The sequence below is a fragment of the Stenella coeruleoalba genome (assembly GCF_951394435.1).
Source record: "Stenella coeruleoalba genome assembly, chromosome: 5".
NCBI lineage: Eukaryota > Metazoa > Chordata > Mammalia > Artiodactyla > Delphinidae > Stenella > Stenella coeruleoalba.
Genome location: NC_137150.1, coordinates 128,777,084 through 128,921,262, shown reverse-complemented (window position 1 = coordinate 128,921,262; position 144,179 = coordinate 128,777,084). Strand labels below are relative to the sequence as shown.

The 144,179-nt window shown below is 38.0% G+C and overlaps 4 protein-coding genes across 14 annotated transcripts; 3 read left to right on the top strand and 1 right to left on the bottom strand.

The window, feature by feature from the left end:
- The first annotated feature begins 5,078 nt into the window (after positions 1–5,078).
- CCT8 (chaperonin containing TCP1 subunit 8) lies at positions 5,079–19,391 on the top strand. The gene is made up of 15 exons (XM_079923435.1): positions 5,079–5,255; positions 7,650–7,740; positions 8,472–8,551; positions 10,001–10,150; positions 10,618–10,798; positions 10,911–10,972; positions 11,876–12,013; positions 13,170–13,348; positions 14,070–14,136; positions 14,214–14,301; positions 14,391–14,506; positions 15,284–15,355; positions 15,436–15,600; positions 15,917–16,036; positions 19,164–19,391. The coding sequence occupies exons 1-15, from the start codon at positions 5,196–5,198 to the stop codon at positions 19,239–19,241; spliced, it is 1,647 nt and encodes a 548-aa protein (XP_079779561.1). The 5' UTR covers positions 5,079–5,195; the 3' UTR covers positions 19,242–19,391.
- A 1,425-nt stretch (positions 19,392–20,816) lies between these two features.
- Positions 20,817–47,530, bottom strand: USP16 (ubiquitin specific peptidase 16). Of its 6 annotated transcripts, none has more exons than XM_079923429.1 (18): positions 47,442–47,530; positions 43,769–43,870; positions 41,935–42,113; positions 38,695–38,798; positions 37,832–37,935; positions 36,753–36,940; positions 36,093–36,188; positions 35,378–35,508; positions 34,980–35,067; positions 33,853–33,931; positions 32,410–32,501; positions 32,001–32,057; positions 30,905–31,081; positions 28,060–28,720; positions 26,329–26,423; positions 25,062–25,148; positions 21,069–21,225; positions 20,817–20,952 (listed from the first exon to the last, which is right to left on the bottom strand). In XM_079923429.1, exons 2-18 carry the CDS (start codon positions 43,827–43,829, stop codon positions 20,828–20,830), a joined length of 2,481 nt encoding a protein of 826 aa, XP_079779555.1. In that variant the 5' UTR covers positions 43,830–43,870; positions 47,442–47,530; the 3' UTR covers positions 20,817–20,827. The 6 variants fall into 6 exon arrangements, with proteins under 6 accessions (XP_079779555.1, XP_079779557.1, XP_079779559.1 ...); XM_079923431.1 differs by having other exon boundaries at positions 36,753–36,937; XM_079923433.1 differs by lacking the exon at positions 47,442–47,530 and adding an exon at positions 43,272–43,324 and having other exon boundaries at positions 43,769–43,847.
- Positions 47,531–50,591: 3,061 nt separating this feature from the next.
- Positions 50,592–62,406, top strand: RWDD2B (RWD domain containing 2B). Of its 3 annotated transcripts, none has more exons than XM_079922110.1 (7): positions 50,592–51,005; positions 55,303–55,477; positions 58,896–58,977; positions 60,209–60,435; positions 60,546–60,613; positions 60,739–61,101; positions 61,673–62,406. In XM_079922110.1, the coding sequence occupies exons 4-7, from the start codon at positions 60,229–60,231 to the stop codon at positions 61,917–61,919; spliced, it is 885 nt and encodes a 294-aa protein (XP_079778236.1). In that variant the 5' UTR covers positions 50,592–51,005; positions 55,303–55,477; positions 58,896–58,977; positions 60,209–60,228; the 3' UTR covers positions 61,920–62,406. The 3 variants fall into 3 exon arrangements, with proteins under 3 accessions (XP_079778236.1, XP_079778237.1, XP_079778235.1); XM_079922111.1 differs by having other exon boundaries at positions 58,893–58,977; XM_079922109.1 differs by lacking the exon at positions 58,896–58,977.
- A 7,764-nt stretch (positions 62,407–70,170) lies between these two features.
- Positions 70,171–136,060, top strand: LTN1 (listerin E3 ubiquitin protein ligase 1). Of its 4 annotated transcripts, none has more exons than XM_079923115.1 (30): positions 70,171–70,237; positions 76,447–76,650; positions 77,172–77,270; positions 77,777–78,007; positions 80,391–80,443; positions 81,148–81,328; positions 96,440–96,613; positions 97,615–97,805; positions 98,538–98,673; positions 99,519–100,328; positions 100,847–100,888; positions 103,432–103,621; positions 104,148–104,387; positions 105,227–105,380; positions 106,395–106,539; positions 107,002–107,188; positions 109,040–109,199; positions 110,136–110,240; positions 115,122–115,264; positions 119,096–119,231; positions 119,432–119,576; positions 120,492–120,705; positions 121,190–121,427; positions 121,761–121,835; positions 124,807–124,993; positions 128,453–128,624; positions 129,497–129,717; positions 131,407–131,601; positions 132,874–133,041; positions 133,639–136,060. In XM_079923115.1, the coding sequence occupies exons 2-30, from the start codon at positions 76,603–76,605 to the stop codon at positions 133,699–133,701; spliced, it is 5,103 nt and encodes a 1,700-aa protein (XP_079779241.1). In that variant the 5' UTR covers positions 70,171–70,237; positions 76,447–76,602; the 3' UTR covers positions 133,702–136,060. The 4 variants fall into 4 exon arrangements, with proteins under 4 accessions (XP_079779241.1, XP_079779240.1, XP_079779242.1 ...); XM_079923114.1 differs by lacking the exon at positions 70,171–70,237 and adding an exon at positions 71,280–71,389 and having other exon boundaries at positions 133,639–136,059; XM_079923116.1 differs by lacking the exons at positions 70,171–70,237; positions 77,777–78,007 and adding an exon at positions 71,280–71,389.
- The last annotated feature ends 8,119 nt before the right edge of the window (positions 136,061–144,179 follow it).

Sequence of the window (144,179 nt, the reverse complement as noted above, 5' to 3'; positions counted from 1 at the left end):
GAAACTGGCTAAAATGTAAAAAAAAAAAAAAAAAAAAAGTGATCTGATAAAGCCATAATTCAGATAATAAATAATCTATTTTTTCCAGAAGGGGGGAAGGTGGGGAGTGATATGCTATACTTTGATCCATTAGAACAAAGTTAGAAAGGCTAGTTACTAGCAGACCATAAACAATTTTAATAACAGAAAATCTTCACTGGGTAGCATATTTAATTTAACCTTTTTAATCAGTAAGACTATGAAAAGAAATGTTTTCTGCATGTACTAGGGAGAAGCAATTTATTTCAAATTATAAACGTGAGAAAAAGGGTGGTCTCTCATATCACTTGATATTGGGCCTTCTTCAGTCTTCCTCGATATTGAGCCTTCCTCAATCTTCCTCATCAGGTTCATCTCAAAATCTTTTCTGACTCTCAGTTCTGGGCCAGCCAAAAAGAATTGATTTTTAAAAACCATTTTTTTTTTTTAAATCAAGAGTAAAAATTAGTTTTGGCAAGATCCTGAATGACTTCTGAATTTCATCTCACATGTTAGCTCACAAGCCTGGCCGTGACTGTTTTTAGCTTCCTAACAATCATAAACACAGGAATTGTCTCAATCAGCATCCCGTGTAGGAAACAGAAACCACTCTAGGTTTTAGAAGCAGAAAGGGTTTTCATACAAGGAATCAGATGCTTCAGAAATCTACCATGGGGGCTTCCCTGGTGGTGCAGTGGTTGAGAATCTGCCTGCTAATGCAGGGGACACGGGTTCAAGCCCTGGTCTGGGAGGATCCCACATGCCGCGGAGCAACTAGGCCTGTGAGCCACAACTACTGAGTCTGCGCGTCTGGAGCCTGTGCTCTGCAATAAGAGAGGCCGCGATAATGAGAGGCCCACGCACCGCGATGAAGAGTGGCCCCCGCTTGCCACAACTAGAGAAAGCCCTCACACAGAAATGAAGACCCAACACAGCAAAAATAAATAAATTAATTAATAAACTCCTACCCCCAACATCTTCTAAGAAAAACAAAAAAATCTACCATGGATGGATGGAGAAACAAGTTCTCAGGTGGGCCTCCAAGAATAAACCCCAGATGTCACAGAACTGACCCACCTTGGGAGCCATACTTTCTGTATGATCAGAAAGGTGGGAATGAGGAATCACCACTGGACAGCCTGAGATCAAGAACACACCACCACAGCTGTGATGCAGAGAGCAGGAAGACAGGATAAGAAGCCTTCGCTATCACCACAGCTGCCCCTCCACACAGAGTAACTACTGGAATAGTAATGCCAAAACAGCATCCTCTCATAATTCTGCTTGCTGGAAGAACTACCAGAGCAGCTTGAAAATAGACTTTGTCTCCCTACCACCTTCAAACCCTCACATGAAGGTATCTTACTGGTGGAGACTTATTTCTATCCTGAACCATAACAGCAAGGGAACCTGGGAAATAATTTCAGCTCTCTGGCCTCTGCAATACAGGACTGCACAAGTGTGCCAGTCTAGCACATCCATCAGAGGAACTAAGGCAGTAACTTCTAATTTTACTAAAAGAGGGACTGATAAACACAGTTTTAGTTTATCGACAATCCATTCATAACAGCTGAAGGGAAACTTCTCTCTGAAGTCCTCTATGAGATTTCATCAATCTTCAGAGATCTAAGGCATCACTAATAGAATTTAAATGCACTGTCTCACTCCATTTCACCTTTCTCATCCCCATAACCTAACCAGCTCAATCATGGCCAGGCACCAATAGTCACTGGGACAACTAAGCCAACATTTAAAGTGAGGGGGAAATGATCACTTTCATCCTGTCCAAGATCTCCATTCTCAGAATGGTAATAACCAGGGAGTAATTAACTAACTATACAGTTCATTACTTTTTACTTTGCCCTAATCCAGAAAGCTTTAGGAGAGCTACTAACTACAGCATAGCCTTGGACAGACTGACTAGACTACTGATGAAACTCTGAATGTTGGCCACGTGTACAGCTCATTTTCATACAAAACAGCCACAAGGCATTCCTTACACTAAGGTCACAGATGATCCTGGCCCCCTGGTCAACATTAAGTGCACCAGGAATTCTTGCTTCATGCAAGGCAGCCATAGAGATTTGTAGTATCCTTGATGAGAATTTGACAGGACCTGGGGGCTTTTTGTTAGATGGCAATAAATTGAATGAACCAGATCTTTTTTCTTGGTATGTTTAAGTATGAAACACACTGAGGCCCACCTGAAGGGGGTCAGGAAACTAAGAGACACAGAGAAAAGGATGCCAGCCAAAGCTAAGATGTAGAAAGAAGAAAAAGCAGTTGAAAGAGGTAGAGAATCAGGTGCCACCTTGGTGGAAGCCATAGAAACAGAGATAAACTAAGATATGAAAATGGTAACTTAGAGACACCCAACCTATGGCCATATACATGAAAAGTCATCTGGCTCTAGGATAGTTGTGCAATTTTGTACTTTTTTTGTGATCCTTAATAAACCACACCCTCTAAAGTGATCTCAGCATTTCTTTTCCTTGCAACCTCAATGATCCTAACTCATATACCACTATTCCCAGAGTAGAGGGAAGTGACCTCTCCAGGTTTATCCCATTCGAATGAGCAGTCCCTGTATGCAAATGAAGTTGGTGAGGAATTTACCATTCAACAAATCCCCATAGAAGTGGCTCATGGGAAGGTAAATCTGTCATTTGGTACTTTGAGGTTTAAGGAAAGTCTTCATCTGTTCTTTAACAGACCAGGTGTTTAAATGTTCTTCTTGCTATGGGATTCACAGAATAAATTCCCCAAAAGACAGAAATGTGGTCCAACACCTAAGCAGACAGTGGGTGATCGGATAAGGGTAATATATTCATCAAGGCAGATCTCATCGATTTATCAGATAAATTAATCAGGACAAAAAAGCTACTATGAGCATGTAGAATACGAGGGATGAACTGTGTCTCCTTGGCCTTTTGCAAACTCCTGGGCAAATCATCTTGATTGCTTTGTGTTGTTCCCTGATTTTATAGCAAGTACATCTGGAAGGGATGAATAGAGACCTCATCTCCCAGTTCTTTGGTCTTCTTTTCTGACACCCATTTTGTCATCCGTTAAGTCTCCACTTCATGCAATGCCCAGTGATAGATGCTGGCAATACAGCACCTACCTACCAGCTGGGAAAGATTGCAACTAATTTTGTCATTATAACTATGGTAAGTGCTCTGAAGGAGGAGCACAGAAGCTGTGAGGATGACTAACAGGGAATGTCTTGGGAGTCATCAAAGGTTTTCTAACCTAAGTGTTTGTTTACTGGAGTAGAACTAACTCAGCCAAAAGGGACCAGAAGAGCTTTCTAGGTAGACAACAGCAGAGGCTAAGACCCTGAAGCAGAAGAGGTAAAGCAGACAGGATGAACTATTCAGGCTATTGCAGCCAGAAGACAGAGAGGAAGGCCACGAGGGCAAAGATACATGTGCTGAAAACAGGGACCAGAACCTAGTCCTTGAAGCCACATTGAGGATTTGTGTTTATTTTCTATTCTGGGTGAGGAATATTTGACCTACTATTTGGAGCCAGTGGAAATTTTGCCCTTGATGTTTTGATTCTGTAATTATGAATATACCATCTAACCCAAATAATACAAAATAAATGAATTTTTATCTAAAAAGCAGTCTTCTTAGCAATTAAATCAATTTAATTCTTGATAAATTACCATACAGATTTCCATTTCCTTTTTAATTTACTAAAATTAAGATCCATTTTTTATTATAAATTTTCCATGGAAACTCGATTCACCAATAGTTTTATCTTCAATGGTCCTTATCAAGACTTGAGACAATCATTTTTATTAAAATTTCATCAAGTGTCATCTTTAATCCCTTTCAGTTTTTGTTGTTATTGTTGTTGGTTATATTTATAAGCAATGCTCTCTTTGAGTTAGATGAATGAGTTTTTATTTATTTCTTAGCTAATCCATGAGAAAATCTTGTATTGTCCCTTTGAGAATCACTGATCTCTTGCATTGTTTCCCAACAGGTGGTTCACATACCACTTGCTTTGAGGTGGCAAAAGTATTTTTTTAATAATTATGTATTTTAAGTGCTCATTAGAATGTTATAATACATTTGACACGTGATTATTCCTTAAGACACATTAAATCTGTCCCAAGTTAAGGAAAATAAGTCATTTGCAAGTGTCCAATCAAAGAACAAAAGACAAGTCAAACGTTCTGCTCAAGTTTTCCATATTTTCTACAAGGAGAGTGGATTACTTTCACCGTGTGAAATTATTCTTTAAAGTATTCTATTACCATTCAATTCTTTTGAAATCAGTCACGTGCTGATGTGGGATGACATAGAGGTCAGGTTTCAAAGGATTCTGGGAGAGTAAAAGGGAGTTATATTTCCAGGAAAGAGGAAGGTAGTTGGTTAACAACGTGCATTTTGCAGTCGATCTGATCTGGGTAGGAATCCTAGCTTTAACATTACTAGCGCTGTGATCTTGTACAAATTACCGTTTGTAAATTGCAAATTCCCCTTCTACCAAATGTAAATAATAAGAATTAACTCGTAAGATTGACCATTAGCTAAGATACCGCACATAAAACAAATAACAGATTCTGGCACATAGGAGTACTCAGTATACAGTTATCCTTACAGATTTTAATTATCACCTTCAAGTCCCCAGAGCTGCTACAGCACCCAAGTCAGAGCACACGCTCAACGAATAGATTTTGGGGATGAAGGCAGGTGCCCTGCCTTGGTTAAAAAAAAAGGGGGGGGGGCGGCGCACACCTGCCCCAATGTTATGCGAGGGTCTGCAAGATTACAAGTAAGGTAATCTTGGAAGGTGTGGCTTCCAGGTCAGAACCAGCAGAATTCAAACGTCCAGAGCACCGAGCCTAGTCAAAGGGAAAAATCGCCAGCGTGCCACAACGGCCCGGCTGGCTGCGCGTGCGTCGGCCGGAAGACAGATGGCGCGCTCCGCGACCCGCCCGATCGATCGACCAGATCGAGGATCGTCAAGTCAGTTCTGACTGCTCAAAGTGCTCCTTCTCGCGAGGCTTCAGTCCAGGCGGCTGGGGGAAGGGGCGGACTCGGCTGGAGAGAGAGGAGGAGCGTGAAGCCGCCGCACGCTGCGTTCCCAGGAGGCTGTGCGCGCTCCTCGCTTTCTCCCGGATAGTCTGAGCGGGCGCGTGAACTGCTCCGTGCGTAGTGGTCATGGCTCTCCACGTCCCCAAGGCCCCGGGCTTTGCCCAGATGCTCAAGGAGGGAGCGAAGGTAAGGAAAGGAGAAAGGAGGAGTGAGGTGGGAGAGTCGGCGTAGGGCAGCGGCGGCCGCGGCGAAGGAGAAGGGTGTACTAACGGGCCGGGCGTGCTCCCCCGACACTGCGGTCGGAGGGAGAGAAGATTCCAGAAAGGGAGGTGTTCTCGGGAGGGCTCTGCCGCGGAGGCCCGCGGGCATTTTGGTTCTTTACGGACGCCGGGGAGGGTCGAGCGGGCAGAGACGGCGAGTGGGGGACGAGGCCGCAGACACCGCGTTCTGTACTTGGTTGTCGGACAGATGTAAGGCCGCTCCTGCATTTTATCTCCATCCGTAAAACGGGGGTGATGAGTCTCTCCTTTAGAAGGCGACACAGGTGAAACAACGTAGGTGAAATTGCTTTGGGAACTGCGAAGCTGATTGCCACAGTTCGGGGAGTGGGTGGTGCGGTTAAGAGAGGGACAAAGGCCTGTCTTGGCAACTTTTTTCTAAATGAGAAATAGCAGGCTCCCCATTTAGTTCGCAGAAGCAGTGCGTTATAGTAGGATAAACAGTGGTTACAATGCGGATGGATTCTGGTCGCAACTTAGGTTAGCTAGCTTGATGTAAAACTTACCCCTCTGGGTCTTGCTTTTCTCATTATTAAATTGAGCAGATTGGACAAAAAGGGTTGTAACGATCACAGTTGTAACCCACAAGGTAAGTGACACCCTGGCCTAAATAAAACTGCTTTGTTTTATGGCGAGATCTTGGACGTAATTTCAGAAGCTTAGTTTTTTAAAAATATCTTAAAGCACTACTGATAAATGTGTCTCTTGTGTTCAAATGGTAGTGTTCCTTTATTTGTCCCCCATATTTTCTGTGCTTAGTTAAAGGTATGTAGATAGTGTGGTTCCATTTATGGTAACAGGTTTAGGGAACTAGGTTCTTGTTGGCATGATGCACTTTTGGGATGTTGTGAATATAGTAAATATCAAGGTTTAATGTAAATATTGGTGAAAGAGCTTCGCTGAAAATGACATTGCTCACTTTTTTAAAAGGCTGAAGAACGTCCATGGTTTTTATTTTTCTGAGGCAGAAATAATAAATGGCCAAATGAACAAAAAGGATAATTTCAAATAATGATAAAGGAAATAAAATCTGCCTCGGAAAAAAAAATTAAAAAGCAAGGGTTGGGGTAGATAGAACAATTAAGATGTTCAGGAAAGAACTCTCAGCTCTGTGCTTAGTGGCGAAGATTAAAGGCAGAAGTGTTCCAGGCTGAGGGACCAGTGAGTACAAAGGCCCTGAGGATGGAATGAGTGTCACCTGCTAAAAGAAAGCAAGAAAGGTAATAGGGCTGAAGCTTACCAACGGAACGGTAAGAGATGAATTGAGAAGAGTTGTAGGCAAGGGTTAGAATGTGCCTACACATTTATCCCTGACAGGGGCTTTACATTTTTTCCTAAGTGATGGGAAGTCATTAAAGGGTTTGACAGGATCTAATTTATGATCAGAGATGACTGTTCCTCAGAGAATGGGGATGGGGGAAAAACAATGTAAGGCAGGAGATCTTTAGAACAGTATTGTCTGTCTGCTGTGATGGAAGTGTTCTATATCAGGACTGTCCAGTATGGTACCCACTAGTCACAAGTAGCTACTGGGCACTTGAGTTGTGCCTAGTGCAATTGAGGGACTGAATTTTTAATTAATTACTTAAAATTTAAATAGCCACTTGTGGCAAGTGGCTACTCTCTTGGGCAAAGCAGCTCTAGAAAAATGTTCACATGAACAGTAGGCTCTTGAAATTTATCTGAGACCACGGGTAAATTCTAAGTCTAAAAGAAGTCCAGTGTAAAACTTGAGAATTTTAGTACTGTGACCAATTCAGTAGTTTTCAGTGTGTGCATGTTGGAATTATATTGCAGTTCAAATGAGCATTCAAAATCTGTATGCTTTGGTTCCTAAAAATTTATGAGGCAGATATGTTAATTCCCAGTGAACATAGAACTGCTGGATTTACAGTGCTCAGGTTTTAACACAATAAACATTCATGACTACATTTCAACTTTTAGAAAGTACTGATAAACTCTGAAAAGGTATTTTTATCTGCAAGAGCTCATTTGCTTTCTCTAAATCAATCTTAGCACTCTTCCCTGCACTTTTCACTACATTTTTAAAAAATTACAGGTTTTATGTTTTGATGTGTAAGTAGGTACCTGTGGTCCCTAAAAATGTCTTGCTTTATTCATTCAACTAGTGGACAAATCTATGGATCATTTGTGAATACCAGGCATCATACTTTACATATATAAATCTTGCTTGATAGTTTTAACAATCCTCTGAAACAGGTACTATTATATTACCCCATTTTACAGATGAAGAAATTATTGAGATTCACTGTCCTGCCTAATCAGAAGTTTTTTTTGACAGCATTTTTCAGGGTTGGAAGAGGCTGTGTACAGGAACATACAGGCTTGCAAGGAGCTTGCCCAGACAACTCGTACAGCATATGGACCAAATGGTAATTTCTAAATTCATGTTTTAAAAGATACAGTACTGTAATAGAATTTTGTGCACTAGCTCTTTCAAACTTGTTCTGAGGATATTATATGTAAATTGAGAGTTTTCGCCATAATATAGTATGGCATTGAAATTTATTTCATAGCGCAGTGACACCAGTACAGTGTTTCTAATCTTTAGTCAGCAATTCATATCTTTTTAGAAAAGTTGGAATCCAAATGTTACGTTTTGTCCTATTGAGAGGATAGAAAAGTTATAGTGCTTTCACCATTGAGGCAGTACCTAGTGTTCACGGTTGTAGATGTGGAACAGATCTTTTACATAGAGCGACATTGTAATTTAAGGGAGAAAAATTCTCTCTTGTCTCCTACCATCGACTGAATTAATTGATACAGATTTATGGAATAAGCAAAAAAATAAGTGTACTTTTAAATAGATTATTTTAGTCTTTTTACATGTTAATATGCTGTGTTGATTGAATAAAAATATGACAAAATTGGCATCCTCGCTAATAAACATTATCAGAGATTAAAAAGGAAAGAGTACAGGTGTGCAGTCAGGCAAAGCCATAGGGCTATGAGATAACCTTAAAGAATAGATAATATGTTTTGAGTTCTTACAAAGTTATTTTTAGGAATGGATATAAATTTATATTTCTTGACTAGATTTTCCCAGTATTTGGAGAAGGGTTTGAGTAATAATGGATTTCTTTTTCTAATTGTTATTTTTGAGGAATGAACAAAATGATTATCAACCACCTGGAGAAGTTGTTTGTGACAAATGATGCAGCAACTGTTTTAAGAGAGCTAGAAGTAAGTTATTTCTTTAAAAAAGCCAAGAAATGTTTTGGTGACATCAAAAATTCAGTATATTTTAATGTAAAAGAACCTTTATTTCAAATTGAATAATAAGGGATTTTTTTATTCCCAACTTGAAAATTCATTATACAGATTTTCCTAATTATAAAGAGTCCTCTTTATGTTTAACATCTTAGCAACTCAAATTTTAAATCTCCTAAATTATTAATTTATGGAATGATTGGTTGTGATAAAAAATATATTTGCTCATAATCATATCAAATTGAATATGTTGTCATGTTCTGTAGAGTGTTACACTGAAGTGAATTATTCCATAATGTAGAAACATCTGATACTTGAAAATAGTGGTGTGTTTTTTTTTTAATTGTCTTTGTGAAGATAAAACAATCAGTTTGTGGAATTTTGCTTTGTTCACCTGCAGTTTTGATGTTATAGAATCTGTAGAATAGATACTGCCAGCCGAGGTATGAGGACAGCCTGGCACCTGAACACATAGAGCACCATTCCTCAGCCAGCTGCTAATTGAAGCATATGTTCAATCTCAGGGAATTTTCTTGAACTTAGCTCTTAAAGCACCAGAGCTTAATGCTTTTAGACAGAACTCCATAGATAAGTTAACATTTCTTCAACTTCTTAAATAACAGTATAGTCTTGAAGTAATAATATTGAACAAAACAAATTTAATTCCACAAGATATTTATAGAGGGGCTTATTGTGAATGTGAATGTTGTACTCTGTGATGTTCTCAGGAGTTCAAGTGTGACGGGGATACTGTCCTCATAATAAACTATAATGTCAGCTTTTTAGTTTTCTCAGTGCTATCAGCTGTTACTCTGATTATTTCTTAGAAAGCATGTAAATCCTAAGAAACGATCACTTAAAATTTTGATATGCTGTTTTTAAGAAATGTTTTATATTCCCCTCCTTTTAAACCATAATTGATAACCCCTTACAAAAAGAATACATAAAAATTGAGACTTGTGATGAAGTTAAATGACATCTATTTTAGCACTTCTGAAGCCTTTTTTAAAAGTGCCTTAGGTTTAGTGGTTGGAATTACTTTGTTTTTTAATTTAGTGAATATGTAATAAAGTTATGAACCTTATGTATGCAGGTGTACATACTGGGTGACTGACCATTAAAAGAAAGTGCCTGTGAAGTTATTGTCATTTATGGTGATGCATTCGTGTTCATAGGCCTAGGTGGACTTGGATTGTCTTCTTGTGACCACACTATAAGTAGTGTGTAGCAGTGTGATCACATGAGTTACCTGTCTGACAGGTAACTGTTACTTGTCAGACAGTTACCTGTCTGTCTGACAGGTATCACCCATAGGGAGATTGGAGTCTATTAATTTAAGAAGAAATGGAAATGAACAATTTTATTTTGCTTTAAGGATCAAATGTTTTAGCTTGATATTCAAATTCAAACCCCTTCTGTCAGGTACAGCATCCTGCTGCAAAAATGATTGTAATGGCCTCTCACATGCAAGAGCAAGAGGTTGGAGATGGCACAAACTTTGTTCTGGTTTTTGCTGGAGCTCTTCTAGAATTAGCTGAAGAGCTTCTGAGACTCGGCCTGTCAGTTTCAGAGGTGAGTGTTCATTTTATAATCTACCCCTGTTTCATATTTGCTTATGTATATATACCTACTAAATAAAAGTCATTAGTAATAGCTGATTTTGAGCAGTTTTCTCTGTGCCAGGCATTGTAGTACATATGCTTCACATGCAGTATCTCATTCTATCCTTACAAGAACCCTATGAGTGGGGCCTATTAGAAGTAATCCTGTTTTGTTTCAGATAAGGAAAGTGAGCCTTAAGTTAGAAAAACCTTGCGCAAGTAGCTAGTGATGGCAGTTAGGATTCAAATTTGGGCTCTCACCAAAGCCTGCACCCTTAAATAGTAGGCTGTGCCGTGAATGTTATTCTGGAAGTGTGCTTTGTTTTTTTCTATTGAAAATAAAGATTGGTATTCATTGGGTTACCAAAATAAGCTACCTTATTAAGTCATGTCAAAATTACATCTTTTGAAGAAACATTTTTGCTTTTTACATTTAAGGTCATAGAAGGTTATGAAATAGCCTGCAAAAAAGCCCATGAGATTCTTCCTGACTTGGTGTGTTGTTCTGCAAAAAATCTTCGGGATGTTGATGAAGTGTCATCTCTACTTCATACCTCCATAATGAGTAAACAATATGGTAATGAAGCATTTCTGGCCAAACTTATTGCTCAGGCATGTGGTGAGTAAATATCAGTAAATGAAAAGATCCAAAATTAAAATGTCTTAATGTGATTAAGATATTTTCTCTGTTGTCCCAACATATCTTTTGATATGTCTCGTTTTCTTAACAGTATCTATTTTTCCTGACTCTGGCCACTTCAATGTTGATAATATCAGAGTTTGTAAGATTCTGGTAAGTTTAGAAAATGCATTAATGTTATCTAGATAGATCAGATTTTTTTTTGCAAAAAAAAAAAATTTCTGTTAATCTAAATTTTATCTTGTGGGTTTTAGGCACTTAGGACTTCCTGCCTTTGTTGTAGCATTTGGATATTGCTAGATTGTAATACACCACTTGTTAAATTTAAAAGGATATCAACATATTATCTTCTTAAGTCATCATTTTTCCATGATAGCTGGAAGGTTGAGAATAGTGCATAAACAAAATATTATTTGCAATCTTGATATATGCTGACTTATAAAAATGAGCTTAGAAGGCAATTTTGAATGAGGTTCAAGTTTTTCTGTTGCTCTATAATAATAAAATTCATACTTTTAATATTTAAAGAGTATGTATTTGATAAAAATATGGTGCTTGATGCAGTAAAACCTATAACTGTAGTGATTTTACACATGTGATTGTTAATGTAGCTGAGTTTAGCTTACATTAGTACATGTGTTAGCTGTAAATGTGTGTGTATTAATATACGTGCTGGGTGTTTTCTGACTTTATCCATGCACTGCCTTCCCCTTCGCCATTACATGGTAAGCTTGTGAAATCAGAAACTTGGCTTTGATCCCTATTCTGCCTGGTACATTGGTACAGAGTGAGTGAATGGCTTAGAGCAGTTGTTCTTTGATTCTTCCCAGTACACTGAAGGACCCCCGTCCATAACAGTGGCTCGTTGCCACAGTGATTCCTGCATTGAGCAGACTGGTATGCTTTATGTCCACCACCCTACTCATCCCCAGGAGTCACTGCCTTTGTATATTATATTATTTAGAAATGAATATTTTTGGTGCATGCAGAATCAACAAATTAGCCCTGATGTTATTTTCATGAAATCACTGGTGATTTTGATATCCAACTCCTTAGGGCTCTGGTATCCATTCCTCTTCAGTATTGCATGGCATGGTTTTTAAGAAGGAAACTGAAGGTGATGTAACATCTGTCAAAGATGCAAAAATAGCAGTGTACTCTTGTCCTTTTGATGGAATGATAACAGAAACTAAGGTATGTAGATTTCAGAACCTTAAAGGTAAAAATTTGCGGTTATCCTTTCAGATAGTTTTAATGATTCTAAAATTTTGAGGTAGAGTTTCCTCTTAATCCAGTGAATACTGCATAATTATTGAAAATTGCCGGGTCATGTTTATTTTTTAATCAGACTTATATTTGAATATCTAATTCAAATACTAAGTACAAAACTTGGAACATTAGATGATGACAGTATTGTTTATATTCTAATAAACTGCTCTTGACTTCTAGTAGAACTTACACAATTCAGCAGGTTAAATGTTCAGTGAAGAAAATGAGTGTGTGCTGTTCATTAAAATTTTTTTAATAACAAATTTATTTTTATTTTTGGCTGTGTTGGGTCTTCATTGCCGCGTGCGGCCTTTCTCTACTTGCGGCGAGCGGGGGCTACTCTTCATTGTGGTGCACAGGCCTCTCATTGCGGTGGCTTCCCTCGTTGCGGAGCATGGGCTCTAGGTGCGTGGGCTCAGTAGTTGCGGCTCCCGGGCTCTAGAGCGCAGGCTCAGTAGTTGTGGTTCACGGGCTTAGTTGCTCCTTGGCATGTGGGATCTTCCCGGACCAGGGCTCGAACCCGTGTCCCCTGCATTGGCAGGCGGATTCTTAACCCTTGCGCCACCAGGGAAGTCCCTGAAGTTTGTTTTTAAAAACACATGTTAAGAAGTTTGAAGCATATGTTTATAGGTCACTGTTGATTGCATCCCTAGAATTCTTGAAATCTGAGTTGTGGACGGTTTTTGAAGTTTTGCAGGGGTGGGGTGGGGTGGGGCTGGTCACTTAGTCCACGTTTTAGAAAAAGTTTGAGAACCACAACATTCTTTTGGTTGACATTCATCAGAAGACAGATGTCAGGATACCTGTCTAACATCTAAAAGTACAGTGTATTTCTCCAGTTTTTCCATCAAAGTGCCTGTCAAAGAGCAAATGCATCAGTGTTGGGGGCAGGGGCATTGGTCTAGGAACAAGCTGAATTTGTGAATTTCATACAAATTTTGTATTCTGCTTCATGTTTATATTTATCTTCATATTTTTCTCCCAAATCTTTAAATTATTTCTTCAATAAAGTGTTATTCTGTGACTTTGAACAGCAACGTGGTGAAATGGTTTTAAAGAAAATCCTTACTTATTTTGCTAGGGAACGGTATTGATAAAGACTGCTGAAGAATTGATGAATTTTAGTAAGGGAGAAGAAAACCTCATGGATACGCAAGTCAGAGCTATTGCTGGTAGTGGTGCAAATGTCGTCGTAACAGGTGGCAAAGTGGCAGACATGGCTCTTCATTATGCAAACAAATACAATATCATGTTGGTGAGGTAAGAGGGGACTGCATTCTATTAACCTGGATTGTAAATGGCTTTGAGTGGTGAAACACCAAGCAGATAAATTCCACACAACATGAAGACTGTTAAAAGGGGGAAAGTATGAGGTATTAGATTGCATGGCAAGAGGACTTAACTTGATCTAGGGGAACAGGAAGCAGATCTGAGAAAACTTACCTTTAGGCCGAGAGCTGAAGGACCAGTTAGCAGATGTTAATTGAAGAGGGAGGGGGAGGAGCTTAAGAGACCAGACACAGACCTGGTACACACTGCCAGCTGGAGCGTGGGGTCAGGAACATAGCTTTAAATTTATGAACACGTTTGTGGCTTACACTAGACAGTTCACCCACCCGTTCCCACCTCTCCGAGCACATAATATAACGTGCAGAGTAAATCACTCTTCTCCTCACGGAACGTGCAGTTGCCCAAAGTAAAGCAAAAGTTTTCTGTGTACCAGGGCTTCCTTAGTATTTCAGAACTATGAACCCTTGACATCCTAAGGAGACTGGAACTCTCCCAGTTCTAGAATAATGCCCTAAACACCTGTGACTGGATTGCACAGTGCAGTCCAGACCCATTCTGAGCTTGAACCTTCAGGGTCAAAAGAAGGTGACCTGAGGCCCAATGTACAGTTTCCTGTTTAATCTCTTGTGTTTTACTTTGGTATCTCATGGAATTAAAACTTCTGTTAAGGTCTTTGTTTTGTTTTTTAAAGGCTGAACTCAAAATGGGATCTCAGAAGATTATGTAAAACAGTTGGTGCTACAGCTCTTCCTAGATTGGTATGTATTTTGGACAATATTAAAAGAGAGTTGAACCTATTTGAATTATTTTTATTACAAGAGTCATTTTTTCGCAGACTCCTCCTGTCCTTGAAGAAATGGGACATTGTGACAGTGTTTACCTCTCAGAGGTTGGAGATACGCAGGTGGTGGTTTTTAAGCATGGTAAGTAGTAGTGGTAAACTATATGTATGTGAAGTGTGGGGAGTTCATTTGCTTTTACTAATCCCTAAATATATTTAATTTATTGACAGAAAAGGAAGATGGTGCCATTTCTACCATAGTGCTTCGAGGCTCTACAGACAATCTGATGGATGATATAGAGAGGGCAGTAGATGATGGTGTTAATACTTTCAAAGTTCTCACAAGGGTCAGTATCAGCGTTCATCTTAATTTAGTATTTGTAAATCCTCAAAAACACAGTTGGCAGACATTCTGAGAACTTGAAAATGAATGGCTTGTGTAAAGCAAAGCACCTTCCTCCTTAAGGCTCCACTTAAGTATTTGTTGCTGATGAATTTTCTAAAATGAAATGAAAAGGAGTAAATAGCAAATCAAGGCTTCTTTTTTTTTTTTTTTTCCTGCGGTACACGGGCCTTTCACTGTTGTGGCCTCTCCTGCCGCGGAGCACAGGCTCCAGACGCGCAGGCCCAGCGGCCACGGCCCAAAGACCCAGCTGCTCCGCGGCATGCAGGATCCTCCCGGACTGGGGCGTGAACCCGCGTCCCCTGCATCGGCAGGGGGACTCAACCACTGTGCCACCAGGGAAGCCCAAGACTTTTTTTTTTTATATATAACTGTTTTAAAGAGATGGTTTATGGTGGTTTTCAATTATAATATACCTTCAGTTGCTTCAGCACTATTCTTAGTGCTATATCTGGAAATACAGATAACCACATAGTGATGTTCCCATTCTTAACTTTGGTCCTTTTTCGTATACCAGACACTATGGTGCAGTAAGGTAGTTGGTTCAAATCACGCCATTTTTATGACATTCATAATTGGAATTTGAATTTTATAAAACTTGTAATTGAATCTGATTAAAACCTCTAGTCTGGTGGAGTACTGGAATCTGAAAAGATTTAAAAAACTGGAAATTGCTTCTTGGTGACTTCTGTTGTTTTTTTGTTTAAACTACGTATTATAGGATAAACGTCTTGTACCTGGAGGTGGAGCAACAGAAATTGAGTTAGCCAAACAGATCACATCGTATGGAGAGGTATATGGCTTTCTATGTACAAACTGACTTTGTTGTCATTGTTCGAATAAAATTGAGTAATAAGCACATTTTTGTTTTAGACATGTCCTGGACTTGAACAGTATGCCATTAAGAAGTTTGCTGAGGCATTTGAAGCTATTCCCCGGGCACTGGCGGAAAACTCTGGAGTTAAGGCCAATGAAGTAATCTCTAAACTTTATGCAGTACATCAAGAAGGAAATAAGAATGTTGGATTAGATATTGAGGTATTTGAAAAAAACACTATGAACTTGTTTTATTTTGTGAATGCACAACCTAAAAATAGACGTATTAAGTTTAAAAGGAAAATCAGAAAATGTTCTGATTTGTGAACAAATGATTTTCATAACAGTTAGCTTTTTCATAGTTTATCTGATAGAGAATTTAGTATTTTATTAAAATTTGTTTTATAGTGTAGATGAGGTAGTACTTTTTCCTAGCTACTTGTTCTAGTTTTATTTAAGTAGCCATGTTTCTATTGAGTACAGATATTTTCACATAAACATTTAAAGTGAAAGAATAAAAATAGTTTTGTGTTGACAGGCTGAAGTTCCTGCTGTAAAGGACATGTTGGAAGCTGGTGTTCTAGATACTTACCTGGGAAAATACTGGGCTATCAAACTGGCTACTAATGCTGCTGTCACTGTACTTAGAGTGGATCAGGTGAGTGAGAAGTGAAATTTTGATCTTTAAAAATACTAATTTTTATGTAGTTGGAAGTATATTTTCATGGAACTAGAATATAGCACAGTTATCATTCTATTCAAAGTACCCCCCCCCCCAAAAAATTGTTTTAATTCTATTACAGTTTTAAATTGTTTTGAATGTATTTCAGCTAATTTAAAATGAAGATTTTGCCAGTGAAAGAATCCTTTGCCATTTGGGAACTGGAGTGGGTAAAATCTGATACAGATTCATAGTTTTCAAGACTTTTTAGACTAAGAACGCCTTTGTACACATAATCTAGAGAGGAAATTTAAGATGGAATATGGAAGGGCCATAAAGATCTGAGGCGGATATTGCAGACTACAGTATTCCCTCCCTTATATGCAGTTTTACTTTCTGTGGTTTCAGTTTACCCACAAGTCACCTGCAATCCTAGAATATAAGAAAGAAAATCCTAGAAATAAGTAATTCATAAATTTTAAATTGTGTGCCATTATAAGTATACTATGTGATGAAATCTCACACTGTCCTGGTCCAGGACGTGAATCATCTCTTCGTCCAGCATATCCACGCTGTGTGCACTGTCTGTTAGCCATTTCGATTATCAGGTCAACATATTTTACTTACTGGTCCCAAAGTGCAAGAGTAGTGATGCTACCAATCAGATATTCTCTTATTGTGCCTAATTTATATATTTTATCATAGGTATGTATGTATGGGAAAAAGCACAGATATAGGGTTCATTACTATGCTCAGTTTCAGGCATCCACTGGGATTCTTGGAAGGCATCTAAGGGGGAACTACTGTATCACCTTCAAGGAAGTGTGGAGATGATAGGACCTGGCATTTAAATTTTTTTCTTCTGTGACAGATTATGTCTTGGGGTACTAAGATCTTAAGGTATAAAAAATCATAGTATTTCTGCCAATATTTTTGAGGAATTATGGCAGAGAAGAAAAGTGGTGAAGACTACTTTGGATTCACAGATAAACCAGAATTCATAGTTTTTCAAAAAGGTGTTTTCTAAACTTAATGAAATGTATTTTCCTACAAAATTCTAGAAGTGATTATTAACCAATGAATAATTTTTAAATACTGAGTAGAAAATTTTAATTGCTAGGGGCACAGTATAAGTCCATTAAATGAAAATCATGCCAAATTAATAGAAGCAAGTTTTAGGTAGAAATGGAAAGGAAATTAGACTTATTCTCAGATCGGTTGGTTGTAATTATAGCAAAACAAATTTCACTTCGGTAAAGGAAGAACTTTTTCTTAGGTAAGATGACCAAAAATGGAACCTGGAGATCCAGTTTCAACACATTGAAAATAATCAGACTGGATATCTATGTACTGGATTTATTAATAGTGTATTTTTATATCAGTGCCTCAAATAGTTTTTAGTGGAAGAATATGTTTTTGGAGTTTTTAAACAAGGATAATGTTTAAATGCCTTAAGGAAATGTTTGTTCTATAAGTTAACATGTGGCTAAGAATAAAAAGGAGGACCAAAAGTATAAGGGGACAGGAGAAGCTAAGTAGACTGAAGCATGAGGTAAGCAGAAATTCTAATAGTAGAAGTTCCTAAGGAAATTTTTGAATGTCAGTGTCCAAGCAAGACAGTAATGTTAATAACACAAGTAAGTGCCTTGCTCACACAGGTACTTCTGAATTTCGGTTTTAAACTGGGAAGGCTGTGTTTTGTTTTACCCTAGGGGAGGATGTTCATTGTTATGTGCCCTTAGCACTCTGTACATGAAATATGTATCTGAAGAACCCATCCAACTGTCTAATGAACACTCTTCAATATAGTTGTACCTATTTTGCATAGTACATATTCTGGAAAAGGACTTGTAAATCAAGTTTTAAGCATTGGAAAATGTAGTAGGGCTGGATTAATCTTGTTCAAGTGTTTATTTCACTAGTTCTCAAATTGCCTCCTAGTCAATAGCATCAACATCACTGAAGAACTTAATAAAAATACAAATTCCCAGACCCACTGAGTGAAACTCTGGAAAGAATCAGTCTGTTTTAAATAAGCCCTTCAGGTGATTGTGATGCCCACTAAAGTTTGAGAACTGTTTTTAGGTACTTTTTTCTTAAACTATACTTGGGTTCTAAAATTATACTTACTGCCTTTAATTCAATCTGAATTTATCCTCATTTGGTAAAATGTTCCTCCAAGAATTTCAGGTTAGGTTGTTTTATGAAAGCAGCTTCTGAAAAGGGGTGGGAAATCTATTGAAGGTGAAGATATTTTACGGTTTGTGTTGCATGAGACTCAAGCCAAACCCCTTGATGTTATACAGAAAGATCTCTTAATTATAAATTTGGGAAGCAGTGAATACTGTATCCAATTTTGAGATTTAGAATGTATATCAGAGTTTTACAGTTCTACTGTGGGGAAAGCCAACTGACTTTAACTTCTCCCAAATTTATTTGAGCCCAAAGCTACCACGCACCCCCAACACCTTTTTTTTTTTTTGCCCAAACATAAATCCTTTAAACATGCTATATGATTATACTTGGAAAATGCTGGATTAGTGCATTCTAGATAAATGAGGCTTCTAGCATGTTTCCAGGCAACTAGGTGCTTGGATTTTTTTGTTTATGAACACACATTTCCTGTATTTGAATGGCTCTCATTTATAGGTACTAGAAAATGTCATTGTTGAACTTTATATATATTTTACGTATCGACCACTTTAGATTATAATGGCAAAACTGGCAGGTGGACCTAAAGCTTCTAAACCACAAGGAAATTGGGATAAAGATGGTTGGCAAGACGAATCTCATATATAAATAGCAAATCAGGTGCCAAACTGACTGATTTATGCCAGTGATGCATGCAGATATTTTTCACATTCCGAGCATTGGGTTGTTGAAGTGCATGTCTTAGAATGCCCCTCGCTAATGTGTGTGAATTTTGTTGCTATTAATGTCCACAAAAGCGGAAAACTCACCTGCTGGACAATAACAATATGCTAGTGTTTCATATGCAGTGTAATAACAGATTGCTCATTGGTGATGATTGCCTAATAATGAAGCAGGGTAATAGAGAAATATTCTTTCTCTTCACTCTGGAGCTTGAGTTTATAAGTATACTCGTGTGGATTTTGTTTTGCAGATCATCATGGCAAAACCAGCCGGTGGGCCCAAGCCTCCAAGTGGGAAGAAAGACTGGGATGATGACCAAAATGACTGAATGGCTAGATTTTTACTGTAGGTGAAGGCTGTGTTTGTAGTAGTACTCTAGGAATTGCCTGATGTTTTCATATTCTCCTAAATTAAGAAGTGTTTTGTGTTATCTTGTATTCTCGGCTGGATGATACAATAAACATGTTGTTACTATCAAAGCCTCTTTGTCTGAGGACCACTGTTCTTGGATCTGGATGACCTGTTTTGTCTCAACCTTGTTAATGAAATGAACTGTGGCACTTGAGGCAAGTCACCTAAGTTATGAGGGGCCTGCTGCCTGTTTTTATACATAAGTTTTATTGGAACACAGCCATGATCAGGTATATTTATATATTGCCTATGGCTGCTTTTTACAAGGGAATGGCAGAGTTGCATAGCTGTGACAGAGACCAAGTGGCCTTCAAGGCCTAACACATTTAGGCCTTGACATTTACTTAGGCCTAAGACATTTACTACCTATAGGAAGTCTGTCAGTCCCTGGACTAGATGTATTTTTTCACAGCTCTGAAAATCCCTAAGACTGAGGTGACTTGTTTCAGTAACATTAAATGATGTGTTAAATAGCTGACTTAAAATACATATATTCTGGTAGCAAAGAACAAAGATACTTGTGATGCAGCTGAAAACATGCCTCCTGGCATATAAATGAAGCAAGTCAGTTTTTATACAGTGGAGTTTTGAAAAAAGCAAAGACCATAGTAAAAAGTTAATTTAACTTATTTTACAGAACATGTGCTACTGTATGTTTTGGTTATATAAGGTCTTTGAGTAACATTTTGAAATTTTATACTGTTTTTGGTATTTCAAAGGAATTTGGATGCAGTATGGCTGACTAGGTCTTAGGTAAACTCATCAAGGAATTCCTAATAGAGAACCTTACAGGAAGTTTATACAGGTTTGGTATTCTTAAGGCTCTTAAGGTTGTTTGCAACTTGGAAACAGTGGCTGGCTTGGGTTAAAAAAAAAAAAGGAATTTATTAGGACAGTTCACAGACTTTCTGGCCAGAGGCTGGCATTAAGGGGATTTCAATGAATGTCTTCCTTGGGTCGATTAACAATTGCACAGAACAAGTGCAGAGTTCAGCTTACACCCCAGCTTATGCACACTGCATGGCATCAGAAGCATTATATATGTTACCACCAAGGTCAAATACCTATGCTTATAAAATTAACACTTTTTTGCTTTAACGAACACACTTGAAGTTTCAGTCTGAAACTTTTTCTTCTAAATGTTTTCTAGTAGTGTATGTCAGTACAACTTAAAATCTTCTAAGTAATAAAACAAGTTTTGGGGGTAATTCATTTTATTGATGTGTTGCAAACCACCACCCAGACGTATTAATAAGCACAGAGGACTTAAGTAATTCAGAATCCTTTCCAGAAACTGGAAGCAGGAATAAAAACCACTGTGACAATACAAAATCACTGTAAATTTTTAGGTATTTTCCCTTCAGTATTTCAATAAACATGATTTCTTCTGGCATGTATTTAATTTTAAGTTAACATGACTTACAGTTAGTCTTTACTTTTTTATTACTACAGCCATTATAAAAGCCATAAACATGTTTCCAGAGAAAGCACTTTTTGAAATTGTTACAGTATTCTCTCATAAAATAGGAGGTAAGCCTGTGAATTTAGTACTTTAGTTGTAGGCACAGCTTGCACATGTGTGTCGCTGATGTGAAACCACTGTCCTTTGGTTGAGTCCATTTCAAAATCTGTCAGGAGGAAATGTAAAATTAAATATATAAATGGAAAGATTCAAGTTCATCCTTTTTTGGTTTTGCCATAAATATCTGCTGAATACCAGAATTCTGTAAGACCTCTTTCTTACCCTGTAGAATATCACCGTGGAGAACAAGATTAGAGAGATGACTGTTTGCAGATCTTGCCTTGGCATAGGCAGTGTAATGCCCCGACCTCATGGTACCACTGTGTTCAACGACTCCATATAAGGAATATAGTACCCTTTTATTTTCTTCAGCAACATTCTTTAAAAATGAACAGGAGTCAAAAGTTAGTTCTAGTCCCATTTATACAGATGCCATCAACAAGACAATTTTCAACTATGCAGAGGGTCTCTAACCTTCGAGAATGCAGAAGTCCTGAGTCTGAAATGGACTATTATTTTCTCCCTACCTTTTCTCAGCCTACTGAGTGGTAGCACGCTTATGTTTTTAGTAGAAAGTTGCCATTGCTCTTGCCCTGCTGGAAGAACCATAAACCAGGGTCTACCTGCTATAATCACAGTTTCCTGGCCCAGATACTTAAATAACTGAACTTGCCAAAGCTTCTTTAGGAGTCTGGGATCAGATAATACCTCAACAACTCATCATCCTATTTCCAGCCCAAAATGTACGCCTTTAACAGCAAGAGGATAGCATTTAGGTCACACCCAAGACCACCCCTTAACATTTTCAAATACCCCCTGCAGATTTGGTGAGAAGGACATGTGACCTCTCAGAAGCTCACATTCCCCATCTAACATGGAGGCTGCTTATTTTAAGATCACATGTGCTGTAGGGCTGGTCAGCAACAGGGACAGGTGTTCCAGCTGGGGGCCACTCGCAGACAACTACCCCACTTGCGTTCTCTTGTAAAGTCTTCCTGAACAAGCATCACTGCCCTTCAACAGTACTGTCACTACACTCTCTAATCTTTGCCTCCCTATTTGCTAAAGAACTCTTATTACATCACCCCAAATCCTGTCAGCTTCCTCAGGGATTTCAGTGGCCAATGAACCTCACAGAATTTTCCCTGCCATTCCATTTTAACCAACCACAGCCAGGACTACATTCTGGAATTGGTCATCACTCAGAACTCTTTAACTTCAAAAATCTTACTAATTTTCTAGTCTCAGTCTACAATTCCATTCTTCCAACTCTCACCTCACCTATACTAGTCAACCTAACAGGATCCTCCAACCCTCGTTTTCTCCTGGCCTATGAGGCCTGTTTTGGCCTCATTCCCAAAAAAAGCCTCTTCACTTCTCAAAATGTAATGGAACAGCAACATCACATTACCTGAGAGCTTACTGGAAGGCAGAGTCTCAGACCCCGCCTCACACCTACTGATTTCCATGTGATTTACATGCACATGTCATTCTTACAGACAACCTCTCAACACCCACCACATCCAGCTCATCACATAACCCAGCTCTGAATTCCACGACGCACCTTCCCCGACCCCATACACAGACAGCTGCCATTGCTAGGAAACAATTCTGTAACCATGCAGCCTCGAAAATTCATGATTTTCTACCTCACCAGGTCCTCGATGTGACTGTATAATTTATAATGTGTCCTCAGCTGCCTCTTCCATGGATGTCCTTCACAGCAACTAGACCAAACTTCCACCGCTCGCCTGTAGCCTCTCCTTAAGAGGTGACCTCACCTCCCACTTCAGGAAAACTGAGACACCACCCACCCAGCTGCATGTTGCCCGCTCTCAGGAATGTGAAGTCTCCTCTCCCTTTGGTTCAGAGATTCTCCAACTTCGTGTCCTTATCCCAGCCTTTCTGGTCTTCTCCAGGATCTTTGCTCAGTTATCTCTCTTTTCTGTATCTTTTACTTCTAGATTTTCCTCTTTGCCTACAAACCTAATTAAGTCTCCTACTATTAAAAAAAAAAAAACTTCATTGATGCACCACGTTTCCTTTTCAGCAAAAGCTCTAATGTATCTATATGCTCTATTTCCAATATTCTCATTCATTTCTCAACCTACTGAAGTTACCAACACTTCTTAAAAAATTTACCATGACCTCTATACTGTCTAACACGTTCTAGTTTTTTTCTCTGATATTCTGACACTGAGGCCACTTAATCCTTTCCTTGAAACCTGAACACAGGACAATGGCATTTTAGGCAAAAGATGGATTCCTGATGACCCCGTATTCAAAACTAATCCAACCAGAGCTATTTCTATTTACAGGCATATCTCATTTTATTGTACTTTGCTTTATTGTGCTTCACAAAGACTGCGTTTTTTTATAAATTGAAGGTCTGCGGCAATCCTGCACTGAGCAAGTCTATCGGTGCCAATTTTTTTAATAGCATTTGCTCACCTGGTGTCTCGGTGTCACAGATAATCCTCAAAATATTTCAAACCCTCCATCAGCAAAAAGCTTACAACTCACTGAACGCTGAGATGATGGTTAGCATTTTTTAGCAATATTTTTTAACTAAGATATGCACACTGTTTTTTTAGACACAATGCTATTACACAGTTAACAGGTTGCAATACAGTGTAAGCATAGCTTTTATATGCACGAAACCAAGAAATTCGTGTGACTTGCTTTATTGCAATATTTGCTTTATTGTGGTCTGGAACGGAAGCCAAAATATCTGAAGTATGCATATACCAGCAAAAGTGGCCCTGGCCTATGGTAGTAACATAAAAAGAATGACAATTCACTGAAGTATTTAAAATCTGGATAAAGAACAACAGTATAGCTTCTTTTATTCTCCAAATTCTTCAACATGGAGATTCGCTGATATCCTCGGTGGTGTCTTCTTCCACCTACACCTCTTACACTCCGATGCTCGCCAGAGTTTTGTCATTAAGCATCTCTTCTTTCTCCTTGTTTACACAAGAGATCCTATCCTCTCATAGTTTTAACCACCACCTATTTATTGATTTCCGAATCCTTATCTCCAGCCCTAACCCCTCTATTCTGGCCCTCAGACATGTACATCCAAATGTTTTCTAAACATAGCCACATGAATATCTCAAAACTATCTGAAACTCAATGTTTCCAAAACTGAACTTATTATTATTCCTTTCTCCGCCTCCCAACCTGCTCTTCTTCCTGTGTTTCTTACCTCAATTTATGGCACTCCCAACTGCACAGACACTCAAATCAGGCCCTGGGAATCATACTCAACTCCTTCTGTAGCACCCTCAGCATCCATTTAAAGGCCTCTGCCTCATCTTCCAGAGGAAAGAGATCAAAAGTCTTAATTTTACCTCCTGAATATTCCTTCAATCTCCCCATCTCCAGCCCTAGTTTAGGCTGTCATCATCTACTGACAATTAACAGCCTCCTAACTTCCCTGCCTCTACTCTTGTCCTCCTAAAATCCAGCCTCCATTGCTTCAGCAAGTAACCTATGTAATATACAGACCTGGCTGTGTCACCCTGTTGCTTTAAGTTCTTCAGTGGCTCCCCACCGCATACCTAATAAAGCCCAAGTTTCTCATCACGATAATCTTCCAAAACCTCATTCCTCTCTCACTTCTCTGGCTTCATCTCCTAACGTTCCCAGACCTTGTACTGTAAGCTCTAGACCTGCTTATACAGACAGTCCCCGGCACCCGCCGTGCCACTTTACATGCCCTGCCTTTGCTCCTGCTGTCCCCTCTGCCTGGAAAACGTGCTTCCTCTTGATTCATTATACTAAGTCTTACTCCTTGAAGTAGCAGTTGAGGCAGAGCCTCCGAGGCAGAGCCTCCAGAGCCTTCCCTGAACCACCAACATGCTGGGTTAAGTGCATATCACCCCTGCTCTGTGTATACCAATCCTATCACTCAACCATATTAAACTGAGATTATCCATTAATATATCTGCTCATCTTTAGTTATATGCCCTCAGCTCCCAAGACGTCTGCCACAATAATGGGGGTTCAAAAAAATGTTGAACCGAAATAACCACCTAATGTTCAACATGATTCATCACAGATCTTGACATTATAAAGGTACAAAGATCAAAGACCCAGTCTACTCAGTAGTTCCTATCAACTTCATATATATGTGAGTTGCTGTTGGAGTATTTGGTAATAAGCTATGATTTCCCTTTAAAGGATTTTCCCAAAAAGGCAAGTTCCACCTACCTTACATTTAAGGGTACAAAAAGGAGCCAAATCTAAGATTTCTGGAAATTTTATATGTCTGTTAACTTTGCGTAGGTTAAAACCAGCCTATAAAAGAAGGATAATACATTAAGTTCTCTTCCTGGAAAAGCTGTACATGTTATGTAAAAACTATAGTCCCACCCCAATGCCCAGAAGAACACTAACATCTAGCCCTAGTTCAATCTGCTTAGAAGACTCTATCCCCCTGACTACTAATTGATTTCCAGTTGATTTGTTTTTGCTAAGTGCAACAGACACACACACACACACACACACACACACACACACACACACACAGAGTCCAACACGTTGAGATACCTGCTCCTATAAGAAAACTCTCAATGTTTCTGCTTTAAGCATCTGGAAAAGCCAGATTAGACAACAGGTTTTGAGTGCTTAAAACTCAGCAATAGCAGGAACTTCCCTGGTGGTCCAGTGGTTAAGAATCTGCCTTCTAATGCAGGAGACGCAGGTTCCATTCCTGGTCGGGGAACTAAGATCCCATAAGCCACGGGGCAACTAAGTCCGCATGCCACAACTACAGGGCCCATGTGCCACAACTAAGACCCGAATCAGTCAAAAATAAAACAAATAAAAAATAAACATTAAAAAAAACCCAACTCGGCAACAGCAGAATACTCTTCTGTGAAGCATACACTTTCAGCCTCACTTTCTAACCAAGCTTGGTGAACTGTTCATAGAGACCCACCCAATTAGTCAAACTCATACAGAAGAGAAAACACTACAAAGGTACTTTGGGACTCGAACTGAATTTACAACTTGTACTGCTCATAGGAAAAAGTCTTCCAGAAAAGATGGAGTCACCAAAATGATGAAAAGCCAAGGTACCAATCAATGCCTTTTTATCAAGGGTCAGTAAAAATAAGATACCACACAGATCACTAAATTTCCCAAGTGTGAGATATAACTAGTAAACTGGTCTTCTTTCTCTAACCTGAAAATAAGATTAAAGTAAAATGCTAATATATCTAAAAAGAGCAACATGAGTTCTAGTAAAACTGAGGCGTGATTGTGCCTAAATTTCTCTTCCACCTTGACATGCATCTTCATCAAACCCCTTTTGTGTGGTAACATAAACATATGTATTATTTTACTTTCCTACTTCTTTGAAGTTAGAATTAAGAAATAACAGAAAGCCAAAAAATATAGTAATATGTTGAGACAATAACAAATAAAGCAGGTGTCACATATTTAAAACAAATTTTAGGTAACGAACAAGGGGTACCTGCTGAAATCTCTTTAAGTGAAGAGTGAGAACAGGAGGAGCAAGGGAAATTAGCATCTGCTTCTTAGCATTGGTGTAAACGTGTTTCTTCTCACCTACAGAAAGAAAGCAATTTTAGCAGTGTGAGGATCATTTTAGACCTCTATATAGCATTCACATCTGCTATAAATCATTCCAGGGGCTTCCCTGGTGGCGCAGTGGTTGAGAGTCTGCCTGCCGATGCAGGGGACACAGGTTCGTGCCCCAGTCTGGGAGGATCCCACATGCCATGGAGCGGCTGGGCCCGTGAGCCACGGCTGCTGAGCCTGCACGTCCGGAGCCTGTGCTCCGCAACAGGAGAGGCCACAGCAGTGAGAGGCCCGCGTACAGCAAAAAAAAAAAAAAATCATTCCAAACATCTAAAGCAAGGATCAGTACGCTTTCTGGAAAGAACCAAATAATAAATATTTTAGGCTTTTTGGACCAAGAGGCAAAATCAAGGATATTTTGTACGCATTAATACACAAATTTTATAGAATTCAAACTATAATAAAATAATTGAGTATGATTGCAATCTACTGAAAAGAAGAATGGAATCATTTTTGGAGAGGTAACAATTAGGGTTCAAAGTTCATGTTTTCTACTATAAAATCATTTTCAAATGTTCATCTGTAAAAAATATTTTTAGCTCGGAGATCACACAAAAACAAGAAGCAGGCCAAATTTAGCCTGCAAACCACAGTTCACTTACACCGGCTCTAAAGCAAACAGAAATGCTATAAAATCAACACGATTTACTTTTTGTATCAACAAGTAAATAAATAAAAAGCTAGACTTTCTAAATGTTTCAGCAATTCTAGTAAGAATCCTTAGGAATCTATGATGCCTCCCTATCCCACTTACCCAAGATCAAAAAAAAAAACAAGGTGGGGGCAAGGGTAGGAGGGGGATTATTAATATCTTTCTGTTCTGTATTTGAAGAAGATGGTAAGAAAGCACTGTCCTCCCAGTACCTTGCACTGGGCACGTCACTTCAGCACGCTGAAGAATTAAAGTGTGGTTTTCTGGATGCAAGAGAGATGAGGCTCATCACAAATGACAGGAAACTGAGGATACAAAGAAACAGCCCCTATCTGTTAAGGAGCCTGCTGTGATAACATCTCACTGGGATGATTTCCCTACAGGGAGTGGTATCAGAGAGCAAACTGCCCCACTTTAACTGCTGCTGGGATGCCACAGAGTACTAGCCACATCAACAAAGTTCTGCTTATCCATCCTTCTATTAAAGTATTTACACAGGGGGCTTCCCTGGTGGCGCAGTGGTTGGGAATCTGCCTGCTAATGCAGGGGACACGGGTTCGAGCCCTGTTCTGGGAGGATCCCACATGCCACGGAGCAACTAGGCCCGTGAGCCATAACTACTGAGCCTGTGCGTCTGGAGCCTGTGCTCCGCAACGAGAGGCCGTGATAGTGAGAGGCCCGCGCACTGTGATGAAGAGTGGCCCCCGCTTGCCACAACTAGAGAAAGCCCTCGCACAGAAACGAAGACCCAACACAGCAAAAATAAATTAATAAACTCCTACCCCCAACATCTTCTAAAAAAAAAAAAAAAATTTACACAGTATTTTGGGAAAAGGGAACTTATTGACACCATCCAAACCCTGATACAATTAAAACAGTAGTACTCTACTGATACAGTGCAAAATGTACCCCTAAACATTAATTTTACTTTCTGTGAAAAAATCTGAATACCTTTTATATTTGCCTTTGGTCCACTATATTGTCTCCGTGTGCACACTTCACAAAGCAGTTTATTAGCATCTCGAAGTTTCTCATTTCGGGTGAACTGATATAAACAATGTTGGATTGAACATTCATCAGTACTGAAAGCTTCCCTGTTTGCAAGAGTACAGAAAGCAGTTTCTGGATCTTCGTTTACAACCTCATATACTTTCGTCCCGGGAGTATGATCGTCATTCAGAATCTCTAAATTTATTTCGTCAGGTTGAAGAGCAGCATTCAAGTTAAGGTTCTTAAATCCACTGGAAATGTCCACTTCTCCATTGCTCCCTTCCTTCATGTAGGCACCATTTAAATTCCTAGTACATTCAGCAGGAGATGCCAAAACCTTCAGATCATTATCCATGTTGACATTTTTCATATCTACTTCCTCTGTGGATTTTTGATTGTCAGTTACACTTTCTATCATTTTTTCATGGCCATTCAAATCTTTCTGATTAACACAATATTCTTTATGTATAACTTCCTCTTGTGAAATATGGTTGGATTTAATATCCACTTCTCGCTGAAGTGACATTTCAACTTCACATTCATTACCTTCAGGATGGTCAATGGCATAGACATCATTTAAATGAAGAACCTTTCCTTGAATTTTTTGTTGCCTTCGTTGGTTCTGTGTAAAAAGTACAAAACATTAAAAAAAAAACAACGAGAGAGAGGAAGAGAAAAAGCGTACACGTATCACATCAGGTTTTCCTGTTTATCAATCAAAAATAAATAAGTTAATAAGGAAGAGTTCACTCCCAGAATTCCAACCCTAAAAGTTCCTTTACAATCAGGGGTCAAATAAATTATAGAGAAAAGTTCTTTGGGGCTTCCCTGGTGGTGCAACGGTTAAGAATCTACTTGCCAATGCAGGGGACACAGGTTCGAGCCCTGGTCCGGGAAGATCGCACATGCCGCGGAGCAACTAAGCCCGCGTACCACAACTACTGAGCCTGTGCTCTAGAGCCCGCAAGCCACAATTACTGAGCCCACATGCCACAACTACTGAAGCCTACATGCCTAGAGCCTGCGCTCTGCAACGAGAAGTCACCACCACAATGAAAAGCCCGTGCACCGCAATGAAGAGTAGCCTAGCCCCCGCTCGTTGCAACTGGAGAAAGCCCATGTACAGCAAGGAAGACCCAACGTAGCCAAAAATAAATAAATTTAATAAATAAATTTAAAAGAAAAGTTCTTTGATTGAAAGCAGGGATAAAACATCACCAATCATCAAAAAATTGTCACATGGGGGCAAATAAAAATGTGCAAGACATGGTCTCTGATCTAGACAGAGCAGTAAGGCTGTTGAACCCAAGTAGCCATGTATTAAAGCAGGGGGCGAGTGTCTACACACACACCAGGAAGGGATATATCCATGTGAGTTATAATAAAAATAATAAAATAAAAATAAACTGAAAACACAAGGATGTATAAAAACAAACCAAAAATTCAAGGATGGGCAGAGGGATGGAGGAAAACATTCCAGGAAACAAATGGCCCAAAACTAGAGAAGCAAGGAAGCCACATATACAGAGGACAATAAAATACTCTACCCACTTAAAACACGTTCTTTGCCATTTGCTGCCTATGTCCAAGTGCGGGGCAGGGGAGTTGCATTTTATCCAGATTTCTGTTACTGGAATGCCTAAAGACTCAAGGGGTTAGCATTTTGAGTTGTCACTAAAAGGATAGTCCCTGTGAGGCTAATTCGTAATACCAGAAAGCTGAAGGGCAGCACATAGGGCTCTGGACAAAAAAATTTTCTGATATGCTTCAGTTAAAAATAGTACACATGAAAGAAAAATGGGGTAAGGATATAAGCAAATACTTCAAAGGAAAGGAAATACAAACAGCCCTTAAACATAAAAACATGCTTAACTTCACTTACATTAAAATAAATAGAAAATAAAACTGCACTGAGATACTATTTTCCATCTATCAGACTGGCAGAAATCTAAAAGTTTAATATTCTGCTGTCAAGGATCAGGAGAAACAGCAAGTCTCATATGTTGCTGGTGAGACTATAAATTGGTACAACTTTTGTGGAGGGCAATTAATTTATCAAACCACAAATACAATCCCTCTTCTCAAAATATGCCCAATCAATGACATATGTATAGGGTGATTCACAGCAGCACTGGCCATCATAGCAAAAGACTATAGGTGTTCGTATACCTAAATCAAAAGAGAAATGGTTACATGAACTATAGTACATCTATTATACTATATTTAGTAGTATGTTTACTACTAAAATAGAATACCATACAGCTGTTAAAAAAGGAATCTTTGTGTCCTGAAATGTAAAGATCTCCAACAATCTAAGCAGAAACAAACAAAAAGCAAGGTCCAGAACACTGTGCATAATTTTTAAAAGGAGTGAAAAACAAGACTACATATTTGTATTGTACTTGATCATATTTTCCAAAAAAACCTAGAGGACACGTAAGAAACTAATGAAAGTAGTATCTATGTCACACAAGGAGGGAGATTTTTATTGTACACATTTGTATTATATATTTAAAATTTTTTGAATGTCAATGTATTAGCAACTCAAAAAATTATTGAAAATGAACTAAAGTTTTTTTAAAGTTGTCACAAGTAATGCAGAATTTTTTTTAAAAAGCACATTTTCTTCACATATACTCAGAGAAACTTCACTGCAGAGAATACTAAATGAGCTAATTCTGTAATTGCCCAATGAAAGTGCTGTATATAAAATAACAGACATGTCTACCAATGTCACTCAGACTTTAAACTCAATAGTTCAAAAAATTAAAATGAGAAAAGTATGGTTTTCCTCCTAATTACCCACCTTGGCTTGCTTTTTGGCTTGCTTCTTTGCTTTTTTCTGTAAGTGCTTACTTGTTCCTGAAAGAATATCATTTCTCTCCTTTATGTAACTGTCATTATCTTTTTCTTCCTCACTTTCTTTATCTTCATCATCCATGGTCTTTTTCAGATTTTTATCATTTATACTTTTCTTACCACTCTTAAAATATGGAGAGAATATGGGCCAAAAATAAAACTTTACTATTGTTGGTGAAGAGATTTCATGTTACCTAAATAGTTTTCTACTCCTATTTTACACCAGATTTATTTTTCACAATGTTTGGAAACATGTCCAGGACAAAATTCATTCATCTCAAACACCAGAAAGCAATCTTCACATACTGAGAAAACAAGCAAACAAACAAGTAAAACAGTGAAAAAGGCAACTTAACATATGAGTGTAATAGAAAGGAATTTAATGAGTTGTATTAGACACATGCTGTATCATGCTGTAATTACGTCTATTTCTAAATGCACTCTCTGTTGGTAAGTGATTTACATGTCCCACTACAGGTATTCCTTTTCATTCTTTTCTTTCTTTGAATGCAAATGACAGTTTTAAAGAAAGAAAAAACAGAGCAAGTTTAGTAAGACTTTAATCACTAAGTAACAGTGATTTAAAGGGACCCCCAATTCATATTAAGTTGAATAACGATTTATCCAATACTCATAATATGTTCTCTTTTTCCTATGACTACTTGATAGGAACTAAATTAATATGGCTTAAAACTGAGATACTCTCTTAACATTTATAAACTTAAGTCTATAAGGGATTTGTGGCTAATCTTAAATAATGAAAATAAATAGTAATTTATATGAAGTAAATATTTCCTGATATGTAAACTAATCAAGTTAATTATCTATAAATAATTCCAGACACACTCTTTAAATATATATATATATATTTATCCCATTCTCTTTTCAAATCTTTAAAATTCTTCTGCCTCATATACACTAAGAAAAATTTCTCCATGCTTGGCCTAGTAATGTACAGCTTGGAAAAGGTAGCAAGCCCTCCCCCATAAATCTAGCTCAGGAAAGAAAAAAATCTACTTAAATAAAATAAATGTAAGTCTTACCTGATCGTCTAAAACCGGTAGAGACAAATCAAGGAACGATTCATGAACCAAGGAGACCTTAACCAACCAAAAAAGAAAACGTAAAAAGGAGGAAAAGATTCATTTTAAACATTATATAGTAAAATCATGGGGGGGTGCTAAATTTTAAAATAAAGGCTTAGGAAAATGAAATGAAAAATTACACAGTGTTGAGGACTCTGGATTAGGGGAAATCAATTAAAATATTAAATAACTTCTTCCTGATATAAGGAGTGCTCATAGTTCCAGGAAAAAACTATGCATACTTGGACAGTTCAAAAAGAATATCTTATAAAACTAACTAGACATTTCTGTTTTTGAAAGAAACAATTGATAAACTGTACATTATTAATATTAATGCATAAATCCAGTCTGCACTACATCTACTTACAGTTCTGCATTCATCACACATGATTGTACTAGTTAGTTCACCACCAAATACTCGGTCCACGAAACTTGGTACTGATTTTTTCTTTTCATAATCTATAAGGGGAAAAAGTCTATCAATTATCCTTATATAATTAATGAAATAAATCAAAACTACTTACCAATCTAACTCTAAAATTTAATTTTAATTTCCTATCCTATTGACTTTTCTCTATTCATAATTACCACAATTTTATTTTTATGCTACAGTCAGCAGCGTATACTGCACTTCTAAGCATAACACATTTTAACATAATCACATCTTGTGAAAAAGAAAAAAAAAGTTCTTATCCAAGATCTAGTCAGTGGAAAATAAATTTTGCGAGTCAATGAGACTTTCTGTATATCAGTATCTTACCTAGTAAAACAAGCAGATCGAGCTACACACAGAATGCTATTTTAGCTCGCTTCTAGCTCTAACATTCTAACACCGGCAGCAAGTTTGGGAGTAACTTGCTTTGTGAACTCCACTTAAAACAAAAACAAAAAGCCCTCAGGAGAGTATTTCAGACAAAATCCTCCTTTTATTTTTCTATGTTCCCAGAAATAACCTTGATAAGTTTAGCATAAGGTGACATAATTTAACTACCTAGTAGTTCAACTTTCTAATCACATGAAATGTGTAGGCCTTATTCAAATGACAGGTGTCATTTATACAGAAACACATTTTATGACAGACAGTGCAAACAGGCTTGATTCCCTCTCTGTTGCTGGCCAGGCCAGCACCAAGGGCACCAAGGAGGTAAACAGTTGCTATGTGTTGATTCTGAACTGTGCTTTACAATACAGTAGTTGCTAGTCATTGGGGCCACCTACATTTAAATTAGTTAGAATTAAATGAAAATAAAATTTAGCTCCTCAGTTGCACCAGTCACATTTCAAGGGTCACATAATAAGAAAAAAGTTATCTCCATGATTAATAAACGAGCTGACAACTCTCAAAGACAATCACTGCTAATTAAAGTCTAAGCTTTTGAGGGAATTCCCTGGTGGTCCAGTGGTTAGGATGAGGCGCTTTCACTGCCAGGGCCCGGGTTCAATCCCTAGTCAGAGAACTAGCTGTTCCGACTAAGATCCCACAAGCCATACGGTGCGGCCAAATAAATAAAGTCTAACTTTTTGAAAAATAAAATTGTGATGTCATCTTAGCTCTATGTTTATAAATTTTACCATAATATTGCATAAAAAGAATACACCAGAAGTTAAATTTTTCTAAAGTATTTACCTTTGGAGTATTGAATAATTGTTTTAAATCAACGAAGATAAAGAGAAATTATAATAACTGTGGATAATATAAATAATATAAATTATTAATAACTGTGGATTTGAAATACATGTGTTAGCGATCTTGTCCTAAAGTACAGAGGAATTCAACTATAGTGCTTTAGTTCAAAAATTCAGACATTACCTTTAACTTTATTTTTTAGCTCTTCATCCAATTTTTCAGTAGAATTACCAAATGCTTTAAGAATTCCTTTACTCACTCTCTAAAAGTAATAAAATAGATATATATACCATTAAATTTTATAGTTATTTTCCTTTAAAAGTATGTAATCAAGTCAAGAAAGTGATCAAGAATTAATTAGCTCTCCAAACTTACTGAATAAAACTTAATATTTCTAAAATCACATTTTCAAAATTAATTCCAGGAGCTAAAAAGAATTATACTTAAAAAAACAATCAGTAACCCCTGAGCAAAGGCACCATCTTATCATTTCAAGATTTTAACCTACTCAAACCAAAGCTTTTCAGAACATGCCCACCTCCTTTGAAAAGACCACTGAAATACCATGTCCTAGAAGCAGAGTGGATAATGAGAGCTACAGGGACAAACTCCAGTGCTCAAAGTCTAGCTCCATCACTACTGGATGACCCTGAACCAGGCACTGAACTTCTCTATACTCTAGTTTCATAATCTGTGAAGTGAGAAAATGACTCACAGAATGGTTGTGAGGACTGAGTAAGGTAATGCTTACAAAATACTGAGAACAGTGCTTGACAAAAAATAAGAGCAACATAAATATTAGTTGTTATCACTGTGTTATTACTATTATTAATTATATCCACATCCCCCCAAATTACTTTATATCCTGGTAATTAACAAAAAAATTAAAATACAAATGTTCCCTGATTCTTACAAAATAAAAATACTTCTTAGATTCAAAAAGCAGTGTTAAATCACACTCAGAATGAAGAGTAAGGGTGCGCTGCAACTGGGAATCGTTTGGGGAACACACATTTTCCAGTACCTTATAGCTCTCCTGGTATAGGCTAGTACAATAGAACCCTTAAAGAACAATAACGCTGTAAACATCAAGCAAAGTAGAGCATTATGAAAAGGAGACTCATTTCTAATTCCCTTCATTCATTCTAATAATTAAAATATACTGGTTGAAAAGGCTGGTGAAGAAAAAACAAATTTTTAATATAATGGCCTCAACTAGTTTTCACTGCTCTAATAACTCTTAAGACATCAAATGACAAAGAAGTTAATGAAGATCAGATTATAAAATACACTGGTCAAAATATGCTAACTTGATGTTCTTCTGCTCTCATTCCATCCAATAAATAGCGAAGCAGCTCCTGGCTGTCTTGCTGCTGATAGCCTTTAAATCGCACTGCTCTACAGAAAAAAGAAAAAGAAAGAAAAAAGAAAAACAATGGTGAGTCTACTAAAAGGAAACTATTTTTTTATAAAATCTCAGGATCATATCCCAAATCTTGGAGTGTTCACTAGTTTCTCAAAAGTTTGTTTAGTCCAACAACATCCTTAGTAGATTTAATTTTCATACAAAGTATGTATTTTTTAATCCAAATGAAATAAACCATGCTTTAATATAACTACTGAATTAACTCTAAAGCTAATAATTTTTTCATATTATTTCCCAGCATTCTACTGATGCACTGAAAGCACAATCAAAACAGATACTCACTTTTTACAGACCTGAGAAAAGAGTTCTCTAGGTGTCACGATTCCCTTTTTGGTCTCTTGCATCTCATTAAGAAACTGGCTCATGGCTAAAGTAAGAGGGCCTGGAGGCTCAAGGTTTATTTCTAAGGGTTCCTGAATATGGGAATAAAAATTACTTTTTTCAGTCAAATTTTGGAATCATTTATTTTATCAAAATGTAACTAGTCAACCTTTATTCCTATGTTCCTGACAGAGCTGTCCCAATTAAATTCTCAAAATGTACATCAAAAGATGGAGAAGGCTTCTGGTCATAGACTTTGATAAAGAATTCAGTTCTACTGTTTTAGATTATCAGGAACTTACTACCTAGGAACTGAAAGAGCCAAAGCAAAATGTAAATAATAAAAATGGATAAGGTAAAATTCATTTGGCTCTATAGCATTTAAGTCACCTGAAAAGATGTCAAAAATAAGAATGCATGCCTAGGGCTTCACAAACATCAACAGCATTCCCAAGAAAGAAGCCAAACACTCAGCACAGCAGTACATGGCATACATAGAGCAAATAAATGTAAAGGCCCCTTATAAATTTCCAATAGCCTGAAAATCCTTAACTTGGTAGCTTAAAACCAAATAAACAAAAGAGGTGAAAATGAGCATCAATTCTTAAAAATAATTTAAAATGCTGCTATTCAGAGAGGAAAAGTACTGAATAAAAGAAAATTTTAAAGTACGTACTGTTAATGCCAAATCAGGTGGTTCAATTTTTACAATTGTGCCAGACATTTTTACTTCTTTTAGTAGTTCTCTAAGCACGGGTGTTTGTGACAAATTCTGGAATGTAGTATGGAAAAGAAAGGGAAAATTATTTAAAGGCAAACCAATTCATTCAAATGTTTTTTAAGTGCCTATTCTACCAAAACAGAAAATCATTATCAACACTGCAATTTTTATTGCGACTGTCAAACAAAAAGTAACTTCATGCTCTTCCCCCCACTCTAATTGGTTCATAAATACTTCAGTTCTGAGCTGCTTCATCACCTCAGAAGGTCATTCTCCCAACCACCCAATATGAAGTAGCTACCCTACCACCACCACTACTTACCACTACGTGCAACTAGGCGTTTGTTTCTGTACTTGGTTCTCCTGTTTCCCCCACCCAAGCGAAAGTTCTTTGAGGGCAAGGGCCATGTTTGTTTTGAGCCCTATTGCACCCCAGTGCTTAGCACAGTGTTTTACTGTCATGCAAAGTAAACATTCCCTTGAGTTTTTTTTTGAAAACATAGAAATAAACTACTTACAAGGGAAAAGCTCAAGCCTACAAGTAGCAAATAAGCAAAAACACCCTATGAGGAAAACACTAGATTTCCTTAAAGGGGGAAAAATTAATATTGGCACCTGCATAACTGCATTGAAGAAACATGTATTTCCCAAATTACTGAGTCCTTTCACAGTTATTTGGGAAGTAGAATTCATGGAAGGATTTTCTTTAGCCACGTTTTCCTTTTTTTCTCTCTCTTGTTCATTTTTACTCTCCTTTTCTAGTTTTTTATTTTCAAGTTCAATATTACCACTATCTTTTGCTGCTTTAAAAAAAAAGAAGAAGAAAAGACTTATTAGCAAAATGTATAACACAGCCATACCAAATGCAAAGTTATACTGGGGACCAGAATTTGTGAATTTTACCTAATAACATGATTTGCCACCTGTTTGATTTTAAATGTTTTCTTACAAATATAAGTAAATTACCATCAAGAGAGAAAAACCAATAAACAAAAAATATTCAGAACTGATGTAAGCATTACTTTGACAAATGAAACCAAACAGTATATGCTTCAATATAAATCCCTTTTTAATGCACAAATGTTTTCTACAAATGAGCATATATTACCCTGTGAAATCAGAGTATAAAGCAATCAAATAAAGAATGTGGACATGAAATAAATTTTTAAATGAAGTCTGAGGGTCAAAAACCAATCCTGAAGTTAGGAACAAACAATTCTGGCTCCACAAAAGATACCACTGTGACAGTAAAAATGTAAACAAGCTTTTAAAGCAAATGATGAAAGCCAACCCAATTAATTTAATTATGTATGAAAAAAACCTGAGAAGTATCTGGCCTTTTGAAGGAGTTACAGGCACTTTACTTTCACATCATCCAAACAAATGTAACAAAATAAATTCATTATAAGGCAGGTCTCCCTTAAGCCCCTGTGCCAGGGTATGGGAATAGGGTGTTACTGCCCATTACTTAGTCCAGACTCTACGTCACATTTGACTATTGTTTCTCAGATTCCCTTCTAACTCCTTATAATTATCTATATTCTCACTGTTTTACATTCTTAACCAAAAATAGTTTGAAATCAATCATAATTAATGTTATTCAGCTATATGTAATGCTATGGTATGTTAAACTAAATATCAGCAGATTATATAAATCAACATTACAGTATATATTAAGAAACAAATGATTTTACCTGATTTTGGAGCTGTAATACCGGCTTGTTTTCTAACATAATCAACCACCTGACCCAATCGGTTTGAATTACAATACTGGACCTCATCATCACATAGGTAACACCTGTGTCCCAAAAGATCCCAGAGAAGAAAAGTAACAAACTGACAACCACAGAAGGGCACTAATTTTAATTCATGGAACCCAAAGTGTGTAACCCTCAAATTATTCTACTAAAGAAACTGAAAATTCTGTTTTGAAGGAGACTATACATATTAACTCTGGTTTACTGTTAAATAAGGTTAGCCTGAATTATAGCTACATATAAATACCGTGAAAATACTCCAAATATTTTACTGAAATGGCTATTTATAACATTAAAGTGAAAGTTTTTTCTAATATTTCAAATCACAGACCTACATCATCAAAATTAACAAATTTTACAACTGACAAATGTTCAGTGAACACTGCTATGTAAATGGTTTTTAAAGATGTAAAATTTTATTTTAATGAGGTTAAAAGAAATACCAGCCTGACATTTTCATGCAAATTCATTGCCAAAATTTACTATATTCTCAGTTTATCTGGAATTTGTTCTTAGTGTCCCAATTTTTAAAAACAATCTACCATACACTTTGTAATATCACAAGAAAGAAAAACAAGTGTGAAAATTCCTATGTCTTTTCCATGCTATAATTTTTGTGTTTGTACAATACTAAGCAAAAGCTTCTCATAACATCACATTCTCTAGCCTTCTGAAAGTGATGGTATTTAAACAAATACTACAAAAATTTTAACCTTCTTGCTCTTTAAACATTTCAAACACCTCCATTCTCCAACATTTCAAATGATTTCCAGCAAATGGGCACAGGAGTTGAAACTCACCATACACTCCAGTTGTCCAAACTAAGAACCAGACAATGAGGTTCAGATCTCGGAGTCATATAGTGCTTCAAGGCATGCTGCTCCTGAGAATTTCTGCCGCAGCCCTAGAGAATCATAATCATAAACCTCAAAGCCACAAAAATTCACCAGGAGAGAATTCATAATCTACAATGAATAAGGAAGTGGGTCAAGAAATTCTGCCATTCTTATAATATTGAAAATAAAACTTTAGACTCTAGAGAGTCCAGATTTTGTTAAAACTTAAATATGAATAGGCAGCTGAGGACATTTAAGGAAGAAGGTATTTATAAACCCAAGCACTAGAAGGACTCTTCCACTCCAACTTGTCATTTCCAGTCCCAACTAAACCATGCTAATGTAGTCATTCACTAGTTCTAGTTTAGACTCCTTAACATCTTCCTAAGTATTTTCCTAACTTCAACCTTTCTTCATATACATATTTTTTTAGTTTAATATTCCTAAAACAAAGCTCTGTTCATATACTCAATTCAAAAGTGATGAATTGCTCTTAAACTCCTACTCACCAAACCTGATACCCTCTGATCCCAATCCACCTTTTCAGGATTATCCCCCATAATCTCCTATTTGAATATCATCTACCAGCTAAAACCACAGCCCTTCCACAATACAATTTTGTTCACATTATTCCATTTGCCTTGAAATTCTTTACTGTTACTGCCACTGATCAAATCCCACCCAGTCTTCAGGATCTTGCTCAAAGGTCACTTCCTTTCAGAAGCCTGTGCTTATCCTTCAAGATAAGAAAACACTATATTCTTCCTCTAAACACACTCCTACAAAACATGGTATAAATTCCTGGTGGCATTCCTTATTTTCTACCTTATATTAAAGTTGTTAATGTTGATATCCTTCCTCCCCTGGAGTGTAAATCCTGAAGGCATGAAAAACAGAATTAACCTATTACCAAGAACCTAGCAAAGTGAAGGAGGTCAATAAGCATTAATTGAACAAGTAAATGGGAGATTTTCACCTACATCTGCATAGGCATATTCATAAAAGAACACGACCATATTGTGTGTCTCCAGGTGATTAAATCACAGCTAAGAAATACATCTTCACTGTGTATCTATCTGAACCAGGCTTCCAACTCTCTTGGATAGCACTACAATAAGTGGTCCTGTTTCTATTGTAGCTACTAAAAATATCCTTCAGAGGGGAAATATTTATCAATGGCTTCTAATCCTTCAACTATGATATCAAACCTACTGACTCAATTTATCCTGCTCAACATTTAAATCTAAAATAAACTAACATTTGATATTAATTTTGAAAATTTTAACACCATTTGAGATTATCTGAAACTTAAACATGACATGAGTTATCATAAGACAACAGGTGAGAATCCCTTGCTAACAGTGCAAAAGATAACTCTACTGGGATAAAAGTTAACAGTTAATACTGACATTGTCTTACCCTTAGGAATTAAAAAGATAGCAAAATAGATAAAATTTATAATAAGAAATGTATTGTGGAAAATTTGAAGTAGTAAAATATATTCACTCTCATCATATGTATCTAACAGGTTAAATGAAAACTTTTCAAATATAAATAAACAATAAATATGTTCTTTACTAGCATATAAAATTTTTTTAACTGTCTGACCACAATAAGGTACCACCTATCAGAATGTTTAAAATAAAAAACTGTGACAATACTAAATGCTGACAAGGATGTGGAGAAAGTGGATCACACATGCTACTGGTAGGGATATAAAATGGTACAGCCATTCTGGAAAAGTCTGGGAGTTTCTTAAAAACTAAACATTTAAGGGGATTTCCCTGGTGGTCCAGTGGTTGGGACTCTGCACTTCCACTGCGGGGGGTATGGGTTCAGTCCCTGGTCCGGGAACTAGGATCACATGCTACGTGGGGCAGCCAAAAAAACCCAAAAAACTAAACATTTAATTATCATATCACCCAGCAATTGCACTCTTGGACATTGTCCCCAGAGAAATGCAATCTTAAGTTCACGCAAAAACGTGTACACAAATGTTCATAGCAGCTTTATTCATAATCACCAGAAAAGTGAGATAAGCCCCAATGTCCTTCAACAGGTGAACAGTTAAGGTGTGGTACGCCCATACCATGTAATACCACTCAGCAATAAAAAAGAACTATTGATACACACAACTTGGGTAAACCCTCAGGTGATTAGGCTAAGTGAAAAAAGCCAATCCTAAAATGTTGTATATTACATGATTCCATTTATATAACATTTTTAAAATGACAAAATTTTAGAAACAGAGAACAGACTAGTGGTTGCAAGGGACTGGGGGGAGGGATGGCAGTAGAGAAGTGAGTATGATTTTAGAAACGCAACACGAGGTCCATGTAATGTTGGAACTATTCAATACCTTGACTGTGGTGGTGGATACACGAAACTACATAGGTGACAAACTGTACAGAACTTAATACACACATACTCACATGCACAACACACATATACCCACACAAACGAAGAGAAGTAAAACTGGGGAGACCTGATTAAGACTGATGGATTGCATCAATGTTAGTATCCTGGTTGTGATATTATACTATAGTTTTATAAAATGTTACCACTGCCCAGTAGTCCAGTTTCCTAACATATAAACTTACCACCACTAAGGCTGACTAAGAGGCTCTCCTGACCTCTAGTACCAAGGTAATACCTGTGAGCTGTTCTGCAACCCAGATACCACCCAACCCCAAGGTATTCATTCCCCCAGCAGCCAGAAATGTGGCCAGGTGACAGCTCACAGCTCAGTCCGTCGACCCCCAAGAATTATCCTCAGTGGAAGGAAGCCGCCTTGCCCAAGGTTAGTTCCCCTCCCCAAGGTCAGCCCATATCCAATGGCTGGTCTATGTACAAGTACAAAGGCCTGGCCTCTTGCCTCAATTCAGGACCTCTCTGAAGGCCAGAGTTCACTGTGGGATCAGCTGAGACCCCGTAGCACTGCCTCTTTGCTCTCCCTCTGCCTAAACTTGCTTCCCTCACTGTTTTCCTTGGGTGGTACCTGAGAACACCCCCCAATAAACCACCTACACACAAATCTCACTCTCAGAATCTGTTCCCCAGGGAACATGACCTATGCCAGCTAGCATTCTGGTCACCCATACTGTACTTTTAGGTAATATCTTCTAAAAGAAGTTCATACTTATATAAATTTGTAAGTTCATACTTAAATAATAAAATTCCATATCAATCAAAATCTAAGCATACCTGATGGCCACATTTAAGACACAGCCAAACTGAAGAATTTTCTTCCGTTTCTTCTTCAGATTTATCTTTTACTTTATTGTCTGTCTTACAATCTTGGCAAATGTTCCATTCCACATTCACTAAAGCCTTTTTCAAATTACCTTGTTCCAATCCTTTTCTAATGTGTCTGCACATAGGTTCTATTAAAACAAATAATAAAGGAGTATGTGAGGTAAAATATGTCTTTCTTCAGTTAATCTCAAAACTTACACTTGATTTGAACTTCAAAAATGAATTTATAAACAAATTTTTAGATAACCTGAAAAGTTAAATTTTTGTTTGATATTTGATTATAAGACGATTACGTAAGAAAGGGATGTTATACAAATTTTGAAGTCCTTGGTATAACTACCGCCACCCCAAATCACTTCAATTTATTTATCACATCTATTATTCTCTTTATTTTAAAAGGTTTGTAGAGAAAGTCCCTCATTCAGTCAACAATACAACTACTGCACACCTGGCACTGTGACAGATGCCACGGAACCTAAAAAGTGACCAACTCACAGCTCTTTCTTTAAGCAGCACACATTCTGGCAGGAGAAGCAAATAAATAAATAAATGTACAAGAATCTCTGAAACATGCTATAGCAGCACGAGAAGGTTGATGTCAACGAAAGTTTCACAGGGGAGGTAATGTCTGTATAATCTTGGAAGATATTTACAGTAACAAAAACTCATATTAATTAAGCACTTAACTATGAGTGTGACACTGTGCTACATTATCTCATTTAATCCACACAACCACCCCAGAAGGAAGACTCTACTATCCCCAATGACTGATAAGAAACCTCAAAGTTAGTGCCCAAGGTCACATAACTACTTAACAGCTATGCCAGAATTTGGATTCAAGTCTTTCTTATTTCACGCTCATACTTTAAACTATGACCTCATGGAGTAAAGAACAATCTGAAAAGGCCACATCTCATGAACAAAGGGATGGCGGCGTAAAATGTAAAAGTGCATGCTGTCTCCTGAGAATGGCAGTCACGCATGTTTAAAAACGAGCAGCTGGACCTGAAACTGAAAACCCCCGCTGGGGCTAGATCACTAACAGGCTTCACAAGCCACTCTAAAGGGCTTCAGTTCTTTGAGGGCCCCTGGAGGTTTAGAAACTCATCAAGTGACACAATTAGCTTTATGTCCAATGAATGTGCACCAAGAGAATATAAATGCAAGTGAGATCATATGAAAAACTACTAAATCCCAGTAAGTCATCAAAAAAACACAGACTGGAAAAAGAAAATACTCTTTTTCAACTAGCAAATCAGGAAAAGATTTTTACAAATGATACTAACCTGTGTCAATAAAGGTTCAGAGAAATGGGCACTGTGTTACGCTGCAAGGGGGCCTGTAAATTAGTAAAACATTTCTGAAGGGCAATTTGGCAATAGATCCAAAAGAGCCTTGAACACGTTTACACCACTTAATTCAGCAATTCTAATTCTAGGATCTGTACCAAGAAGAAGATAACCAGATGTGCACAGTTTTAGCTACAAAAATGTTTACTATGACTCTATTCATAACACTGAAAAGTTAAAGATTTATCTACATTTGTAACAGTAGGGGATTACCTAAATAAATTATGAAATGTGCAACCATGGTCTTTTACATCAATGGAATAAACATCACGCCATTAAAAATGTTGTGCTATTAAATGACATGTCTATACAAAGATTAAGTTAAAATGCAAATTACAGAATAATGTACACTTTGATCCCATTTTTGCATATTAAAATAGATGTCCATTTAGGGATACAAACAGTACTTTAAAGATTTAGTTTGTGAAATATACCTAAAGATTCAGAAGAATCATCAATTGGAACAGTTTTTCCCTTTGTCCGTTTCTTTCCCATGTTGGCACTTTATGGATTACTTACTGACACAAAATAACAATCTAGAAAACAAGATAAAGTTAGCTTGACAAAAAAAAAGTATGTTTTACAGTTCTCTTGGAGACAGTAACATAACTAAACCACATAATTTTGTGTGTCTATTAAGTTACAAAAACCACTCACATGTATCATCCAGTTTTCAGTAAGAACCCTGAAGTAGGGTATTACCTCTGTTTTTCATAGCCTAGGAATCTGATTCTTAGTAAGGTTAAAAGGTTTTCAATAAATGTAAAGGTCAGGAGAGAACCTACACCTTCTTACACAGATCTTGAAAAGTCTCAGCCCCTTATATTATTAGGAATTCAACTTCTCACTAGATAAATGTGGAATGGTGGTGGCACTTTGAAACAAGATAATTTCTCGTCCTTCAAAGCCATCTTTCTTAGCTCCTGCAGGGAATGCAATTTGATTGATATTTCTCAAAGAAAATTAAAAATAATTCTGAAAACAATCTCCTAGAGGGAGTTAGAAAATTCACAAAATAATTCAAAGCCAAATATAAAAAGTGACACATGGTTCTGCATTTTTCCACACCAGGATTTCCTACGGATGTTAGCTGAAAATCGATTACATCTGCATTCTCAACCATTTACATTATATTCTTGACAAAATCAGTTTGGACTATTATGATAAATCTAGTTCATATCAAATCACCTCCTTAGTCAACAATTAAAAATTAGAAAACATGAAAAATACTGAAAGTACATACATGTCTACCTAATAGCGGTTTTGAAAAGTATATTTTACATACATTAGAATAACTTAGTGTCAAAATCACTTAACTGACTAAAATAATTATTTTACCTGGGATGCTTATTAAAATTCTGATTGCATAAATGGAAAGTAGGACCTGGGACATACGTTTTTAAAACACTTGCCAATTAATTGATACTTAGCTGTCATCGTGCTCTGGCTTAGAGTATTAGAAGTATTCCTCCTTTAGCTCTTAATGGGTTAGGGTAACTAAAGGTAATTCCAAAAGGTTTGTATGAAGAATGAGTGGCAAATTAAATAACTGTTAACCTTTTCAAAGATAATATAAAACGTAACAAAGTTTCATGTTTACAAAATAAATTAACTACTAACAAAAGAACACAACTATATGGGTATATATAAAATGAGCGTATATTTTATGTAATTTTCTCACCCCAAGATAATATTTAACATAATTTCTCTTATCTAGAATTGCAGATTTTAGGAGAAAAAAACAGCATCCAAGTTCTTGCCTCCAATCCAACTCCCTCTAATCTGTGCTGCATGCCAGTACCAGACATATCTTCCAATAATGCCATTTTCCTCATATCACCCTCTTTTTTTTTTTTTTTGCGGGGTACGCGGGCCTCTCACTGTTGTGGCCTCTCCCCTTGCGGAGCACAGGCTCCGGACGCGCAGGCTCAGTGGCCATGGCTCACGGGCCTAACCTCTCCGCGGCATGTGGGATCTTCCCAGACCGGGGCACGAACCTGTGTCCCTGTGTCCCATGCATCGGCAGGTGGACTCTCAACCACTTTGCCACCAGGGAAGCCCCATCATATCACCCTGTTGATTCAAAGTATTTAACAGTTTTTCAACCCACCCTCCTATGCTGTGCACTCATGGTCCCTTATAAATTGTTCCCACCGCTGTGGTAATCCTTACTCTCATTACTTCTCAACAAAGAACCACTAATGTTTGATCATATAGTGCTTCTGATCTGCAAAACCTTTTCATAAGTATTATCTCATTTGATTTTCACAAAACCCTTTAAATGGAGCATTTCGCTAAAGAAGGAAACTCAAGCAAAACGATGAAAGATCACAGGGTGGCAGAGATGGAACTAAAACGCCGATACTTTGGTTCCAACACAGAATCAAGCCAGTCTCTTCAGTATCCTTCACTCCAAAACACCCTGCCCCTACCTCTAAGCCTTTGATCTCCAGATAGTTCTCTCCATCTATCCAAATCTTCCCAATTTCTCCAAGATTTCCACTTCAATGGAGACTTAGGCAACCATTCTACTCTAAATGAACCACTCAACTCTACTTCCCCAGCTAGTGTGCACTATTCATCTTGTACCCTAATCAGATACATAAATGGGCTGCTTCTTAAATCCTTAACCTGGACATGTGTTATTTCCCTATCTGGAATCTAAAGTTCTAGAAGCAAGAAATGGTTTTCAGTGTTACTTCTGAATCGCCTATAGCATTTAGCATAGTGTTAGTACATAGTAGGTCAAGAAATACTTCTTGCATTGAAATAGAAAAAGATAATAGTACCTGAGGAATTAAGGATGATTATAAGGTGCAAAGGTAGGTACATAAGAATGAAGCACACAAGTTCCAGTGAAAAAGAGAAAGGTAAAGAATGAAGAAATCTGCAGTAATGAAGACAGCACTAGCAAATCTGGTTTGAGGACTGCAGTAGCCCAGACTCCAAAGTAAAACTTGAAAGACGAACTGTAATTGCTGCAGGCAGAGGACAGTAAGGGGGTTGCTTCAATGATATGGAAAAGCTCCAATAAATTATTTTTAATTTATTTTATTTATTTTTATTTTTTGGCTGTGTTGAGTATTCATTGCTGTGTGCGGGTTTTCTCTAGTTGTGGCGAGCGGGGACTACTTTCCGTGTGGTGTGTGGGCTTCTCATTGCAGTGGCTTCTCTTGTTGCGGAGCACGGGCTCTAGGCGCGCGGGCTTCAGTAGTTATGGCACGTGGGCTCAGTAGTTGTGGCTCGCGGGCTCTAGAGCGCGGGCTCTAGAGCGCAGGCTCAGTAGCTGTGGTGCACCGGCTTAGTTGCTCCGCGGCATGTGGGATCTTCCCGGACCAGGGCTCGAACCCACGTCCCCTGCATTGGCAGGCGGATTCTTAACCACTGCGCCACCAGGGAAGCCCCTCCAATAAATTTTTGACAACTATAAAGGGCATCTAATGAGTCGTGAGAAGAGAGTACTGTGAGTACCATCAGCTATAATACATCAATAAATCTATACAATTTTTCAGACGAGTCTTCAGATGAGCGTTACTTTTTGCAGGACTCCACACAAAATTTAAATCAGAGCTGGTTTTGCCGGCTCTCATATTATCCAGTTCCCTTCCCTCTCCGCCCTCCCAGTCTTCCCTCGGTTCCATTAAAAATGCAAACGTCTGGAAAACTTTGCAAGACTAGAACACGGCTTTCAAGTTTTGCGTACATTTATCCTACCCTGGGAGCACTGAATTGGTTAGGTGACAGATGCTGCCTATCCTACTAACCACCACACGGACGCGGCAGCCAACTCAGCCCCAACCCATAAGGTGCCCCTAGCCGCGCGGCGCTCGCCACACCTCCCTTTCCCTTCCAACTGCTCCGCACCCACTGGGGAACCTCGGGGTCCACCGGGTCGAGGAGGGCGCCAGCACCAACAACTCATTGGTCAGCTCCTGGAACGGACAGGACATGAGGCCAATGAGAACGCGGTACCGGGCCGAGGCCAGGGAACGTGCTTAAGGACGAGGGCCTTCAAGAGCGAGAACGAAGTCGGGCAGGAAATTCGGACTCCCGGCGCGCAGGAAGTCGTGCGAGCGGTGACTGCGAGGCAGTGGGAGCAGAACTCACCCACGGCGACAGCGCCCATAACTGCATCCCTTAATGGGCCCTCGGGCTGGGCAGCCTGCTCCGTCTTCCTCTGGGTGACGAATTGAGAGCGACAGAGCGGAAGCCAGCGTGACCCCTAGAAAGCAACAACTTCCGTTACGCAGCATTATGGGAAGTGGCTTTGGCCCCAGGGTCCGGCGGCACTGACGACAGTTAATCAGCGCCTGCGCGGGGCTCACACCGGAAGTCTGAACGCGGCAGCCCCTGGAAGCTTGGCTGTCAATGAGTATTTCCCGCTCGCGTGTGACTCTGGGGTTATTGAAATACTTCTAAAGTATGGGTACCAGGTGGTGGTGGTCAGCCCTTTGGAGTCTCCTGGATAGATACCTTACTCAAACACATCGCATCTGAAGGCTGGCTAAGAGGGGACATTTAAAGTTCACGATTTTTTCCCTAATTCTGTCCAGTCGACTTCTAAAGTTGAATATGTAAATAGTCTTGAACTAACCTTGCCGACACAGGGTAAAATTTACAAATATTTACTGTTTACTCGTTAGAAATAGGTAAGTGCCAAGCCCTCTGTAAAGTGAAATAAACATAGGCCTCATCGCCCTGGACTATAGTCTTATGCAGAAGACACAATAATTGCTAGGAAAAAAAGATGCAGGTGGCAATAGAAAAGCAGGCAAGGGATATAAACAGGTAATTCACAATAAAAGAGCATGATATGAAGAAATATTCATCCTTATTAGTAATCTGATAAAACTAGGTTAAAGTGGCATCCTAGGTACTTCCCTGGTGGCGCAGTGGCTAAGTATCTGCCTGCCAATACAGGGGACACGGGTTCGATCCCTGGTCTGGGAGGATCCCACATGCCGCGGAGCAACTAACCCCATGAGCCACAACTACTAAGCCTGCGCTCTAGAACCTGTGAACCACAACTACTGAAGCCCGCGTACCTAGAGCCTGGGCTCCACAACAAGAGAAGCCACCGCAATGAGAAGCCCAAGCACTGAAACGAAAAGTAGCCCCTGCTCGTTGCAACTAGAGAAAGCCTGTGCGCAGCAAGAAGACCCAACACAGCCAAAATAAATAAGTAAATAAATAAATAAAAAGAAAGTGGCATCCTAATCTGTCCAATCGGCCAGAGTAACGGTGGTTAAATTTGGGGGGAAACTGGCTCTCCTGCTCTTTACTGCTATAAGTTTTCTTCATTCAGCACATAGGCTTTTTTTTTTTTCTATCCTAAAACAGGCTTAGGGCCATTGTACCACCTGCTTCCTCTTCCTAGAATGCTGTTCCCTTTTGATCTTATTCTAATTTTGTTCACACTTTAAAAGTCACTTCCTCACAAAGAAATTGGCTGCACAATCTAGGAAACATAGCTACCTGATCACTCACATCACCTTATTTTACTTCTCTACCCAGCAATTATCACTATCTGGTATTTTTCTTTCATAGTTACCTACATTACCTCCTCCCCCAGCCTATCCCCTTGCCTCCATAGATACACAGAAACAAGGAGATATAAGCTCTTTGAGAAATGGGACATCTTTGTCTTGTTCATAGCTGTATCTCTAATACCTGGAAGTGTTTGGAACACAGTGCTTAATAAATACTGAAGAAATATAGTCATGAGAAATGCTTGTACAAGAATGTTCATAGCAGCCTTATTCATAATAGTTTAAAAACTGCAAACAGCCCACATTTCCATCAAAAGAGGAATGGAAGAACTGGTATAGTCACAGTGGACTACAGCAGTCACTGTGGTATAGTCACAGTGGAATACAACTAAGCAAAAAAAAGAAATTACTGATACACACAAAAACATGGATGAATCTTTATACTGAAAGAAGCCTTACACAAATGTACCTACTGTATAATTCCATCCATATTAAGTTTTGGAACAGACAAAACTAATTGTGGTGGGAGAAAAAATCAGAGTAGTGGTTGCCTCTTGGGTTGGGTGGGGACTGACTGGGAAGGAGCATTTAGGAACTTTCTGGGGTGCTGGTAATGTTCTATATCTCAATAGGATTTGAGTTACAAAGGTGTTTGCGTTTGTCAAAACTCAGCAAATATACATTTAAGATGTTCATTTCATTTTTACTTCAAAAGAAAAAACTGATAGGGATAGAGTAGGATAATCAAATAGCTCAGAAATCCCATTAGGGGATTGCAGATAAAGAGGGAACTTTAGGGGGCTTTGGGAGACCACAGTAAGTTAATGATCACTCAAGAATGCAGGTTTGCCTAACCACAAAACCATACAACAGAAGTATGAGGCATGCCTCAAAACAATAAAACAATGGTAGCATGAGACTCACATCCTGCCCAGTGAGCTCAGTAAGTTAATGACTCCTAGGACATGCTCTCTGCACACATAAAAAACAATAATTTATGGAAAGGTGACACTTCAAAGTGAAAGACCCTCATTGTACTGAGACCTAAAATAATTTTCCATAGTGCCATAACAGTCCCGGCTTGACCATGTAGGGACAAGAAAAACTCCCCTGCCCAACCTGGAGGAGGAGCTGATGATGGAAACATGACATCTACTCAAGAATGAGGAAGAAGGTGGTCTTTTTCCCCTCCCCACTTTTCCTTTGATTATAAAAATGTAACCCACGAAGTACTCGGGGCAGCACAACGCTCGCCTGCCCGCCTGTAAGCCTCACAAGCGTCCTGTTCTAATAAGTCACTTCTTATCCATCACTTTGCCTCTGGCTGAATTCTTTCTGCCCTGAGACATAAAGGAGCAGAGCTCCTGGGAGCGCCCCCCCCCAAAAAAAAAGAAAACGCCACCTAGCAGTTTCAGTAGTACCTGACATCAATGGATATCAGTTTACAAACCTCATTTATGAGATTTCTACAATGAATATGTAACATAAAGGAAAAAGTGCATTGTGTATATTTAGTTCGTGAAGAAAAACATTTTTAATTACTCTCGTGTTGGAGTCGCGTTCAAACTGTCCTTTTATTAGCCGGGACAAGTTTCTGTGCATGCACAGGGTCCTTCCTAAGGTCGCCAAGGCCAGCATCCACGCTCAACTGTTCCTATTGCCTTGCTACTCAGCGTCCTTCAGGGACCAAGAGGATCGTTACTGCTCGGGAAGACCTTAGGAATGCAGAAAGTGGGACCCCACCACTACCTACCGAATCCCGAGCTGCATTATATACCAAGATCCCCGAAAGATTCCGCTGCAAGTTCAAATTTGAAGAGCGTTATTTTAAAGGACCATTTCCTGACTCAGGAAACTTGCCGGCTATGCTTCTCACTGACAGTGGCAGCAGCTGGGAAACGCCAATCCGGGAGAACAAAAACTCCGCGACCGAGAAGAAGGAGGCTGGGCCCAGGAATCCCACTGGTCTCTGCTCGGGCTTCCGGGAAGAGCGGGCCTACAAGTGCGCATGCGCCAGCCCCGGAGGAGTCGGTCTCGCTCTCCCAGGCTGCCGGGCCAGAGCGGTTCGTAGACTTCCGGTTGCCTAGCCCTAGAATTTTGAGGCTCCCTCCGCATGCGAATTGAGCTGTCCGTACAGCCAGGACACTCGGGGTTACAGCACCGAGGGGGTCCATGGCTCGAGGTGAGTCCCTGTCCACTGGTGCTCAGCGGGATTGGATGGGTCCCTCGCCGCAGCGGCCCCTTCCACGTCCCGGGAAGTTGGCTACCTGGTGGCACCCCCTTCCCACGACCTTCTCACTGCTCATTGGTTAGAGCTAGCTTCGGGGTTTCATGGCCCCGCCCACCCTCCCCGCACCACCCCGCTACCCTCGCCCTTCCCCTCACCCCCGCCCCCGGCCTGGTCAGTCGTTAGGGGCGAGGGTGCCTGCGTATCTGGCTTCGGTAGTGGCCCTGGCAACTTTCTGAGACGGTTAGGACTCGGGCAGCGAGACGCGCTCCTCCCTTAAAAAAAAAAAAAAAAAAAACAACTTGGTGGGGGGGTGAAAAGGATTCCGCTCAGGAAACTCAAGGTTCATTCTGCGTTCTTACAACATTCATTAAAATCTCGAGTCAGAAACTTCTCATAAGGGTGTTTCTGGGACTGAAATCTCATCTACGAAAATAATTTGACAAATCACTTATTGTGACATCACTCGGGTAGTTGTCCACCCGTAGGTCTATTAGTCCCAAACTTTACTGGTTCCATTTCATCTTCCAGACCTCTAAACTCAATGAGGCCTCCTCCCAAATTCACTCACTCCCTGACTGAGTAAACAAACGTGCCTTTAAATAAATGTCGATTACTCCCCAAATTATATCTTCAGCCGGATCTCATAATTGTACATCTAACTGCCTGCTGGACATCTCTGCTTATAGGTGTCCTGATCGGCACTTCATTACCTAGTATGTCTAAAACCAAACTTCAGATTTCCATCATCTTCCCCATCTAAGTAAATGGCAGATCCATTCTTCCAGTTTCTTAAAGCCTTCGAGTTATTCTTACATATCACATATAATTCATCAATAATTCTATTGGTTCTGTACGAAATCTATGTCCAGAACATGAACAGTTGCTTACCACCTCCATCGCCATACCTTAATCCAAGCCACTATCCCCTCTCCTCCTATCATTGTAGTGCCTACCTGGTCACCCTGCTTCCATCGTTGTTCCCCTACCCTCTTCCCAGCAGTGAGTGCGGGCCTCTTCATAAGTAAGTCAGACCCCTCCAGTGGCCTTCCATATCAGTCAGGATAAAATCCCAAATCCTAGCCATCCCTATGAGTTCCAACATGAACTGCCCCATATTTCCTTTCTAACCTTGTGTCCTTATAAAAACCTGCCCCTGGCTCATTCGGCCCCAGCCGCCTGGTGTAGCACCATCCTCTTTCATGGACTTTGGACATGCTGTTCCTTTTGCCTGGAAAACTTTTTGCCCAGTTAAACACATGGCTTTCTTCTTCAGTGCCTTCAGGTCTCTTCCCTGCAGTCACCTTAGCAGAGAGGCTGTCCCTGACCACCCCGTGTAAAATTCAACCACCCACCCTGCAACTTGAGCCTTATCTTCTTTATCTTCTTCATAACCGTTATTCACTGGACATACATATATGTGTGGGTTTTGTTGTCATGGTCTTCTCCCACTAGATTAAATCTCTGAGAGCGGAGTTTTTTTTTGTTACGTTTATCCATTGTTATAGTCTTAGTGCTTGACACACAATAGGTGCTCAGGAAACATTTGTTGGGCTTCCCTGGTGGCGCAGTGGTTGAGAATCTGCCTGCTAATGCAGGGGACACGGGTTCGAGCCCTGGTCTGGGAGGATCCCACATGCCGCGGAGCAACTGGGCCCGTGAGCCATGGCCACTGAGCCTGCGCGTCTGGAGCCTGTGCTCCGCAATGGGAGAGGCCACAACAGTGAGAGGCCCGTGTACCACACACACACACACACACACACACACACACACACACAAATATATATATATACAAAGTCTCTAGAGAGTAAAGCAAACATTATATTTAATGGAGGGAGGCATGTGCAGTTCTAACTGTGTAGAGAAGAGCAAATATTAGGTCTGGAAAAAATGTTTGGGGGTCAGATAGGTTGGGATACTATGCATACTAAACCCTCTTGTTAGAAATTCATGGTGCATATTGGCATCTAACAATAAAGACTCTGAGAAATCACACACAAAAAGTGTGCCATATAATTTATTGTCCTAGACTTCTCTGGTGATCCAGTGGTTAACACTCCATGCTTCCAATGCAGGAGGCACGGATTCAGTCCCTGGCTGGGGAAGTTCCACATGCAGCGAGGTGTGGCCAAAAAAAAAAAAAGAGTTGTACAAATGGGGTCACTTTTGTCTAGGATAAATACTAAACCAGTCAGGACAAGAAGATGACCCATGGTCACCCTAGAGAAACCTATTGAGCTTTGTGTCATTTAGCATTTCAAGAACTTATTTAAGAACACAATGCTTTATGTATTTTTTTTCCCCAGCATGGCATTGACACCCTGGTAAGGCATTTTAAGGACATGAGTTGAAAACCACTGGGATTGGGAATGATTAGGTGGTGTTGGCATTGGTTTATACTCTGATCTGTGGAGACTGCCTATAGTATACAAGGCATTATTTTCATATTTTCCTGATTCGTGTCCAGTTAATCCTAATGAAGTCAACACCCCACCACATTAATCATTCCCATAATCTTTGGTGTTTTTGACAGGACCCACTGCAGCTACTGACCTGACACCTCTGAGTAGTTTGCACTTCTTTTTAAGTGGAAGAACTTTTTTTGCTCTTTAAAAGTACCATAGAGTGAACTAGCTAAATTGTTGGCCAAATACCATTTTCTGATGTTAAAGAAATGACCCAACTATATTGGATGAAATAAAGAAGACTTGAATAAATAGACGTGTTCTTAGAGGGCTTATAATGGATCATGCAAGACACCCTTTGGGAAGTGGATCCGCTCTCAATACGCTGGCATTTTGTGATACTGTGTCTTTGAAACTAACAGCCAGATGGTGAACTGGGATAAATTCACTCTGTTACTGACCAGGGTTCTTGGCTTCCTTAATCAATAGAAATTGATAAGAGGCCAGACAAGAAATTCAGGCAGGGCTTTATTGGAACCCCTGCTGCAGCAGGAGGGAGTGAAAACAAGTAACAAGTTCCCTTGCCCACTCCGGGGGCAGGGGGAGCTGTTTCCTTATATGGGGTGAGGATAGGGGTGGGTCCAGGGGTCGGGGTGGTCTGCCTATCCCCTTGGTGGTGCTGTGTGGCTTTTTGGTCTTTCTGTATGTTGTTCATAATTTGCCCCAGTTGCGCCTGCATGTAGTCAAATTTTTAGTCCCTTATAGTTTCTTTGTATTTTTTTGCTCGAGGAGACATTTGTCCGCCTGCAGGCACTGCAGCAAAAGGTCCCAGGTCCCAGCCTGTCTCAACTCTATTGGGTAGCTGTCAGGGTTGTTAGCCAGTATGCCTTTCCCCCCATCCGCCGGGAACCTAACACACCTCCACCCCATTCTCCCAGACCACAACACTGTTGCCCAATCACCGATTATGTGACCTTTTCCCTAATAGATAGTTGGCGCCCTCTTGCTTGTTTCAGTATACTTCTATCAGACACTGCATACAATCAGTATAATGACAATGTGGAGTGTGAATTGATGGTTGATGGAGAGATTAGAGGCGGAGGCCAGGTAAGAGGAGTCATGGTTCTGGAAGGAAATAGATGCACACTCAACTTTGAAACTGAATAGGCTGTTTCATAAAGGGGCTATTTACAGAGGTGTGGCCACGTTTAAAGGAACCATGACTATCCCTTGGCTGAAAGTTCTGCTGGAGCCAAAGAAGAAGGGCTGCCTGCAGAAGCTTGGTCATAGAGGGTCACAGCCATTGTCAGAATACCACCAAAGCAAGGAAGGAGTAGTGAGGAAATACCCTAGCCTCTTTCTCCTCCCATCCTCCCACTTCCTGCCGGAGCATTGGCTGAACCCAACCACAAGGAAGGCAGAAGACTTGGGTGCTATAGGCTATAGAGGTCAGCTGTCCAGAGTCCAGGGCAGGGAAAAGAAGGGCCAAGAATGGATTTAGAGGATAATCAGAAAGTAATCAGCCCAAGAAGAAATATTCCAAACGATGTGTCCCTGAATTAGACCTTGGTAGTTGAGCTTGTGAAGAAGGGACAGGTTCCGGCCTATGCTGTTTTTCTCGTGCTTTCCTGCCTTGCACACCTGTTCTCTCTCCCCACTATGCCTCCTCCTCCCTTGTCTAAGTCTTACCCTTCCTTCAAGGCTCAACCCATATCTTGCTGCCTTCCTCAAATCTTTCCTGATGACCTATTTCATTGATTATGCTCTTATCTTAATCCTCGTGATAATACCTATACTGGTCATTAAGCACTTGGCCTTTTTACCTTCATTGTTCTATATTTTATTAGATATAAATCCTGATCTTTGAACTAAATAGAAAGTTCCAAGAAGGAGTGAAGGATGAAGCTCTACATATAGTAGCTGCTTGATAAACCTTTACCAAAGATTAAAAGGAATTCCATGAAGACACCAGTAGCTGAAATAATGGTGTTTGATTTCACGGAGTAAATTCTCATTGAGAAGGTAAGCCATGTTTTCCTGTGCAACAGTGGGATTGAGCTCTTCTTTTCCATTCGGAAGAGTAACCCTTATTTTTTTTCTGGTGAATTTAGAAGTACTACATGCTAATCATAAAACGTCAAACAATATAGAAGCACACAAATTAAAAAGTGAAAATCCTTCTCTTCTTCCCTCTACCCACATTTAGCCAACTGTTAATAGTTTGGTGAATTCTCTTTGTGATTTTTTTTCAAGTATGTGTGATGGTATAAGAATGAATAGTAATATCATTATTTATTGATTAAGATTATTTATATTGCTCTACAATCTACTATTTTAGGTAACCATATAAAATGAACATCAGTGTTAATATCCATTTTTAATATTATCTCATAATATTCTACTGTTTGAATATACAGGCATACCTCATTTTATTGCACTTTGCAGATACTGTGATTTTTACAAATTGAAGGTTTGTGGCAACCGTTGAGCACATCTATTGGTGCCATTTTTCCAACAGCATTTGCTCACTTTGTGTCTCTCTGTCATCTTTAGATTGGTATCCAGAAATCCAAGGGTACCAACCAGAAAAAAAAAAAGAAAAATTTAAGCCCTAACAAAAACCTGCTGTATCTAATAAGGTATCAAGAAAAGTACAGTCTAGCAAGACAGAAAACATTTAAATAATAAATACTGTATACCAGGCAAATCCCACAAAAACACTGTGGCCTCTCCCCTACTAACACCAGCAAAGGGAGCCTAGATTCCATCTTCACTGAGCTGTAATAAGCACCTAATGCCCACCCCTTGTCAGAAAGGTGCCAAAAATGTCTGAGTTGGGACCCAGGACTTTCCTCCCTGCTAGGCAGTAACAAGGACTGCACTACAGTGTCAGTGTCAGCCCCATGTCAGGTCCATGTCAGACCACATGAAGAGTTTGTATGTCTGCGTGATGCAGCAATAACAAGGGACCCTCTTTTATCCCCTTCTGGGGTGTTGTCAGAGAGGTCTAGTGGAAAGTCAGAGCTCTCAACACCACCTACCATTAACAAAGCCACCCCTAACCCTGGTGTTAGTGGAGGCCACCTGGGGAGCAATAATGAGGCACTCCTATCACTCCCAACCAGGGAGGTATCCTTAGAGGTCTACAGTGGCACTAGAACTCCCATCCTTACCCAGCAGTAATGAAGAAGTCTCTCCACTCCCTGCTTACCTTAGATGTCAATAAAAGCTGAGTAGGGAACCTGGATTTCTATCACACTTGGTAGTAATGAAGCAGCACCCACCTCTTCCCCTCCTGAAGCAGTATCAGATAAAGCATGCTAAATTGGAAGATTTAAATAATATCCAGAGTCTCTTAATACCCCATATGTCCAAGTTTCAATCAAAATCGCTCATCATACCAAGGACAATGACAATCTCAAACTAAATGAAAAAAGAAAATCAATAGATGCCAATACTAGAATGACAGAGATGGGAGAATTATCTGACAAAGATTTTAAAACCCCTATCATAAAAATTTTCAACAGGCAATTACAAACACACTTGAAGCAAATGAAAAAAATAGAGTCTCAGTAGAGAAACAGAAGACAGAAAGAAGAACTAAAAAGAAATGTTAGAAATGAAAAATATAACAACCAAAATTAAAAACACAGTAGATAGAATCAACACCAGAAGGAAAGGAGCAAAGGAAAGAATCAGCAAACTGGAAGTTACAACAAAAATTACCCAATCTGAATAACAGAGAGAAAATAGACCAAAAATAAATAGAGTTTTAGGGACATGTGAGACTATAACAAAAGATCTGACATTCATGTCATCCGAGAAGGAGAGGAGAAAGAGGACAGAACTGAAAATGTACTTGAAGAAATAATGGCTGAAAATTCCCCAAATTTGTCAAAAGGTATAAACAGATTCAAGAGACCAGATTAATGTCAAGCAAGATGAACCCAAAGAAATCCACATTAAGACACATCATAGTCAAAGTTCCGAAAACTAAAAGAAAGATATCTTGAAAGCAGCAAGAGCAAAATGAACCTTAGCTATAAGGGTAAACAATTCAAATAACAGAGCATTTTTCATCAGAAACTATGGAGACCAGAAGGAAGAGGCATAATACTGTTCAAATGCTGAAAGTAAAGAACTATCATCCCAGAATACTTATATCCAGTGAAAATATGCTTCAGGAATGAAGGAGAAATCAAGACATTCTATGATAAAGGAAAACTAAGAGAATTTGTAAGACTTACCCTAAAAGAATGGCTAAAGTAAGTTTTCTAAACAGAAAAGAAACAATAAAGGAATTATGGAGGAAATATCATGACTGAGCAAAAATATAAATGAATAAAATGGATTTTCCTTGAGTTTTCTACATCATATTTGATGGCTGAATCAAAAATTATTACACTGTTGTTCTAAATATATGTAGAAGAAAAATTTAAGATCACTATATTATTATTTTTTTAACATCTTTATTGGGGTATAATTGCTTTACAATGGTGTGTTAGTTTCTGCTTTATAACAAAGTGAATCAGTCATACATATACATATGTTCCCATATCTCCCTCTTGCGTCTCCCTCCCTCCCTAAGATCACTATATTATTAACGGAGGAAGGTAAAAGTAAAAGTGACATAAGTTTTCTGTATGTTACTGACACTGGTAAAATATGATACCAGTAGACTGTTATAATTTGTATATACATATGTGTGTAATTATATATATATAATATTATATATATATAATTTAGAGTAACCACTAAAACTATAAAAAGAAATACATGCAAAAACATTATAGATTAACCAAAATGGAATTGCAAAATATTTTCAAAAAGGCAGGAAAAAACCCCCAAAGAAATAGAAAACAAAATGGTTGACTTAAGACATAACATATTAATATTGCATTAAATGTAAATGTCTAAATACTATAATTAAAAGATAGAGATTGCCACACACATACACACAGAGTTATCTCATCCAAAATGTCAATAGTGCCAATATTAAGAGATGCTGAACTGAGTCTAATTAAAGTCTAGACCCTAGACTTTCAACAAATTCATGTTTTCTACTGCATACACACTGCTGCTTTCCAAGGTAGCTGGTGTTGACAGTACTGAGCCTTTCTGAAGTTCTGCAGCTCCCTTCCCCACCTGCCCAAGTTAACAGAGGGAAGAAAGCTGAAATCTGTCAGTTATAATTCATTCACCCCTTTCCATCTTCCAGAATTTTGTTGACAGCTTTTATCTATTATTTCCTCTCCCTTTGTCTTTAAGAATCTGTTCCTTTACTCTAGTTTAAATGGGGGAAAAATAGAGAAAGAGAAATAAATACCTGTGCTCAGCCTTCGTGTTTTATTAGAAAGCCCCACAATTTTTCTTGCAAATGAAATTAAAATCAATTTATCAAATTCTAAAAAATTTTTTTAAATCATATTTTAATTAGCAGATTGGTAACCTTTATAACCTTGGAGTGGGGAAGACTTTTCTAACAAAGATTCAAAGTCCAGAATCTATAAAAGAAAAGGCTGGTGAGTTTGCATCCTTAAAAATAAAAACTCATGAATGGCACACACAGACACAAAACACCATAAAAAGACTATGTATTAAGAATTTTTTTAAAGGAGGGGACTGTGTAAAAATTTTAAACTTCCATGTAGCAACTTTCTGGAAGGCAACTTGGCAATATCTACCAAAATTTTTAAATGCTGTATCAACCAGCCACCTGTACAAACTGATTCTTGAATATACAGTATTCACAGTTCAACATGCAATATATATAAACTACCATTATAGAAGTATTCATAATAGAAAAAATCTGGAAGCAACCCAAGTGCCCATCAGTAGATAACAAAGGCAATAAATTATGACATATCTACATGATTCAGTATGACAGTCAACCACTAGAAAGAATGAGATAAAACAATATGTGCTGACAGTGAATAGATCTGCAAAATATATTTGGGGGGAAGAGGGATAGGAAGTAAGGAAAAAAGATGTGCATATATGATCCCCGTAGATACATTTTAATTATATATTTAATTTATTTACACATACCAACATGTGTTTTCCATATATGTATAATGCCTAAAATGTTTTCTGTTTCTGAAACACCTAAAACTCTGCCTTGGATCGGGGACTTGGACAGATAGGGGAAGCAGTCACCAGCAGCAAACTGTATCTTCATTTTATAACCTTTCTCTGCCATTTGAATTTTATAATCTTGTACTTTTTTTTTTAATGTTAACATGGGTTACTTGAGCTGTGGGATAATTAGCCTTTATTCTCCCTTTTTCACATTCTTCTACTTTTTAAAAAACTAACTAATATTAAGAAGGAAAAATTAACCGTCCACATAACTAACTCTCTTCCTTATTCTTTTCATTCTAATTTTCCAAGGTAACCAGTCAGAGCCTCTGTCCTTGTTATATCATTGATATGGTGTTTGACTACATAATTAGTTTACTTCAATGTAATTGCTCATTGTGGCAGCTCAAGATGCCACATCAACTATCTAGAAACAGAGGAATTTGGTGCCTGCTTATTATTAGAGTTTTATGGCTCACATTGGATTGTCCTGTTCTTTGGGTCCTTAGCATATTACATCTGAAAGTAGAATAGCCAGAAGGTATTCTGATTAACTTTCATATTTTATGAAGAAATCAAATTTTCAATAAGTTTCCATATTCAGTAAGTACCCATATTGAGTTCTCCCAAGATTGTATAATACTTGTAAATGTCTCTATTATCCTATCTTCCTAGAACCCTACAGATATCCAAAAATGATTGAGATTGAACAGGCAGAGGCCCAGCTCTCTGAGTTAGACCTGCTAGCCAGTATGTTCCCCGGTGTGAATGAGCTCATAGTGAATGACCAGCTGGCTTTAGCAGAACTAAAAGATTGTATTGAAAAGAGGACAATGGAAGGACGATCTTCAAAAGTTTACTTTACTATCACTATGAACCTGGACATATCTGAGGAAGCAGTGGTAATTCAGTTTTACTTTTGGAAGCATGTTTCATGTTTACTTTTGAAACATGTCTCAACTTAAAACAGCCCTTACGGCATTTTTTTTTCTCTCTTTTTGTTCTTTATCAGGTGATGTTTTCTCTGGCCTGTGTTCTTCCCTTTAAATACCCTGCAGTTCTGCCTGAAATTACTGTCAGGTATGTTACAGAAACTGGCCAATTCTAGAGGTCAAAACTAATCTGAGAATAAAAGCAATTCTCAAGTTTGTTTTCTGTTCCAAGAAAATTGATTTAATTTTTTAATCCCATATCTTTTCCATCAGATCAGTATTATTAAGTAGATCCCAGCAGGCACAGCTGAATACAGATCTGACCACATACCTACAAAAGAATTGCCTTGGAGATGTCTGTATATTGAATGCCACAGAGTGGGTTAGAGAACACGCTTCTGACTATGTCAGCAAAGACAACACACCTTCCCCTGTTCCAGGAAGTACAGTCCAGCCAGTTGACCTCATTCTCACAAGACTCTGGATCTACAGCCATCACATCTACAACAAATGCAAAAGAAAGAACATTCTAGAGTGGGCAAAGGAGCTTTCCCTATCTGGGTTTAGCATGCCTGGGAAACCTGGTATTGTTTGTGTGGAAGGCCCACAAAGTGCCTGTGAAGAATTCTGGTCAAGGTTGGCTTTCACAACTTTTGTATGCCTTGTCAATAATTTTAGTACTAAGCACGATACTAGAGATGTGGAAATCAGTATGTATGGGGACTCAGTCTAAAACAGCACTCACATATGATCAGCATCACTCCCTTCACCTGATACAGGGCGCAAAGAAGATGCTCTGTAGATAGATGTTAAGTCGAGCCCCTGCCCAAGATGGTGTCTACTGTTCTCTCCATGTCTATGGATCTGATTCTCCCCTCATCTTAGTGATGCTGTAAATTGTGAACCCTGTGAAACAAGGGGGTTTCTAACCTTCTCATTTCTGAGAAGTCCCTTTGGGAGGTCGAGATTCAGCAATTTCCACATTTCTAAAATGCTAATACAAGGCAGTGATAATGGCAATAAGTGAGTTTGGGGGTGGGATTATAACCAGAATCATATTTGATTAAAATAAAATCCATGTGAGATAAAAGTAGATTTCTTTACTTCTAGGAAAAGGCACTGAGAAATCTGTTTCATAACTTCTATTTTCAGTGCCTTAGAATACACAACACATTTTCAAAATTTCTACTCTGAAAATTTCTTTCAGACTCAGAAAATTAAACTGGAAGAGAATTTTAATTCGCCATCGAGAAGACATTGCTTTTGATGGTACAAATGAGGAAATGGAAAGACAAAGAAAATTTTCAGTTTTTGAAGAAAAAGTATTCAGTGTTAATGGAGCCAGAGGAAACCACATGGACTTTGGTCAACTGTATCAGTTTTTAAATGCCAAAGGATGTGGGGATGTTTTCCAGATGCTCTTTGGTGTGGAAGGACAAGGAGCAGAAGAGTAGTTGAAAGTGTTTTGCTACTGTTGGTCTTTTGACTTTCTCCCCAACTCTTTCTTGAAAGATTAAGTAATTTCCCTTTAGTCCCATTCTAAAATGTTAAGGGGGAGAAAAAGAGGAAAAGTAGTATAGCTGAAATGCATCTGTTAAAAATATTCATGATTGAATGCAGAACTGAGTTTGGTTTTTTTTGTTTGTTTGTTTGTTTTGCGGTACGCGGGCTTCTCACTGTTGTGGCCTCTCCTGTTGCGGAGCACAGGCTCCGGACGCGCAGGCTCAGCGGCTATGGCTCACGGGCCCAGCCGCTCCACGGCATGTGGGATCTTCCTGGACCAGGGCACGAACCCGTGTCCCCTGCATTGGCAGGCGGACTCTCAACCACTGCACCACCAGGGAAGCCCAGAACTGAGTTTTAAATTATAATCTTAAAATTGTTTATAGACATGTCTTGACATATAAACTACCTATTTTGAAAGAGAAGTTAATTATATTTGAGGACGATAGAGTTGGTGTTAACTTGCCACTTATTCCCAATCCCCTTCCCCTTTATCTGCCTCCACTAAGAACCTGGGAAAGCTTAATGCTCACTCTCTCCAGGCTCTCTTGCAGCTGGTGGGGGGGCCAGGGAACCTTTGGGAAAACTTTTGCTTCCCTGATTAAAATGATAGTTGCAGCTAGGGCACCTCTTCCCTCTCCTTCTGTCCGAAATACCAGAGTGATGGCTGGAGCTGCAGTAGTCCTTTCAACCACGAGGGAAGGAAGGGCCAAAAGAGCCACAGAGATGCCAGTCCTCAAGCTGTTAAACTACTGATCGGACACTAGCCACTGCCTATCTCTAGACAGCTTATTATGAAATAAAACCAGTTTATTTATATTTCTGTGTCTGTTACTAGCAGTTAAAAGCGAGTTTGCCAAATAGATTTTTTTCAAAGCATTAGTTTTGCATCTGCCCCAGGCACTTGATACAAAGATTAGTGAAATTTTTCTTAAACGGAGTTTTCAGTTCATCTCTATTTTTGTATACTCATGCTCTGCCTCTGCTCCTTGGCTCACCTCACAGAAGGCTGTGAAGCACGAGCAGAGCTCAGACTTTTTAATAGGCCTCAACTATTCATCAAACTGGTAATTTAAAGCATTCGTTTTTGGAAAATTGGATTTTGACAAATTTTTCTCTCTGGAAGTGGCTTTCTGTAAATTTATTTTCAGCAAATTGACTTAGAGTCAAATAAACACACTATCTGGATTTTTTTTTTTTTTTTTTTTTTTTTTTTGGCGGTACACGGACCTCTCACTGCTGTGGCCTCTCCCGTTGCAGAGCACAGGCTCCGGACGCGCAGGCTCAGCGGCCATGGCTCACAGGCCCAGCCGCTCCGCGGCATGTGGGATCTTCCCGGACCGGGGCACGAACCCGTGTCCCCTGCATCGGCAGGCGGACTCTCAACCACTGCGCCACCAGGGAAGCCCCACTATCTGGATTTTGAGGCCCTCCATAAATCAGTTTCCAAAGTGTTTATTAAATATTTACTAAAAAAAAAAAAAAAAAAAAAAAAATATTTACTAATTGCTAGCACTCAGCTTGGTACTGTGTGTTGGGTATCCCTTGAAAAGTCAGACTTGGATAGAGGAGTGGGCATGGGGGACATACTGCATTGTTTATCTTAGTAAAAAGTTGGAGGCAATGTACCGTGCCCATCACTAAGTGAATTAGTAAATACATTATGCTACATACTATCCAAGTAAAAATCAAAAGTAATAAAGTGGAACTAACAAGGCAATGTGGATAGATCTTAAATATAAACACAAATAAGAATCCGAGTGGTATTCATAGCACAGTGCCTATATTGGCTGCATATCTCACGGTGCCTCCTCAGATTCCCTCCATGCTGCCCACCTCCCCAGTGCCCTGTCAGTTGGCCTGGAAATACTAGTCCTTCCTCTGCTGCCACCACACAGCCAGCTGGACCAGCTGGACGTTTAGTTTCTGACTCCCTCCAGCCACTTCCAGATTTGGGTGAAATACCCCACAGCGCGTGAGACTGACATCCCTAGAGGCCACCAAAGGGGCCAAATGATGCACATGTTACTTTCAGTAGGACTAAATTGCTATAATTTTTTTAGTCTTTATACATTATTTTAATTAAAAACACATTGTTATGTGTAAATATATAGATCTCAAGTATAATATAAAAACATAGACTACAATAATGTAGCATTATAAGTTTTCTTCCCAGACAGACCTGTCAAATTTAGACATTGGACTATCAACACAGTGACCAAGAAAAGTACAGATTTTCCAACCTCATGATTAATAAATTTTTTTGGAGAGTGGATGGAAGTATTAGAAAACAGCAAATTAGATGGTCCTGCCTACATTATATAATGTAAGAGACACAATAAAAGCTGTAAGAAACTATAGTTAAATGTTAGAGGCAACATAGCTTTCTTAGACTTTTACCAATGATGATGTACTTCATATATAGATATCCTTAAATGTAAAATTGTTCAGTATGTATCTTTATTCCACAGTGACAGTTTGTCATGTATTAATCTGAAAAATATCTTGAACTGGAATCATCTATAAAGAAATAATGACAAACCTTTAAAAGAAACTTAGTCCCAAATCAAATCATGTTTAAAAATTAAAAGATCTATAGAAAGCAAGAGTGGAGGCAGGAAACATTGGCTACATGTCCATTTTTTATTTGTAAAAGTAATTCCTGTACAAACAATAGTATTATTGAGTCGAGTAAAACAAAACAAAATTTAAACATTCTAAAATTAATCCCACAAGCCCAAGTGTTCAGTTTGGAGTAACAAAGTCAAAGCCAGTCCTACCATCTGCACATTAATTTGATAAACTGCATTAAAACAACAAAAATACCACATCTGCTGTGGTGCACAACGGATGATTACTTTCGGCACTTGTATAAAAATAACTGTGACACCGTTTTGTTTTTGGTTTTGGTTTTAGCTGTGTATCAGGGAAACCCAACATAACGTATCATTCGTGAAATTCCATTAAAGCTACAAGGCAGCCAAGAGTTAAAGGCATATAAGGGCACGTGCACATACATAACTTGCCAGTCCGCTGCCCCCCAAAACAATTATTACAACTACATAGTACAAACTGGCCCCACAAAAATTCTGCGAAAGGGGGTACAAGGAGCATGTGCTTCCACTTAAGCACAATCTGGCAATCTGATCCCACCGCGTCGAGGAAGGATGGAGGCCTTAATGACCTTTGCGGACCACTTCGAGGAACAGGGCCTGGCGAGGGACGATTCCGGCTCATAATGAAAGGCAGGTGCCTGGCTACCTACGGAAACCGGGGTCCCGAGCGGCTACCAAGAGCGCTGGGCCTTAACGGACACCATGGCCTTCTCCTACAACCCCGCACCTCCCCCGTGCATGACCGCCGCACATGCAGCTACAGAACGCAGCTGGGAGGGGCCCTAGGACTCTTCACGCATGCGCCCCGCCTTCGTCGGCGCGCCCCAGAAGCACTAGCCCGTGAGGGTGGGAGACGTGGTGAGCGCAGGTAGCGTAACCGCAGCTGGGACAGCTGGATTCGGGTCTGGTGAAAGGATTCTGACCCTGGCTTGAGTCCTGCGCTTGTCTTTCGGACGGGGTTCCTGCAACCGTGCCAGTTGCAGCCCTGGCACTGAGATACGGTTTTTGTTGGGTTGTTGTTGTTGTTGTTGTTTTTTAATACTTATCTTTTACTCTCTTGGGATTTCCCGGATGTTGCTAACAGCTGGGATGATTGGAGGAATGATGCTCTCTGGGACCTGAGTGGCACCTTCGAGGTTCAGGGTGTCCTCCGATTTTAACCAGGGAATTACTGAAATGAAGGATTAATTTTTTTAATATTAAAAATATATATATTTGGTTTTAAACTGATATATTTTTTTGAAAGAAATTTAAGTAGTTTCAGAGAAGTTTAAATGACATGTGTTCTCAACACTATTGTCTTCCTGAGATAGTTTGAGGTTCTAATTTATGATTCTTTAAATAACACTAAGTTTAACCCAAAATGCAAATGATAGGAAAAAGTGATTTTTTTCATAAAGAAAATTCTTAAGTTCATTGGCCTAAAGTTCTTATTTTACCTGAGTTCTTTTTTAAAAATTTATTTTTTGAAGTATAGTTGATTTACAATGTTGTGTTAACTTCTACTTTACAGCAAAGTGATTCAGTTATACATATACATACATTCTTGGAAAAAGTAATTTTTGATACACCATCACTTTTGTTCTTAAAATATTTTCAAATTATCTATTTTCAAATAGTTCCTAAATAATAATTTGCTTTGGATGATTGAATATGGGCATTTTGCTCATACCGTATGGAGGCTTAATTCCCCCCCCCCTCCCCAGGGTGTTTGGCATTTTGGATTTTGTAAACTTGTTCTCTTGCTTTTCCCCACCCCCCAAAATATATGTAAATAAGTGTAAGCAATATATTTTTACTAGAAAAGATGACCATTGTAGAAAATGTACAAATAACTGGATGTAAAACTCACCCATAATCTCCTGCCTAAGAAGACAAATTTTCGTTTTATGTTTTATTTTTTAGTATATTACTTTTGCATATATGTGTATGTCGTCTTCCTTTTTTAAACAAGTCATACTGTACATGCTGCTTTGTATCTACCTTTAATTAAACAATAGGTTGTAAACATTTCCATTATATTAAATATTTTCAAGACTGTCTTGTATTCGGTTGTCTGAGTGTACCGTAATTGATTTCAGCAGTTCACTGTTTTGGTCGTGAGATCGTAACATTTTTGGTTTGGTTTGGTTTGGTTTAGTTTAGTTTCAAAAACAAAGCTGCTCTGAGCGTCCATTATTATCCCTTCAAGTTAGATTTCTAGAAGTGGAAACTCACTCTTAAACTCTGGATTTGTCTTGCCGATTGCACTTGTGAAAGGTTGAGAAATGAACATTGCAAGACCTCTAAAATTTACTTTGCCCTAGATTTTTACCAACACTGATTATTATTTTGCCAGTTTAATAGATTGAAAAATCTACATTGGTTTATGTTATTTCAGTTGACTTTTAGAATGGGCTAATACTTTTTACACGTGTACTGGTCAATTATATTTCCTCCGTGGTGAATTGCCTGTTTATGCCTTATTTATACCTAAATGAGAAGCCTTAAAATATTTATTTGTAAGAACTTTTTTTTAACAGTAAGCATATTAACACCTAGTTAATGTTGCAGATGTTTCCCATGTTTGTCTATTTGTTTTTTCTGACATAGAAAAAAAAAACTTTCAAATTAATGTTACTGAAATGTATCAATCATTTTCTTTATGGTTTTCTGTCTTTGGAGCATTGACTGGGAATGCTTTCCCTACTCCAGGATAATTTTAAAATATGTCTATATAACCTTATAACATTTTTTGTTTTAAAAAATCTTATTGTGAAGTAGATATGTAACATTCATACTATTTATCTTACTATGAATATTTACCTTATACAAAAAGGTAAAAAGAAGTAAAAAATGAATAGTCATAATCTTACCAACTAGTTTAAGAAAACTTTACCGACAAGTAAAACTTTACCACTCTACTACACAAGTGTGGTTGAAATCCTCTTGTGTACTTCTGCTGATTACAGTTCTGTTCCTTAGCAGTATTAACCCCACCCTAAAGTATTTATCATTCCCATATATTTCTTTTTTTTTAATTAATTAATTTAATTTTTGGCTGCGTTGGGTCTTCATTGCAGTGCATGGGCTTCCCATTGTGGTGGCTTCTTTTGTTGCAGAGCACAGGCTCTAGGCACGTGGGCTTCAGTAGTTGTGACACACAGGCTCAGTAGTTGTGGCTCACGGGCTCTAGATCGCAGTCTCAGTAGTTGTGGCGCAGGGGCTTAGCTGCTCCGCGGCATATGGGATCTTCCTGGACCAGGGCTCGAACCCATGTCCTCTGCATTGGCAGGCGGATTCTTAACGACTACGCCACCAGGGAAGTCCCCCCATATATTTCTTTGTACTTTAATGACGTGTGTGTGTATCCCTGTACCACATCTTATGGCTTCATTTTTAACATTCAGTCATCAGCAATTCATTTTAGAGTGCTGCATGAAGTAGGTACTAAAGTTATTTTCTCAGAAGGTAAGCAGTTGTTCCAATGATATTTGCTGGATAATCCATATTCTTCAGACATTTGAGATGCCACTTTTATCAGAGCCTGAATGTGGGTTCTGGATTTGCCATTCTATTTCAGCTTATTCCTAACAACACTGTTAGGATTGTTACGGCAATATCTTGAGTTTTGAAGTTTAGAAGGACAAATCATTGCTATGCCTGCTTTTCAAAATATCTTTAGCTATTCTTTCATGTGAACTTTTGAGATAGTTTTGTGATATCTGAAAACAAAATCTTACTGAGAATTCTTTTGGGAGTACATAAGTTACAAACTTAACTTTCAAGATTCGACATCTCAGCTATTGTAATTTCCCATCCTCTCTCTAGTTATAACTCTTTCAATTTTTGTAGCTTTTTTCCTCTACGTACTGCACATATATATTGTTTAATTTTTATGTATTTTGGATTTTATAATTATCTTTAATTAGGTCTTTTATTTTAGAACTTGTTTATTATTTTATAACATCAAAATTGATGTTACAATCAGATAGGACAGACTTCTCTCTTCATTGTTTACCAAAAATATCCTTTTGATTCTCCTTTTATTCTTCCAGATAAACTTTTAAATCATGTGTCCAAAGTTCATTAAGACTTTGGTTTACATTAGAGTTATGGATATTTTGATTACAATTGACATAACATTACCACTTTGGTAGGCACTGTTTAGAGTACTCTGGTTTACGAGGGTCTCATCTTCAAAAGAGACAACCACTGGGAACTGTTACGTAACGGAGACTATTTTCGAATGCCCAAACCAATTATAAAATGGTGTTCTAAGGGGCTTCCCTGGTGGCGCAGTGGTTGAGACTCCGCCTGCCGATGCAGGGGACACGGGTTCGTGCCCCGGTCTAGGAAGATCCCACATGCCGTGGAGCAGCTGGGCCCGTGAGCCATGGCCGCTGAGTCTGCGCGTCCGGAGCCTGTGCTCCGCAACGGGAGAGGCCACAACAGTGAGAGGCCCGCGTACCGCAAAAAAAAAAAAAAAAAAAATTACATAATAAATACATGAATATATTCTCCTTGTATAAAATAAAACCTTACAGGGAAGGCTTAATTTCCTTTGACTATAATTCTTAACCCTAATCTCTTTTCTTGCCACCTCTTTCCCCTAAGGATTAACTTCAATTATCAGATTGGTATGATCCTTGCAGCCTTTTTTTCTGTGTATTTACATAATATATATGTATCCATATAATACTGTTTTATAAATTTTTTAGACACAAATGGTATTATGCTGTACATATTACTCTATTTGCTTTCAATTTAAGAATGTCTTAGAATTCTTCCCATGTACGTACAGATAAACCTCTTAACTGCTGCCTAATAGTCCATAGAATAGATATAATTTACTTAGCCATTCCCCCAATGGATAGACACTAGGTTGTTTTCAATTATCTTGCTATTATAGTGTTTTAGGGAACATCCTGCAGCATGTCTCTGTATGTTTTTTTTAATCAGGGTCCAGTCAGGAAAACAGAAACTTCACTACTTATTTAAAGAGAAAAAAATTTAACATGGGAGATTGGTTAAAAACGAGTATAAAAGCAAAAGGAGAATCCTGAGGTAACAGAGGTGATTACTGCACAGCAGTTACTATCACTAGGGCTAGTAAAGGAAAGAAGGAAAGAAGAGGTTGGGGTAATTCGAATTTAGAAGTTTGGAGGAGGGCCTGGAAAAGCTGGGGCTCAGTTCAAGCCTCTGAAGAGAGGGTGGTGCCTGGCTGTAGTTGCTCTCCGGAGCTCAAAGAAGGTACTCCGTGATGCTGGGCCTCTGACTTCTGAGAAGGGGGCACCACTGGCCGTCTTAAGAGCTCAAAGGAGAGGGCCCATGGAGCTAGGACTCATACTTCGGAGGGGAAAGGTCCTGCCTGGCTGCTGCTGGTACCCCTGAGGTGTGCAATTAGGTTGACTCTGGTGGTCGAAAAAAAAGATGGAGACGGAAAACAACTGCTGCCTATACCAATTGCTGCTACCAGGGCAAAGAGCTGCTGCTGAGATGATGCTAGCAGTATGCAGAAAGTCGCTTCTTCCTCTTCTCTTTCCGTCTCCTTCTAGTCCATTGTCCCCCGCCCTGCCCCCCCCCCCCACGTTGAAGGAACCTAACAGGAAGACGGCTGACTAAAGGAGAAATAGTCTGCAGAGCCTCCGTGTCATGGAGTCGATTATAATAGGGTGAGTGTGTGCGCATGAGATAATAACCAGCAACATGTGCTTATGTTTCTGTGCTGTGATTCTGAGGAGCAAAATCACTAACTACAAAACCTGTAAACTTCAAATTTTAAGAGAGACTACCACACTACCCTCTTTTCGAAAAGCTGCACTAACACTTTTGATATGGGGGGAAAAAACGCGGGGGGGGGGCGGATTTAGAGAATATTGCCTAGAGCACTACTTTGCAAATTTTAACAAAACCTGGGAACATTGTTAAAAATGCAAAATCTGATTTAATAGTCCCAAAGTGGGCCTGACAGTCTGCATTTCTAAGAAACACCCAGGTGATACCGATAATTGCTTTTTTGGGGGGCGGGGGCTGCGTTAGGTTTTAGTTGCGGCACGCGGGATCTTCCTTGAGACGTGCGGGATCTTTTCGTTGCGGCACGCGGGGTCATCTCCAGTTGTGGCCTGCGGGTTTTCTCTCTAGTTGTGGCTCGCCAGCTCCAGGACGCGTGGGCTCTGTGCTTTGTGGCACGCTGCCTCTCTCGAGCTCAGCGAGCTCAGTAGTGTGGCACGAGGGCTTGGCTGCCCTCTGGCATGTGGGAATCTTAGTTCCCCGATCACGGATGGAACCCTCGCCCTGTGCACTGGAAGGCGGATTCTTTACCACTGGACCACCAGGGAAGTCCCGATAATTGCATTTTAAAAAGTCTAACATTGTCCCATCTTTCTTCAGCCACTACTGTGTCATTCTATTGCTACCCTTGTATGAAAACACCTCCCTTATGGACCATGCCGATTTCCTACCCGCTAAGCAGGGAACAAATCTTTGCTGCAGGAAAGGGAAGAAGCAGGATTTAGCGCTATGCTTGGCTTCCTATTGGGCAGGGGTCACGTCAACTCAGATGGGCGTGGCTCCAAGTGCGACATATCCCGCCACGGATGGCCAGGGACGCGGCAGAAGGCGGGAGCGGAAGTGGGGCGGCATGTGGGCGGGTGGGTGACGGAAGGGGAGGGCCAGGGGAAGGCGTTCCTATGGGCCCTTTTCCGGTGCAAGGGGCCGGAAGTTGTGGTCCGGCCGTGTCAACTGGGGGGCTGAGGTTCGAGAGTGCCGCTGAGACCGCGACCATGGGCGGGAAGAACAAGCAGAGGACCAAGGGGAACCTGAGGGTGAGTGCGGGGTGGCCCAGCCAACCTAGGAGTCCTCGCCTCGCAGTGGCTGGCTCCGCCCGGCGCAGGGCCGGAGGATGTGTGCAGCGCGGCAGTGGGGAGGCGTGTGTTTGCGTGTCGAGTGTGACCTCTCTGTTGTGTGTGCGTCCCCGCGGGCGGGGTGGATTATCTCTGAGCAGATTGGGGAGTCGTAAGAGAAAAGATGTTCCGTGCCAGAGCTGTCCCCACCCGAGCACATCCCCCCCGCCCAACATTTTCATTAAGAATTGGTTCCGTATCGGCTTCAAGAGGAAGGTTATCTGCCCAGGGTGGCAGGAGTGAACAAGGGAATTGGGTGGGAAGCAGTTAAGGTGAGCCTGGTGTGCAGGGTATCTCGGATCGTGTCGCTCCTTCGCTCATAAACCTGCTGTGGCTGCCCACATCCCTCGGGGTAAAGGCTAAAGCCGTTACGACGATACATACACGGTGCATGGTCTGCTGCGGCCCCTTTCCACCTCCGACCCCATCTTCAACTCCCTCCGCCTCGCTCACTCCATCTGGCCACGCTTATCTCATCACCGAAACTTGACCTTGCCTGGCAGGCTCCCCGACGCTCTTTTGTTAGGTGCCTCCAAATTTTGCCCGAGATATCTCAGTGAGGTCTCCGGTGATCACCCTATTTTAAGTTGTAGCCCTCCACCCCGCTCCCTTTTCTCCTTTCCTGCTTTATTTTCTTCCGTTGCATTTATGACTTCTAACATATTAGTTGACTGTCCCGCTTCATTTACTGTCTTGCTTCACTAGGATATTAGTATAGGATATAAGTATTATGAAGGCAGGCGTTTTTATCTGCTGCTGTTATCCTCGGAGCCTGGAACAAGGATTAGCATATAGTAGAAGTTCACTAAATACTTGTTTAAACCCCAGAGTGGACTAAACCTACAAGATTGGGGATGCCGTAATGATATTTTTTATAGTACTAGGTTTATTATGGCACAGTCTAATTTTATGAGGATGCTTTTTTCCTGTTTGTGAAACAATTCTTGTGATTCCAGTACCACATTTTCTTAGATCTGTCACTTAATCTGTTTTGGAGGTTAATAATAGTAACAGTGATAATAGTAACTTACCTTAGTACTCTCCTAAATGCTTTACTTGCATCCTCATTTAACTTTAAAAAATGTTCTCAATGTTTACTTTTGAAATATTCCAAATATTAGCAACAACTCATAATTCTTTACCTAGAATTACCAATTGTTAATCTTTGGTCACTTTTGCTTTTTCTTTCTAAATATATGTATTTTGCTGAACCGTATGAGAAGGAGTTGCAGAAATCATGACCCTTAACTTCTAAATACTTCAGCATGTATATTCTAAAAACAGCGCCATTCTTCTACATAACCGTGAGCAATTATAACATGCAGAAAATTCAACTTCAGTATAATACTATTATCTAATAGTATACATTATTGTATTCAGATTTCTGTAGTCATCTCAATATTGTTCTCTATAAGTTTTATTTAGATAGAGCATTTAAAAATTTTTTTAAATTTATTTTTGGCTCTTGGTACACGTGGGCTTTCTCTAGTTGCAGTGAGCAGGGGCTACACTTCGTTGCGGTGCACGGGCTTCTCATTGCAGTGGCTTCTGTTGCAGAGCACGGGCTCTAGGCACGCGGGCTTCAGGAGTTGAGGCACGTGGGCTCAGTAGTTGTGGCTTGTGGGTTCTAGAGCACGGGCTCAGTAGTTGTGGTGCACGGGCTTAGTTGCTCTGCGGTATGTGGGATCTTCCCGGACCAGGGACCGAACCCATGTGCCTGCCCTGCATTGGCAGGCGGATTCTTAACCTCTGAACCACCAGGGAAGTCCCTAGATATAGCATTTTAAAAAACATCCAAGATCCATGAAAGGATCACTCATTCCATTTAGCTATCATTTAGATCTAGGCAGTTTTCCTAGTGCCTTTTTTTGGAGGAAGCTTCTTTTATGACATGGACAATTTGGAAGAGTCTAGGCAATTGATTTCCTTAACTTAGATTTGTCTAATTGTTCCTTATAATTACATTCAGGTTAAACAGTATTTGACAGAAATGCTTCATAGATGATGTGTAATTTCTCAGTGCCTCTCACACCACGGGGACACATAATGTCTGTTTATTAATGAGACACATAATCCCATTATTGGTGGTATATGTGTAATCACTTGATTAAGGTGATGTCCATTGTATAAGTGTCTCTTTTTATTGGCTATTAACAAATAATATGTGGAGTAGTAATTTCAGAATAACCTGTTCTCTCATAAACTTTCACTTAATGGTTTTTAGCATCCTTTGATAATTCTTGCTGGAATCAATTATTATTATGGTGGTTTGAAAACTTATGTTTAATCTTGACTACACCTAAGTAATGATTTAGTGACTGTTGTCTCATTTTAAAGATGATGATTCTGAGGCTTTGAGAATTAACTTGCCTAAATTCATGTAGTCAGGAAGTTGTGGAGTTGGGATTTGAACTTCAGAGTGGCAGTCATTCATTCAACAGAAGAGTTTGAATACTGAATGCCGTGTTTTCAAAGATGACAGAGAAATTTTCTGTTCTTGAACTATTAGTTTGATGATAGATAAGTAAGCAAATAATTATAATATATTAAAGAATTATGATACAGGTATCAGAAGCAAAGTGGGAGAACAGAAAAGAATGGTGATTGACCAGAGAGGCAAATGTTGAAAACATGAATGTGTTTTCAGGGATAAGTGGGAGTTTGTCAGGGAGAGAAAAGATTACACAAAGACCAAATTGTGGATAACTAATAAGAACATGCTGTGTAGCACAAGGAACTCTACTCACATACTCTGTAATGGCCTGTATGGGAAAAGAATCTTAAAAAAAAAAAAAAGTGGATATATGTATATGTATAATTGATTCACTTCGCTGTACACCTGAAACTAACACAACATTGTAAATCAACTATACTCCAATAAAATTTTTTTTTAAAAAAATGTGTTTGCTGTTTGAAAAAAATGAATAAAAAGACCAGATTGTGAAAAGGCATGACATATTTGGGGAACTTTGTATTGAGTTTGGAACTAGAACATAAATGGTGGGAACAAAAGGGAGCAGGGAGGAGGAAGTGGGACAAGGGAAGAAAAAAGTGTTAGAAAGATGACTGGAGAGGTCGAGGCCAGATGGTGAAAGATCCCGAAAGCTTCCTGAATTTGGTCTTTAAACTGTAGACTCAGGATTGCCACCTCAAATGTTATACCTCTAGAAGCCAGGCACAAAAGAATGAAGTAGGTATAGTATAAGAAAATTAACTAAGGGCTTCCCTCGTGGCGCAGTGGTTGAGAGTCCGCCTGCCGATGCACGGGACGCGGGTTCGTGCCCGGTCCGGGAAGATCCCACATGCCGCGGAGCGGCTGGGCTCGTGAGCCATGGCCGCTGAGCCTGCGCGTCCGGAGCCTGTGCTCCCGCAGCGGGAGAGGCCACAACAGTGAGAGGCCCGCGTACCGCAAAAAAAAAAAAAAAAAAAAAGAGACAATTAACTGCCAGAAATAGTATCGAGGTTCTTAATTTTTGAACTGTGGGTATGAGCATCTAACGTACAGTGGAGAAGGTAACAAGAAACAGTAACTACATTTTAAGTTCAAAGTAGACATTGAAAAAAAGATACAATTAGTTGAAAATAATTTGTTTCTGTGAAACTGGACATCTGATATCTTTTCTGTACTTAGTTATCACTGTCAGTTCTGATCTTCAGGTCAGTTCAGAATTCAGCCTTGACTCCTTTAGCTTTTAGCTTTTTATACTATTGCATTATTCTGTTTCATAATAAAACCGTTTACACATGAGATTATAGGTAAAACTCCAATGTCTTAATGTCATCATAGTTTTCAGAATTATAATTCACTAACTTCCTTTGTAGCTCTTTATTCATGTATCAATATTGAGAAAGGTAAACTGAATAATGTTAGTTCATTTTAATAAAGTTTTAAAATAGAGAACCTTTTTTGAAATTAGGCCAAGTGCCACTGTTTTGAAAAAATATCTAGTCCATCATTTTCATTTCTGGTCACTCATTTCAGTTTAGAAAGTAGTACAGATTATTATTCCTTGATAAATGATTTTCCCAAACACAGTTTTGCTAGGTATGAACAAACTGAATCACACATTTGGATTTTCAGACATTCTTACGGAGGAATAAGAAATAGGTGAGTTTAGATGGGTTGTGATGTCATCCTGGACATTGAACTGAGACATTTTCCTATTAGATGACAATGAATACATTAATTTCTTTCAACAGTTCAAGTACTTTCTTTCTTTGTCACAAAGAATCCTTTAATGTTTAGTACTGGAAGCTACTATATTGTGTATCAATCAAACAAGCCACTGACTGTTTCAGAACAAAGGAGTGTATCTTATATCCTGATCATTGTATTGATTTTTATGTACATACTAATGTAATTTGTAACCATTTTAGCCCAAAGAGACTTGGTTAGGCTTTGGGTATGTGGAAATGAGTGTGTCTGCCCACAAGGAACTCCTGGTCTAGAAGTTGCTATCATTAGAGTTGTCCTAGGGTAGTTGCTTAATAAATATTTGTTGAATGAGTGGATGAATAAAGAGATATCCATTTATGAGTTAATTTTGCATCACTACGCAGTATACATATATGTGTATACATACTATTTATACAAAAGTTGGAAATAAAAAATTTCATAAAACAGTACTTATTCTTACCATATGTGATGCATTCTGATTTTTAAAATTTTGTTCTATTTCTTTAAAATGTTGTCATGGCCCATGAGCCTCTAATGGCTTGTAATCGCAACTTTAAAAACATGGTTCTGATGTTTAGGAAACTAGGAAATAGCTCCTAGGATCATTATTGTTAAATTCTTGGTGACAAAAATATTTATCTTTGGCAGACATTGCAATAGATGCATAGGCTAGGGGGAAAAAGCCCTCAAATAGAAGTTTGCTTCATTGTGGGAATTGTCAAGTAATTACTCCAAAGAACTCAAAGTTAAATTTTGAACTTTTCCTTGACTCTAACTTTTTTTCTCCCTACTTTCTTACCAGCCTTCAAACAGTGGCCGAGCTGCAGAACTCCTTGCCAAGGAACAGGGAACAGTGCCTGGATTTATTGGTTTTGGAACATTTCACAGTGACCTAGGCTATGTTCCTGCTATTCAAGGAGCTGAAGAAATAGACAGTCTTGTGGATTCTGATTTCCGAATGGTGCTGCGAAAACTTTCAAAGAAAGATGTCACGACAAAACTAAAAGCAAGTTTTATTGTTTTCATTAAAATGATCAAGAAAATCTTTTTGTTAAAATGTCATTGGCATATTTTATGTAAAGAAGAATGAAGAATCATCACTAATAAGTACTTTTAAATGAAGAATCATCACTAATAAGTACTTTTACAATTGTACTTTTTGCTGATACAGACTTTAGGTTATACTTATCTTCTGGGTTATAAGTTAGTTTGTTGTTCTGCACTTTTTAGAATCACTTTGGAATTCTGGCTTTACATTTTTTCCTATTAAGTAATGTAATTTTGACTCTATAATTTTAAATGGGGTTTTTTTTGTTTGTGTACGTTTTATATATTTTTTAAAACAACTGAAAAGTTTCTACCATAGTAACCTCTAAAGAACTCTTCGGATTAGTCCCATGTGACACAAACAGGGATGGTGTATTCTCACGTTACATAAAATAGACTAAGCTTCTAGAACAGCATAAATATAATCAACAACCAATATTATGGCTGTTGATCCTTAATGATTTTAATAATTTATTTTAGGCTATGCAGGAATTTGGAACCATGTGTACAGAGAGAGACACGGAAATTGTAAAAGGAGTTCTTCCATATTGGCCAAGAATTTTCTGCAAAATTTCACTAGTAAGTATTAAGACTTGACTAGTTTATTTCTGTTGTGGTTTTTTTGTTTTGTTTTTTGTTTTTGTTTTTGGTTGAAGTTGTGGGGACTGTCAAATTTATATGATTCATTTTTGGTGAGGGTTATGGAATGTTATGTCAATATTATTATGCAGATTGGATCATGTTGGGTTGTAAAAAGGAGTCTGTTAGGTCCTTACAATAGAATTACCTAGATACTTTTAAGCCATAGTAAATTTTGACAATGTAATTTCTTTGTATACTTGCTGCAGAAGAATGAGAATGAATTGCTTATTTATTCCAGGTTTAGCCCTGACTCTTTGAATACAGTCATTTTTATCTCATTGGGAAAAGGAAAAATTAATCAGTTTTTTAATATAATTATTGATTTTAGTTTAGCTTTGTGCATAGGTGAATTCTTATTAATGGGTCTTCATCGCATACCCAGAAATGTCAGTATTTATTTTTATGGGTTAGAGCTGTTTTAAACCATATTATATTTTCAATAGGATCATGACCGCCGGGTTCGAGAAGCCACACAGCAAGCTTTTGAAAAACTTATCCTTAAAGTTAAGAAACACTTGGCTCCTTACTTAAAAAGTTTAATGGGCTATTGGCTAATGGCTCAGTGTGATACTTACACACCAGCTGCATCTGCAGCAAAAGATGCCTTTGAAGCAGCTTTCCCTCCAAGCAAGCAGCCTGAAGCCATAGCATTTTGTAAGGATGAAATTACAAGTGTAAGTCCTTGGAACCTTTCTGTATCTATTTTTAAAGTATTTAAGGGATATAAAGCGTATTACAAAGGCAGCTCTTTTACCTAGCATTGTGAGGGTATGAGAAGTGAAATATTTTCAGTGGAAGATTGCGTTTTTTAAATGGTGTTTATCAAAGTTGACCATTTTGGCTTTTTAAAACATAATTAACTTTTTGGATTGGATCTTTCTAAATGATTTAAGTTTTCCCTGTTTATTTTAATGTTTTAATTTACTGTATCTAAAAATATTTAGATATGTGCTTTGTAATATATAATCTAAAAAAAGAATACATCTATAAATCAAATCTAAACTTTTTTTCCCCATATTTTCAAATCAATACATGTATACAGATCTGTTTCATCCTGGTATTCCTTTGTATATATAGATATACAACAGTTTATTTAACTTCTTTCATTTTAATACACATTTGGGATTTTTCCCCAGTTTTTTTTTAAGAATAGGTTTATTTATTTATTATTTTTTAAAATATTTATTTACCCGGTTTTTTATGATACTCCCATTAACAGATATACGTTTCTCCAACACTTGGCCAGCAGTTTTGCCAGACCGATATCAGCCATAACTTTTGTGGCTTTTAGTTTGTACACAATACTGTCCTTCTTCATTTTTTCTCTCCTTCTTTTCTTCCTTATATATGGACTGGAAAAAACTAGACGCCAATTTGTTAGTATTATACCAAGAAATAAAAATAGATGGGCTGTGAGTCCATTGAGGAGAAGTAAAAATTTTTTTAAAAAAGATAATGCTTGCATTTATTTCTCTATTTAGTACTCTTATATTTCCATAGCACCCTATGTATAATCCTACTTAAACACCTTCCCTCCTCCTCCCTTGTTTTCTCCCTGCTTCCCTCCTTTCAGTTAGTCGACCTTTCTGTGGCTTCCCATTATACTTACAAGTCTAGATTTCTTATCTTGGCCTACAAGGCTCTGCATGATATGGTCCCTTCTTACCTATCTGATCTCTTCACCCAACATCTCTCTACACACACATGCATTCCAGTTCCCCCTTTAAGTTCTTGGTTCTTACATTCTTTATTTTTCTGTTGTACCAGAGTTGTTTTTCTAGGGTGATGGTTTGTAGTTGTGTGGGTTTTTTTGGCCACACTGCGCGGCTTGTAGGATCTTAGTTCCCGCACCAGGGATTGAACCAGGGCCCCAGCCTTGAAAGCGCTGAGTCCGAGCCACTGGACTGCGAGGGAATTCCCTAGGGTTTGTAGGTTTAATCATACTCTCAAAGGGAGTTCTCTATCCCAACTATAAATTAAATATCATTGGTTTCTTTAAAATATCAAGTGATGAATGTTATGAGTGAAGTATCATGAGTTTGGACACTTAAGAGTTTTAGAAAATGGATTTTGAGATAATTAATTTGGCTATTCATAGTTTTGTTTATTTGGTTGTTTTTTTGTTCTTGGTTTTATTATGGATGGGTAACTGATCATTGGATATGTGGATTATTTCCTCCATTATTTTACCTTTAGTTGGCTGTGTCACAGATATACAGATATTGGGTTTGAACTTTCCTAAGTTCAAAACAAATTTATTAGAGAGGAGTTAGGCAAATGAGATCAAAATGTCATAGTGTCTGTAAGAGAACATGGGCTCTGGGTCATACCACTGGGTTCTAGTCCACTCTGCCATTAGTTGGGGTCTTTGACCATGGGCAAGTTTCTGTGCTTCCATTTCCTCATCTGTTAAAGTAGGAATTAACTTGTACTTCATCGAGTTGTTTTGAGGATTTCATTAATGCATGGAATGTGCTCAAAGCAATACATGGTAAATGGAAAAACTCAGTAAATATTGGTTATTATTATTGCTGATAAAATTGATACTGGAACAGTGGACTTGCTAGTACTGTACCCCAGAAGTAAGCAGACTTACTCAGCATTTCAAATGGAGCCTTAAACCTTCCTCCATGATGGAGCAGAGCACAATGTGTGTACTCTGTGAGCAGGGAGGTGCTCAAAAAAGAGGGGCGAGGAAAGCAGAGCCTAATTCACTCCCAAACTTACTAATCGGACATCCCATTCACTTCACTGCTGTGTGCAAGAGGAATGGAGAAGCAAGAGGCCAGGAGTATTTAAGGGAAAATTCCTCTCAGTGGAAACTGGAGGTGTTTGGAAGAAGTACCTTATCCTTCTTTACCCCAGCAGGTGCCAACCTTGGGGATTGATAGGGGAAAAAAATTGGTAAAATTCAAACCTTTTAGTTTTGCTACTTAATTTTGCTACTTTTGTGAGAAAGGGGATAAAAACTTTTAGTTAAGATGAAGTTTATGTTCTGTCTCTTCACCACTGACAATTCAATAAAATCTCAAGTCTATGGCGTTTTTCCCCCCATAGGTGCTGCAGGATCATCTTATAAAAGAAACACCTGATACACTCAGTGACCCACAGTAAGTTGTATTGTTTCTGTGTAACTCAGGTTAAGTGAAACTATGTTTCTCTCATAGGTAATAAGATGATAATTTCAATGTGACATTTTTTAAAAAAGGGATGCTAAATGTAGAGGTGAAAATACTTAATATAGTGTTATTTTCCAGGTGCTGTTTTAAGTGCTTTTACCTGCAAGTTGTCCCGCTATTTAACTTGAATTATATGGGAGCACATGTGTTTGGTTCTTTTACAAAGAGATGTTTTTAGGTTTTTTCCACATTTGCCTTTTGACAGTCATAGCAGGAACCATTTTAAGGTCTGGATGAAAATAGTTGAAGAACTATGAATAGTTCTATTGTAAGAATAGTAAGATGTTCCATTTACTTTTTACTCTTGTGTTCTAATCAAACTATTAAGAATCTGTAAGGGAAAGTACTCTTAGGTGCAGTGTTATTTATTCTCTAATCATCCAATTAACTGCTACTGAGAGCAGTGTACATGCACATTATTTCAAGCCACAACTCTTGATTTACTTTCACCTTTTATTATTCGAATAATATGTGATTAAAATTCTATGTATATTGGCATTTTGTGGGGGTTTGGCACAGAGAGAATGAATATAGAGATAAAGCAACTTTGGTAGATATTCAACGATAAAACGTTTAAAATAGAAGTTTGTCTTATTCTCAATCCTTATATGTATTTATTTTCTTTTTACATCAAGAACTATTCCAGAGGAAGAAAGAGAAGCTAAATTCTATCGGGTTGTAACTTGTTCCTTATTGGCATTGAAAAAATTGCTTTGCCTCCTACCCGATAATGAGTTTGATTCTCTGGAGGAGAAATTTAAGTCTCTTTTATCACAGAATAAGTTTTGGAAGTATGGAAAACACAGTATACCTCAGGTATCGTAACCTTTTTTTTTTTAAGACATTCCTCTGATTCCTTTTTCTCCCCTGATCTTGTTATTTTTTATTTAGGCTTCATGTTTATTGTTTATGTTTAAAATTCTGCAGACACATTTTTGTGGTGGGACTGAATTACCTCTCTTACTAGAATGTTCTTGTATTTTCATTTTTTTATTTAGTAGTTTGGACCTCAGATTCAGAGTTGAATCATGATCTTCCTCTGTTCATGGCACCTTAAAACTGCTGGGTGTGTGCAAGTCTCTTCCTTTTAATGTATTTATTTTTTCCCTTTTGTCTGTCTGTCTCCATTTTCCGCCTCCACCAGCTGCCCATTCTAAGTGTGATTAATGTATGTGCTTTCGTCTGTGCAGTCGATTCTCATTACTTACTGTGATTATATTCTGTGAAGTCCATGAACACTGAATTAGTGAACACCGAAGCATTGCTCTTAGGGGAAATGCAGGCTTAGGCTCCTGTTAGTCTCTTGTCACGACATTTTTGACGGTTAGTACATAACCTTGTTTTATGTGTATCTGTTTAAAGACACCTTATTTAATGTATATTGTTGATTCACTAACTTTGAATTCCCACACAACAGCACTAGACATCATGCCTGAATGAAGTTTATCTAATTTTCTCTGTTAGGCATGTCACAGCCTTTTTGCATGTGTTTTTAATTCACATAAATGATACTAATGATACTGTGTTATATTTCATCCCATTTATTGCTTTTTACTTAGTAGTTTTTTTAATTTTTTTTTTTTTTGTGGTACGCGGGCCTCTCACTGTTGTGGCCTCTCCCGCTGCGGAGCACAGGCTCCGGATGCGCAGGCTCAGCGGCCATGGCTCACGGGCCCAGCCGCTCCGTGGCATGTGGGATCTTCCCGGACCGGGGCACGAACCCGTGTCCCCTGCATCGGCAGGCAGACTGTCAACCACTGCGCCACCAGGGAAGCCCTTTAATTTTTATACATGTACTTTTTGTTTGTTTAAAGAAATATTTATTTATTTATTTAGGCTGCGCCAGGTCTTAGTTGTGGCATGCGGGATCTTTTTTCAAATTAATTAATTAATTAATTATTTTTTTGGCCGTGTTGGGTTTTCTTTGCTGCGCGTGGGCTTTCTCTAGTTGCGGCGAGTGGGGGCTACTCTTCCTTGCACTGTAGGTGCGAGGGCTTCAGTAGTTGCGGCACGCGGGCTCTAGAGCGCAGGCTCAGTAGTTGTAGCACACGGGCTTAGTTGCTCTGCAGCATGTGGGATCTTCCTGGGCGAGGGCTCGAACCTGTGTCGCCTGCATTGGGAGGCAGATTCTTAACCACTGCGCCACCAGGGAAGTCCCAAGCTCACAGGGTCTTTTAGTTGCAGCATGTGAGCTCTTAGTTGTGACATGCATGCAGGATCTAGTTCCCCGACCGGGGATCAAACCCAGGCCCCCTGCATTGGGAGCACGGGGTCTTACCCACTGGACCACCAGGGAAGTCCCAGTAGTTTTTTAAAAAGTACTAAGATATTTAAATCCATTACATTCCTGTATGTATATCTGGCCCATGGCTTCTAACTGATGTGTAGTACTCAGAAGTTTGCATACATTCCATTTTACCTGTTCATTCTCCCAGTGGTAGACACCCTGATTGCCTTCGACTCCCTGCTCTCACAAATAAGGCAGCAGTGAGCATCTTCATTCATGTATCCCCAGATCTGTGAGAATTTCTTTTTCTGAAATTCTCTTAATTTCTGAATTGCTGAGTCAAAGAGTATAGGCGTACTTAATTTTCTGAAGTAGTGCCAGATTGCTTACCTGATTGGCTGCATTAGTCTAGGCTCAACTATCAATACATGATGACTACTATATATCCTTATACTGTAGCCAGGGCTGGGCATCATTCAACTTCCTATTTTTCAATAGTCTAATTAGGAGTTCAAATGATACCTTTCTTTAATTTTAATTACTCTGCTAACTAGTGACTTTTAACATCTCTTCATAAGCTTTTTAGATTTTTATGTTTCCTCTGTAAACTATTTATTCATATCTTTCACCCCTTTTTTTCTGTTGGAGTACTCTTTTTCTTATTTTACTGGAGTTCCTTGTATATTTTAAATATTAGTCCTTTTGTCATTGTTAGGCATTGTAAATAATCTCCCATTCTGTCACCTTTCATGTGTCCTCTTTTACAAAGAAATCTTAATTTTGATGTAATCAAAACCACTGATTTTGCCTTATGAAGGCCTTTCTCACTTTTAAACCATAAAAATATTGTTATATTTAATAGTTATATCTTTTTAAACAGCTATATCCTTTTTTAATAGTTATATCTTTCTTAACAGTTATATCTTTTAATCGCTTTAGTTTTATCTTTCATATGAAGTTTTTAATCCATCAGTAACCCACCTTTTTATGTGGTGTTAAGTGGAGATCTATTTACATTTCTCTTCATGTACAGTGAGCCACTTTTCCTAACATCACCTAGTTAAACTGTTCATTCTCTCCCTATTGATTTATGGTCCTGCCATTACGGTATATTAAGTTCCCATATGTTCATGAGTTTTTCTCAAAACTCTGTCTTCTGATCTATTAGTCTTTGTTTCTTCTTACACCAGTACCACTGTTAAAATGACATTATGATATGTCCTAATAATTGCTCAGGGGAGGCACTCTTTTCTTCATCTTCAAGACTAAGTTGTTTTAGAACTTTATTCTTCTGTATAAATTTAAGTAAATTTATTGAATTCCTCAAAAAGAACATCTAACTGGAATTTTGATTGGGGTTCCACTGAATGATTTGGGGAGACTTGCTGTTTTTAGGTTATTGAACCTGATGTTAAAATTATCTCACAATTTATTCAGGTATTTAAAAAATATCCTAGAATATCTTTTTAAACAACTTTTATTAAGGTATGATTTACATACAATAAAATGCAGTCATTTTAAGCTTACAGTTTAAGATTTGACAGATGTATATACTCATCTTCATGTACATACCCACATAACCACTAAAATCAAGAAGTAAAACATCTTTATCACTCAAAAATTGGTTCCTTGTGTCCCTGCAAGTCATCCTCTCCCTTAACCTAGGCAACTATTTATCTACTTTTCTGTCACTTAGAGATTCGATTTGTCTTTTTTAGGTTTTCATATAAATGGAGCCATATATTACTCTGTATCTGGCTTCTTTTCTTTTCTTCTCTTTTCTTTTTTCTTTTCTTTTCTTGCCGTGCTGCACAGCTTGTGGGATTTTAGTTTCCCAACCAGGGATTGAACCTGGGCCCTCTCCAGTGAGAGTGCAGAGTCCTAACCACTGGACCACCAGGGAATTCCCTGTATCTGGCTTTCTTTTGCTCAGCGTAATGTTTTTAAGATTCTTTGTTGTTGCTTGTATCAGTATTTCAAAGTGGTTATACTATTTTACACTCTTAATCAGCAGTGTATGAAATTTTTAGTTCCATATCTTTACTTCAATATTGTCCGTTGTTTTAAGTCATTCTCTTGGGTGTGGCATCGGGGATCGGCAAATTACAGCTCATGGGTCAAAATCTGGCACACCTGACCTGTTTTTTTTTTTTGTTGTTGTTGTGTTTTTTTTGTGGTACACGGGCCTCTCACTGTTGTGGCCTCTCCCGTTGCGGAGCACAGGCTCTGGACGCACAGCCTCAGCGGCCATGGCTCACGGGCCCAGCCGCTCCGTGGCATGTGGGATCTTCCCAGACCGGGGCACGAACCCGTGTCCCCTGCATCGGCAGGCGGACTCTTAACCACTGCACCACCAGGGAAGCCCCGTGGCCTGTTTTTGTAAATTGTTTTTGTATTGTATGTGGCTGCTTTGTGCTAACATAGCAGAACAAAGTAGTTGCAACACAGTCTGTATGGCTTGCAAAGCTTAAAATATTTGTTTTCTGGCTCTTTAAAGAAAATGTTTGCTGACCTCTGGGGTAGAGACTTTACATTGTGGTTTTAATTTGCATTTCCCTGATGGCTAATGGTATTGAACATCTTTTAATGTGTTTATTGGCCATTTGTATTTCTTCTTCTTTTTTTTTTCATTTTTATTTGGGCGCACCACTTGGCTTGTGGGACCATAGTTCCCCAACCAGGGATTGAACCAGGGTACCAGCAGTGAAAGTGCTGAGTCCTAATCTCTGGACTGTCAAGGAATTCCCTATCTTCTGTTTTTTTGAGGTGTCTGTTTAACCCTTTTGCTCATTTTTAATTTAATATGTTGTAGTTTTTATATCTAAAATTTCAACTTGGTTTTTGTATTTTCTATTTTTTTGATGAAATTTTCTACTTTTTTAAGACTTCTTTTAAGAGCAGTTTTAGGTTCACAGCAAAATTGAGGAAAAAGTACCAAGATTTCCCATATATCTCCTGCCCCTCACATACATAGCTTCCCCCATTATCAACATCCTCTCACCAGAGTGGTACCTGTGTTTTTTTTTTTAAACAATTGACGAACCTATGTTGATACATCATTATCGTCCAGAATCCATAATTTACATTAGGGTTCACTGTTGATGTTGTATATTCTGTAGGTTTGGACAAATGTATAAAGACATGTATCTGTTTCCTGTTTTTTCATTCATTGTTAGCATATTTTTCTTTACCTGAGTATAGTTATAATAGCTGCTGTAAAGTACATGTCTGATAATAACATCTGAGATCACATTTTCTTGGCTTTCATATGTTGAGGGATTTTAGATTGTATCCTACACATAAATATTTAGATTGCATCCTAGACGTATATATTTAGATTGTATCTTGGAATGTTATGTTTTGGAGACAGGGTTATTTTATATTGCTCCAAAGGGCGTTGATGTCTTTGTGTTAGTGGGCAATCAACTTGGTTAGACTCAACAAACTCTCATGCCTGCAGCGGGCATGGTTCAAGTGTCAGCTGTAGATTTAGACTGTTTAAACACAGAACGTGGGGGTTCTTTTCTTTGGTTCTCTTCTTTCTGGAGTTCCCTACTACTCTCTTGCCATCTTGGTTACCCTGGGCTCCTTTTCCTGGTTCTTTCAGTTCCTCCAACCAGAGGGATGTCAGGCTTTCTGTTGCAGTTGTAGCTGCCCCAGTGCCTCTGTGGTGGTGACTGCATCCACCTTCAGGGCAAAACTGCACAAAATGGGAACTCAGTATGTGTGATTGCTTACTCCAAGTTATGATACCGGCTCCAAAATGTGTATTTCAGTCTTCAGAGCCCTTGGATAGTTTTTTTGTGTCGGGTTCATAGAGTCTATAGTTGTTCTTTGCAGGAAGATCAATGTATCAGTCTGTCACTACTTGATATTCTTTTGCCTATTTTTAAGTTGGGTTTTTGGTTTTTGTGAGTTATGAATATGCTTTAGTTATTCTGGATACAAGTATTTTGTCAGGTAAAGTATCATGAATGTTTTATTATAGTTTGTGGCTTGCCTTTTCACTTTTTTCCCATGGTTTTTGGAGAGTAGGTGTTTTAAAGTCCCAGTTATCAATTTTTTTTTTTTACACTTCATACTTTTCATTTCTTATATAAGGAGTCTTTGCCTACTTGAAGGTTGCAAAGATGTTTTTATATTTTATTCTGGAAGTTTTATATTTTAGGTTTATTTAGAGTTAATTTTTGTGTATGGCATAAAGGTGAGAGTCAGATTTTTTTCACATAGGTATCCATTTCTTGAAAGACTATCAGCTCCTCCTCACCCCACCACCCTGGCACCTTTGGCAAAATTAAGTTGAACATACGAGATTTTAATTTTGGACTCTTACTCCCTTACATTTTATGTCTATCTTTACACCATTACCACACTTTCTTGATTGTTACTGTTTTACGGCAAGTCCTGAAACCCTCCAACTTGGTTCTTCTTTCTCAAAATTATTTAGCCTATATTAGGCCCTTGCCATCCTGGAATAGTATTTTATAATATACTGCATACTGAACATGACTTCATGGTTTCTGTTACTATTGCGAAATGGGGTTCCTTTTTTGATTCCATTTTCTATTTTGTTTCTACTGTGGTATAGGAATGCTATGCTTTTGTGCATTAATTTTGTATCCAGCAACTCTTCTGAGCTCCTGTTATTTCTTTTTTTTTTAATCCTTTTATTATTTACAACAATCTTTTGATAATTTCTGCCAAATTTGTTCTGATATATTCTTATTTTTTTTACATCTTTATTGGAGTATAATTGCTTTACAATGTTGTGTTAGTTTCTGCTTTGTAACAAAGTGAATCAGCTATATGTATACATATATCCCCATATCTCCTCCCTCTTACATCTCCCTCCCTCCCACCCTCCCTCTCCCACCCCTCTACATGGTCACAAAGCACCAAGCTGATCTCCCTATGCTATGCGGCTGCTTCCCACTAGCTAGCTATTTTACATTTCGTAGTGTATATATGTCCATGCCACTGTCTCACTTTGTCCCAGCTTACCCTTCCCCCTCCCCATATCCTCAAGTCCATTCTCTAGTAGGTCTGTGTCTTTATTCCCATCTTGCCCCTAGGTTCTTCAGAACTTTTTTTTTTTTAATATTCCGTATATGTGTGTTAGCATACGGTATTTGTTTTTCTCTTTCTGACTTACTTCACTCTGTATGACACATTCTAGGTCCATCCACCTCACTACAAATAACTCAATTTCGTTTCTTTTTATGGCTGACTAATATCCCATTGTATATATGTGCCACATCTTCTTTATCCATTCATCTGTTGATGGACACTTAGGGTGCTTCCATGTCCTGGCTATTGTAAATAGACCTGCAGTGAACATTGTGGTACATGACTCTTTTTGAATGATGGTTTTCCCAGGGTATATGCCCAGTAGTGACATTGTTGGGTCATATGGTAGTTCTGTTTTTAGTTCTTTAAGGAACTTCCATACTGTTCTCCATAGTGGCTGTATCAATTTACATTCCCACCAACAGTGCAAGAGGGTTCCCTTTTCTCCACACCCTCACCAGCATTTATTGTTTGTAGACTTTTTGATGATGGCCATTCTGACGGGTGTCAGATGATATCTCATAGTTTGGATTTGCGTTTCTCTAATGATTAATGATGTTGAGCGTTCTTTCATATATTTCTTGGCAATCTGTATATCTTCTTTGGAGAAATGTCTATTTAGGTCTTCTGCCCATTTTTGGATTGGGTTGTTTGTTTTTTTGATATTGAGCTGCATGAGCTGCTTGTAAATTTTGGAGATTAATCCTTTGTCAGTTGCTTCATTTGCATATATTTTCTCCGATTCTGAGGGTTGTCTTTTCGTCTTGTTTATGGTTTCCTTTGCTGTGCAAAAGCTTTTAAGTTTCATTTGGTCCCATCTGTTTCTTTTTGTTTTTATTTCCATTTCTCTAGGAGATGGGTCAAAAAGGATCTTGCTGTGATTTATGTCATAGAGTGTTCTGCCTATGTTTTCCTCTAAGAGTTTGATAGTGTCTGGCCTTACATTTAGGTCTTTAATCCATTTTGAGTTTATTTTTGTATATGGTGTTAGGGAGTGTTCTAATTTCATTCTTTTACATGTAGCTGTCCAGTTTTCCCAGCACCACTTATTGAAAAGGCTGTCTTTTCTCCATTGTATATTCTTGCCTCCTTTATCAAAGATGAGGTGACCATATGTGCGTGGGTTTATCTCTGTGCTTTCTATCCTGTTCCATTGATCTATATTTCTGTTTTTGTGCCAGTACCATACTGTCTTGGTTACTGTAGCTTTGTAGTATAGTCTGAAGTCAGGGAGCCTGATTCCTCCAGCTCTGTTTTTCTTTCTCAAGATTGCTTCGCCTACTCAGGGTCTTTTGTGATTCCATACAAAGTGTGAAATTTTTTGTTCTAGTTCTGTGAAAAATGCCAGTGGTAGTTTGATAGGGATTTCATTGAATCTGTAGATTGCTTTGGGTAGTAGAGTCATTTTCACAATGTTGATTCTTCCAATCCAAGAACATGGTACATCTCTCCATCTATTTGTATCATCTTTAATTTCTTTCATCAGTGTCTTATAATTTTCTCCATACAGGTCTTTTGTCTCCCTAGGTAGGTTTATTCCTAGATTTTATTCTTTTTGTTGCAGTGGTAAATGGGAGTGTTTTCTTAATTTCACTTTCAGATTTTTCATCGTTAGTGTATAGGAATGCAAGAGATTTCTTTACATTAATTTTGTACCCTGCTACTTTACGAAATTCATTGATTAGCTCTAGTAGTTTTCTGGTAGCATCCTTAGGATTCTCTATGTACAGGATCAGGTCATCTGCAAATAGTGACAGCTTTGCTTCTTCTTTTCTGATTTGGATTCCTTTTATTTCTTTTTCTTCTCTGATTGCTGTGGCTAAAACTTCCAAAACTATGTTGAATAATAGTGATGAGACTGGGCAACCTTGTCTTGTTCCTGATCTTAGTGGAAATGCTTTCAGTTTTTCACTGTTGAGGATGATGTTAGCTGCGGGTTTGTCATATATGGCCTTTATTATGTTGAGGTTAGCCCCCTCTATGCCTACTTTCTGAAGGGTTTTTATCATAAATGGGTGTTGAATTTTGTTGAAAGCTTTCTCTGCATCTATTGAGATGATCATATGGTTTTTCTCCTTCAATTTGTTAATATGGTGTATCACATTGATTGATTTGCGTATATTGAATCCTTGCATTCCTAGGATAAACCCCATTTGATCATGATGTATGATCCTTTCAATGTGCTGTTGGATTCTGTTTGTTAGTATTTTGTTGAGGATTTTTGCATCTATGTTCATCAGTGACATTGGCCTGTAGTTTTCTTTCTTCATGACAGCTTTGTCTGGTTTCGGTATCAGGGTGATGGTGGCCTTGTAGAACGAGTTTGGCAGTGTTCCTCCCTCTGCTGTAATTTGGAAGAGTTTGAGAAGGTTAGGTGTTAGCTCTTCTCTAAATGTTTGATAGAATTTGCCTGTGAAGCCATCTGGTCCTGGACTTTTGTTTGTTGGAAGATTTTTTTTTTTTTTTTTAATTTTTGGCTGTTTTGGGTCTTCATTTCTGTGCAAGGGCTTTCTCCAGTTGTGGCGAGCGGGGGCCACTCTTCATCGCAGTCCGCGGGCCTCTCACTGTCGCAGCCTCTCCTGTTGCGGAGCACAGGCTCCAGACGCGCAGGCTCAGTAGTTGTGGCTCACGGGCCTAGTTGCTCCATGGCATGTGGGATCTTCCCAGACCAGGGCTCAAACCCATGTCCACTGCATTGGCAGGCAGATTCTTAACCATTGCACCACTGTTGGAAGATTTTTAATCACTGTTTCAATTTCAGTGCTGGTGATTGGTCTGTTCATATTTTCTATTTCTTCCTGCTTCCGTCTTGGAAGGTTGTGCATTTCTAAGAATTTGTCCATTTCTTCCAGGTTGTCCATTTTATTGGCATAGAGTTGCTTGTAGTAATCTCTCAACCTTTGTGTTTCTGCTGTGTCAGTTACTTCTCCTTTTTCATTTCTAATTCTGTTGATTTGAGTCTTCTCCCTTTTTTTCTTGATGTCTGGCTAATGGTTTATCATTTTCATTTATCTGCTCAAAAAACCATCTTTTAGTTTTATTGATCTTTGCTATCATTTCCTTCATTTCTTTTTCATTTATATCTGACCTGATCTTTATGATTTCTTTCCTTCTGCTAACTTTTGGGTTTTTTTTGTTGTTCTTTCTCTAATTGCTTTAGGTGTAAGGTTAGTTTGTTTATTTGAGATGTTTCTTTTTTTTAAACTTTATTTATTTATTTATTTATTTATTTATTTATAGCTGTGTTGGGTCTTGTTGCTATGCACGGGCTTTCTCTAGCTGCGGTGAGTGGGGGCTACTCTTGAGCGGGGGCTACTCTTCATTGCGGTGCGCGGGCTTCTCATTGTCCTGGCTTCTCTTGTTGCAGAGCACCAGCTCTAGGTGTGCAGGCTCAGTAGTTGTCGCGCTTGAGCTTAGTTGCTCTGCAGCATGTGGGATCTTCCCGGACCAGGGCTTGAGCCCGTGTCTCGTCATTGGCAGGCGGATTCTTAACCACTGCACCACCAGGGAAGCCCCTGTTTCTTGTTTCTTAGGTAGGATTGTATTGCTATAAACTTCCTTCTTAGAACTGCTTTTGCTGCATTCCATAGGTTTTGGGTCATCGTGTTTTCATTGTCATTTGTTTCTAGGTTATTTTTGATTTCCTCTTTGATTTCTTCAATGGTCTCTTGGTTATTAAGTAGTGTATTGTTTAGCCTCCACGTGTTTGTATTTTTTACAGATTTTTTCCTGTAATTGATATCTAGTCTCATAGCGTTGTTGTCGGAAAAGATACTTGATACAATTTCAATTTTTTTAAATTTACTAAAGCTTGATTTGTGACCCAAGATATGATCTATCCTGGAGAATGTTCCATGAGCACTTGAGAATAATGTGTATTCTGTTGTTTTTGGATGGAATGTCCTATAAATATCAATCAAGTCTATCTTGTTTAATGTATCATTTAAAGCTTGTGTTTCCTTATTTATTTTCATTTTGGATGATCTGTCCATTGGTGAAAGTGGGGTGTTAAAGTCCCCTACTATGATTGTGTTACTGTCCATTTCCCCATTTATGGCTGTTAGTATTTGCCTTATGTATTGAGGTGCTCCTGTGTTGGGTGCATAAATATTTACAATTGTTATATTTTCCTCTTAGATTGATCCCTTGATCATTATGTAATGTCCCTCTTTGTCTCTTGTAATAGTCTTTGTTTTAAAGTCTATTTTGTCTGATATGAGAATTGCTACTCCAGCTTTCTTTTGATTTCCATTTGCATGGAATATCTTTTTCCATCCCCTCACTTCCAGTCTGTATGTGTCCCTAGGTCTGAAGTGGGTCAGACCTAGGTCAGACAGCATTTATATGGGTCTTGTTTTTGTATCCATTCAGCCAGTCTGTGTCTTTTGGTTGGAGCATTTAATCCACTTACATTTAAGGTAATTATCGATATGTATGTTCCTATTCCCATTATCTAAATTGTTTTGGGTTTGTTATTGTAGGTCTTTTCCTTCTCTTGTGTTTCTTGCGTAGAGAAGTTCCTTTAGCATTTGTTGTAAAGTTGGTTTGATGGTGCTGAATTCTCTTAGCTTTTGCTTGTCTGTAAAGGTTTTAATTTCTCTGTCAAATCTGAATGAGATCCTTGCTGGGTAGAGTAATCTTGGTTGTAGGTTTTTCTCCTTCATCACTTTAAATATGTCCTGCCGCTCTCTTCTGGCTTGCAGAGTTTCTGCTGAAAGATCAGCTGTTAACCTGATCCCTTGTTTGTTATTTTTCCCTTGCTGCTTTTAATATTTTTTCTTTGTATTTAATTTTTGATAGTTTGATTAATATGTGTCTTGGCATGTTTCTCCTTGGATTTATCCTATATGGGACTCTCTGTGCTTCCTGGACTTGATTAACTATTTCCTTTCCCATATTAGGGAAGTTTTCAACTATAATCTCCTCAAATATTTTCTCAGTCCCTTTCTTTTTCTCTTCTTCTTCTGGGACCCCTATAATTCGAATGTTGGTGTGTTTAATGTTGTCCCAGGGGTCTCTGATACTGTCCTCAATTCTTTTCATTCTTTTTCTTTATTCTGCTCTGCAGTAGTTATTTCCACTGTTTTGTCTTCCAGGTCACTTATCTGTTCTTTTGCCTCAGTTATTCTGCTATTGATCCCTTCTAGAGAATTTTTAATTTCATTTATTGTGTTGTTCATCACTGTTTGTTTGCTCTTTAGTTCTTCTAGATCCTTGTTAAATGTTTCTTGTATTTTCTCCATTGTATTTACAAGAGTTTTGATCATCTTTACTATCATTATTCTGAATTCTTTTTCTGGTAGACTGCCTATTTCCTCTTCATTTTTTAAGTCTGGTGGGTTTTTGCCTTGTTCCTTCATCTGCTGTGTGTTTCTCTGTCTTCTCACTTTGCTTAACTTACTGTTTTTGGGTTCTCCTTTTTGCAGCCTGCAGGTTTGTAGTTCCCGTTGTTTTTGGTGTCTGTCCCCAGTGGCTAAGGTTGGTTCAGTGGGTTGTGCAGGCTTCCTGGTGGAGGGGACTAGTGCCTGTGTTCTGGTGGATGAGGCTGGATCTTGTCTTTCTGGTGGGCAGCTCCACGTCTGGTGGTGTGTTTTGGGGTGTCTGTGGCCTTATTATGATTTTAGGCAGCCTCTGTGCTAATGGGTGGGGTTATGTTTCTGTCTTGGTAGTTGTTTGGCATAGGGTGTCCAGCACTGCAGCTTTCTGGTCGTTGAGTGGAGCTGGGTCTTGGTGTTGAGATGGAGATCTCTGGGAGATTTTAGCCGTTTGATATTATGTGGAGCTGGGAGGTCTCTTGTGGACCAGTGTCCTGAACTTTGCTCTCCCACCTCAGAGGCACAGGCCTGATGTCTGGCTGGAGCATCAAGAGCCTTTCATCCACACGGCCAGAATAAAAGGGAGAAGATAAAAGAAAGAAAAAAAGAAGATAAAATAAAGTAAAATAAAATAATTAAAATAAAAAATAATTATTAAAAGAAAATTTAAAGTAATTAAAAAAAAAAGGAAAGAAAGAGAGCAACCAAACCAAAAAAAATTCACCAATGATAACAAGCACTAAAAACTATACTTAAAAAAAAAACAAAAACAGACAAACAGAACCCTAGGACAAATGGTAAAGGCAAAACTATACAGACAAAATCACACACAGAAGCATACACATACACACGAAAAGAGAAAAAGGGAAAAAAAAATATATCGTTCCTCCCAAAGTCCACCTCCTCAATTTGGGATGATTCGTTGTCTATTCAGGTATTCCACAGATGCAGGGTACATCAAGTTGATAGTGGAGCTTTAATCCGCTGCTTCTGAGGCTGCTGGGAGAGGTTTCCCTTTCTCTTATTTGTTTGCACAGCTCCCGGGGCTCAGCTTTGGATTTGGACCCACCTCTGTGTGTAGGTTGCCGGAGGGCGTCTGCTCTTTGCTCCGACAGGACAGGGTTAAAGGAACAGCTGATTCGAGGGCACTGGCTCACTCATGCCGGGGCGGGGGTGGGGGGCGGGAGGGAGGGGCACGAATGCGTGGCGAGCCTGCTGCGGCAGAGGCTGGCGTGACATTGCACCAGCCTGAGGCGCTGTGCGTTCTCCCGGGTAAGTTGTCCCTGGATCACGGGACCCTGGTAGTGGTGGGCTGCACAGGCTCCTGCGGTGTGGGGAGTGACCTGTGCTCGCACAGAGGCTTCTTGGTGTCAGCAGCAGCAGCCTTAGCGTCTCATGCCCGTCTCTGGGGTCCGTGCTGATAGCCGCGGCTCGCGCCCGTCTCTGGAGCTCGTTTAAGCAGCGCTCTTAATTGCTTCTCCTCGCGCACCAGGAAACAAAGAGGCAAGAAAAAGTCTCTTGCCTCTTCGGCAGGTCCAGACTTTTTCCCGGACTCCCTCCTGGCTAGCTGTGGTGCACTAACCCCTTCAGGCTGTGTTCATGCCGCCAACCCCAGTCCTCTCCCTGCGGATCTAAGCTCCGAAGCCCAAGCCTCAGCTCCCAGCCCCGCCCACCCCGGCGGGTGAGCAGACAAGCCTCTCCGGCTGGTGCGTGCCGGTCGGTACCGATCCTCCGTGCGGGAATCTCCCCGCTTTGCCCTTTGCACCCCTGTGGCTGCGCTCTCTTCCGAGGCTCCGAAGCTTTCCCCCTCCGCCACCCGCAGTCTCTGCCCGCGAAGGGGCTTCCTAGTGTGTGGAAACCTTTCCTCCTTCACGGCTCCCTCCCACTGGTGCAGGTCCCGTCCCTATTTTGTCTTTGCTTTTTCTTTTTTCTTTTGCCCTACCCAGGTACGTGGGGAGTTTCTTGCCTTTTGGGAGGTCTGAGGTCTTCTGCCAGCGTTCAGTAGGTGTTCTGTAGGAGTTGTTCCACATGCAGATGTATTTCTGATGTATCTGTGGGGAAGAAGGTGATCTCCATGTCTTACTCCTCCGCCAATTTGAAGCTCCTCTTCCTCCTGTTCTTATTATTTGTCTTTAGCTTTCCTTTTCCTAAATTTAAAAAAAAAATACTAATTAATTTATATTTTGGCTGCTTTTGGTCTTCATTGCTGGGCGTGGGCTTTCTCTAGTTGCTGCGAGCGGGGGCTATTCTTCATTGAAGTGCGCGGGCTTCTCATTCCAGTGGCTTCTCTTGTTGCGGAACATGGGCTCTAGGCACGCAGGCTTCACTAGTTGTGGTGTGCAGGCTCAGTAGTCATGGCTCACAGGCTCTAGAGCGCAGGCTCAGTAGTTGTGGTGCACGGGCTTGGTTGCTCCATGGCATGTGGGATCTTCCCAGACCAGGGCTCGAACCCATGTCCCCTGCATTGGCAGGCAGATTCTTAACCACTGTGCCACCAGGGAAGTCCTGTCTTTAGATTTTTTGGAATATTTTTTATAGCCTTTTATTTTGCTATGATTATAAACAGTAATTTGGGTTACTTTCTAGTTTCTTTTTTTCCCCTTTTCTCTGTATTAATTAGGTTCTCAGTACCACGTTGAATAGAAGTGGTGGTAGCGGGCTTCCTTTTCTTGTTTCTTACTTTAATGGAAATAGTTGTAAACTCTTAATGTTGAGTATGACGCTGTTAAACTATGAATTGTGCTCTTATTTATTTGTGTATTTATTTTTAGTTTAGGAATTGTGCTTGGTTCTTTTTCAGATCTGCTGTGCTTTTTCTAAGATCGTTTTCTGTTCAAATTTCTTTAAACTTTTGTTTCTTTAAATATAATAAACATTGTTGATATGGAGCTTGTAACTGATAGATAATTATAAGATTTAAAGCCTCAGGTCTCTGTGTTAATCTTTTGTTTCTGCATAGTGGCTCATGGTGTCTTATTTTTTGTTTGGCTGTATTTAACTTTGTGCTGACTAGTATATTCATAGGGGTAATTTGAGCCCCCAGATGAAGGCTTCTTACACTAGAGAGGATTTGTATTTGCTTGAGCCAAAGAAATAGAAAGTTGAATTCTTTCTGCCTTCACTTTTGGCTTGGTAATTCCTAATGTCTTTTAAGCTCTGTGGTGTTCTTCAGATTTTTAAAAAGTATTTTTTCTAGCCCCTTTAGTTTTATTAATGGAAGGGTTAGTATGAATAGCCTACCTGCCATTACCATAAATAAAATTTTATCATACCTTGACTAGGCTTTAGTTTAATTCAGCTTTCCATTTTTTCTTTCAGATCCGCTCAGCCTATTTTGAGTTAGTTTCTGCTTTGTGCCAGCGTACTCCACAGTTGATGAAAGATGAAGCATCCAAAGTGAGCCCATCTGTCCTTCTTAGCATTGATGACAGTGACCCCATTGTATGCCCTGCTCTCTGGGAAGCTGTGCTTTACACACTTACAACTATTGAGGTAGGTTAAAGAGGTACATTTAGTACAGCTGGGAATATTTGTCTTCTTAGTTGTATTTTAGAAGCCTTAGATACCATGTGAGAGAGCCTATCAGATTGTAATATTTAAAACTTGCTAGAAAAATGCTTTCCTGGGAATAAAATATTTAATCCAAAGCTTTGTATAAATCTTAAACTGACTATAAAATGGTATAGCATTTTTATTTTACTTTCAGTTTAGTCAATATCAATATCCTTTAAAACTTATATGGCCCAATGAAATCAACATATCTGAATATTATATTTAAGATTAAATATTGCTGTCCCTTTTAGAAAGCAGGTTTTTTTTGTTTGTTTGTTTAGAAAGCAGCTTTTATAGAAGTCTTTTCAGTTAAATATTACTTCTTTTTTGGCTGCCTCAGACCTTAGTTGCAGCACGTGGGATCTTCATTGAGTCATGCAGGATCTTTCATTGCTATGTGCGGGCTTCTCTCTAGTTATGTCGTGCGGGTTGTTTTCTCTTCTCTAGTTGCGGTGCGCAGGCTTCAGGGCACGTGGGCTCTGTAGTTGTGGCACACGGATTCCAGTGTGTGCAAGCTCTGTAGTTTGCTGCACACAGGCTCTCTAGTTGAGGTGTGCGAACTCAGTAGTTGTGGCGTGCGGGCTTAGTTGCCCCGCAGTATGTGTGATCTTAGTTCCCTGACCAGGGATCACACCCACGTCCCCTGCATTGTAAGGTGGATTCTTTACCACTGGACCACCAGGGAAGTCCCTAAATAGTTATTTCTGATCAATATTGTCCTGGAAGTATGTTGTATACACAATTACTAAATGTAATAAATTTCTTATAATTTCAGACTTTTAGTTTTTAATGGTGGTGAGAGATTTTGACCCTCTTTAGTTAGAATACTTGATTTTTATTTTTGAGAGTCTATATGTCTTCTCTCTTAATTGGGAAATGTATGTTTATTATCTCTAATTATTATTATAATCTTTTTTTTTTTTTTTTTTTTTTTTGGGAAGGACTGTTGGCTTCATGTAAATGCAAAAAAAAGTGTGTTTCCCAAGCTGTCAGCTATGGTTCGTGAAGGAGGTCGGGGTCTGGCTGCTGTCATATATCCTTATCTTCTGCCATTTATCAGCAAACTCCCTCAGTCTATTACAGATCCAAAGTTGGATTTCTTCAAAAATTTTCTCACCTCCCTAGTTGCAGGGTAAGGAATTTAAATTCTTGACCTTTAAAGCAAAATAGATTTTTTCTTATTTTCATAAATGGGCAGAACGGCATACTTGTTATTATCATATGTAAATTTCCCTAAATTGTTTTGCTGTTCATTAAACACTTTTAAAGTTTTCAGAGAATTACAATTGGAATTCTTTTTCTGGGTACTTTCAACACTTCAGTGGTAGTATGCAGCAGAAAGTGAGATAAATTATGGCAAGGCCCTTAGGTGGAAATAGGCTCTTTTTCAATGACCCATTTTTTGGTATGTTGATAAATACAAATGCCCAAGTGCAGAAAATGAACCAGTGAACTTTTCCATTAACTTAAATATAATAGCTGTTTAAAGTCACACTTAAAACGTCATTTCAGCGTATTTGTTGAACTTAGTAAAAGATACCCAGTTTTATTAATGATTAAAATTTTTTTTTCCACTACAGTATTATCTTTATTTGGTTAAGTCCTCTCTTTGAAATTTGCACATGAATTGGTCCATGAATAGAAAATAAATACGTTATCTTTTGTTGATACATGTTTGAAGATATGCTATTTTTCATAGTTCTTCAAGTTTATATTCTAATCGGGCTGTATTTTAGTTGTTCTTAGTTTTTCATTGAAGAAATTATTTTTAGAAATTCTTTTTCATGCCTTTATTTTGGTATTTTTGTATTGCTTATTTTCTTTTTCATGAAGGAATAAGCCACAGGTATTTATTATTTCTTAGGCTATCAACAGAAAGAACCAAAACCAGCTTTTCAGAGTGCTCAGCAGTAATATCTGCTTTTTTTGAATGCTTACGTTTTATAATGCAGCAAAACTTAGGTGAGGAAGAGATAGAAGAGATGCTCGTCAATGATCAGGTATTTATAATGTAAAAATCATCAGTGCCTTTGCACACTAACTATAAAGAATCAAGCTCATTGTGTCTTGTTGCCATTTTTATCAATTAGCCTTCCTTGTAAAGATTTCATTTTTATGATTTACAAATTAGGTAATGTGTATTGCTGACCAATAAGCGAAAATTTCTGTATTGTTAGTTGTTATCATGATACCATAATGCCTAAGTACTTGTCACTCTCTGGTTCTACAAACTCTGTTTTAGAGAGTCGCAATGCAAAACAATTTAGAAGATGCAATTTTCAACATTTTGTATTTTAGTTTATATTATAATCATCTTGTTCCTTCTAAAATATGTAGTACATTTATCCTTTTGTGAGCAATTGTGCTTGGCTTTTAGAACTAGTGATGAGAGCGGGTCCTGGAATATGGTTCCTTATGGTAGGAAATTAATATGATTACATAAGCCTAGATCCTAGTTGATGTCTCAGATAGTTAATTTCTCTTATCTTTGTAATTTAAGAGAAAGCATTCTGAATTCTGTGGGTCCTATATGTCTTTCATATTGGTTTAGAAAAAAGCAAAACACTTTGAATAAGTTCAGAAGATCCAAAGAGTTGATGACCAATGATCTTCGTCAATTATATCATAAAAAAGAAGTAATTCGGGGAGATACAGTGAAATCGTTAGGCTCTCTGAATGATATGGAGATGATTTTCAGGTTCAAATTAACTCTTTTCATAGTTCTGGGGAAAAATTCATGTTTTTCAGTTATTAAATATGAAAATTTATAATGTTTTACAAATACCTTGTTTAAATTTCATTTTCCCTGACAACTGAACTTTAATATGTCTACCTTCTCTTTTAGTTGATTCCTTTTATTGATGCAGTTCTCAAAGACCCAAGATTGCAAGATGAGCAGCTATTTAACCATTTGGCAGAAACTTTAAGTTCATGGGAAGCCAAAGCAGATTTGGATAAAGATGATAAAACAGCTTACAGTTTGGAGAAAGTGCTACTGAATTTCTGGGAAAGACTGTCAGAGATCTGTGTTGAGAAAATCAGTGAGCCTGAAACCGATGTTAAGTCAGTTTTGGGTGTTTCTAACCTATTACAGGTCCTTCAGAAGCCAAAGAGCTCCTTGAAGTTAAATAAAAAAAACGTTGGTAAGGTTAGATTTGCTGATGAGATGCCTGAAAGTAATAAAGAGAATGAGAAATATGTCTCCTCAGAAGGAGAGAATAGTGGAGGCTCTGAATTAATGGCTGAACCTTCTCTCACTCACAGTTGCTCAGACTTTATATCACCCCTAAGGAAAAAACCTTTGGAAGACTTAGTCTGTAAACTAGCAGAAATGAGTGTTAATTATGTCAATGAACAAAAGTCAGAGCAACATCTAAGGTTTCTTTCCACTCTGCTCAACTCCTTCTCTTCAAGCCAAGTATTTAAAGTGCTGTTAGGTGATGAAAAACAGAGTATTGTCAAAGCCAAACCTCTTGAAATAGCTAAACTGGCACAAAAAAATCCCGCGATACAGTTTTTATACCAGAAAGTAATAGGTTGGCTAAATGAAGATCAAAGGAAGGATGCTAGTTTCTTGGTGGACATTTTGTACAGTGCCCTTTGTTGCTGTGATAGTCATATGGAAAGAAAAGCTGTCTTGGATGATCTAATTGAGGTATTACTGTTCTGTATCTTTTTATTTTCATTTATTCATTCATTCATGCATGCCTGCATGCAGGGTCTTTCTTCCCCGACCAGGGATCAAACCCGTGCCCCCTACAGTGGAAGCATGGAGCCCTAACCACTGGATCACCAGGGAGTTCCCTGTATCTTTTTAAACTATAATGGTTTACACTGGCACACTGATTATGGATGAGTAGAACGAGACCTGTATGGGAGTTATTTGGGGACTGTTTCTTAACTATGAATGTCAGTTTAAAGACAATATATTCTTGATTAGGATTGGGAAGTATGTGAGACTTCTGGGTAGCTGTTCAGTAAGAGTAAATATGTTAAGATGACAAAAGCTTGGTAATAAAAGGGTAAGTTCTTTCAGTCCATACTTTTTAAAGCTGGACTTGCTAAAAAAATGTTTTAGTTTTGTAGTGGTTCCATGGTCACTTCATTTACTTATAAAAAATTTTACCAGTTACTGTTTTTTCTAGCAGATTGTTTCTCTTTTTCTTCTTTTAGGTGGATCTGAAATGGAATTCTATTCTTCAGGTCATTGAAAAGGTATCTTAGAGATTTTTCTCTTTTTTTTTTTGTATTTATAGGTATACAAAAATTAAACCACAGCTATATTCACATAATGGTATGTGATTAGGTGTCTCTGTTAGAGAACTTCCTTATTATTGTAACTTTCTTCTCATAATTTGAGAAGCCATGGTGTTCACCTTTCTATAGTATTATTTTTCTGGTTAGGAGTATCAGGGAAGAATGAACAGGTTCTGGAAGATCCAGCGTCTCTTCCCTAGTGGGTAACAGAGGAAGAGTTAAGCATTTATCTTAGTTTATCTTTTAAACTAAGGTTTCTGCTGTTATCCTAGTTATTTTTTCTTCTGTAGAAATGGATTGAATGGTTCTAGCTTTGAGTAGAACGCATCAGGAAATGAAGTTTGTTTTACCCTGGAATACTGTACAGGCAAACTAAAGTCTTCCCACCTTTATTTAATTGCCATTTGACTAAGTAAGAAAATTAGTGATGAAAATGATACAAAGAAATCAAGAAACATAATTCAGAAAAATTTTTAAATGGCTTAAGTATTCTTTCCTAATGAAGATGTAAATGATATAATGTAACACTTTTCCAACCATAGAAATGTTATGGCTAGCTGCCTAAAAGTCTTCCTTTTCTTAAAGAATTTTTTCATTATTTTAAAATTTTACTTACATAACTCTAATTTACAAGTTTCTTTTTTTCTGTCTTTTTAAATTATGTTGAAAAAAACATAATTTGCCAGAGTAACCATTTCTAAGCGTACAGTAGTGTTGTTTATTCACATTATTGGTCAACCAATCTCCAGAACTTTTTCACCTTGTAAAATAGAAACTATACCCATTAAACAATAACTCCCTATTTCCCCCAATAGTTTATTTTTACAAAATAAATACAGAGTATTAATTTACTCTTTTTCAATGGGAAATATAACTTACTGGCACACCATTTTGAATTACTTTATTCAGTACCTCCTCTCCCTATAGGCAGGCTACGTGAAAAGCCAGATTATGAGAAAGCTGCTTGATAAGTCTAGAATCAGAGCAAAAGTATATAGTTAATAATTTGATAAGATAAAGATGGATATATCCATTTCCAACTTAGGAATGTACCTGCCAGGTTCAGGTACATCTGTAGTTCAGGTACATCTGTTTGGAAGACTCTTCCTGGGCAGTGTTTGGAAGTTCATAGCCAGTGTTTGCTTCCTGTACTTCTGTGACTAACTAGTCTCCCTAACCCCTGTTAGATTCTTTCTGTGGATATGTTAAAACATTGAGAAGTTGGACTTCATGTCTTCTTAACCTGAGAGACATTTTATTCAGAAGTTTGCTTTTTGGATTCTGTAGGATTCTATAAAATAGATTGGTTTTATTTGGTAAGCTATCGTAGGAAAGCCAATATTATAGCCATCTAAGTTCTAGTTTTTCTTGTTTTTATGCAACATCAGACTTTATGAGCAGAGTCCTAAAGTCAGCTTCCTTAAAAACAAACCTGACTTTTGTAACCAGAAAGAACCTTAGAGATTTTCTAAGTTAACCTTCATTTTTCAAATTAGGAAATAGGCCCAGGTTGGTTAAGAGCTTTGGTTAAGAGCTTCGTCTAAGGTCATAAAGCCAGAATAGTGGTAAAGCTTGGACTAAAATAGAAGCTCTCATTACCTACAATTTTTTAAATAAGGAGATAAAACAGTTTTGGGGGCACTACCCAATCTGCACTTGGATTTTTTTTTTTTTTTTCCAGATTGCTTTGAAATGAGCCAAGTTGCAAATTCCTTTCTTCTCAGCCCTTAAACCAAAAGAAGCTCTGGGAACATGGATCACCATGCTTTTGGGGGTGGATTTACAGTTTTTTCCCTTGCTTCCCCACCCCACGAAAATAAACCAGTTGCTGTCAGCTATCTACCCCAGTAACTATTTCAGAAAATTTGGGCAAATGATAAGTCCCATTGTTCATATTGAAGTAATTTACCACTATTATATGTTAATTGTTCTTTAGCAAAATTAATGAACAAAAATTTAATATTTGTAGAGCATTTTAAAATCTGTCTTTAAAGTTCATTCATTATTCATTGAATATATCTGCACTGTTGATAGCAGGTATCAAAGAAGTTTAAGACAATCTCTGCTCTCAAGGAACTTACAGTTTCATTGGAAATAACACATACACAGATGAAACATTATAAATAATAATACAACCTAGTGAGTGCTCTAGAGATTCAGAGAAAAGCAGTGATGAGTATGGGCTGGCATGGATGGGGGAGACTTCACAAAGCAGGTGGGATTTATACTAAATCTCAAATAAGGGATGTGATTTTCATAAATAAAGAAGAAGGGGAATATTTATGGTTGGGAAGATAGAATGAACAAAGCATGGAAGCATACATAAGCAAGGCTTAGTGGGGAATAGGGAAGATACCAGCCTTCTTAGAACTTGAGGAGGAGGCATGGGGGATGATGTTGAGGCCACGATGATGAAAGGAGGTAATATGGTACAAGTAATATTTTGGCAAGTCTACTTTTTGATCTTGCTTCTAATCTTTGCTTTAATTTTATGGTTTTAGGCATGTTCTAGTTCAGATAAACATGCTTTAGTAACTCCTTGGCTAAAAGGAGATATCCTTGGCGAGAAATTGGTAACCTTGGCAGATCATCTTTGTAATAAGGACTTGGAATCCACAGTACCTTCTGAATCTTACTTCTCAGAAAGATGGTCTCTTTTAAGCTTGGTATTATCCCAACATGTTAAAAATGGTAGGTAAAAATATGGCTTTTGTTTTTTAGTAGGGAGGGAGTAGTTTTTTCACCTTTTGGGAGGATACCATGCTGCTCAGTTTGCATAATATTAGTTGAGAATAACAAGATTTAGTTCACTCAAATATCTGAATTTTGTAAGCACCCTAAATGTTTATAAATCTCTGTAACATGACTTGGAAGATATTTAATACTTTTAGTTTTATATTTTAAAGGGTTTTGAATTTAGCCATTCACTCTAATTTTGTCTAGCATTGCTTTTTTACTTAATTTAAAATAGCTTTTTTTAATGTGAGGGCTTTTATGTGTGGGGAACAGATTGATTTGTTGATGTGATTTTCTTTTATATAAAACATAAACAACTTTTTTAAAAAAAAAAACAACACATGGCGAGACCAAGATGGAATGTTAACCCCAAGTAAAGTATTAAAATACATTGGTTAAAAAATTAAAAACAAAGATTAAAAAAAGGAAAACACACTGTTAATATTTCTTGTATTTTGTCTGTTTGAATTTTTTCCTGTAGATTACTTGATTGGAGAAGTATATGTTGAAAGAATTATTGTTAAACTTCATGAAACTTTATCCAAAGCAAAGAAATTGTCAGAAGCTGAAAATAATGACTCATCAGTGTCTTTTATCTGTGATGTGGCCTATAACTATTTCAGCTCAGCAAAAGGATGCTTGCTAATGCCATCATCTGAAGATTTATTGTTAACTCTCTTTCAGTTGTGTGCTGAGAGCAAAGAAAAAACACATTTGCCAGGTAATAGCCTACTGCTCAAATGTTTTGTTGGGAATCTCCGGCTCTGATCTTCATAGTGTAAGTGCCCAGGCTTTATTAATTGAATCATAATGTGTTTGAACTTTGAAAGCATTTTGAGTAAAGGACTACAAATCTTAAACACTTTCAGCTTTAGAAACCAAGTTAAAGGTGTATGTAGACATTATGTCTAAAGTTTTTACTTGATATCAAGGAAACGGTTTTGAAAGGGGCCATGATAGGTGAGTTAGCATCTTAGCTCCTTCACTCAGTAGCTCTCACAAGTTGCTTAATTTCTTGTTGCCTCAGTTTCCATATTTATAAAGGGGGACATTAATACCTTCTTCTCTTATAGTTAAAGACATTCAATCTTGGTGTATAGTAAAATGAAATTGAGATTCCCTTTTTAAGGACTATATTCCTGTCTTATATGTTAATTCAGACTTATTTGTGAAAGGAATGTAAAAAATACTCTTAAAAAAAAAAAGGTTTTAATGGAAAAGCCTCCTCCCCAACCCTTTCTTTAATACTAACTTTTCTATTTGAAAATGGTATAATATTTTTTATATCTCCAAAAGGTCAACTCTCTTATAAATAAGTTCAGAGCAGAAAAAAGCTGACTTTAAAAATCTTAGCATTTTTACATTTATATGGCATGAGTTAGCTTACATTATTGTGTATTTATGACATAGTTATTTTGTTTTAGCCGTTGAATAGTAATTTTATGTTTTCTTAATGGTACCTTACAAATCTCAGATCTGCAATGAGTTCTTTCAGACATTTTGTACTGATTATAGTTACTTCATAGGGATTATGAATCACTGTTGACATCTTGATTTTAGACTTTCTTATCAGTAAACTGAAAAATACTTGGCTCTCTGGTGTGAATTTATTGGTCCATCAAACTGGCGACACATATAAACAGAGTACCTTCCTACGTTTATCTGCTCTGTGGCTGAAAAACCAAGTTCAGTCTTCATCATTGGATATCACAAGGTAACCTTTTTTTGTGCTCAGTTGCAGAGTGTCTCTTTAGTAATTGATCATTGTCCTTAATAAGGTTCCATGATTAGTGTGAATGCCTATGAAAAATGACTTGTTGGGCTTACCTGGTGGCACAGTGGTTGAGAGTCCACCTGCCGATGCAGGGGACGCGGGTTCGTGCCCCGGTCCGGGAAGATCCCACATGCCGCGGAGCATCTGGGCCCGTGAACCATGGCCGCTGAGCCTGCGTGTCTGGAGCCTGTGCTCCGCAACGGGAGAGACCACAACAGTGAGACGCCCGCGTACCGCAAAAAAAAAAAAAAAAAAAAAAAAAAGACTTGTTATGTAAGAAATCTACAGGATTCTAAGGGAAGATCCAAACAGATTTTTTCAAAAGGATTTTGTTTTAATGATCATGCATTTAAGCTCAATTAATTGGAGAGTGATTTGTTTTGACCATAATAATTGATGGTTAGTGATGTGATAGGGGTGCTGTCCTGTGTCTTAGGCTGGTATGGATTGTAACCGTAAACTCTTATGGCCGCCACGGACAATGATTGTCCTTCATTGTTTAGTTTTTGGGGGAGTCTGGTAGCCACTGTTGTAAGGCGTTGAATTGCAGATGTATTTCACATTTCATGCCTAAATCCATATATAAAAATGAAAACTAAGAGAATGCATCCAGAGCTACTGGGGTTGGGTTAAATCTTTTTCTGATTATCATACTCTTTTAATGGAATAAAGTAGCTATATTTCAGAAATATCTGATCTGAAATAGGTCATTCACCTTCTTTCTGAACTAGAAGCAGCACTTGATTTCAATTATAAAATGTTGGATAAAATCCCCTGTTTGATTGTGTGTAAGTCACGAGGGGAGGGTGGAGAGAGAGACGATTTACTTTTATTTTGAATTGTCTTTTTTGTTCATTAAATACCCTATCTTCCGTAGGGTATTTAATGTATACCAGGGTATTCAAATTGGTTATAACATAACTGTAGTGGTTAAGTTATTTGCATTATTTTCAGTCTTCAGGTCCTCTTGTCTGCTGTTGATGATTTGCTAAATGCGCTTCTAGAGAGTGAAGATACTTATCTTCTGGGAGTTTATATAGGAAGTGTAATGCCAGACAACAGCGAATGGGAAAAGATGAGACAGTCTCTTCCTATGCAGGTATGTTTGAGATTGGAGGGTACTTATTTTATTCTGAAGTTTGGATTTCATGCAAGCTTAAATATTTTAATTTTATTCTGGGGAAGAAAAAAAGTAAATGAAATGAGTATCTTACTTTGCGTTTCTGCCTTTGAATGCTCCTGTGTTGGGTGTTTGCTGTTTGCAAGTTACCAGTTGACACTTGGCAGTTGCCATGGTACAAGGTAAATAAGACCTTGTTCTGTCCTGAAGGAATCCTAAAGAAACACACACGTTGATAATTTCTGTTTGTAGAAACCAAACTTCTAGGCTTCTGTGGTTTTACTAGTAAACTAGCAATAGCTTCATTTTTGAAGTTATTCTAATAACATTTTGAAGATATTTTAATAACTTTATTTTTGTTTGCTTCTTAATTGCAGAAGTAGTAATTAATTGAACTATTGAATGCTTTTGTGTATAATTTAATGTATTCTTTTTTTATAGTGGTTGCATAGACCTCTTTTAGAAGGAAGACTGAGTTTGAATTATGAGTGTTTCAAAACAGATTTTAGAGAACAAGATACAAAGAAACTTCCCAGCCATTTGTGTACTTCAGCATTATTGAGCAAAATGATATTAGTTGCACTGAAAAAGGAAATAGTCCTAGAAAATAATGAGCTTGAGAAAATAAGTAAGTATATATGAGCATTCAGATAAATACATATAAACCTTGAAGTAATTAAAATGTAATTTTGAAATAATTTTGATTATACTTCAATCTAAATCTTTAAAGAATCAAAAATCCTCAGCTCCTTTTAATTATTTTAACAATGAGAAACTTGAGGACACTTAAGAGATGAATGTTAAATTGCAAATCAAATGGAATCATACTGAATATCTTGCTGTAGTCTTGTTAGCAATAGAGCAGAATTTGATATAAGATGTTACTCTAGTTGGCATGACATCAATATAAGCGCATCCTATGGCACATAACCCTAAAGAAAATGGTTAAGTGAGTCTTGTGTTTCATCAAGGATTCTGAATTTTCAATTAACTTTGAATCAATCTACCTTTGTATAGGGCAATAATTTTTTTTCCCAGCAAGTGGAGCTTCAAATGTTGAATTTCAGAAGGATTTAAAAATTCCCCCATTCCAGGAAATGGTGTAGAATTGTAGGTAGCAGTGTGACCTGTACAAAATGGCCTGAAAGGACTTGCATAATTCCTGTATCAGTTTTGATTGTGAGCCCTCAGCTGAGTACAGTTACTAGCAAAGGAGAATATTGTGCTCTGTGGAAGAAAGCTGGAACACCTCTCGTGGTGAGCGAACTCCACGTGCAGTTGAGGTCGAGGAGATTAGCCTGCTCTTTACTTTACTCATAGAGTGAATCTGTCCAAAAACAACAATGGAAATTAGAGTAATAATTTTTGTTGTTTTTCTTATCTGGAACTTGCAAGGGATGGGATTTGATTTTTGAACGAGGTTTCAAGTCTTCTAACTCCAAAATCCATACCTGGCTTTATAAAAGAGAGTTGTGACTAATTATGTATTGAAAACCTGTGACATGCCAGGTTTTGTGATACTTGGTCATTTACTTCTCACAGTAGTCCCGTGAGGTAGACTTGTATTATCCTAGCTGATAACGATGTGTGCAGCTCATTTGAATCCAGACTAGTCTGTCACCTAGGCCCATGCCCTGTGTACTAGATCGTGCTCTCTCCCATTTCTTTTTTCTTTTTTTTTTTTTGCGATACGCGGGCCTCTCACTGTTTTGGCCTGTCCCGTTGCAGAGCACAGGCTCTGGACGCGCAGGCTCAGCGGCCATGGTTCACGGGCCCAGCCGCTCCGCAGCATGTGGGATCTTCCTGGACCGGGGCATGAACCCGTGTCCCCTGCATTGGCAGGCGGACTCTCAACCACTGCGCCACCAGGGAAGCCCCTCTCCCATTTCTTAACACATTGACTTGAACTTCTCAGGTCTTGGGTCACTTAGTTGTTTATCCTGGATGCAACTTCTTATCATTTGTGGCAAAAATAGTAGGAAGATTCTTCCAGTATCTCTCTCTGATAACTTAGGTTACTGTCACATTCTTAACTAATCAGAAAAGGGACCAAGTAATGTTTGGGAGAGGAGTGATATTTTGTATTAGGTATTCTCAGCTTTCATTATAGTTGAACATCAAATAGTTGAAAATCAGTTCATAGATATTGATTGATTGATTGATTGGCTGTGCTATGCGGCATGTGGGATCTTAGTTCCCCGTACTTGAACATCAAATAGTGGAAAATCAGTTCACAGATTATTGATTGCTTGATTGTGCTACGTAGCATGTGGGATCAGTTCCCCGACCACGGATCAAACCAGTGACCCCTGCATTGGAAGTGCAGAGTCTTAACCACTGGACCACCAGGGAAGTCCCAGTTCATAGATATTTTGAAATTAGTGGGCATAACAATGTTAGGGAATGGGGGGGACAAGTGAAAACAGTTCAAAGGTCTGTTCACAAAGTATACTCAATAATGTGTTGTCCATTCTGTTAGTTGCAGAACTGCTCTATTCATTGCAGTGGTATGAAGAATTAGACAATCCACCTATTTTTCTAACTGGATTTTGTGAAATGCTTCAAAAAATGAATATTACATATGATAACTTATGTGGACTTGGTAATACTTCTGGCCTTTTACAGCTGTTATTTAACAGGTAAGAATCTCTTTCAATTTCCATTTTTTTATGACTGTTTTGCTAGTTTATGGCTTGTGTCTTTAAAATGTAAGCCCACTTCATGCTAATCTTTGAATCAGAGAGTTTATCTAAATTAATCCCAATTCTTAATGATAAATACTTTGTGGATACTAAGTACTTGATTTACTCTTCTGGTGAGATATTTGGACTTTGCCTGTGTTATTAAATCCATAAATACCTTCAAGGGCCAGATGACAATCCTGTAGAAGTTATTTTAATTTGACATATGTAACCCATCCTTCCACTACTCTAAATTTAACCTTTTACCTTGCATGTTGTTGCAGGTGTGTCTTAATATCATAACCACAACACCCTCTCCCCTAGACGAGGAAGTAGGTATGAAAACAGAGTTATTGTAGAGGTTATAGCAGTTTGATGGTTAGCTCATTGAAATTACTGTGTTGAACTGCTCTCTTGAAGAGTTTTTCACTTGCCTGTAGTATTTTTCGTATGCTTTGCAGTATCAGAGGCCCCAGGCTGAACAGGTCTTCCTTTCCAGTCCCACTCTACATACTTGACACTCAGAACTTTCCTCAGTGGATATCAATACCTCCTTGCTTTCTCAACTTCAACAATCCTCGGTGTCCTCTGGGATATGTCCTCTTTCCAGCTGCAACCTCTGGTCCTCAAGCTTAATCTTTAAGGTCATCTCCCCTATTGGAACTTGAGGGGCTTTGGGATTGCCTTGGATGAGAGCTCAATATCAGCTGTAAAGGAGTTTCAGAAGTTAAGTTCCCAATCCTTTTGGTAACAGCAATTGTTTGGGTGCAGAAGTGCTGTGTGAATTGATACCCTTACAAGGTGATTTATTTAGTTCTGTATAAGGAATCCAGGTAAGCATTGTTTAAAACTCTTAAGTACACTTTAAAAACGGAATTTTTTTTCCTCTTTTAGATCCAGGGAAAATGGCACCCTTTGGTCTCTTATTATTGCTAAGTTGATCCTTTCCCGAAGTGTTTCATCTGATGAAGTAAAACGGCATTATAGGAGAAAAGAAGGGTATTCTTATTGAAAATACTTTTACTTTGAAATTTATTATGAGTGGTCACTTTGGCAACCCCAAACTAACAAACAGTCTCTAATGAGTCAGGAAAACAAGACTTAGGAAATGAGGAAATTAAAGAAAATGAGACTTAACAATTTAAATTGCATTAGGTTGTGACACGTCTTTTTTTTAATAAGCATTTTTAACCTTATAACATTTTGTTGAGGAATTTTATACGTGCTTTAAATAATTAACATTTCATAAACATGTTCTATTTTCCCCAGAAATCTCTCTGGTAAAATCTATCTTTTCCCCTTCCCTATCCTTCTTGCATCATTTTATTTCCTAAATGGAAATGATAAGGAAAGTTACTTACTCTTAACTTTATTCAATATCCTGTGATAAGCCATAATGGAAAAGAATATGAAAAGAATGTATATATATGTATAACTGAGTCATTTTGCTGAACAGCAGTAATAAACACAACATTGTAATTCAACTGTACTTCAATAAAAAATAAATTAAAAGAACTAAATTAAAAAAAAGGTTACTTACTCTTAAATAAGGATCATCCTATTGAAGAATATTCTAAAAACGCAATAAATGTGTTCTTAAGACAAATAGTGAGGTTGGACATACTAGAGATGTACTAGAGTTGATCATACTAGAGAAGCTGAACATTCAGATTAAACACCTAGCTGAAATTTACCAAGAGGCATTTTGAATTTACTGATTTACCAAGAAGAATTCAGAAATTATGTGTGTGTGTGTGTGTGTGTGTGTGTGTGTATGTATTCTGGTGCAGTAGAGTTGTAAGCTAAATTTTGATATTTTTAATCTTATTTAAAAATTTAAAACTATATTTTAGAAGAATTTATATATATATAAATTTATTTATTTGGCTGCATTGGGTTTTTGTTGCTGCACGCAGGCTTTCTCTAGTTGGTGATGAGCATGGGCTACCCTTCATTGTGGTGCACAGGCTTCTCATTGTGGTGACTTCTCTTTTTGCAGAAAACAGGTCTAGGTGCACAGGCTTCAGTAGTTGTGGCACGTGGGCTCAGTAGGTGTGGCTCGCCGGCTCTAGAGCGTGGGCTCAGTAGTTGTGGCACATGGGCTTAGTTGCTCCGCGGCATGTGGGATCTTCCCGGACCAGGGCTCGAACCTGTGTCCTCTGCATTGGCAGGTGGATTCTTAACCACTGTGCCACCAGGGAAGTCCTAAATATATTGTTTTGAGTTCAGTTATTAATGTGGATTATAGGTTCACATGCAATTATAAAAAATACAAAGAAATTCTGTGTACCTTTCATTCAGTTTCTTCCAGTGGTACCAGTTTGTATAACTTTAGTACAATTTCACAACCAAGAGAATGGCATTGATACATACAATTCACTGACCAAGTTTACTTGCACTCACGTGTTTGTGTGTGTGTTCTGTGTGGGTTACCACCACCACATTACAAGCTACAGAATAGTTTTATCATAAGGATCCCCTATGTTACCCTTTCTTGCCTCAGCCACCTCCCCTCTTACCATTCTCCTCACCTCTGGCAAACAATAATCTGTTCTCTATATAATTTTATCATTTGGGAATGTTATATAAACAGAGTCATATAGCATATGATCTTTTGATGTTAGCTTTTTTTTTTAAGTAATTTAATTTATTTTTGGCTACGTTGGGCCTTCGTTGCTGTGCGTGGGCTTTTTCTAGTTGTGGGGAGCGGGGGCTACTCTGCATTGCAGTGCGTGGGCTTCTTATTGCAGTGGCTTCTCTTTTTGCAGAGCACGGGCTCTAGGTGCGTGGGCTTCAGTAGGTGTGGCTCGCGGGCTCTAGAGCGCAGGCTCAGTAGTTGTGGCACACGGGCTTAGTTGCTCCACGGCATGTGGGATCTTCCTGGACCAGGGGTCAAACCCGTGTGCCCTGCATTGACAGGCAGATTCTTAACCACCGCCACCAGGGAAGTCCTGATATTAGCTTTTTTTATTCAGCATAATTTTTAATATTTTTCTGATTATAAAAGTCATAGGGAATTAACTAACTATTAAAAGTAATTGCAAATGAGATGGACATATACTTGACATACAGAAGTCAATATCTTTCTTATTCACCAGTAATAATCAGTTAAAAAAGGGCATAGGAAAAAAGAAATTCTGTTCACAATGACAACAAAACTGTAAATACCCAGAAATAAATTTAACAAAAATTTAAAATTGTAAAACTTAAGATCACAAAAGAAGGTGGGAAGATACATTATAAAAATTGTTGTATCTATAATTTCAGTGTAATGTCAATCACAATTTCAGCACCATTTTTTGAAAAACTTGACAAACTGTTCTAAACATAGTATGCATTTGAAGGAAGAAAATGCTTAAGAATAGCTGGGACATTTATGAAAGAGAAAAGTGAAAAGGACTTGCCCTACCAAAATAATAATTAAGCACTATGAAATTGGTGAACACGCAGATCACTGGATCAAAATAGAGTCCAGAAACCAGTCCACACATATATGAAAATTTAGTTTTTGATACAGGTGGTCTTTCAAATCAGTGAGATGAGTCAATAATAAATGACATTAGGAAAATTGGACATGTGTTTGAAAAAAATTGTGAGACCCACTCCCTTACATTATACATAAAAGTAAAGCCCAGATGAAAACTAAACGTAAAGAACAGACCTATAAAAGTATTAGGGGAAAATGAGACTGTATAATCTTGGCATGGGGAAGATCTTAAGCAAAGCACAAACCCAGAATCCATAAAAGAAACAATAGATACCTGATTTTGTAAAAACAAAAACCTTTGTGCCCATCAGCAGATAAATGGATAAACAAAAATGTGGTATATACATATAATGGATATAGTGGAATATTATTCTGCCTTAAAAAGGAAGGAAATTCTGACATGTTAAAATGTGGATGGGGAGGGTGGGCGGGAGACACCAGAGGGAGGAGAACGGGGATATTTGTATATGTATGGCTGGTTCACTTTGTTATACAGCAGAAACTAACACCATTGTAGAGCAATTATACTCGAATAAAGATGTTAAAAAAAATGTGGATGAACCTTGAGGACATAAGCTCAGTGAAAACAGTCACAAAAAGACAAATACTGTATGATTCCACTTATATGAGGTACGTAGCATAGTCAAATTCATAGAGACAGAAAGTAGAATGATGGTTGTCAGGAGCTGAAGGGAAGGGAGATGGAGAGTTCTTAATTAATGGATAGAGTTTCAGTTTTGTGAATGAAAATGTTCTGGGGATTGGTTGCACAACCATGTGAATGAACATAACACTGCTGAACTGTACACTTTAATATGGTAAATTTTACATAATGTGTACTTTACCACAATTTAAAAAGAAAACTTCTGTATGATAAAAGTACAGTAAGCAAAGGTTAAAGGGCAGGTCGCAAAATGGAAGAAAACACTTGCAAATTAATAAAGAATTAATATTCATAATATATAAATAGCTTCTATTAATAAAACTATTCAAATTGAAGAATGTGTCTAGGACTTGAACAGGTAATTCGTAGGTGAAATAGGCAAAGATAATTCATTTATGAAATGTGAAATACGAAAGAAATACAAATTAAAAGTAGTATATTTTATCTACCATATTGCCAGGAATTAAAAAGAGTCATTAAGTGTGTAGCAAACCAAGCTTGTACATTTTTAGTGAAAATGTAAATTGATTATGCTTTTTTGAAAAGCAACTTGAAATTATCAAAATATAATACACTCAAATCCTTTGATTTTGCAATTCTACTTCCAGGAATCTAGCCTGAAGAGGTATTTGCACATATGCAGAATAGTATCTGCTCGAAGACAGTTATTACAGCATTATTTGTAAGAGCAAAAATTTTGGGGGAAAAACCTAAATGTCCACTAACAGGGAAATAGTTAAATTATGATAGTGTGGAATATTGGGGGGTTTCTTTTTTAATTTATTTTTGGCTGCGTTGGGTCTTCATTGCTGCGCACGGGCTTTCCGTAGTTGCGGTGAGCGGGGGCTACTCTTCCTTGCGGTGCGCAGGCTTCTCATTGCAGTGGCTTCTCTTTTTGCAGAACACGGGCTCTAGGCACTCGGGCTTCAGTAGTTGTGGCACGCGGGCTCTGTAGTTGTGGCTCACGGGCTCTAGAGCCCAGGCTCAGTAGCTGTGTTGCACCGGCTTAGTTGCTCCGCGGCACGTGGGATCTTCCCGGACCCGGGCTCGAACCCGTGTCCCCTGCATTGGCAGGCAGATCTTTAATCACTGCGCCACCAGGGAAGTCCCTGGTTTTGTTTTTAATCTAGTTATATAGCTTTAAAGTGGAAAGCATGGACTTCCCTGGTCCAGGGAGGATGGGAGGGAGGCTCAAGAGGGAGGGGATATGGGGATATATGTATATGTATAGCTGATTCACTTAGTTGTACAACAGAAACTAACACAACGTTGTAAAACAATTATACTCCAATAAAGATATAAAAAACAATCTACAAAGTATGTAAGTGGCAAATAATACAAAACTTAGGTAAATAAAACCCAACTATATATGCACATATATGAATATCAGTTCATACAAACAACATGCAACTGGTACTCTTTAAATTGAATCAGTAGACTCTTAAAGAGAGCATAATCATGTATAATTTAAAAAAATTATACATGGTGAAAGTTATTTTAAAAATTAGAAACATGTGAAAAAGAGAAAGAAGCAGCAAAAAATAATTATCCACAGTTCGTCATCCAGACTCAGCAAGTGTCAGTCTCTTTCCTAGTTTCTTTTTTTTCTCTACAATTATTTTATATAGTGGAAATACTAGTCTTTCTGAATAGTCTGAATAAGAAGAATTTTCTGAAATAACTATTTAGGATAAATATAATTCATACCTTTTTTTTGTTCTTTAAACAGTTTTTTTCCACTAACAGAAGGTAATATGCATACCATTCAAAGTCTCTGTCCATTTTTGTCAAAAGAAGACAAGAAAGAATTCATTGCTCAATGTATACCTGCCCTTTTGGCCTGGACCAAGGAAGATGTTTGCAGTATTAATGGTTAGTTGCTTGGTAATAAATATTTCACTAATTATTGCTTGAGATGAAAGAAGTGTTTCTTAATATCTAAATCCAAATCTAGCAGAGATGAATTATAGTTAATTTTTTTCCTAGTTTATACTTTTGCTATATAACAAGTTGACTCAGTAGGACGAGTGTCATTGGAGAGTGGCTGTTACCATTTTGCAGGTCAGAAATGCTGCTGCCTTACGGGAAGATTCATAACCACAGATATCCTCTAATCATTTCTTTTCCATGTATAGCTTATTTTAGCTGTGCGTCATCTCTCCCTAGTCAACCAGTGATTGAACTTACAAAGGCAAAAGAGGGAACAGCTTTTGTTATGTTTTAAACTTTTCTGACATTCTGTACTCTATTAGTTCATTTGCTTATTAATTTAACAAGCACTTACTGACCCTGGCTATGTGGCAGTTCCTTTTGTAGAGAAGGTAGACATAAAGTTGTATGATAACTGACGTAGCAAAAAGATGTCATATGTGTGGAAGTGCAGAAAAGGAGTTTTCCACTTTGCTTTGAGGTGTTCTGGCTATTTCACAAAGAGAAATATTTCAACGGAGTGATGAAAGATAGTTTTCCGTATGGACACGACTGGGAAAGGTATTCCAGGTACACAAAAACATAGGAGAATGTAGATAGTTCATTTTGGTTGGCATTTAAGGTAGAAAGTTGGGGACAGAGCTGTTAGGGTTCACAAGAATATGGATTTTTGAAGAACAGATCATAAAGGCCTAGTTTTGTCAGTTATGGAGTTTGGACTTTAAGTGGTAGGAGGTAAGGAGCTATTGGCCCAAGTTAGATAGGAAGGTAGTAAGACTATCACATTTACGTTAGAAAGATTATTTTGACAACTGTGTGAAGGGTGAATGTGAGAGAAGAGAGATTAGGGGCAGAAGACTAGGTAGAGAGCTATGGGAATAATCATGAGAGATAAGAGAGCTTGAATCAAGGCACAGATGGAAAAGAGATGGAAATGAAAGATGCAGGAAGTAGAATTGATGGGGTTCTGTGATTATATTTCTGGATTGGGTATATGGAAGTACCTTTAGGCCTTATAGGAAACCCTATAGGAGACTTGAGTATTGGAAGGAGCATGGGGAAGGAGTATACAGGGAGCTAATGTTGAGTTTCAGACACATTAGGTTAAGGGGTCTTTGGAATAAATACTAAAATGGAGATTGTCAGTAAGCAATAGACTATTGGCTGGATGGAAATACTGCTTTCAAAGTTCATGTCATGTAGGTGATAGTATAACCTGTAAATGAGTATGAGCTTGTTCAGGGAGAGTGAAGAGTGAAAAGAACATCAAGGGAACACCAGTACATAGATTTAATAGGTATGTGGATGGAGGCACATTTGAGAATAAGGACTAAAGATAAAAAAAGATAAGCAAAAGCAGAGTTTTAGGTAATATTCATCACCCGTTAAATGCCACAGTTCAGCCATTGGCTTTGGCATTGTTGGAATGAATAGTGGTGAGAAAATGGGAGCAGATAGTCTGTTCTGCGTGTTTGGCAGAAAGGGACGTTGAAAGAGCTGAAAGCTGGAGATGAACACAAGGTCAAAGGGGAAATACATGTTGTGGGGACGGGGGGGGAATAGAAAATAGAGACGGAATAACTGATGATAGCTCCCACTGAGAAGGTGAGAGGGGAGGGCATGTAGGGCTGGATCTAGAGCAGTTAGAAGATACCAACCACGTATAGGTGAAGACAAGATAAGGAGAGGTGTAGGATGGACGCACATGTAGGTATAGAGGGGGTTGGGAACTTCATGGCTTCATGTCTCTTTAGGTCATTTAATAAGTAAAAACTGGATTGTAGATTTTAAGAAGGGTAGGGAAAGTTTGAAATAGTGGAAGAAGAATATGTCCATCAAAGAGCATAATGAAACAGAATTGCCTTGATAGCACAAAGGGCCAGCCGGTGTCAAAAATAAACTTTTGTGGCATTAAGCTTTACCGTTGAGCTCCCTTATGTAGTTAAACTGTGGGATTAGGTTGGGATTTGCAGTTCTGGAACAGGGATACAGTTGAACTTATTGTGCATGGAAGAGAGGATTACCTGATGGAGGTGTAGGTTATTTCTCCAGCACGGGTTATAACTGAAGGATGGCAGAGAGGGGGAAGGGGCAGGAGACAGGACCGCGGTGCCACACAATTATGTGCTGTTCGCACAGACCAGAGGTGCCCAGCTGTGCAGAGGCCAACAGGAAGGGGAATGTTTTTAAGATTTGACAGTCAATTTTGCTCTTCCAGCCAAAGTGACAAAACAGAATTAGCTAAGAAATGCTTTTCAGTTATTAGAAAATCAGTTGTTTCTGATTGAACTTGAGCCTCTTCTATTTTGTCAGGAAGATTTTTTAAAAAAATTCTTCCTCAGCCTTTAAAGGAAGATTACGTTGTTATTAATTAATTAATTTTTGCTTTTTTCCTTGGTTCCCATTTACCTGCAGGATAAAATCCTAAGTCCTTAGTTTGGCCTATAAGACATTTTACAATCTTACTGCAACTGATTTCTCCGGTTTTACCTCTTTTGCTTCCATCCTGGACCCTGACCACGCTAAATTCTCATGAATTTTGAACACTATACTTTCTTACAACTTTGTGCCTTAGCATTCCTTGGAGTGTCCCTTTTCTAGGCTTGCAGACTTTGATCTTTTGATAAATCCCAGTTCACACACCAACTTTAGGAAGCCTCTTCTGACTCAAATCTGATTTCCTGTTCTGGGCTCTCAGTTTGTGTCCATATTATATTCTAATTTGTTTTTAAGTCTGCCAATACTGCTAGATGAGTCCCTTCAGAGACTGGATTTTGTTCAGCTTTCTCTCCCCAGCATCTAACAGTGTACCTTGTATTCACTCATTTATTTGTTCTTCTTCATTTAGTCAGTCAAAATAAATGTCTCTGGATCTCAAGCATCATGCTAGGGGGACATAGGCTAGTGGTAAGTAAAACAGACAAGGTTCCTGCTTTCACGGAGCTTACTTTCTAATTAAGATAATAAATAAGTAAACATGTACAGCTAGGGAATAAGGTCAATAATATTTTAACAACCTTGTATGGTGATGGATGGTAACTGGTCTTACTGCAGTGGTGATCATTTTATAATGTATAAAAATATCAGAAAAGCTATGTTGTATACCTGAAACTAATATAACATTATTAATTTTAATAATAAAAAAGTAGAGCTCCTCCCCCCAAAATAAATAAATAAACAAACAAGTAAACATTAGTGCTATAAAGGCAACAAATAAGGGATATTAGAGAAATGAGGAGGTGCATACTTTGTATACTTGGGAATTTCAGTGTGGAGGCAGTATTTAAGCTGAGAGTTGAAGGATAAGGAGCAACCAGGGATACTAAAGAGTAGGGAACCCTTAAGAACTTTCCAGACATGGCAGATGCTTACTGAGTGAATGTATGAATTATGAAATAGGATGTTCTATCTTCCAACTTTATTTAACTTAGCACTCTATCTAGGGTTTGTTTGTTTTTTGAGAGGTAGGTATGCTGAATAAGTACTATACTTAAGAAAACAAAAAAGTAGCATAGGTTAGTTTAATGCACAGTATCATTTACTTGCTTCCCAGCTTCCCCTCCACACTTTCTTTTCTGCACTGGGTGTGGAGACAGGGTCCCTGCCCTGTGGAGTTTATAAGCTCATTTGTTGACTCTTTCATGTAAGCCCTAATTTTCAGGGTTCTTAACCTGGACACTTCTGAAGAAAGTTTTTAACCTATCTCAAAGTAGACTTTCTTTTTTGTAGTAGCAATACAATTTAAAACATTTTTAATTTTTTATTTTGCTTTAGGAGGTTTTGGACATCTCGCCATTTTCAATTCTTGTCTGCAAACCAAAAGCATAGATGATGGAGAGCTATTACATGGTATATTAAAAATTCTGATAACCTGGAAGAAAGATCATGAAGATATTTTTCTTTTCAGTTGGTAGGTAATACTTTATACAGTTTTTTTCCCTCTATTTATGATGTGGACTGAGATTATGTATCTTATAGTCACAGTTTTGTAGAGCAATAAGATGGTAGACATTTCAGTCAGTCTATTGTAAATATATGAGATTTAAATGTTTCCAATTGAATGTCTATGTAATTCTTCAGTGTTTTGTTTTGTTTTTGTCTTTATCACAGTAATCTGTCAGAAGTAAGTCCAGAGATACTCGGTGTAAATATAGAAATAATCCGGTTCCTTTCCCTATTTCTGAAATACTGCTCATCTCCTTTGGCAGAGAGTGAATGGGACTTCATCATGTGCTCCATGTTGGCTTGGTTGGAGGTAAATTAACCTGCTGGGTCATCACAGCTACTGGGTCTTCGTGCATATCTGTGTACCAGAACTATTCGCTAATCTTCTTCAAGTAATGATTGTAGTTAGCTCCTTTGCAAATGTTTAAACACTTTATAGATATGTTCCACACCAGCTACTACTTGACAGATCAGTAAAATGATTGAGGTTTAATGTCTGTCAAAATCATTCAGTAACAAATCTGCTAATTGCTTTTAAAATGTTCTCTCCGTTAGCTCATCCTGGTATAATATTTGCAGTACAGCCCATTAAGGTTTTATCTTTTCATGACAAGTTTTTAGGTCTTTTGGTTCTAATTAAATTATTTTTAAAATGTACTGTTTCAGTATTGCCAGAGTAATGCATTAAAGATTAAGCAAATTCAGAGGGAATTAGTGTTCTTTTTATGACCCAAAGCAACCAGATGTGTAATACTTATGGGCTGTCACATAGCAAGTCAGTCAGAGTTGAATTTGTCTGAATCTCTGCTTTGCCTGCTGTCAGCTGTGTGGCTTAGAGTATTAAAGTTTACCTAGTTGAACCTCAGTTTCCTTATTTTAGAATAGTTTAACAATACCCAATTACTAGGGCTCCTATAGGGATCCTGAGAAGATTATAAATGTGCTTTTAATGTACTCAACTTGGTAAATGGTAATTGATAATATTTTCTTTCATAGTTTTAGAAATAAAAAACATTTTAGAATAAATGGATTGATTCTACCGATAATTCCTAATATTTAGTTTTGAAACGAAGTTATTTTGATGTAAAATATATAAATGTCTTCTGAGACTATGCATTTCACCTGCTTCTTTTCAAATTTAGAGAAATGAAAGGGACTTTTCTTTATTGCCTTGATTTGTAGTATTCTAGAAGTCTGCTTACTTATTTAATTTTTGTTTCTTCAGACAACAAATGAGAATCAGACATTGTATTCTGTTCCACTTGTACAACTGTTTGCCTGTGTCAGCTGTGATTTGACCTGTGAACTCAGTGCTTTTTTTGATTCCACAACTCTGGATACCACTGGCAGTCTTCCTGTAAATCTAATCAGTGAATGGAAAGAATTTTTTTCTCCAGGCATCCACAGTTTGCTTTTACCTCTTTTGGTGACTGTTACAGGCAAGTGAAAAAGGGAATAATAGTGAGATTCATTGAAAATGACTTGTTGAAAAGTTAAAAAAAAAAAAAAACAACTCTGGATGTTTAAGTCACACAGTACAAAATAGTAAAAGAGCCAGAGAGAAAGCTTGGCATCTCAGAAGCATCGTATATGCTTCTGCTTTACAGACAAGAATTGAAAAATGGCAAGACGTCCGAAGACCATTGAAAATTAAAATAATACTAATTCAGATAACAAGAATAGATTTTTTTAACTCACATGTCTTTTTTTTTTTTTTTTTTAGGGATGAGATAATAGAAGTCATTAAATAGTTGAGATTATCTGAAATATATATTCAGTTCATGTTTCTAGTTAGGACTGCTTTAATGTTTGTCAAGTTTTTATTTCATTTTCTTAAGTAACATTTGGTTGTCTGTGAATGGGTCAAGCTGTATTACTCACTTTGTTTTGGGGTATGAATATTTCTTTCCTTTTTGTCATCAGGAGAAAGCAAAGATACATCTGAAACATCATTTCAGAATGCAATGCTGAAGCCCATGTGTGAAACATTAACTTATATCCCAAAGGATCAGCTATTGAGTCAAAAACTCCCTGCAAGATTGGTTGCTGGCCAAAAAACAAACTTGCCGGAGTATCTCCAGACTTTGTTAAATACATTAGCCCCATTACTCCTTTACAGAGCTCGGCCTGTGCAAATTGCTGTTTATCACATGCTATACAAGTAAGAATTCTTTCAATTGAATCAGTGTCGTGGTGTTCTAAAAAAATGGAATATATATTTAGCTTTAACTTTTAGTCATTAAAAAAAGTCACAGTTAAAACAACAACAGAGTAAGCTTGACTATGCATTTCAATAACAGGGATGCCAAGTTTTTGATCTTTTAGGTCACTGTTCTCCATGCACAGTTTACATTTAGATAGTCCTGGCCATAATGGGTTATTTCAGAAAAAACTCAGTAAAAATACTCATTACAGAATAAGTATTGGTCTTTTTGCTTTTAAGCATGATTTAACAATGAACCATTTAATATAATTTAAATATTCTAACTTCCAGATTGATGCCTGAATTCCCACAATATGATCAGGATAATCTAAAGTCATATGGAGATGAAGAAGAAGAACCAGCCTTGTAAGTTTTTTTTAATACAAAGCTTCTTTGACTTACGGGGTTATATCCCAATAAAGTCATTGTAAGTTGAAAATTGTGTTGAGTCAAAAATGCATTTGAGGGCTTCCCTGGTGGTGCAGTGGTTAAGGATCTGCCTGCCAATGCAGGGGACACGGGTTCCAGCCCTGGTCCGGGAAGATCCCACATGCCGTGGAGCAACTAAGCCCGTGCACCACAATTACTGAGCCTGCGCTCTAGAGTCCGTGAGTCACAACTACTGAGCCCGTGTGCCTGGAGCCCGTGCTCCCCAACAAGAGAAGCCACCGCAATGAGAAGCCCACGCACCGCAGCAAAGAGTAGCCCCCACTTGCCGCAACTAGAGGAAGCCCACGCGCAGCAACGAAGACCCAACACAGCCGAAAATAAATTAATTGATTAATTAATCTTAAAAAATTCATTTGACACCCCTAACCTACCGAACATCAGCTTAACCTCACCTACTCAGCCTCAGAACACTTTACATGAGCCCACAGTTGGGCACAATCATCTAACACGGGGACTTCCCTGGTGGCGCAGTGGTTAAGAACCCACCTGCCAATGCAGGGGACACGGATTCAAGCCCTCGTCCTGGAAGATCCCACATGCCGCGGAGCAACTAAGCCCGTGCGCCACAACTGCTGAAGCCCGCGCGCCTAGAGCCCGTGCTCCACGAGAGAAGCCACTGCAGTGAGAAACCTGCGCACCGCATCGAAGAGTGTCCCCCGCTCACTGCAACTAGAGAAAGCCCGCACGCAGCAACGAAGACCCAAGGCAGCCAAAAAAAAAAAAAATCATCTAACACAGAGCCATCTTATAAAGTGTTAAATATCTCATGTAATTTATTGGATACAGAAAGTGAAAAGCGGGTAAGAATGGTTGTGAGCGTATTGGTTGTTAACCCGTGTGATCGCGTGGCTGACTGGGAGCTGTAGTTCGCCACCACTGCCCAGCATCATAAGAGAGTAGTGTACTGCATATCGCCAGCCTGGGAAATGACCAAAATTCTTAGTATGGTTTCTATTGATTGCTTATTGCTTTCACACTATTGCAAAGTTGAAAAATTGTAAGTCAAACCATCGTAAGTTGGGGACCATCTGTAGTTTGCTTTATTAAATTCTCATAATCCATCATAATGACTTTAGAAGACTGAGGCAATACAAAAGCTCTAAATTTAGAGTATATGTTCCTTCAGATCTTGTAAGTTTATCTGTGAGATACAAATGAAATTTAGAGTTCACCCAAAGAGATAGTTACTCTCTCTTCTTAATTGTTCCTAAATCATTTTCAGTTTGCTACTGTTTAGTAAAACTGTCTTTGGCCACATGGGAGCTGTGGAAAGAGTATATCAATTCAAAAATCCATTGTGCACCCCTTTGTGCAAAGTATTAATTAAACATTGAGGGGAGAATACAGTGTTAGGTAAACAGTATTTTTCTTAAAGAGTTTATAATCTAATTTAGATGATATTACCCTATAATAGAAGACAGTGTATGACAAGTGCTAAGAAAAAGGATGATGTTAGAGGGACACAACTGCTGTGCCAGGAAGAGAAGACATTCTCGTGAGGAAGAGACATTTATGCTGGACATTTCAGATTAGGGAGCACTTTAGTAGGGCAGGGAAAAGTTGTGTGAACACCATGTGCAAAGGCATTGAGGCATGAGTGTTCAGGAAATGCTTGGGGAATATTGAGTAGTTGCCATTTAATGTATTTTTTAATTGTCTAGATCTTCTTCCACTGGAATATAAGCTCTGTGCAGGCAGACATTTTTGTCTCTTGTTCCTGACTGTATTCACAGACCCAGGTTTTTTGGCCTAAAACAGTCATAAATAGTGCTCATTTGTTGAATAAAAGTATAAATGAATATGTGTGGAGTAGGCAAGGAGGGTAGAGTGGAAGATGAAGCTGGAAGGGTAATGAAGGGCCTTCAAAATGACATTTTCTAGGAGTCGGGGCATTGTTTGGTAGAAGATGGGATACTACCAGCTGATTCTGGCAACAGTATAAAGCCTAAACTGTACGAAGAAGCAAGCAGAGGGGGACGCCATGCCAGAAGTTGTAGCAGTGCATGGAGGTTAGTGTAGAAAGTGGAGAGCTGTTGTTTGTAAAATCTAGTGACGGTTGGTATGGAATGGAAAAGTGTTGGTACATGAGATGGTGGTATTGAAGGTAAAAACTTAAGGGTAGAAGCTTAAAGAAGACTTATTTATGGACTGGTAGTAGGAAGCCACAAGGGAAGAAAGATCACAGAGGTGAAAGGAGAGAACCAAGCTAGAATGTCAGAGAGAAGAGAGTTTGACAGGAGATGCACGCAAGTATTTCACTTTTTGAGAATCTTATAAGCTCATCTGTAAGTGTTAATGAGTGCAGTACTTCCGTAAAGAAGAAAATTACTTCACATTGTCATGAATTAATGTGAATGTTAAAATTTACTTCATTGAAGAAACATAGAGTCTTATGATCTTTTTACCCTTTATAGGATGATAAAGGACCTGATAGAATTTGTTAGCCCTAATCATTCCCCTGACTAGCCAAGGGACTTCAGACTAATAATTTAGCTTCTCTGGGTATCTGATTTTTTTTTTCATCTATAAAACAGAAGGTTGAAATATATGTTTTCTAAAAGGGTCTTTCCTTTAAGTGCTAACTTCTAGAGTTCATATTTTATAGCATATTTTATATATTTATAAATATAAAAATTATATTTTAATTTTTTTATATTTATAAATATGGAAATGTAGGTATATATTTATATAATACTTTATGTCTTTCAAATTCTGTAACTGCCTCTATGTGAATTAGGGGTCAAAACTGAATCTATAAAGGGGGACTTTTAAAATGTTTTTTGGAAAATAAAGATTTTTTTTTAAATGCTTGAAATTCGTACGTGCTGTCAATTTGTTAAGGGACAAGTTATGAAGAAAATTGTGGTGCTTAATCATTGATTCTTAGGTCACCACCAGCAGCACTGATGTCTCTTCTTAGCACTCAAGAAGACTTACTAGAAAATGTTTTGGGATGTATTCCTGTTGGACAGATAGTTACTATTAAGCCACTGAGTGAAGACTTCTGCTATGTTCTGGGATACCTCCTCACTTGGAAATTAATACTTACTTTCTTCAAAGCTGCTGCATCTCAGGTAAATAAAATGAGACGACTTTTGGCAGTTCTGTCCTATATGTATTTCTCTGTTACTGTCCTAAACCCTTTTCTTCCCCTCCTTTTGGAAAAAAAGGAGAAATGCCTCACATTTTAATCTAATCTTATCTGGCTAATTTCAGACATTCTGCTAAATTTATTTCTCTCTCTGCTTCCTCATCCTCCTACAGGTTTTTACACACACACACACACACACGCGCACACACACACACACACAGTTTTTTTGCAAAAGTAATTAATCTCTGGAATGTGCTTAGATTATTTCTTTTTTTCTAACTGAATGTAGCCACCAAGTCCTTTTATTGCAGGAAACCAGATTTCTATAATTTAATTTTGTGCTACCACAGTAAAGAGTTTCAAAAGAATCGGATCTTGCTATTCTTTTTCCTTTGGTCAACTTCTGACTCTTGTGGAGATGTCAATTACTACATCATTGGAAATTGCCTTACTTGAAAATCAGTGTTCAGAGAAAGATCTGTGAAATACTACCTTATATAATTCAGACTATTATTGCTAAATATAGAAAATATCCTATTGTAATTATTTTGACCAAATTATTTTAGCAGGCACTAGGTGTCTCTGTTGTCTCATGTTTAAGAAGGAAGTTGGAGAAATCTACTCCATTTTTAAAAATTCTTTTGACAGATTCCCACTTTTAAAAAGATTAACACATTGATTGAATCAGTTTAATAAAGTAGGTGGCTTCTTTGACAGGTTAATACAAAAAGACTTAATTATTACATATTTAAAGTGTGACTAAACATCTTGGCATTCATTTCCAATGTAATTTTTTAGAATCCTTAAGTTATAATTTATGTTGCTAATAACCCATACCTTGGTATAAATATAGAAACATAAGCACTTTTTTAAGGGGAAAATCAAATCACAGAGGCAGCACTGATCTAGATGTTCAAATTATTTTATTTCTTTTCAGTCCTACCACTTATGTTTGTGATTTGAGCTAATTTTAATTCGCTGTATGATGTATTTCAAGAGCTCCTTGTTAAGCTTTTAAATTTGTTTCTTAAAATATTATTGGTCTCTAACTACAGCAAATTGAAGTTTTTATGTGTAAGAATTTCGTTCTCGTTATCGTATATTCAGAAATTAGGAATCTGGCCACGCCTCATCTTTCCCATTAGGCCAGAGTGGGGGAGGGGGAGGGGGCACAAAGCATTACAGCAGCATTTACTGAGCCTAGAAATTGAACTGAGCTGTCAACAGATAAACCAGCATAACCCAGTAAATAACACTAATTAGAGGAATCCTTAAAACAAACCGAAAAATTTTAAAAAACTTTGGTCCTTAATCTGAGTTGTTTTTAACGTTCTTCTTAAAACTAGTGAATCAGATTGCATTAGAAGCAAAGGTGTGTGTGTGTGCACGCACGCGCATGTGCACGCACCTGTATGTATGTTTTTTATAGTTTTGTTGAGATATATTTCACATATCATCAAATTTATTTAAAGTGTACAGCTTGGTGTTTCTAGTGTATTCACAGAATTGTGCACCTATCACCACTATCTAAATTTAGAATAGTTTCAACATCCTTCCACCCCCCAAAAAAATCCCTTACCTATCTGCAGTCACTTCCCATTTCCTTTCAAACTCCCCAGCCACTGGCAACCACTAATCTATTTTCTGTCTCTATGGATTTGCCTACTGTGGACCTTTCACATATGTGGCCTTTTGTGTCTGGCTTATTTCATATGGCATAATGTTTTCAAGATTCATTCGTAGTATAGCATGTATCGGTATGGCATTACTTTTTATGCTTAAATAATATTGCGTTGTATGACTATACCACATTTTGTTTATCCAGTCATCCAGTGGGCATTTAGGTTGTTTCCACTTTTTGCCTATTGTGAATAAAGCTGCTGTGAGCATTTGTGCATAAATTTTTTTGGTGTACATATATTTCTCATTTCTCTTGCGTTGTATACCTAGGAGTGTGATTGCTGGGTAATAGACATGTGTTTTTAAAAGCCCAATGCTATATGTATTAAGTTTTTTAAGAAATTCTACTTTGCTTCCAACTTTTTATTTTGAAAAATATTCGGATTTACAGAGAAGGTGGACAGCAGACATCATGATGCTTTACCAAAAGTATTTAAACATATGTCTCCTAAGAACAAGACATGTTTCAACATAAATGTAATATAAATATTACACTCAAATTTGATTTCAATGCAGTAATATTATCTAATTTGTATTTAAATTTTCCCAGTTGTCAGATGTCCTTTATAGTTTTATTTCCTTCTATATTGAGGTTTCAATCAAGGGTCATGTTTGCATTTGTCTGTCATATTTCTTTAGCTTATAATTCCTTTACTTTTCTTTGGTGTCATTCACCGGATCAGTTATTTTGTAGACTGTCTTCCAGTTTGGATTTGTCTGGCAGTTTCCTCAACATTAGATTCTGGTTGCTTTTCATCAAGAGTATTTACTGCACAGTGGTGATGTATTCTCAGTGCCTCACCTCAGGAGCACAGAATGTCATCTGTCCTTTTTATTGGTGATGTTAAGTTTGGTTACTTGGTAAAGGTAGTGTCCTCCAGATTTCTTCGTTGTAAAGGTTCTTTGATCATTTTTTTAAGAATCAGTTCCAAATACTATGGCTTGATCTTTGTATTTGACCATTCATAGTGTTCAGAAAATGGTATATTTGTACTATGAAGAAACATAGTGTAAGAAATAATTTTAAAACGGGTACAAATACCAAAGAGCTACAAGGTAAATGTTAATGAATGAAAACTACATTACTGAGGAACAAGTCTAAAGCACATGTCTCACATAGATACCTGTAGTACACCCAACGGTGCCAAATTTTCCTGTTTTTTAAAAAGAAACCAGAAAAAGAATCCATATTTTTTGTGAAATGTCCTGATTTATAAAACAACTAATGAGAAGACCCCAAGACGTTTTGAAATACTAGTTTGTGCTGTCATAAAGGGATGCTGAAATGTTTGATATAGCATGAGGTCAGCCATAAAAATGGGATTCGTTTTAAGCAGAATTTTGAAAGATTAGGGATTATGTTGCGGAAGGAACTTGTGGAAGATTTGGGAGGAGAGTGAGCAAATCGTCTCTGGGGAATGGTGAATAGATTTTTCTCAGCTCAGAGACTCCAAGTGGATGTGAACTTATCAACAGGGAGACAGTTTGAGAAAGATGTTAGAGGCATATGTCTGATAATGAGGGGATAGTGAAAACTTCTGCTAGTTTATGAGAAGCGGGAGCAGTGCCTTCAAATGACACAACTGGAAAGTAAAACTGTGGCATATATTTTATAGGACTCTTCCATGTCATTCTCAGTGTTCAAATGAATTCATTTTTGTATTGTGTTCTTGTACAGTCTGTTACACGTTAGTTTGTTCATATCTACTGATTTTCTTCGTTTAATTGGGTTTCCTAACAAAAATTGTTTACTCTCCACCAGCTTCGAGCTCTGTATTCAATGTACCTTCGAAAAACAAAAAGCTTGAATAAATTGCTCTATCACCTGTTCAGGCTTATGCCAGAAAATCCGACCTTTGCAGAGACAGCTGTTGAGCTCTCCAATAAGGACCCTAAAACATTCTTTACAGAAGAACTCCAGTTGGGTATTAGAGGTCAGTATGATGTGTGTTTGTGTTCTTTCTTAGAGACTAGGTTCAGATCAGGTTATCCTGAGGGCATGGAGAATAATCCCAGATGTGTGTCCTGGCTATGAGAGTGTTGAAGTGCCAGATTTTCCGTATTTCTCTAAATAGGACATATAATTAGATTTTGTGCATAAGGTTGTTAAGAATTTAATTAATTTTTGAAGTTTACTTTGTTGAGACTATTATCTTTTACTAAGTAAACAAGTATTTGTTACGCAGTATGTTTTGTAGGCCTGTAAATAAATAGTCTTCAGTTGGGGAAACAAAGATAAGTAAAATTTATTTTTCACTCCGGGAGCTCACATTTTAGCTGAAGGAATAGACATGCATGCATCTAGCTGGGCCGCAGTGTTCTAAGTGATTTCCTGAGAATAGGAATTTTTTAAATGCCTTGGAGATCTGAGGATGGGACTTTGTCTTGTGAGTACTGAGGTGGGATTCTAGAACTTTTGCATAACACATCAGTGAGCTCTGGGAAAAGTAAAGGAGGCCAGACTCTTTTTCATAATTTATAAGAAAAAGAATCTTTATAATTCTTCCTCCTCTTTGAAGTGTGTGTGTTTCACTGTATTTGTGATCTTTCATGTGAAATAAAGAGTGCTATTTCTAAGCAGATTTTTCAGTGTCATTCAGGATTTTCATTATTTTTACAATTCTGATTGTTCATTTTGAATGTGTGAGAAAAAGCTAATACTCGAGTTCTGGTTTCTTTGGTATGTTTGTTTTATGAGCACTAGTGTTAAGGAATTGAAAATGATTTTCTAAGAAAATACTAATATTAGTCTGTTATTCTATGTAAGAAATATATGTTACTAACTAAGAATTTGTTTTTTCCTCAGATACCTCAACTCTTCCATACCATATTCCACATTTGGCTTGTTCAGTCTATCACATGACATTAAAAGACTTGCCCGCCATGGTTAGGCTGTGGTGGAATAGTAGTGAGAAGCGTGTTTTCAATATTGTAGATAGATTTACAAGCAAGTATGTTAGCAGTGTTCTTTCTTTTCAAGAAATATCTTCTGTGCAAACAAGTACACAGCTATTTAATGGCATGACGGTTAGTATTGTCTTGGATTTTTTCTAGAAAAGTTGTTTCAGTATTGGTTATGTCTATCAGTTGTAGTGAGTATCATCACAATTGTAACTCTTGGTTCAGAATTTACAGAAATTGTCCACTTTATTTTCGGATTATTGGATATCAGATCTCAAATTAATGCATAGGTTAAAATGATGTTATAATTTTATTTACCCCCACCAAATAGTTTTTGGACATTCATTAGTTAATTCAAAGTATATATTGGAATGCTTACATATGCCAGGCACTGTGTGCCAGTCACCTGCAAAATGAACAGTTTAGAACGGTCAGATTCCTGTCCTGTAATAACATACAGTCTAATAAAGGGAAAAGAGCGATACTGATAATGGTTTTTTTGCATTGGAAACTGGAAAGTGGCACATTAAGAGGAATAATGCTCTGCGGTCAGAGTGGGAAAAGTTCATCTGGCTGAGGGGATTAGGTGAGACTTTATGGAGGAATTTTATTTTGAGATAGGCAGGATTTTCTTATGAGGAAAAGCATTTAATATAGAGAAAACAGTATGGTAAAAGCAAAAAGCTTGAAGATGGGAATGTAATTTCTGTGATGGCCTAAGAAATGATGAATAGCCCAGTATTCATATGGAGTAGGATTCATGAAGGTAAATAGAGAACAAACTGCTTCTATGATGAATTGGGGACATACTGGGAAAGGCCTCAAGTAACAGTCTAAAATATTTGGGCCTATGTAGCCACTGAAATTTTTCTTTTCTTTTTTTTTTTTTCCTTTGGCTGTGTCGCGTGACTTATGGACCTTAGTTCCCTAACCAGGGATTGAACCCGTGCCCTCAACAGTGAAAGTGTGGAGCCCTAACCACTGGACTGAAATTTTTCTTTTGGGGCAGTGACACTGTCAGAGTTATAATCTGTGAAATTTCTGTGACTGAAGTCTTATAACATGGGCTGTTGGCATGGAGCTTGGGTTCAGGTGAATAGTTAGGGAGACTTGTAATGTGTAGACATTATGAGGAGGGCCCGGGGAAGGCAGTATCAGTGAGAATAGTCCTTAAAGGGGGAGGGATGTGAGAAATTTTGTGGTGATTTATCCAAACTTGCGACTAGTTAATATCTGGAATGTGGTAGAAGGAGAATTTTAAGAAGATGCTACGGTTTTTAGCGTGGAAATAGGAAAGCCAGAGGAATAAATCTTTAAAGGATGATAATTTGTGTTTTATGTTGAGTTTGCAATGCTAGTAAGAAAATCAAGATCAGGTATAAATATTCTGGCAGTTGCTGGTTGGCTCTAAAGCTCAGGAGAATTCTGTGGTAGAGAAAGACTTGAAAAACATCTAAATAGAAGTGATATTTGATACGTTAGCTTTGGAAAAGAAAGAATAATTAATAATAACCCATTCTGTTATTGGTCTATGCAAAAACTATGATGTGACAAGCCTAATATACTAAAACATACTTTTTAATGAGTAGTGCATTTCTTTTTGAAACATCTTTGAATGTCATAACATCACTATAAAACATTTCAGGTATTTGAACCTATTTATTAAACATCTCATGTCAGATAAGTGAACACTGTTTACCTGTGTTTTGTTTGAATGAGGACTGGCTGCTAGCAGTCAACCTGTCAAGATGGTTTTTGAATGAAAGGGAAGAAAAGAAATTTGGCAAAAAAAATATTACCTTCCATGTGTTGCAGGTTAAAGCTCGAGCTACTACTCGAGAAGTCATGGCCACTTATACTATTGAAGATATAGTTATTGAACTTATAATACAGCTGCCTTCAAATTATCCATTGGGTTCAATAACAGTAGAAAGTGGGAAAAGAGTTGGAGTAGCTGTTCAGCAGTGGCGAAACTGGATGCTGCAGCTAAGCACTTACCTTACCCATCAAGTAAGTGTCTGTGTACACATTTGGCTTTCTAAACTAGAGAAAGATTGCTGATTTACTATTTGAAAGGGCAATAAAACAAAAATATATCTCTTCTGCTTAAGTAGAAATAGTTACTGTATTTTGTTAGATAAACAGATACATGCCTAAATGATTTGAATCTGCCAAGCTGGTGGGGTTTTTTTTGTTTTTTTCCCGCTGCTTTGGGTCTTCCTTGCTGCGCACGAGCTTTCTCTAGTTGCAGTGAGTGGGCGCTATTCTTTGTTGTGGTGCGTGGGCTTCTCATTGTGGTGGCTTCTCTTGTTTCGGAGCACGGGCTCTAGGTGCGTGGGCTTCAGTAGTTGCAGCACGTGGGCCCTAGAGCATGCAGGCTTCCATAGTTTGTGGCACATGGGCTCAGTATTTGTGGCACATGGGCTCAGTAGTTGTGGCATACGGGCTTAGCTGCTCTGCGGCATGTGGGATCTTCCCAGACCAGGGATCAAACCCATGTCCCCTGCATTGGCAGGTGGATTCTTAACCACTGTGCCACCAGGGAGGTCCCCTGCCAAGCTGTTTTAATTTTTCAGGCTCTACAGCTTTTTCTCTTCTGGTGTTTGAGAAGAATTGACTTCACTTCATTGACATTGTAGATGATACAGAACAATACATGGTATTAAAGTTTGAGAGGGAATCATTTTGTGAGACATGGGACAGATGAATGTCTTCTGAGCTACTTTACTTTAACATTTCAACTTTCCTTCTGTGGTTAGAGAAATCCCAGTACTTTCAAAGACCTTTGCCTTTTAAACAAATTGTAAGTTTCTAGTTTTGTTTGCACATTGTCATGTATCTCAGACATTCTACAGTAAAGAAAAATTATTTTAAAACAAGTATATTCACCAATATTGTAGAGCTGGAACAAATCAGCATTTGAGTAGGTGAGATAGTTAATTTCATCATTTTTAGTTAAAAGTTAGGAGAGCTGATCCAAATGATTTAATTATTTAAAAAGTTTCATCAAACAATAAGCTAAGACTATAAAACTTGAAAATTGGGGCAGGAGCCTTTCTTTCAAGTCTGCCTTTAATGTAGAAAAATTACATCTGGTTCCTAAAACCTGGGAGGTCATTTTAAAAACGAGTATTCTTAAAACTTAGAATCGTGAATATAGCCAAGCAGATTCTCTTCTCTCCAAATTATAATACAACTTTAAAATTTGTGAAACTGAATAAAAATAATACTGGTGGTCTTCAGTGTGTATTGACTTTATTTATCTATTTTTCTTGTTAACAGAATGGCAGTATTATGGAAGGCTTAGCATTATGGAAAAATAATGTAGACAAACGTTTTGAGGGTGTTGAAGATTGTATGATTTGTTTCTCAGTCATTCATGGTTTCAACTATTCTCTTCCCAAAAAAGCCTGTAGAACATGCAAGAAAAAGTTCCATTCAGCCTGCTTGGTAAGCTAAAGAGAAATTAACTTATTTATATCTTATATATAATATGTATATATGATATCTAACCTTGGAAAACAGTAGATGTTAAACTCTTAATTGTGGTTAATGGGAGACATATTAAAAATGATTTTTCAAAATTTGTGAAAGATAGTTAGTAATTTACTGAGACTGGTGGCATCAAAGCCCTTTAATAAGTGGATGTTTCTAAAATAGCTCTCGGCACTCAAAAAATAGATGGTCTTGTAAGATCTACACCGTAAAGGAGACTGAAAATATTGGAACTGAGAGCCATCTGGCATCAGAGCTTTTTGCTTTTTTTAAACAGCGTATTGGAAAGAAAGCCACCCTATGTTCAGTTCCTTCACAGGAGGTCTTCCTCACACATCTTCGTGGTTGTGTGCATGAGCCTAGGTGGAAAGCGTCACAGTGTGGCCTTTGGAAGGAATACTGAGTTGTGTTGATTTTGGGGATGAGCGGAGGGGAGCAAACATTTCAGTATTCTCCCTTGTCTTACTTTATCATTTGAAGGTAACTTTAGATGTGTATGTAAAATGGCAATTTTAAAAGTTTTTAACATTTAAATACACTTTTCTTTTTCAGTACAAATGGTTTACGTCTAGCAACAAATCCACTTGTCCTCTCTGTCGTGAGACCTTTTTCTGAGATTTTTTTCTTTTCCCCATTGGAATTGATCCCTGAAGTAAATCAAGCAAAGGCAGTGGATTTGGATTCATCTTGAAGTGTTGATGTGAGAAGGCCAGTGAGCATTCTTTCAAATAGGACCTTCTCTGGAAAATTATTTTGGTTAATGTAATGATCCTAAAATCAGGTTTACTTACCTTTAGATTGCTTTGTAAATGTTCGGAAACCTTTTCTTTTACATAAGAATATTACATACTGGAGAGAAAATATTTATATTAATAGTTTAATCTCTTTGTACATTTAAAAATAAACAGGGAAAAACCCTAAATTACAGAACTGGAATTTGTGAAAGCGTTCTACAACTGTATTATACTGATAAACCCATTCAGTTTGTTGATCTATGTTCTAGAACAGTCTGAGTGAGGTAAATGAATTGAGAGGGTTGATTTACATTTACAGATATTTTAAGACTTATTTATTAGTTATGACAACAAAATTAATTAGTATTCTGATATTTATAGATTATTTTAATGATAAAATGACATTAAGCTATTAATATAGCTTATCTTAAGCTATTTAAAGCATGCTCTGAAATCCTATATAAAAGAGTATAAACTGAACTTTAAGGTGCCTCCATTTGTAAAGGGTTATGAAATTCAGAAAATTAAATTCACAACACGGACCTTTTACTGTAGAAGAAGAATTTCCTTGTACTAGTGAAATTTGAATTGCAGACTTGTCAGTGAATTTATTACTCAGTTGGAATGAGTCTCCAGAGGGTGAGAATTTGAGAGAAACAGGAGTTAGATTATTTTATTCGTGAAGCAGAGTGGTAGTTATTCCTCTATCAAGAGCAAAGAAATAAATGAGTTATTTCTGAAACTTAAGTGGTGGAAAAAACAAAAAATATAAAAATGTAGTAGGAGCCTTTCAATTTTGTAAGCAAATTTTGCTATTCTTACGGGTCAAAGTTACACTAAATTAGAGAGTTGCGGGGAGGTGATTTTTTCTAGCCTTCCGAAGTACAAGTTAAGAATTTTAATACCAAGTAAAATTCAGTTTAACAGGCTGAAATGGGGTAGGTGAAAACCTGCCTTTTGCCACAGCACTATTGCCCTTAAAAATCGTGCCCAAAATATAAAAGTGTGGAAGTTTGGAACTTGGAATAATTTTATTGCAGTCTTCCATCACATGGGAAATATTAGCATCTTTACTAGCAAGGTTACTTGAAGAATCAGCTAATCATCTCTGTTGCAAATGTTTAATTGGCAAAAAGCAACTCATGTTAAATAAAATTACTGCTTACCATCAACTGGGTAAAATGGTTATTATTGAAATAGTATGAATGTGGTCAGAGTATCGTAGTGGAGAGTGAAGTATTACGTGTGAGTTAAAGATCTCGAGTTGTATTTGTAGACGCAGTGTCCGGCCCAGTTTTGTCTGTCTCCTAAATTTTTCTCTGTAGTATTTATTATCTTATAGTCTTGAGGCTCAAGGAGTCAGTAAGTGAAGTACAGATAGCAAAATGCTACTACCTCTTCTTAACCCCTTTCTTAAAATATTCTCTCTTTTTCTGTGTCTCTCTCTGACATGGTAAACCCAAAGGATTGTGTTACTCCTCTGTGAAAATTACACACTTTTCCTTTAAAAATTGTTTTATAGTAAGACTTTGTTTATAACTTTTCCAGGATTGGTGCATCTTGATTTCTGACCCAAACCCCAAGTAGAAAAGAAAAGGGAATAATGGAGCATTGTTTTTCCACATTATTATTTAGGGCATCAGGTTCTTGGTGAAACAGTATAATTAAGTGGGATACCTACTCTTCATACTTAGGACTCTTAGCACATTTCTTTGAGACTTGTAAATATAAATGTAAAGCTTGTTATTGTTTATATGCTAAAGAAAAAGCTTTCCAAAATAAGACTGAAATTCAGAATATCACATGAATTAAAGTTCATTTATATATCTTTGTTAACTCGAGAGCATCCCTTAAAATTCTAGCATAAGGACATTTTAAAATTGCATGAGATTCAAAGCTCATTAGGAAAATTATTAATTTAAAACCCTAATGTAAATTGCAAATTTTAGAATTTATTTTTAACTCATATTTATCACATGCTGTAATGTATGTACATAAGTTCTGTGGCTTAAAATAATTAATATTATTACTTGACAAGTTTTTGTGGTGTGAATACTTAATGTTATTATTTGACTGTTATACCATATGTGCCCATTAAAATTCTTTTTAATTGCAAAATACTTCAAATATACATAATAATAATAATATAAATGCCCTTGTACTCTTCATAAACTATTTTGCCATATATGCTTCTGATTTTTAAAGAAATAAAATGTTACTCTTTTGTACTCTTCCCTGAGGCCATCTCCTCCTTCCCTCCATAGAGCTAACCCACTATTCTGAAGTTGGTGTGACTCCTTTCTACTTAAGATTTTATACTTTACCATGTGTTTACATCCATAAATAATATATAGCAGCTTTTTAAAAGTTTATGATAGCCTATCACAAGTGCTCTTTTGTAATTTGCTTTCTCATTCAACATAACTGCTGTTTAGTATCATTATATCAGTTTGCTTACCATTTCCCTCACTAATGGTCATGTCAATTGTTACTGTTTGCCATTTTGAACCGTGCTGCAAGTGTACATTCTTGATAATATTTTCTCATGCAAATGAAATGTGCTAGATATTCTGGACATATGCACCCACATGGAATTTAAGGTGGTAGATACTCTATGATTTTAGATGTATGCTCTGTGACTTTAGATGTTGTCAAGTTGCTCTCCAAAGTGGTGTGCAAGTTTGCACTCCCAGTGGTAGCGTAAGAGAATTCTGGTTTTCCTAAGTCATCACTAAAACACTTAGTCTCACCACTTTTTTTTTTTTTTTTTTTTGTGGTATGCGGGCCTCTCACTGTTGCGGCCTCTCCCGCCGCGGAGCACAGGCTCCGGACGCGCAGGCCCATCGGTCATGGCTCACGGGCCCAGCCGGGCCCAGCCGCTCCGCGGCACGTGGGATCCTCCCGGACCGGGGCACGAACCCGCGTCCCCTGCATCGGCAGGCGGACTCCCAACCACTGCGCCACCAGGGAAGCCCTCACCACTTTTGAAGTTTTCCAGTCAGAGATGTGAGATAGTAGCTGTTTGTTTTAGTTTATATTTCCCTGGCTACCATGAATCTTAGCTTTATTCCATATATTTATTGGTCATTATTTTGTGAATATATTATCTATGTGCCTATTTTTCTCATGGATTTTATATATTATTATTTTGATCCTAATGCTGTATCTCTTACAGGGATTCTTCAAGTAGGTGCCTTGACTTTAACATGGTCTGTAGCTGTCTTTAATTATACAGAATTTTTCAGTTAAATTGATCATTCTTTTCCTTTATGCTTGAGCTTTTTCTGTGTTAGGTTTAAAAAATTGGTTCCTTCCCTGAGGCTTAAAAAAATTCTTTTATACATATTTTGTTCTAAAAGTTATGAATTTCGAAATATACCGAATTCACCTGAAACTAAATTTTGTGACTGTTGTAAGGTAGAAGTCCTGCCCCATATTGATAGCCAGTTTTCATAATATTATTTGTTAAATAGTCCACCCATTGCCCATTGACTCTGTAGTGCCTCCTCTCTTATATTACCGAATCTTGTATGTGTATTGGTTTCTGGCCTCTGTATTCTATTCCATTGGTCTATTTATCTGTGTTAATTCTACACAAATTTTTTTTAATTTAAAAAACTGCTTTATAATTAATCTTGAAGAGTAGGCGAGTAGTCTTTTACTCTTGCTCTCCTTTAAGACTTTTCTTGGATAGTCATATCCTCTGCATCCAAGAACTCCCTTTCCTTCTGCTTGTTTCCTATCATGGCCAATTTGTCCTTACTACAATGAGTTGTCTTATGGAAGATTTTGGCAGGTGTCCATCCTAGGTTTTATCTGGTGGAACTTAGGAGGCTCTTTGGGCTTCACCAGATTTTATACTTTAGGTTTTAAAGTCCAGTTATTCTGTTTGCTTGTTTGGTTTTCAAAAGTAGAGGCCAAAATTTTGTGTATTTATGGTGGAATCCTTGAACCTCTCCATGAATTTTTCTTTCTGTTTTGTAAAAGTTCCTTGCAAAAAGGACTTTGGACTGAGCAGAGTGTTTGGCATGTGGGTCAGCTATTTCCAATTAAAGTCTTTTTTTTTTTAATCTGTGGTTTTCTTTTTAAGGACAGCAAGTTCTTTGTGTAGCACCAAGGCATCAAATAATTTGTATATTTGTTGTCCAGATTTTATAGGGGTACCTGAGGAGGTTAAGAAACTTCAGTTTCCATGGCATTCCAAATTGATGTGCTATTTCAAAAAAGTGGCTACAGTATATCGATTTACTCTTTTATTTTTAGTAATGTGATGTACCCTATAGAAGACCATAAGTTGGACCACTTGAGCCTATCTGGTTAAGTCCTGGATACTATTATATAGCCAGATAACATTCATTCTTTAAGATAAGACCCATTAACGATCGACATCTGTAGGAACTTAGTAGTGGAGTATTCAAAATTTCTGTTCTGGGCACGGACTTCTTGAACTGCAGAATCATAATCGTGGGAATCTCTTTTATCAGCTAAAGTTAAGAGAGTTTCTGGATTTGAGAAGGCATACAGTTCTGGTGTACAGTTGATAAAATGAGAAGGAGAGGGCTTCCCTGGTGGCGCAGTGGTTGAGAGTCCGCCTGCCGATGCGGGAGACACGAGTTCGTGCCCCCGGTCCGGGAAGATCCCACATGCCGCGGAGCGGCTGGGCCCGTGAGCCATGGCCGCGCTGAGCCAGCGCGTCCAGAGCCTGTGCTCCGCAACGGGAGAGGCCACAACAGTGAGAGGCCAGCGTACCGCAAAAAAAAAAAAAAAAAGAGAGAAAGTGAAAATATACATTATATAGTATCATCAGATTTACTTTTGCATATTGATCTTTTACCCTGCAACCTTGCTGAATTTGTTTACTAGTTTTAATAGTGTGTGTGTATTCCTTAGAATTTTCTATATATAAGATCTTGTCATTGGCCGTAGAGACAGTTTTATTTCTTTTCCATTCTGGATGCCTTATTAGGCATCTGGCTAGAAACTCCAGTGTTGAATAGAAGTAGTGAGAGCAGATATCTTTTTTTTGTTCCTGTTCTTAGGGGGTAAGCTTTCACTCTTTCAGCATTGTGATGTTAGCTGTTATTGATAAAGTCAGATTTAAAGGTGAACTAAGTGCAAATTCTGAAGATACTTCAACTAATTACTCTAGGCTGCAGTTTCTCAGTGCAAGAGAAAGTAAGCTATTGTATCAAAGGATAGGCTGTAAGAGGCAACAAATTTTTGATGTATGTGATGCTGTTGAAAAACCATTAAAGCAGAGTTTCTCAACCTCACTACTGTTGGCATTTTGAGCTGCAAAATTCTTTGTTCTGGGGACTGTCCTGTGCATTGTAGGATGTTTAGCAGCATCCCTGGCCTCTGTTTACTAGATGCCAGTGCAGTATCCCAGTTATGAGAACCAAAGATGTCCAAACATTGCTAAATGTCACCTAGGTGATAAAATTGTCCCCAGTTGGCAACACTTACCTTAGAGCATGGACTAATCAGGCACCATTCAATAGAAATATAGTGTGAGCCACATATGGTATTTTAAGTTTTGCTAGTAGCCAAAAATGTAAGAATAGGTGAAATTTTAATAACACAATTTGTTTAACTTGGTATCCAAAATACTATTTCAACATATAATCAACTAAAAAGTTTAGATATTTTACATTCTTTTTTCATATTAAGTTTTTGAAATCCAGTGTACTTTAAATTTATAGCATTTCAATTTAGATAGGAAATTTTCATCAGAAATACTTTATCTGTATTTAGATGTCAGGAAATTTACTGTTAAAAAAGTAAATTCATATACCCAAGTTTTCTCCAAACACACTTAACAGTTTTCCAATAACTGGATCTATTTTGAAATTTTAATTAATAAAAATTAAATAAAAATTTGAAATTTAGTTCCTTAGTCACACTTACCACATTTCAAGTGATCATTAGCCACATGTGGCTAGTGGCTATTGTATTGGACAGTGCAGGCCTAAACTTACATGTACATAAAAAAAGAAAGGTTCTTGATAATCTAAGAAGAATCACTCTGGACTCAAACTCAGCTACAAACACTTTTACTTATGTCTTGAGAGCCTTTTGCCCGTAAAATTCTGGGATCATAGCTTATCCTTTGGTTAATTTTTGAATCACACATAGTGTAGTCATATGTCAAAATCAGCTATACTTTTGTCACATGTAGCATTTTCCAGAATTTTAAAAAATAATTCTGCAGTAAATTTTAACTGGCAGTTCCGTTTATTAAATGGTTGTACCATGAGGAAAGTACTATATTCTGATAATGGTCCTGAAATAATAGTTATAGATTATTGGACATTTCCATTATTTGAGTGGTTTTAATACTCTGATGGGTCTGATGTATTATGGTAATAGAATTATTAGTAGGTAAAGTTAGTAGTAGGTAAGTTACCCATATCAGTATATTGTTGTCCATCTGTATTTATAGATCTTACTCCTTAGGGGTCTAGAAGAAGGTCGGGGAATTGTTAAGTGCTAGTGTTTACTGGAGTAACATTACTAGAGAGGTTTTGGATAGTTGTCCTGTTTCTTAGCCATGACTGTACATTAATTCTTTTCCTAGCCTTTCTGCTTATGGTATTCCTAACCACAGCTGCCCATTTCTCATAGAACAGAAAACGTTTTGGCCTTATTTTTGTTTTGATTATCAGTTGCTTTATCTTGAAGGTCAGAAGTTTGTTTTGATTTCTAGATTTTTGAAATGTTTAACGACGTGTTGGAGATCATCTAAATTGGCATTTCTGAGCAAACCCATGCCTTGGGCAGTGAAAGCCCTGCGTCCTAACCACTGGACTGCCAGGGAATTTCTTTTTCAGACAGAAAAATTCAAGAAATGACCTTGAAAGGGTAAGCAAACAGGAAATGCACTACTAAGGCCATTTCAGATGCCTTTCCCTTAGGAAAAGTCTTAACAACTCAACGGCAACAACAAAAATTCAAAACTATGAACAAATAGACTTGTCCTTTTTTTTTTTTTTTTTTGAAAATGAAAAAAAAGAAAAAAAAAGGACAAGCCTGTCTGTCTTTACATTAGCTTTTTAGGATACTCCAGAATATTGTTTGAAATTTTTTCTGGGTTTGTTTTGGAGTCTGCTACTTATTCATCTTTTTTGTTTGTTCATAGTTTTGAATTTTTGTTGTTGCTGTTGAGTTGTTAAGACTTTTCCTAAGGGAAAGGCATCTGAAATGGCCTTGGTAGTGCATTTCCTGTTTGCTTACCCTTTCAAGGTCATTTCTTGAATTATGAAGAGCTGAGTTATTTAAACCATCACCTAATTTTTTGTGTTTTTTTATTGTCATTGTTTTTGCTGCTTTTAAGCTTTTTACCCTCATCTGAGGGGCTGACAATTAAGTGAACTGGTTGGTACAAACCTGGTAGTCCAGGACAATAAATATCAAACAAAATTCTGGGGCTTCCCTGGTGGCGCAGTGGTTGAGAATCTGCCTGCCAATGCAGGGGACACGGGTTTGAGCCCTGGTCTGGGAAGATCCCACATGCCGCGGAGCAACTAGGCCCGTGAGCCACAACTACTGAGCCTGCGTGTCTGGAGCCTGTGCTCCGCAAGAAGAGAGGCCGTGATAGTGAGAGGCCCGCGCACCGCAATGAAGAGTGGCCCCTGCTTGCCGCAACTAGAGAAAGCCCTCGCACAGAAACGAAGACCCAACACAGCCAAAAATAAATTAATTAAAAAAAAAATACGGGAGTCCATGTATTTAAAAAAAAAATTCTGAATTCTGCATAAATTTGTCTTCCTAAGGGTAAGAAAATTCTTGATTAAAGCTGTCAACTTGACTCTAGATCAAGGTTCAAATATCAGTTTGTTTAGATCTGCATTCTGGTCTAATAGTTTTGAAGGAATATATATAATGTAAATGATCTGTGTTAAGAAAACCTTTGAGGAAAGGATTACTTGTTTGGGAGGTAAAAGAAGGTGCAGAAGGATAGAAGGGGTTTTAGTGGATGGTAAAGCTACAGCTGGGTAGAGAGAAAGGTGCAAGCAGGATGGGTTTAGAAGGTTTGAATGGGAACAAACTGGTATTTCTTTCACAGAGGCTTTCTAAGAGTCATTGTTTCATTTTGAGGCCACAGCATACCAATCAAAAGTTGACTGTTGAATGCTTTAGGCTTTTTTCCCCCTAATTTCTCTAGAGCTCCTTTGAAATGTATTAATTTTGATATATCAGAAGTTCCCTATAATGGCTATTGTAATTCTAAGACATTTTTAGCAAAAAAATTTGCTTTTATCAAGTTAAGCACAAGAGTTAGGATTATAGTGAAAATTGTGCCAGGAGGAGGTTGTGTCTTTGACACAGACAAATCAGTGACAAACAAGAAAAAGGAACTATGTTCGTCGAGTGTGTTTGTTAATGATAGATGAGGTTCTTCAAGGAAGCAGAGGATAGGAAGGAGCCAAGTGATCAGTGACCCCAACAACTGATCCTGAAATACGGACTAAACAAAGTGAACTTCTTTCACAAATTGCCAGGTCTTGGGGAGAACTCTTAAGAGGATCTCACAGGGGACCCAAAGCAAAGTTTGACCCATCATTTTAACAGCCAGTTTTCATCAGTCTAATGAATCATTAGTCTTTAGGGCCAACTTGTGTTGATTTGGAGACTTAGTTTATGCCTCCATCTGTTCCCTATGAAGTCCTTCCTTATATGTTCAACAGACACAAGACAGTAAGGGACAAAATAAGAAAACATAAGACAAGAATTTGTATAAATAGATGAACAGGAAAGTGAAAGCAAACCAAGTAGTGGGTTTGATTATCATAAAGACGGAACTAAGTGTACTAAGTAACTTTATATGAAGATCTATTTGTTTAGAATTCTTAGATAAAATAAATTCAGCAATTAGAGCTCAGTGAACCCTAGTCAAAGTTCAGATTGTTTTTGAGAAACTCACCTGGCAACAGATGTGAGGACTATTGGAGTTTGGGACTCAAGAGGCCGCTGATCTTTCCTGTTGGTCCAGGGGTCCACTGGGATACTGCCAAGTGAGGTATTATAAATAATCTTGATGTGAGAATTGTCCAAGGAAGAGATCAAGATTACTACTTGATATCTGAAACAAAGCCTATATTAAGAAAGGGAGAGTTATGCTGGTTTGGCCCGTCATTTTGAGTAAATCCAGTTGCTAATTTTACATAAGGTTTTTGACTCGGGTATTGTTCTGGTGTTGTGTTGGTTACAGAGGTGGAGTGGGTTGATGTCACTCTTACAGTCATGGTTATTCTGGCCAGCTGGCTTTCCGAAGATTTAGTGATAAGTTTATTGTTGACTGGTTGACCTTCAAAAGTGTGAGACTGTCACTGAATGATTGGCTTGCAGAGGCAAGGTTGCTGAATCGAGTTATTGTTGATTACATAGATTTTGAATTGGTTCTAATTTACTTGTTACTGGCTGTAGAACAGTCTGTTATCAAGACTGGAGAGAGAGGCTTTTTTATTCTTAACAGGTTTGTTGGTTGTATAGTTATTTTTTAAATTAAGTGAAATCCACATAACATAAAATTAACCACTTTATTTTAGTGTTTTAAAGTTTAGTTTTCATTTTTGGCTGCGCCATGCGGCTTGTGGGATCTTAGTGTCCCAACCAGGGTTTGAACCCAGCCCCTCAGCAGTGAGAGCGTGGAGTTCTAACTACTGGACTGCCAGGGAATTCCCAAAATTAACCATTTTTAAGTGGACAGTGGGAATTCCCTGGCAGTACAGTGGTTCGGATGCAGCGCTTTCAGTGCTGTGGGCCTGGGTTTGATCCCTGGTCAGGGAACTAAGATCCTGCAGGCCTTGGGGCATGGCCAAAAAATAAAAAAATAAAATAAAGTGGACAGTTCAGTAGCACTTAGTACATTAAACAGTGACTTCCCAACCTCCCACCCTACCCCTAGTAACCACCAACCTGCTTTCTGTCTCTATGGATTTACCTTTTCTGGACATTTCATACAAATGGAATTGTATAACATGTGACCTGCTATGCCTGTCTTCTTTCACTTAGCATGTTTTTGAGGTTCCTCCACATTGTAGCATGTATCAGTACTTCATTCCTTTTTTATGGCTGAAAAACATTCCATAGCATGTATATACCACAATTGGCTTGTTATTCTTTTGTTGATAGACGTTTGGGTTGTTTTCACTTTTTCACTATTGTGAATAGTACTTCTTTGGACGTTCGTGTACAATTATTTTTATGAGTACTTGTCTTCAATTATTTTGGGTGTATACATAGAAGTAGAATTGCCGGTGATTCTGTGTTTAACTTTCTAAGGAAACACCAAACTGTTTTCCACAGCAGCTGCCACGTTTTACATTCCCACTCAGCCAGGTATGAGGGTTCCAGTTT

Bases quoted from the DNA above. Each gene is read 5' to 3' on its own strand.
- RWDD2B (XM_079922109.1), top strand. From the start codon at position 60,229: ATGATTGAGATTGAACAGGCAGAGGCCCAGCTCTCTGAGTTAGACCTG. The intron at 60,614-60,738 runs GTATGTTACAGA...CTTTTCCATCAG, and splicing joins CTGCCTGAAATTACTGTCAG to ATCAGTATTATTAAGTAGAT. The intron at 61,102-61,672 runs GTTGGCTTTCAC...AATTTCTTTCAG, and splicing joins TGTGAAGAATTCTGGTCAAG to ACTCAGAAAATTAAACTGGA.
- USP16 (XM_079923429.1), bottom strand. From the start codon at position 43,829: ATGGGAAAGAAACGGACAAAGGGAAAAACTGTTCCAATTGATGATTCT. The intron at 42,114-43,768 runs GTATATTTCACA...TTGTTTTAATAG, and splicing joins TGATTCTTCTGAATCTTTAG to AACCTATGTGCAGACACATT. The intron at 26,424-28,059 runs GTATTCAGATTT...TTCTTTCTGTAG, and splicing joins ACCAAAGGCAAATATAAAAG to GTGAGAAGAAACACGTTTAC.
- CCT8 (XM_079923435.1), top strand. From the start codon at position 5,196: ATGGCTCTCCACGTCCCCAAGGCCCCGGGCTTTGCCCAGATGCTCAAG. The intron at 15,356-15,435 runs GTATATGGCTTT...TTTTTGTTTTAG, and splicing joins AGATCACATCGTATGGAGAG to ACATGTCCTGGACTTGAACA. The intron at 16,037-19,163 runs GTGAGTGAGAAG...TTTGTTTTGCAG, and splicing joins CTGTACTTAGAGTGGATCAG to ATCATCATGGCAAAACCAGC.
- LTN1 (XM_079923114.1), top strand. From the start codon at position 71,348: ATGGGCGGGAAGAACAAGCAGAGGACCAAGGGGAACCTGAGG. The intron at 77,271-77,776 runs GTAAGTATTAAG...TATTTTCAATAG, and splicing joins TTTTCTGCAAAATTTCACTA to GATCATGACCGCCGGGTTCG. The intron at 109,200-110,135 runs GTAAGAATCTCT...TTCCTCTTTTAG, and splicing joins TTACAGCTGTTATTTAACAG to ATCCAGGGAAAATGGCACCC.